This window comes from Phacochoerus africanus, chromosome 9, assembly GCF_016906955.1.
Source record: "Phacochoerus africanus isolate WHEZ1 chromosome 9, ROS_Pafr_v1, whole genome shotgun sequence".
NCBI classification, from domain to species: Eukaryota; Metazoa; Chordata; class Mammalia; order Artiodactyla; family Suidae; genus Phacochoerus; species Phacochoerus africanus.
In genome coordinates, this window is record NC_062552.1 from 21,540,185 (window position 1) to 21,679,769 (window position 139,585).

The following is a 139,585-nucleotide window of genomic DNA, read 5'->3' on the forward strand; positions in this document are numbered from 1 at the left end:
CAGAACACGCCTTGGCTTCGATATCCCTTGTCTTTGATTGGTTCTACCCAGGCATAGGGTCAGAGGCTCTTAAGAAGCCATCCCTTATCTTTCTCTCCCGCCGATCCCGGCCCCTCACTAGGGCGCCACCAAGCGTTCAATGACTAGCTCTGCAGCACCAAGACCGTGACTTTTCCGCATGCCGAGGCTGAGGCCTGGGACGCACAGACTCTGATCCAGGGTTTTGGAGGCAGCAGAACCACCCGAGCCCAGGCGACGTAGGGGTGCAGGTTTCCAGATCTCGAGGCTTTCGAGAGAAGCTGACATGCCTGGAATGGTCTCGAAGATGGGAATCTGGATCCGGAGCGCAGGAGCTGAATCCTTCGAGGCCTGTGGCCGCTCTGTGGTCGGTTCTGTGATCTACCTGTCGAGGTCTCAGGAAATCTTGGTTGGGGACATTGGGCTGAATCTTCTTGAGTCAGAATCGGAGGTTTGAGAAAGATTAAGTTTTTCCGGAAGAAAGATACTTCCTTGAAGCAGAATAAGGAGCTGTTTCCTCTCTCCTACTCCATTTCCCCAGGCTAATGAAGAAGAAAGAGAAAAATGGAAGTAACTCCTTCCCAGCAAAAATTTTAAGGTGATGCTGTTTAATTATTGCCCACAATTTGAAAAAAAGTTTTACAGGTTCTGGCCGGTTAGCTCAGTTGGTTAGAGCGTGGTGCTAATAACGCCAAGGTCGCGGGTTCGATCCCCGTACGGGCCAAGTCCGCTTGACGGTACGTTTTTTGCCTCCGAAATGGAAACCTATTCCTAGCATGTTAGTGTTCTTTCCTCTGGCGTACAAACTATTCAGAGAAAATAATCTGAGATTTGTAGAGCAATCACATTTCCCTCAAACTTCTTTGCAGGTTCTGGAACCTTACTTAGCGGAGTAAACTGATGCCCTAATCCCCTCACGGTAGCATAGCAATTCTGGGATCAACGTTATAAAGCATGCCCATTTTATTCTCACATCACATTCATTCCCAAATTCATTTTGTTCTTTTCAAAGAACCAGCTGGGGTTTTTTTTTTTTTTTCTCCTCAGATCTAGTTCCTCATTTGTTCATGCAGTTTTGTTCATTACTACTCTCTGAGTTCATTTCAGAGCTTTTTCACCTAGAGTTTTATCCTACCTCAGTCTCATTATCAAAGTTATATATATATATATCATATATATATCAAGGTTATATATATATAACTAATATTACATTTCTATTATTTCCTTGTGGAAGGAAGTTTTAATTTTTCTCAGGGATGGACGGATGGAAGGATAGATGGATTTCTTTAAATTAGTTTGTTCTTTAAATATGCTGCTCTTGTTTTTCCAACCACTCATTCTTATCATTCTCAAAGAGTTTTCAGCTTGGGAGACCCTTTCTCCATCTCTTACCCTTTATTATAGTGCCCAAGATGCCAAATATATCAAAGTCCTCACTTACTCTCAAATGTTTCAACTCACCATTTTCGTTACAATTGGTTTTCCTACTTGTTACAAAATAATGTGCGTTATGAGTAGAATTTGCACTGGTTCCAAGAAGGGATGAACAGCTTCTTTACAGATATATTGGAAATATGTATGAAAGTGTTGACTCTCTCTGAATCTCAGTTTCTTCGTTGTTAAAACGGAGATGTTAATTTCTAGTGCATAGCGTAATAATGAGAATTAAAATCATAATGTTTACCAAGTTATCTAGCAAAATGCCTGACAAATAGTAACTTAGTGATCCCCTGTCCATTTAGAAGAAACACTCCTATTTTAAGAGCCATTTTTAAAACCCAGAAATCAGATAGGTAAATTACTTCTGTGGGAGAGGAAAAAGTTTTCCTTGACCCTCCTAAGGCCCCTGGTTGGGTCTTAAACCTGAACTTACAGAGACAGATTAATGAGAGAAAAGCATAGAAATTTTATTGGATTTTTACATGTAGATGGGATTCTTCATCTACAAAGAACAAAGAAAAATGACCAGAGCAGGTAGATTTTTATCTTGTAGACAAGGAAACAATAAATGCATGAAGTGACAGGACAAAAGGGTCTCAGCTATGGGTAGTAAATGGTGAAGAAATGACTAGGAGAAAAGAGTTCGTTTAACAAGTTTTGTTTGTACAGATTTCTCGACCAGTACAGTCACACCCAGTTCCTTGACCTGGTGATAAAAATGTCTTCCTCCTGGTATACAAGAAAGGGCATTTTATTACCGTTTTAATGAAGAATGGTGAGGGTGGGGAAAGTCAGAGTGGCCTTCCAGCTTACATCATTTTCTGAAATTTCTTCCGTTTAAAATATTCAATATGCCAAGGTGTTACACCTTGGGATAGGATGTCCTGAATCCATCACTGCTATGTTTTGAGGGCAAATTCAAGTTTCCACGGTTTAGACTAAAGTCCTTCAAGACCTGTTGGGTGCTCATTGTGTCAGTTTCCCCATCTGTCCTCCTGGATCTCAAGGTCTTCCGGCTTCCTGGGGAGAAAGAAGCCCATTCCTGAACGCGAGTGTCTTTCCGGAAGGAATAGGTGCGTTCAAGAAAACTAAGTTTCTTCTGAAAGGCAAGATTCACTTTTGACAAAGGTGAAGGCTTCTTTTCCCTTTAATGAAAGTAGGCCCCGTGGGAATAAGGATGACAAAATTTCTGTATTTTCAGTAAGGAGAGTCCATGAAGTCAATGCTTTTAAAGATATTAAGGAAGACTAACAGTTTGTGCGCGGGCCGGTTGGCGCAGTTGGTTTAAGCGTGGTGCTAATAACACTAAGGTCTGCGGGTTCGATCGCCATACGGGTCGCTTTTGATTTGCTGTAGTAATAGTACAGGGCATCTTAACACCTTGCTACACTGGGAGAATCACCAACAACGTGAAAGAATAAGACAGAGCTTATAAGTTCTGCCTAGTTCGTTGGCTTTAGCCCGTGCTGTTTTACAGCTACCTGGAAGGTGTTGTGTATTAATATTGCAGCCTGAAGCACCTGAAACAGTACTCTTTGTTCGTGGTTCAAAGGGAAATCATAATCTCTTCTCAATTATGAAAGTTTGATTATGACGTCTTAGGTTCCTTGCCCACCGCTGAACTGATAAGAGCCAGCAGGGGAATACCTTTACTCATTGTTTTAAACTTAAATATGTTAACTTGTCACACATTTACATTTTCATCTTAGACTAATCATGAATTGCCCCCAGAACTTAAAATGGAGGTAGAATCTCCTGAGTTATTTAGTTTCATGCGTGAGTAGTGGATATCTGATCAAAGTTAGAGTTATACTCAGAAGGAAAAAGGATGAAATGGATACCAGATAACAATTGTGACCAGGAGTATATGTAGATTGGCTCAATCTACAACCCCGTTGTAGTGTGCCTCCTGTACACTGGATCCTGCAGCAGTACAGTTAAACTTCTCAGACCTCTTTGTCACTAGGAGTCCCTGTGTCACATAGCTTTTGCTGAGTGGATGTGTGAAACTTGGAGAAGTTAACATTGAGACTTGAAGCCTGGATAGCTCTTCTGGCATTTGTTAGTCTAACTAAAGAGATAAATTGAGGCAAGTTCAAATGACCAGAAATCGAGTTTGGGAATAGCAGAGGAATTGCAATTCAGGAAAGGCATGATGCAGCAAGCCCCATGTGAGTCTGTTGAAGGCTTGGGATGGCTATATTTGTGGGCAAGGAGTGCAAAGAGGAGGAAGTCCAGCCACAGTCCAAGCATTAAGTTCTTTGGCTTGAGGATGGGGAGGGATCTTTAGTAGATATTCGTTGAACAGGAGATAAGTCTCCATCTTCTTTAAATTAGGCACTTAAGGGAAGACATTCTTCTGAGGGTGCATGTATGAGACTTTCCATTTCATATCCACAGTTCTGTTTTAGATTGAAATCCTTTCACACATGTGTGGATGCTTGGTATTTCAGTTTATGTGTATCTAAGGTTTTCTGGAACCTGAAGTGGTAGCAGTAAGATTTCTACTAAGCACTTTCATGAATCCATGCTTTGTTCTGCCCTCCCAGAAACTCTGTGAACTCTTAAGAAATCCCTTTTCATTTAGCTAATTAGTGTAGATTCTGTTTTCTGCCCCTAAGAATGTTGCTTAGTTATCCACATTGTCTGCTGCGGTTGTGATAAAGATAAATCGTGGGAAATAAACGCCAAAAAATTCCAGTTAAATAAGAGTATATCAAAGCTATGATTTGCATCCTTGGGTCTTCATTTCCTTAGGAGGGCTCCCATATCATATAAAATTATATAAAATCATATCAAAATTTTGTATATTTTGTGTATTTTCCTCCTCTTAATTTGCTTTTATTACAGCAGCCCTAGCTGAGAACTTAGAAGGGTAGAGGGAAAGAGAATTTTTCCTCCCCTACACTGGATTGAGCTAGTGAGTCAGTGAGTGGAGTATTCTGATGTGTGCATTCTTAAAAATCTCTGGGAAACAAAATTCAGTCTGTGAAAAATCTCAGATTTCTTCTACAAATACAAGAAAAGGAGAAAGAGAGAAACTGTAGATTAAAAAAATTTTTTGAGACATGTATGTCCAAATAATTGTTTTTTAAAAGTATATATATACATAGCTTATATATATGATTTTTATTATAAATTATAGAATACATTTTAAAAATGTGTAAAACTGGCAAAAGGTGAACAATGACTGGCTACTTGATGATCTTATTTCTGTTATTATTTTTAGATGCGATGATGTTATTGTAATTGTTTTTCAGAAGTGTCCTTATCTTTTAGAGATACTTAAGTTTTAGTCTTCTGTCAGTCATATAGGAGCTAGGCAATGGGAAAAATATCTATTACTGATTCTCTATTTAATTTTTTGATCTTGTACTCATTATGGATTTTTTGCATACGTTTTTATCTTAAAAAATATTGCTTTAAAATTTTATTTGTCTCTACCGCTAATTTTCCCGGCAGCCTCCTACACATGTGCCCGAGGCAAGTGCCTAACTCGTCGCATCTTTGTCTAGGCTGTGTTAAATTTATCAGTGATGTGTGTCTGAGATTTGCTTCAAACAACGCGCTGGCAGGAAGGAGGGTTGGGTTGTGATTAGTAAGATTGCCCTGAGTTGATCATTGCTGAAGCTGTGAGATATGCGCATCATCAAAGGCATTGTACTGTTTTATCTTTGTAGATGTACTTTTGAAATTTCCCCCCAAAATATCGCTGTCAAACCTGAACCCTTCCCAGTTCATTTAGAAAGCAGCACTGAAGGGAAATTAAAGGGATGTAAAGTTGTAACAGCTAGAAATAACCACAGAGACGCAGAAACCTCCCAAGTTCCTAGAGCGGACCTAGAAATAAGGGCAGTGAAGGTAAATCACCGCGTCCTTTTATTCGACCCCAGAGGCCTGAGTGTTCGAGGTCGCGGTTCCTTGGCAGTGCGCCTCCGGGATCGCGGGGATCAATAATACCCCCGGATGCTGTGCCCAAGCAGGGCCGCCTCGTGCTTCCGGGGGGCTCGAGAAGGACCAGGCTTCGGAGTCGCCAAGCTGACAAAGGTGGGACTTGGGCAAATGTCAAGAAACTTAAGTCTGGGACTAGAGTTGGTCCCCTTGGCGCACATTCTTGCTCAGAAGAAGCAGGTTGCAAAAATCAGGAGCGGGGGCGGGCGGGGGATGAAGGCCGATGAGCTCTGGCACTTCGCTTCCGGACCCGAAAGCAACCTGCGCGGCTTTCGGAGCCGAAAGGAGTCCCAGGAGCAGGTGGCACAGGCCTGCACACCCGCCGCTAGATGAGGTCCTCCCGGAAGCAGCCTGGCTGTGTGGACCGCAGTAAGTCGCTGTTTACGGGTGTGGTTGTGAGGGAAGGGGTTCAGGCTCTTGCACTACGGGTTCTGGAGAGCTCTGGGTAATAAAAACTTGTGAAAACCCGTTAACCGGAAGGCAGAAATGTCGTGACTGCTGGGTTGCACAGTTTGATGATTCTGGGCATCCAGTAAATATGTGGTGTGTAATGGTAAGGGGTCAGGGAGGTGTGAGTGGTCAGACAAGAGCAGTGCATCTCCACAGCCTGCCTTCACCTTGGAACCACCCGGAGAGTTTTTAAATGACCCAGATGATGCCGCTATGCTGAGAGTGACAATAACCATTGGGCTACTTGTCAGATCCAAGAGGTACATCTCCCTCTTGATTCTTCTGGGCAAAAGCCATTCTTCTGACATTGCCTAGCTGCCTAGACGCAGCAGTGGGGCCTAACTAGCACTTAAGTTGTATGTGGAGGTTGTGTGTGCGGGTTCTCCGAATGAAATTTACCAGTAGGGTCCTGAGTCCAAAACGTTGGATAATAGAAGGAATGAGGAGAAGAAGAGAGTCTCACTTCATCCTTCTCCAGTCTGAGGAACTCAGCAATAATTTTCTGTTTAAGCAGCTTTTTCTTCAGCAAAACCAAAATCCATGTAAGGATTTTCTGACACTTGCCAGGAGCTCAGAGATAGAATTCTAGGATTTTTTTTTTTCTGTTAGGAAAAAAAAAAGTATTAGTTATTTAATGAAACAAAATTATTCTGCGTCCTGGCTACTGCACTCAACTCCTTCATTCCGACTAGAGACCGTCTAGCGTTCGGCTAGTCACACGCATGCTCCCAGGGACAGCACTGATTCCCTGGGAGATGAATATGTTTCTTGCTCTGCAGATCCCCCTAGGTGGGTTTTCTTAATTATCGGCTGTTTTACCTGTAGAATAACATCTTCCTCGCAGCTCCCTCCAGACTGATTTCTATAAGCAGAAGTATCTTTTTATGTGGATCTTCTCATACATATTTATGTATATGTGGTCTTGTCCATAGAAAAGCAACACCATTGTATATTTTAAGAATTAGGGATGTTTGAAGATATGGTTGAGGATAAATAAACCATCAAGTTTCATCCACTTTGTGGCATGTGCCAGAATTTCTTTACTTTTTAAGGCTGAATATGATTCCATGGTATGTATATACCACATTTTGTGTATCCATTTTTTCATCCGTGGGTACTTAGATTGCTTCCACCTTTTAGCTATTGTGAATAATGCTGCTATTGCACATGGATGTACAAATATTTCTACAAGATCCTGCCTCAATTCTTTGGGGGCGTATACCCAGAAATGGAATTACATAATCTATTTAAAATTTTTTGAGAATACCTCCATACTGTTTTCCTCAGTGGCTGCTCCATTTTGTAATTTTACCAACACTATGCAGGGATTCCAATTTCTCCTCCTCCTTGCCCACACTTGTTACCTTCTGAGCTTTTTGATAGTAGCCATTCTAATGGGACTAAGGTGGGATCACTGAGGGTTTGATTTGCCTGTGCCTAATGATTAGTGATATCAGGCATCTTTTCCTGTGCTTATCAGCCTTTTGTATATCTTCTTTAGAGAAATATTTATTTAAGTTCTTTTTCCATTTTTTAATCGAGTTTTTTGTTAAGTTGTGATTTTAAAAAAATATTAATTGAAGAACCTGCTAGACCAGCTATTCTTTGCAGGGATCGTAGATAAAAGAGAAGGTATGTTCAGAAATAAGTCTTGAATCCCATTTGATTCTTCTGGTTTTTTGAGTATGTATCTGTAGAAGTAGCAATTAAAAAATGGATTCTTGTTTTCCAGATGGACAAGGTGGAGAGAGAATTCCCAGGTAATGGGATTGTAAACAGATGCAGGTCTGAGCAATAGCCTGGTGACCTTTGCTAAAGTGTATAGCAACAGCAGGTAAGTCTGGAGAGAAGGAGCCTTATAGGTCATGTGAGGCACTTGGGCATGCATCCTGCAGCCCCGTCTAAAAGAACTTTGTGTAATGGTAGCAATGTGCTATGTCTGTGTTGTACACCATAGTAGTTACTGGCTACCTGTGGCTATTGAAAACTTGAAATGTGGCTAGTACTGTTGAGTTTATCTCTTTGAACATTTATTAAGATTGTATTATCTTCATACAGCTAGTGGCCACCATATTGGACAGCACAACTCTAGGCAGAGGTTTTAAATGAGAAGGTAGCAAAACCAGATTTATATCTTAGCAAGATTACTTTATAGTCAGACTGTGGAGAATGTGTTGGATAGGGGCAAGACCCAAAGCCATAAAATCAGTTAAGAGACTTTTGAAATAATCTAGATACATGTATATAAACTTTGGCCACCTCCTCGTTTAATAGCACTTTATTCCTTTTTTTTTTAAAGTATATTAGGTTGTTTATATGATTAGAACTCCAAAGAATAAGTAACAGCAAATTAATTGGGGTAGAAACTTTAGTTATCATGTGAATGTCCTGTTGAAAGGCTAGCCAGAAACTTCTGGAAGGTTTTCTCCAAAACATTGTCCAGTGGCCCGTGCTTTTCTTGCTGCTTTGTGATCTCTAGAGCACTGTCCTTATCCACATGGGCAAAACCGAATCACTTCTAGACAGTGCTCTAGAGAGCACATCTGATTTTGCTACCTTCTCTTTTAAAACCTTTCCCTCTCTGTAGGAAAGGGGGAGAAAGTATTTGTGACCAAGCAACTTCCTTTTAAGCAACATGACAGAATGAAAGTTGTACACAACACTTTTGCTCACATTCTGGGTTAAGCTAAAGCTTGAGAGATTCTTTCTGACATCAGAGGGGCCACATATGTAGAAAAGACTTCGTCAATGTGAAAACTTGGGAAATTTTTCAGCCACAGCTCAGCCTTTCCTGCCTAACAGCACTCTTGCATGGAGAAAGAAGGAGGTGGTCTTTGAATGTGAGGAATGAGAGAAAACTTTTGCACAATATCAAAGACTCCTTGCTGTATCACTCTGCTAGGCCTGTTGTAACAAAGTACCAGCACTGGGTGGCTTAAAGAACAGAAATGTGTTTTCACACAATTCCGAAGTCAGAAAGTCCAAAACCAAAGTATCAGCAGGGTTGGTTCCTTCTAAGGGCCATGAGGAAAGATCTGTTTGAGGCCTTTTATTTTATTATTATTTTTGTTTTTTGCCTTTTCTAGGTCTGCTTCTGCAGCATATGGAGGTTCCCAGGCTAGGGGTCTAATCTGAGCTGTAGCCACGGGCCTACACCAGAGCCACAGCAACAGGGGATCCAAGCTGCATCTGCGACCTACACCACAGCTCACGGCAACGCTGGATCCTTAACCCACTGAGTGGGGCCAGGGATCGAACCTGCAACCTCATGATTCCATCCGCTCCCTATGTCTCTTCACATTGTCTTCCCTCTGTGTGTCACTACATTCATCTTTCCTCTTTTTATAAAGACACAGTCATATTGGATTAGGGCCCATCCTAATGACAGCATGTGAACATTTTATCATTTTACTTCTTTAAAGACCCTATCTCCAAATAAGAGTCACATTCTGCCATACTGAGGGATAAGACAAATATTTGAATGTTGGGGGAATACAATTCAACCCATCATACCTAATAAATATACTACCAGAGTTCACATCTCATTTGACGTCAGAAATCTATATTTAAGGAAACCATTCATAATAACACTTAACATGTTTTTATGACAACCCCAAATAAATTTGTCAACTGCTGCTCTGTTTTGATAGTTAAAACAGAGGTGCACAGAGTTCAAACTTCATTGTTTTAAACAGAAAAGAAATAAATCCAGACCTGCCTCTCTTCTTTAAATATTCATCCAGTTTCTTCTGTCAGGGAACCAAAATCTCCAGTTATTAATGCTAGTCTAAAATTCTGGACAGAAGAAGTTAACTCCTAAATTAGTGCTCCTTGTGCCCCAACTTTACATAAATGAAACAAGATGAAAATATATGAATAAGTCTTTTTTAAAGAAGTATGTGATCTCTTTGGGAAGCCACATTAAAAGACATACACACTGCAAGAAACACCTTGTAGGTAAATACTTCTAAACAGGTATTTTAATAATATAAGCAGCATTTACAAATTCAGTAGATTTTCTTTCTTTCTTTTTTCTTTTTTTTAAATGCTGTACCTCCGGCACATGGAAGTTCCCAGGCTCGAGGTCAAATTGGAGCTGCAGCTGCTGGCCTAGCCACAGCCACAGCAATGCCAGGTCTGAGCCTCATCTGCAGCCAACACTGCAGCTCATGGCAAAAATGGATAGTTTAACTTACTGAGAAAGGCCAGGGATTGCACCTGCATCCTCATGGATACTAGTCCAATTCTTGCCCAGTGAGCCACAATGGGAACTCCACAGCTATTATCACAAACTCCTTGCACCTTTGATTTTCTCCACCATCCTAGCTAGAGGGTTAAAATCCTTCCCTTCCCTTCTCCCTTGTAATTGGGTTAGCACGTGACCTGGGTCTAACCACTGAGAGTCAAGTGAAAGTTGTTTGTTGGAGGACTTCTCGAAACATTTTTTTTTTTTAAATCAAGTGACTTCTCTAAAAAAATATATAAGTATAAAAGGAAGGGGCTGTGACTTGGCTGACATGCTCCATCACTCTTTATCCTGTACTTCTTTTCTCTTCTTTCTTCCTTTCTGGAATTTAGACAAGATTCCAGGAAGAACAGCAGCTGTTATGGATCTATGATGATGAAAGCCACACAACAAAGACAACTGAACAAAGAAGACAGCAGGAGCTTGGGAACTTCATGACATTCTTGAACAGTGGTGCCAGCACTGAATGAATGCCCTTAGGACCTCTTATTAAATGACATATACTAACTCCTTTCTGTTTAACCACCTGAAGTAGAGTTTTCTGTTACAGTGAATCCAATCCTAACTGATGATACTGGCTAATATGTATCAGCACCTGTTGTGGGCCAGTGCATTTCTAAGCGCTTTCATATGCGCACTTGTTTAATCCTCACAATGACTTTATGAGATAGGCCAAAGGTTCTCAAAATGTGGTCCCCAAGCCAGCAGCATCAGCATCACCCGGAATGTTCATAACACAGTATCACAGTTTAACAGATTAAAGCAATGCCCATTTACGTAATCAGAGTTCTATAGGTATGAAATCTGGACACAGCATAGCTGGGTTCTCCACTCAGGATCTAACAAGGCTAAAATCATACACAGGGCTATGTTCCAAGCTCTCAAGGTTATGGTGGAATCCTTGTTTTCTTGCTGTCAGCTGGATGCTCTCAGCTCCCACAGGCCGCCAGATTCTGTTGACACCCCCTCTCCATCTTCAAAGCCAGCAACAGATTCTCCTTCACTTCAAATCCCTCAATTCCCCTCATGCTTATAATCTCTGGCTCCAGGAAGAACCTTAAAAGGAAGGGCTCACCTAATTAGATCAGGTTCACTCTTGATAATGTTCCTTTCTTAAAGTCAACTGTGCTATATAGCACACCCTAGTCATATTCACAGTCCAAGGAATTGTGCAGGGTTTGTACCCAGGGGGAGGGCATCTTGGGGGCCATCATAGGATTCTGCCTACCTCAAGAAACGGCCAACAGAGGTTGGAGGTGAGTAGAAATTGTCAGCATCACCCATGATTGGAGGAATTTAATAAACTCAGATAGAATAGGTTCAGATCTTTCCTGTGGCAAAGATGAGGGTGGGACTCTTGCATTTGAGTCTGTCATGAAGAAAAGTGACATAATTTAACTTCTGTAGGGAGGGAACCCAGACATTGGTGTCATCAGCATTACACGCTAGACAACTTTGCTAACAAGCCACTAAGAGACTGCTGTGGTGTCTTTTTAGAAAGTTTTAGTGTAAATAACTCTCTGGAGTCTCATTTAAGAAAGAAAACAAACACTCCACTCATTATCTCTTACCCCTTCCAAGGGAAAGAAACAAGGAAAGGAAAATCCACTTTTGCTAGGGATGAATCTTGCCTCTCCATGGAAACTTAGTCTTTCTCAAACCAGCTTATTCAGATAAATGTTCTCAGTAGGAGCTTCCTTCTTCCCAGGACAGCCAGGAGCAAACACTAAGTTGGTGGCTCAGACTTGAAGCCCAAGGCAGCTCATGAAAATGACCCAACCAGCTGTTAGGATTTGAGAACATCTGAATGTGAAATCTGGATGTTTGACCTCAAAACAAACAATTTAAATATAAGAACAATTTTTATTTGAATTCTAGGTTTATGTTAAAGACTGCTGTTAAGAAAGAGTGAGTTGCTTCTAAGGGGAAAGGGAAATAGCCTGCAGAGTGGCAAAGAAAGCTTCTTAATTTGCCAGGTCTTCTTAGTGTATAATCTTTTCATTCTTACAACTGCCTTCCATGAAGCAGGGATTATTATCCCCATTTAGCAAAGGAAGAAATCAAGGCTCAGAGAGTTGGTGGGAAAGACAGAATTCGAATGTATGATTGTTGAGTTTCAAAGTCCATGCTCTTTCAAATCATCTTCAAGACGCCAGGCCCTCTGAATTATAAAGAGAACAGAATTTAATATGCTGGCATTTCAATCCATGGATAGAGTATGGATATTCAATAATGGTATTGTGATTACTGGTAATCTTCTGGAAATAAAAGTAGAGTTGAATCTATACCTTACATACTAATGTAAGACACAGAAAAAAAATCAAATATATTAACAATCTAAATATTTAAAAAAATGGACACTCCGTAAGAAATCACTGAATTCCTTTGTTACTCTTGTTTCTATTATAGTGGGAAAAGGCATATCCAAGTTAGATGTAAAACCTCAGGAAAAGACTGATAATTTCACCTGCCTAGGTCAAAGTCTGTATATCTGAAATTCTCATGAAGTTCAAAGGCAAATAACAAACTGGACTGCTTGTGACATAGAAAAACAGGAGTTAATTGGCTCATTTAAAGAGATCCTACAAATCATAAGAATAACCTAGCAATTAGGTAAAAAAAAAAAAATGGGTAAAGGATATTAAAAAATGGTTCACACAAAAGGAAATACAGACGTCTCTTAAACATAAAAGATGTTCAATAATACTATTAACTACAAAAATGCAATAAAAAACAAAAGAGCAACCCTCCACTAAGGGACCATTTTTACATTTTAAACTGGAAAAACAGAACAAAACAAAAGACTTGTATTCTGCTGGTGGAAGTTCAATCATGCTTTCCAGAGTGAGTAGGAGGGACACCGGCAGATTTGGAAAAAATGAGAACATCCGCTCTCACTTCATGAGAGCTACAGAGAGCTTTACTGTTACTATTAATGAGGTCGAAGATTCCACTCCTTTTGGAATTCAAAGACCTGGAAAATTAAAATCTCTTAGGCATACTACCGATTGGGGAAATATTTCCTTACGCTGGCAATCTGAAAGGACTGTCAGGGAAAAGAATTCACACTTAAAACTGCCTATAGAAGTAATTTCTTTAGGCTTGAAGACAAAAAACAAGATAGTGTTCACGAAAGAAAAAGACACTCTTCTGAGGAAATTGTGTATGTTCAGGTTTAATGACAGGTGTTCTCCCGAGAGAGATACTGACGGTCAAAACCTCTACCGAGAGTGGGGTTCGAACCCACGCGGGCACTAGCCCATTGGATCTTAAGTCCAACGCCTTAACCACTCGGCCATCCCGGTAACTGAAAACGCTACTTTTGCAATCCTTTTTAAATTAGAACCAATGTATTTGCGCTGCGCATTGAAGACATACTGAATTATTTCTGACTTTGTGGAATTGTATCAAAACATGGGGAGGATTATGACAGAGAAACGCAACCAGGTCTCTGTGTTTTCAGAAGCTGCCCATCCTCCCCCAACCCCTCTTACTAGATTGCCTAATGTTCCGGAGAAATGTTTGTCTTTACCCGATACAAAAAGAAAAACGAGCGAGAGGAGGGGGGCAGAAAGCCATAGAAACCACCTCATTAACTCCACCTACTATTTGTACGTCACCAAAGGCGCTGTCCCAATTTTTCTTTCCTATTTTTCCCCTAGGTATAAACCTTCCCTCACCCTATTCACCTCCTCGAATCTTACATAATTACAGAGAGTACACATAAAAGGAAGTTAATCACCGCGTCGTTGTGACTTTTGAAATTGGAAAAACTTTGGTTTTCATGATTAACCAGTGGATGGGTTCACTGCTGTAAATACATGCTTGCAAATATTAATGTCAGGAGTGGCAGAGTAAATGTACATGCAGCAACATTGGATGGGACTTAAAGTTACAATACTTTTGAAAGAGAACACTGAAGAAAGAGATGTAGAAGCTCTGCTTCTACCTGTAAAAGATTCACTGCTGTGGAAATTGCCCTTCCCCGTAAACAAATAGGATGCTGGAATAAGTACCTGATATAACTATTTTCAGACATTTGTCTGCTGTCCGTGCTGGGCTTTGATTCCTGAGAGAATGAAAAACAAGTGAGTCTTACAAAGGTTTTAGCTTATTGCCTGGAGGTGGTTTCTAGGCCTCAGTGCAGTGAGAAGGAATTCACACAGAACCAGGTTGTGTCACTGAATTGAAAGCACAAAGACAGTAAAGATTACAGGGAAGCCAAAGCAGTTAGAGCACGTGGGCCAGAATACCAGAGAGGATAAAGCTGCTGAAGAAAGTGCTCCAGTCCTCAGGGGGAATTTCTGGTATCTTTGGTGGAATATTGATTTGTGCATCAGTAGGGTTAAAACTCCACGAGGCTGCGGAAAGAACCACTGGAAATCAATCAACTGCTCCTAACTGTCGGGGAATAGTTCTCACCAGCTATAGTGAAGAGACCTCATAATTTATGGGGCATGAGGTAGAGTCCTTACAAAGGAATAACCTTAGTTAGAGCTAAATTTGCCCAACCAGAGTTTAGGCTCACCCTACCAAAATTTGTAGGTAAGCCACCAATGGATTAAATGGACCCCAAGGAAAATGTCATCTGAACCTGGAAGAAAGGGGATGATCCTTAATTTAGCAACAGAAAGGTTAGAAACATTATTGCCTGCAGCATCACTGAATATGGAAAACAAACCCCTGAAGTGGCTTATTTAGCTAAAGAAATCTCCAGACAGACTTACAAAGGTGTTGCCTAGCCTTTTCTTGCTGTTGATAGTAAAATGTGAGAGGAGAGATTCAAGTTAAGGGAAGAATTGTTAAATATAATTAGCTTTTAAGGGCTAGAACTAGATGAACTAGAACTTGCTGGGTTGAAAGGAAAGCTAGTATTTCCAGCTACTCCAGCTGGAAAATGATGGTAAAATTAAGAAATAACTTTCAGAAAAAGATCAAATCCAGACCATTGTCAGAAAATGTGGTCTAAAAGTTAAGCCAAGGGTGTGATTGTAGAATCCTTTGTTAGGACCTCAAAATGAGTTAAGGTGGTATCTAAACAGCAAAACCAATCCCTAAACAACAGTCCTCCTACAAATATTAAGGGTGTGGTCCCACTGCAGTTTTACAGAAGCCAAGGTAGACAAGGACTTATTTTCATGAGGTTTGTGAATGTGGCTTTTGTTTAATACAGAGGCTGGCAAACTTTTTCTTGAATAGTCCAGATGGTAAATATTTTAGGCTTTGTGGGCCATACAGTTTCTGTGGAAATGACTCAAATCTGCTGCTGTAACAGGAAAACTGCTCCGGGGCATTGTTCTCAGTATCACTCACCCACAGAGTGAATAAATGAAATGAGAGCTTAGGAGAGAAGGCAGGCTCACTGGTACGCCTAAGAGATGCAATGGTTCTCAAAATAAGCAGAGTCCCTACCTGACAGAGCTGACATTCAAGTGGCATTCTTGACATTAGAGCAGTTTCCTGAAGGAAGAAGACGGTCTTCACAATTCATCTTACTATTCTCATTCTGCAGCAGGAGAGTTCTTCTTTGGTTCATACTGAGGCCCAAGTATACTTTCTTGTTGAATCCCAAAGAAACTACAAACATTAAAAAACAAAACAAACAAAACAAATTGGAATGTGGCAGTTGGTAAAATAGCAGGACTGTCACTTACGAGGTAGGTGGGCTTCGTGGCTTAGCTGGTTAAAGCGCCTGTTCTAATAAACAGAAGATCCTGGGTACGAATCCTGGCGAGGCCTCACTTTGCTACCTTCTCAAGGTGAAGCTCTTAAAAGCTAATTATGGTCACCGCTCAAAGCCGGTTTAGATTTCCCCTGAACTGAAGCCACTTTGCAGAAGAACAAAAAAAAAAAAAAAAAAAAGGAGTTAGGAAATTAACTCGACATTGATTAGGAAGATTCTATGCTATAAACTAGAGTTCAACTGTAGCTTTCTCTTTTGTAGCTACTTTCCACATTTCCTAAGAAACTTGCCGTCACAATGAACATGTTAGCCTTTAATACAATTCAAAAGAGAAGGCAAGAAAAACGATAAGACTTACATATTATATACCCTGAGTGCTGTCATAACTGTTCCTCCTTGCATGATTCTCATGCTAGGACATCACTGAATGTATTGAAAAGCAAAGTTCTTCACTAACCATTCTTCTTACTCTCTTTCAAGATATCATCGTGTTACTTTGCTTTTCAATATATTCAGTGATGTCCTGTAACACGATGACATCTTGAAAAAGAGTAGGAAGAACGGTTAGTGAAGAAATATGTCAAGACAAAACAAAAAAACTAACAAGAGACTGGAGACAAATGAGACTTGAAGTCCAAATCATTTCTTAGATTAGCAATTTAAGTGTCTTCTCTTTGTTTTTCTGTCAATCTAGCAAAACATTTGTCAATTTTATTGAACTTTTCAAATAGCCAAACTTTGGTTTCATTGATATTTTTGGTGTTGTTTCCAGCTTTCCCTTCCGGATGGCCAGTCTTTTCTGAGTGCCTGCCTTATGGATTTAGAACTTGCTTAGCCAGTCCTCACAACTGACATACTCAAATTCTTCCAATAAATATCTCCCACCAATATAAAAATGTTCCCTATGACTCTACACAAACTGACCACCCCTGGGTAAGCATCACACATATCAAGAACATTCCCAGACCTTTTCCAGTAACTACTCACTTTCTTCAAAGGGATCCATTATTCTGACTCCTAACAGTGGAAAGGAGTCTTGTCTTCTTTGTAGTGCAAACAACTGGAGTCATAGAATACATCCTTTTGTGTGTGTGTGATTTCTTTTGGTCAGCAGACCTTTGAGGTTCATTCACATAGTTTGTGGACTGTTCTCTCCTGTTGTATTTTCTCAAGTGACTGCAGATGAGCACTTGAGATGTTTCCATTCTTTCAACTGTTAAGTGCGGGTTGCTGGATATTCTGGTAAATGTCCCTGATGAAGATATATTCTGATTTTTGCAACATCAATGATCAGGATATGGTGTTGTATATTTTAATGAACAGGAAGTCTGGGATATATAAAAGAACAACGACCAGAAGAACTGAGTCGAAGTTACTTCCAGGTATATATTATAAAAGCGCATCCATGTAGGGTTTACAAAAAGAAAAGATAAATACAGGAACCCTCTCTTTTGTCGAGCAGGTTTCCGTAGTGTAGTGGTTATCACGTTCGCCTAACACGCGAAAGGTCCCCGGTTCGAAACCGGGCGGAAACACATCGTGTTCTGTCTTTTACTTTCACATGAAGGTTCATTCTAATTTGGCTACAAGCAGTCTTTGTTTATCTTTCAACAGAAGAACCTTCAGGTGCCCTGTGTAGCTCTGAGCTCTGAGTTTGCCCAACTCCCGCCAAGCTCTTGGGCCTCTGCAGACCTCTCTCTCCCCTTCAGTTCAGAGCCCAGTCTGCAGGCTGTTAGGGATCCTGGAGGTGTGAATCTGGAGAAGCGCCCTCCGTAAAGGACCCTGCCTGCGACCCAGGGAGGAGACCGGCTTCCCTGGCATCCCAAGAACAGCACACGTAGGTTTTCCGCAGAGTTTTCTCAAGGATTTATAAGAAGGAAGAGAATTCTGCTTTGAGCTTGGCGGGGATTGGAGAGTTTGTCTTCTGCTGAAGCACAGAGAAGGTTTTCTAAACTAGAGGTTAAGTGGTAACATTATTTGGACATGTGGACCCACATTTAACACAGAAACTGCTTGAGGTTTGTGTGTGGGGGGGGTTTATTTTGGGTTTTTTTTTTTTTTTTTGGTTTTAAATTAACTATTGGTCAGCGGTCTGATTGTTATGGATATTCAAACCCCTAATTGGGGCATTATCTCAGCATGCTCTTATCAACTAAAGGAATCAATAACTAACAAAACAATTACGTATACAACTTAAGATGCCAAACCAGCATCGTCACTTAATATTTCACTGTAATAAAGCAGGTAAATTCTCTAACTCTTCCTATTTCCACCCTCCCCCACCAACCACCAGTTGCAACTCACCCATTTCTTCAATAAACTCAATAAGCTATCTAAACGGTTGTAAGTAAACAACAAAGTCAAAAGCAACAACAAACCACCTCCTGCCCACTGAAAGAACTTGAAAAAGAGAATACTTGAGCTCATTCTTGCGTCGCTTTGTGGAAATAGGAAAGATGTCCTTTCTCATCTGTATCTGCACCTAAATAAAAAGAGGCATGCTTCCTCACTGAAAATCAACATTGATCTTTAAAACCGAACTAATAGACTTAAAGGAAGACGTTTGGTTCTTTTACTTCTGTGGGTGCCCTAGAATATCCATGGAGAAGATGATACGGTGAGAGCATTTCCTCCGTGTTTCTTATGACATCCTAGTGCTAATCAAGGTTGCTCCTCCATGGTTAGAATAAGGCCAGTCGATCTCGGTCTGACCTGTTGAGACCTGCTGAGACCTGCTGGATTCACAAGTTCAAGGTCACTCCTAGCAAATCCAATGTCTGTAGAAGGCCATTCCAAACAAATTTGATTTTTATTCGATCTAATGATTCTTCAAGACTTGAAGGTCTCACACCTGTGTCCAGAGCTAATTTTAGATGATGTTAGGGATTCTGAGGTTGCTGGAAATATTTTTAGGTTATTAATAGCAAAATAATCTTCATTAATAGCAGGGAACTCACTAAATTTTAAAGTTCTCTCCACTCAAAATATCTACCCTTCACCTCAAGTTTACTTATTTTACATTCATCTCAAGAATCACCTTATCCTGAAACATCTTCTCTGACAAATGTGAGTTAGATTGTTAGGCCAATATGAGTTAGAGCTGGTTAAACCCTGACCCTTGTCTCTCATCCTGGCTTGGAAGCCAACTGGTCACAGGAAGCCCATGCCCCTTCTGCCCCCACTTCAGGCCATGCACTCCCCGCTCCAAGCATTTCCTGGGCACAAATTGCTGGTTGCTTTCCAACTTTGGAATCCTAATTCTAAAAAGTCATTTTTGTAATCAAGCACTAAATCCTGGGGTGTGTGAGCCAGATGGAGAAAGGAACGTAGGAAAGTACGGATAAACACCAATTAAAATTCATTGGGAGTTCTCGTCGTGGCTCAGCGGTAACGAACCGGACTAGTATCCATCAGGACTTGGGTTCGATCCCTGGGTCTCACTCAGTGGGTTAAGGATCCGGCGGCTCTGTAAGTTGTGATGTAGGTCGCAGACGCGGCTGGGACACCGCCTGGCTGTGGCTGTGGTGCAGGCCGGCAGCTACAGCTCAAACTCGACCCGTAGCCTGGGAACTTCCATATGCTGCGGATGCAGCCCTGAAAAGGGGGAAAAAGATTCCTCTGTCTTCTCCCTGAGGTTTTCTGGTCTGAATTTGTGAAAGATTTGGGTCACTGGGCAAAAACCTTCCTCAGTCTTGATCATGGAGTTTTAATATTGTTCGTTTTGATAAGTAGGAATTATAAGGAAAGGGGGAAAATGCCACCAATGTTCTAAAGAAAGAAAAATTAACAATACCGAACATGTCCATTTTAATTTTCGGAGGTAACTCTTGGGTGTAGAGAAGCTCCGGCGGTAGCTTCAGATCACCTTCCATGGGGAGAGGTCTTTGGTTCCCAAACTGGGTGGAAACCCCTCTTGGCACTATATATATTTTTTCTTTTTCTACTTGAGCTTTGAAAATTTCTAGTTTCACTTAATTCTATTGCAGTTGAGGGCAGGAATGCTTAGGACGGAAAATAGCAGGCCGAGCACAGTATAAAAAGCGCCAGAGGTCTCCATCCAGGCCTTTGGTCTGAAAGAGCCAACATTCTCTGAGGACAAGGGAAAACTGTTCTGACCTCGTCCTCATGACCTCAGATGACCTCAGATGGACAGGAAGCCCCTTTTCACAATTCCAAGGGCAGAGGCCTGGGAGGGTAAACCAGGTACCGGGAAAGCTGAAAGTGGCACTTAGTCAAGTCAGTAGGTGGCAATGCTTTTTCTAATTTCCTCAAATTAGAAATTTTCTTGAGCACAGGAAACGGAGCAGCAGTTAATATCCTTCCTTCTCAAGTCTGGCTTCATGCCTTCCTGGGTTAACCCCGAGACTACCGGAGTCATTTGATTCTTGGGGAAGTTGATCTTAGAGAGACCAAGCCAAAAAAGGAGACCAGAAAAACATTCATTCCGGCAAAGTAGCTGATCTTTCATGTAGTTAAGAGGAGAATTAAATCTCGCACCATCGCAGCAGAGTGGCGCAGCGGAAGCGTGCTGGGCCCATAACCCAGAGGTCGATGGATCGAAACCATCCTCTGCTAAGACAGTTTGTTTTGTCTCCCCCCACCCCTTGGAGTAACTACATTCTAGAGTCTGTAGAAGATGACCTCTGAGAAACTACCGGATTTCACAAAATTCGTCTAGGAATGTGCTTGATATTTTCCTTCTTTCTCCCCCAGATGATTGCACAATTTCCTTCTCACTCATTTTTAGGTAGAGGCAAATCCTATTTCTAGAGCACAGAAACAGGAGGTGACAAATTTCATGTTTACCTCCAATAAATTAACCTTCTATCATCCAGAGAATATACACTGTGGTAGAATATGATTTTATATTTTTTTGCACATTTTCTTACACGCAAAGAAAAAATATTGTTACTTACTTTTGCCTGAGACCATTTGTTTCTGTAAACCTATTGCCTTTTTACTTGAGTGGGAGTTTCCTGCCTCCTTTCACTCTTTCTCCACATAAATTCTTTGATTCGTACATATTATATAAAAGCCTCAGTGTGATTTCAGGATTTAAAATCGCCATTATTTGTAGATCTCTTGCTGCCACAAATTACAAACAAACCTGATGTTATTAAAATGTTTCTAACAGTTTCAAGGCTTAAAAGCAGTTCTTCAATTTATCTCAAAAAGAGTGAGGTGATACTTTGCAAGTAGGCAGGACAGAGAATAAAGAAAAAAGGGAGGGTTACTGGTGGGAGAGATAGAGAAGGAACAGGGAAGATTGGAAGAGAGAAAAATAGGAGTCCACAGACTTCCCTTGCGATATGGTTCATAAAAATCAGAAGAGATTACATTTTTATGCTTAAAGGTGACTATTATACTACTTTGAAACAATAAAATATGTATTTAAAAAATGAGATAAGATTTCTAGTTATTTCTAACTGTGGGGTCTCTGTATTTTGAGGTTTTTTTTTTTCTTAGTTTGAGTTTTCAAGTTTACTAGTAGCATGCAATCAATAAAAAGTTGATATAACTTTTGAGAAATATTTGGTATGTGAAGAATAAAATTGCATTTGACCTTAATGAAAGGGGCAGAATTTTCTTCCCCCACTTTCTTCATATGTCTGCAATTGAAATTTTCTAAGAGTTGAAATGGGGAGGCTCCGGTAGAAATAACATAGTTGATACTTCGCGGAGAGAGGGGCCTTGGATAAGTTGATACTTCGCGAAGAGAGGGGCCTTGGATAAAACAAATCAGCTGTAGGTCCCACCGAGATTTGAACTCGGATCGCTGGATTCAGAGTCCAGAGTGCTAACCATTACACCATGGGGCCCGCTGTGCAGGAAGGTTTTCTAAATTCTTCGATGATATAGTTCTGTCTCCCTAAATTCTCTTAACTGGTTATCTAAAAGGTATAAGCACATTTTGCTTTTCCTACTCTAGGATTAAGTCATTACACTTAACTGTCTCAGCCTCGATTCAACATCTTTTAAGAATCTTAATGGAAAATACTGACTTCCAAATGTTAGGAATTCTCCCCTTGACCCACCCGTTCCCACTGGGGGCAAGTGTTTTGTACAATAGTAATAACCTCACCTAGGGTCCCCCGTGAGATAGGGAGCATTATCACTATTTAACAGGTGAAAAACCTGAGGCAGAAACCTGGTATTCTTCAGGCTGCTTTGTCCGATTCTGCTGCTTTCACAAAAATCATCCTTTACTAGGGGAGTATCTGCTGCTTTTGCAGACGCGTTATGGAATGATATTGATGTAAGGAAAACTGAAATAAACATATTTGGAAGACGAGGTTGGATGTGGGTCCTTGCAGCCCTGGGAGCACCACTCGGAGTTGGGGTCGGTGAAGGGAAGTGGGAAGGAAAGGCTCTGTGGAATTTTCCTAGGACGGAATATAGCCCCATGGTCCCTCTGCTCCCCTTTCACCAACGAGAATTGCGTTCAGAGGAGACGCCCAGTTGAACACAAAGAAGATTCCTCGCCACGCCTGCCACATTCATTTCTCCGCACACACATAGTTTCCACACTTTGTGAAAACCCACAAGACAAATCGGTTTCTGTGACTGGTCTTGGTGAATGTTCGGATTCGCTTCCTAATCCGGTCACTTCGGAAACTCCTGGGACTGGCTTTTTGCTGGTTCAGAGCACGAAGATATTCAGTACAAGTTTAGGAGTGAGTCCCTAGCAATTTCTTTAGTGGTATAGGGCAGTTTAGTTTTGCTCCAAGTAGTTTGATGCCTGTCGGATGAGACTGGCCAATTAAAATTGAGTTTTATGGCTTGCGGATTGCGGTTGCCTTCCAGGATTTCGCGTTATAAGCGAAGAAACGCTGGAGATGGGCTTCGAGGATGGCGCGCCCTCTTGTGGACACAGATGAAAAAACGCAAAACCCCACCAAACCCCACAAAACACCTCCAAGAAACAACGAAAAACTCCACAAACCTGTAACTATCCCTGTAAATGCTGGGCTTCTTGCGGGATTCCCTTGCAGCAGTAATTTTTCAGGGTGGATTTTACTGGACAAGGTCTTCAAATTGTTTCATTTTTGGAAAGCTGGGTTGAGAATTTCTCCAAGCCTAAATCAGGCGGAGGATGGTCAAGGACAGTTCGTAGTTTGCACCAAGTGGGTAGGAAACCCTCAGGAGAGAGGAGAAAAATTCTCTATTGGGGATTCTAAACCGTCGGAACGTAGCAGTGACAAGAGAAAGTCCTTGAAAAGGAGATGTCTTTAAACCTGCGCTGGGAAAGCCCAGTAGATTCCTCATTCCTCGACATAACCGGTTCAATTACATTTTCCAACACCACAGGGAATAGTCCCAACAGCCTTGACCTTGTGCGGTTCCTGATATGTTAACAAAAGTGCACCATGTGCAGGAAGGTGCCTGGGACTTGTGCAGGTGCGCCTCTTCCTCTGGCAGAAAAAAATCAGGGCCATGCCCTACAGCTCTCCCAGATTCCCGTCCTCAGGCAAACTGAGATGAGAGCAGTAAGTGAAACTCTTCTGGGTAGGGGACGAATAGGTACAGTGTTCAGAGGCTAAGGTCTCCTTCATGTACTCTCAGGGAAAAAGAGCAACTTCAGTCTAAATCCTCTCTTTCTGTGCAGTCCTCAGAAATCTTCAAGTGAATCACACTTTTGTGAAAAGTGTGGAAAGCTGCCTCAAGCAAAGTGGAAAGGACTTGTCCTGTACTAAAATTCTGACATGGGACAACAAGGGCTGCTCACTTCTGGATTGCTACCTGCAGGTTGAAGGACAGTAGGACACGGATCAACTTAATTGAAGTGCAGAGGTATTGCTACAATACGTCTAAGGAAGAATCTAAGGGATTTGCAGCTATGATGGGATGAGGCGGCCTGAAAGTGGTTAAGGCTAAGCTTGTGTGGGTTCAAATGCCATCCTCTGGGAGCGCTCAGGGAGTAAAGCTTCGCGGGATGGCAGAACCACTTCACGTTTATTGCCTTCTAATCAGATACTTATCCTTCTCAGTTTAGATTCCCTTTTTCAGTTTTAGAGTAACGTGGCCATTTTTTTAAAAAACAAAAAGTCTTTCTATATGTGTATACAAGTTCCTTCCTAGCCGAAGACAGACAGTGGAAAGACAGCTTCTCCGCACCTGTATCTGAGCACATGTTACAGGATGGGAGGCCTCGAGGGGCTGGTTTCTGCATAGAGCTTCGCTCCAGCAGCAGGTGGGCTCCGACTTCCCAAGACTGATAGTGGTACTATTGCTTACCGTAACTGACGTTGTAGTGGGTTAAATTATAGCGGAAAATGCTGGCTTTTAAGGGAGGAAGAGTGGAAATAAAACAAGCTCAGCTCTAAAGGTCCCACCGAGATTTGAACTCGGATCGCTGGATTCAAAGTCCAGAGTGCTAACCATTACACCATGGGGCCTGCAAAGAACACTTTTGAAAAGGTATCTCTTGTGATAAATATTCGTCTGTGCAGCATTAGATTCCCAACTACATTTTAAACAACGGTTTTTGCTTTGTTTTTGTGACACCCCCGCCCCTCCCGCTCCGTACCACACACTGGAGGGTTTTTGTTTTTGGTTTTTTGTTTTGTTTTGTTTTGTTTTTTAGATGTGTGAATATTTTGGTTGTCTCGGTGGCTTGGGGGCTCAAACTGGCCTTTACAGGTCAGGATCTGAGATACCGGAAGTCCAGAGATGCTCAGGACAGTCCTATACCAAGAATTATCTTTAGGATCGCACAGCTTTTGTAAAACGACACTCAACCGTTTCATCTGTGTTTTCAGGGACCTTTTCTAAGGGTGAAATCCCAGCTTTCACCTTTGTACCCGCCCACTTAGTCATCTCCTCATACTCAACTAGCAATGTTTTGCAGGATCTTCTTAGAATTTTGATTTTTATTCTGAGATAAGAAGTCACAGCTTCTGGTTGACTGTCCTGGGAAACTCACTTTGGAATCCTGAGAAGGATGAGGCCTGAGAAGTCTGACCACTCTGAGGCCACTACACAGTTAGGAAGCCAAACCGCATAAATGTACTCTGGCTGAGGGTCCCAGCCCACAGCCAGTGTCAATTACCAGATACTGTGAGTGAAGATGCTTCCAGATGATTCCAGCCCTCAGCAGCTGACCCAAGAATTACAAGTCAGTGATCTTCCACCTGAGGCCCCAAGCATCTCAGAGCAGACAGCCAGTCCTGCTGTGGTCTGCTCTAATTCCTAACCACAGAATCCATGAACATAAAATGTTTTGTACCACCAAGACTGTGCTGCTTATTGTTCAGTAACAGTAACCTGAACAACTCTAGAAACAGTAGTTTTCCTGACCTACTCGCTTCCTTTTTCCCACTAGGACTGTCCCTAATATTTCGCCACTCTAAGTAACGCTTTAGTGATGTAGATATATAGCTATGCAGTGTGCAGTTCTTATCCATTGGCTGCAAATGTAACAATGTTATATTTGACATTTCTTGTTAACTGGTTACAAAAAAAAAGGACTACTAGGAGTTCCCTGGTGGCCTAGTGGTAAAAGGATCCAGCATTGTCACTGCTGTGGCACAAGTTCAATGCCTGGCCCAGGAAATTCCCCATGCCGGGAGCATAGTTGGGCAGGGGCCACTAGTTACAAAACAGACCAATGGTGCTTTTTCTCCTTCATGCTCAGGGGAACAAAGACAATCCTGTTTGTGAGATTAATTTAGCAAATAATGTGAAAGGCTGCTTAATTTGAATAGCCATAAATTAAACTGGAATCTAGAATTGTGGCTATTTCAGGATCTTATTTGAAAAACTCTTCATCATTTGTACCGAGTTGTTTCATACTGAGGTCTTATCATCATATTGAGAAGCCTGTTGTTCATAGTGCCGAGTGAAGCCCTTGGGGTAACATTCAGACTGCTTGGGCTGCTCCCTTCTGCCCACTCCTGTAGACTTTAGTTCCACCAACCATTCTAATGCCTTGAGTGTGTTACCCACTTTTTTCACTTCATCTGCCCAGAAGGCTGTTCTGTTATTGCCCCCTGCCCACAGCTGCCTTTTTATGTCTTCTTGGCTTCTGTTCACTGGTGGCCAATAGAAACTCAGAGGCAGTTTTGAGTGAAGTATAAAAGAGTAGTTTTATTGCTTTGCTAGGTAAAGGAGGCTCAGCAGACTAATGCCCTAAAGAGATGCCTTCCTTTGGGAGAGTCTAGGAAGGGGTCTTATCATTTAGGAGTGGATAATAGGGCCACAAATAAAGACCAGGGTAGATATGATAGGGATGGAGTAGGATGGTTATGCAGGTAGTTGTGGAAGTCCCAGTAGGGGACCATAGATAGAGAGGGAAGCCTAGGGCACTTTGGGAAACCACTGTAGGTTAATAATCACTCGAAAGCCATCAGAACAAAGCAGGCTTGCTTAACTATAAAACCATAAATAAAAGCATGAGATACTTCAGGTCATTAAGTGAAAGTAAAATGGGGCCTGCAAGATAATGATACTTAGGACAGAAGACAGGAATTAAGAAAGATGACAATCCAAAGTAGGAGACCCTTATTATATGGAAACCTGAGATGATGCAACATATTTTAGCATATGTTACCACCCTTCGGCTGATTTGAATAATCACCAAGACCGTCCTAGGCCCTAGTTTGACCTCATAAAGTCAAATACTCTCTTACTAGATCCGGAAGGGGGGGGGGGCTAATGGTGTAAAACTGATATCCACTCAAGAAAGAGGTGGTCTCTTCCCACTCCCCGCTTTCCTTGGATTATAAAGATGTAGGCCACCTAATCCTTGGGGCAGAGCCTCCTCATCTGCCCGCCTTGCATCCCTTACAAGTGTCCTATCTTAATAAATCTATTTCTTGCCTATCACTTTGTCTTTAGCTGAATTCATAAAGAACCTGAACCTCAGTAAGTCCAGAGTCCAGGTGAGTGATTCTAATTAAAAAACAAACAAACAAACAAACAAATCCATGGGTTCAAGTCCCAATCTGGGTTCTGGTTAGGTTCAAGTCATAAGTGTTAGTTTCAGATGCAAGATTGCATTCTCCTTCAAAGCTGGTGTCAGGCGGTCCTGGGGTGAGTTCTGGTGGTCCTGGAGGTTATCTCACCATGACCCTCTTTCTGGAATGAGGAATGCTTCAACAAGTAAACATCTTCCATTTGTTGGGGGTTTTAGTTCTGCAGAACTCAAAGATACATGTGTATCCCTCGAGGAGGAACCAGGACCCTGCCCCAAGGCTGCACTGTTTCTTGAATGCTCCTCCCTGTTGTCTGCATCTTTTCCCTTTCCTGATTAGCAACTATTTGGGACCCAGGGAAGGTCCTGAAAGAAGCCTATTCCTCCAAACAAGAAATGGGAGACACAGAAAGGCTTTTCTGGCCAGGAGCCCCACAGGGTCCTGCTCAGTTTCATGTGCTCCCAGGACTTGCCATTCACATCTCTACTCTGCTTGTTATCTCACATGTGTTTTACTTATTGACAATGTGAACGTATGATTCCAAATATAAAGTGCATAAAAGGGTTACAATTAGAAAGATCTCTCTCTCCAACCCTCTCCTTGTGTTACCAAGTGCAAGCTTGTTCTGCCTGCTGCAGGACAGGTCAACAAATTGGGAGATGAGGTGTCGGGGCAAGGAATAACTTTATTCGGAAAGTCGGGAGTCTCAGCTATCAGACTAATGTCCTAGAGAACCATCTGACTGGAGTCTGGATGCTAGTTTCTTTTGGGGGGTTTCGGGGAAGGAGGCCAGGCCAAGAATGGAACACCACAGCAGTAATCAGATCCAGAGCAGTGACAATGCTTGATCCTTAGCCAGCTGAGCCACCACGGAATTCTATGTATTTTCAACATAGCAAGGCCGAGGCAAGGCAAGGAAGGACTAGGGTAATGGTGGTTCTAAGCGTCACGGTAAGGTGCTGTGTGACATCCAGAGCATCACCAAGCCCATTAGGTTCCTTGCCCACAGCGATGGAGTCAAGAGCACCTGGTTCCCTCTACAGATATCCACCAGGTGCTGAGTTTTTTTTTTTTTTTTTTTTTGACACCGTGATCCTGACAGCGTTAACCTACTTGAATACGCCAAGCCGAAGACTGCCTGGCTATGGACTTTGTTCCCTGAAGCACCAGGGCCAAACCCTCTATGCCCTTGGTGGCGATTCCCCTGTATCTTATATTTCTGTCAACTTGTAAAGGCTCTTTTCACGAATACTTATTTGTCTCTTAAGGAGTTAGAAAGCTCTTCAGATCACATCTTGTAGCTGGACCACTTGTTTAGTTCCTGCATTTTCACAGGGCATTGTGGCCTGCTGCAAAATGATGAGGGGAAGGACTGCAGTGTACAAGTTTGTAGTACCTGTACACGTAGACAGCAGAAGTCGAAAATTATAGGCTTCCAGGTGCACTTACAGAAGGTACTAAAAATCATTTGAATCTAGGGGAGTCGAGCTCCTTCCCTGAACACCTGTCCGATAAACCGCAAGTTTGGGGCAAGTGTTATTTTCAATTACCACCCAGAGCCCTACGCACTTCACCCCACCCCTCCAAGAGATAGACAAAGCACCACAGCTCTTTTTTAAAAAAGGTTAGGTGGCTCTGAAAAGAGCCTTTGGGTTTGATACTGCCTACAAACACATTTACTTGGAGCTGGTGTACTTGGTGACAGCCTTGGTGCCCTCGGACACGGCGTGCTTGGCCAGCTCCCCGGGCAGCAGCAGCCGCACGGCCGTCTGGATCTCCCGGGACGTGATGGTCGAGCGCTTGTTGTAATGCGCCAGCCGCGAGGCCTCGCCGGCAATGCGCTCAAAGATGTCGTTGACAAACGAGTTCATGATGCCCATGGCTTTGGACGAGATGCCGGTGTCCGGGTGGACCTGCTTCAGCACCTTGTACACGTACACCGAGTAGCTCTCCTTGCGGCTGCGCTTGCGCTTCTTGCCGTCCTTCTTCTGCGCCTTGGTCACGGCTTTCTTGGAGCCCTTCTTCGGGGCCGGAGCGGACTTAGCTGGATCAGGCATGATGAGGTCTGGCGTTCGATGTAAAATGAAGGGCCGAAGGCCAGAGAGGCGCCTCTTTAAGGGCTAGGGTTTATGCAAATGAGGTGGAAACAAACTTTCTGGCGATTGGCTGTTACTCTCCACTGCCCTCACAGATCTGTTTTACCCAATCAAGGAACGCATCCTATCTAGTCGTGTTTCCATTGGTCGAAACGAAAGTGAAACGTTAGCCAATCGTACAGCTTCCTTTTCGCGCCCTGCAGTGGCTATAAACTGTGGTTTCGGGACCTCAGCCTCAGTCATCTTTGACAACTGCTGTTCAGTCTCCCAGTTATGTCTGGGCGAGGAAAGCAAGGGGGTAAAGCTCGCGCCAAGGCCAAAACCCGCTCTTCACGGGCTGGCCTTCAGTTCCCGGTGGGCCGAGTGCACCGCCTGCTTCGTAAAGGCAACTATGCCGAACGGGTCGGCGCAGGTGCTCCGGTGTACCTGGCGGCAGTGCTGGAGTACTTGACCGCAGAAATCCTAGAGCTGGCGGGCAACGCAGCTCGTGACAACAAGAAGACACGCATCATCCCGCGCCACCTACAGCTGGCCATCCGCAACGACGAGGAACTCAACAAGCTGCTGGGCAAAGTTACCATCGCTCAGGGCGGTGTCCTGCCCAACATCCAGGCCGTGCTGTTGCCCAAGAAGACCGAGAGCCACCACAAAGCCAAATAAGTACCCGGCATAAAAACAACAAAACAAAAGGCTCTTTTCAGAGCCACTTATATCATCATAAAAAGGTGACACTTGCATTTCCAATTAGCTTACCTCTTGTATTTAGCAGCCCTTGTCAACAAAATGACATTTGTGTTAGACTAGCTCAAAAGCAAGATACTAGACTGACTCATGATTTAATATTGAGGTGTCAAGAGTATTCTAAACTTGGTTGAAACAACGACGGTACTGCATGCTGTTAAGATCATTCTAAGAATAATGATGACAGTTTTGTTATTTCAAGAAATGCAGGCACAAAGTAGTGCATTTGTTTTCAATAAATTCTTATGACACATGTGTCATTCGTTAAAGATACAATGTTAATAAAATACCACTTATCCCAAAGAAAATCTAATAGGGAGAAACAAACCAAAACAAGGTGCAATGTAGCAAGAGATATAAGCACAGGAATATAAAGGGAGCATAGAGGGGTAAATTCTGAGAGGTAACATCTCGTTTGAGGATTAAAGGAAATAGGGAAGTAGAGGAAAGTGTAGAGACTGCAGCAGAGAATAGGCATCACCAAACTCATGGCTTGTAAGTGCAGGCAAATAACAAAGTTCAATATTGGCAAATAAGGCAGAGAGAGCTGTAGGACACTTCATTGCTAATGCTAGTGTGTGTGTGTGTGTGTGTGTGTGTGTGTGTGTGTATGCTAATGACTTCCAAATCTTGATGTCCCCATCTCAGATTTATCTCAAATTCAGACATGCATATTCATTTACTTTCTAAAATTCTTGTAGTTCTCTGGGAAATTAAAAATATATGTCCCAGAGTTCCCTTTATAGCTCAGAGGATTAAGGACCGAGGTCTCTGAGGATGTGGATTCCATCCCTGGCCTCACTCAGTGGGCTAAGGATCCTGGCAACTTACATTCGCCACAGGTGTGACCATAAAAAGGAAAATAAATAAATAAATAAATAAATAAATAAATAAATAATATTCCAGACTATCATCACCACTGCTTTCCCAGTGATTCTTTTCTTGGCATCACCATCTATCCATGAGCATGAGCCAAAATGGCCTGGTGTCTGAATATTCATTTTTGTGAGCCATTACTATAGCCAAACTCTAAGTTCCTTGTATGAGATAATGGAAGCATGTTGAAATTCCAGAAAAGAGTTTAGGTAGAAGGATAAACATCAAAGTTCAGCACATGCAGGGTTTAGAGACATGAAATTTGTGTCCCCATAATTAGAAATGTCTACATAACTAGGACTATTCATTTCCTCAAATAAATCTTCATATAATGAGAATTAAAAATTACTTCAGACAAGTATTTTGACTCCATACATCCTGGAGAGGGTGCCTTATGCAGCCAGCAGAAAGGGCCATCTCTGTCATGGGTCCTTCCTGACTTTACAGCTCTTAGTTCCCCCAACCCAGAAGGCACTGATTGCACAGTCAAGAATACCAATCTGATTAGAAATTGGCCTTAGATGGGCCTAGAGGGAGAGGGGGTACTGTGTCTGACCTGTGTCTTCCTTTATATAGTAAGGCTGATTTCTGGGAGAAACAGTACTTTATTTTGCTGAACGTGTTGATCCAAATTATTTTAACTAGGCAAAAGTCTTAGCATCACCCTAAATTCCATGTGAAAATCATGTCCTACATTTCATGAGCCCACTCAGAGAAGTAACGAGCATGGTGGTTTAATGGTTACAGTAATCTTAACTAAAAAAGGCGTTAGGAATATTAGGAGCATAAGGAAAGTCTTCCCACTTGTGTCTAATTTGAGATACAGAGAACACAAACATGCCGGTTTGTCATGTAGTGCCATTTTGTTTTCTGTATTAAGGAGTACAGACAATGTACTTAATAAATTGGGGCAATACCCTGTAAAAACAACTCAGTTAAGAAAGGCACTTGTAAGGAATTTACTGCCAGACCCAACCCCTGCTGGATAACTGTAAAGTGATTTGGTATTTAAAACACAAGTCAGCCACAGGTAAAACTTGTAGCAGTAAAAATCATCAGGGAAACAGTCCTTTTCCAGTGTGCATGTGGCCGGCTGTGAAAAGAGTCTTTAGAGGTGGGTGGGAGGCCTTCAGGCTCAGGGCCTCTCCCCGCGGATGCGGAGAGCCAGCTGGATGTCCTTGGGCATGATGGTGACGCGCTTGGCGTGGATGGCGCACAGGTTGGTGTCCTCGAAGAGCCCCACCAGGTAGGCCTCGCACGCCTCCTGCAGCGCCATCACGGCCGAGCTCTGAAAGCGCAGGTCCGTCTTGAAGTCCTGCGCGATCTCGCGCACCAGCCGCTGGAACGGCAGCTTGCGGATCAGCAGCTCCGTGGACTTCTGGTAGCGCCGGATCTCGCGCAGGGCCACCGTGCCGGGCCGGTAGCGGTGCGGCTTCTTCACGCCGCCGGTGGCGGGCGCGCTCTTGCGGGCCGCCTTGGTGGCCAGCTGCTTGCGCGGCGCCTTGCCGCCGGTGGACTTGCGAGCGGTCTGCTTGGTACGAGCCATGCCCGGAAGGTTCAGCAGGCTTAGGAGCGAAAAACCTAGCCATGCATTTATAGTGAGTATCAGAAGGTGATTGGACAAAAGGAGACCAGAAGTACCCAACCGGTAACGGGACTGAATAGCACTCGAAATTTTTATTTGTTGTTTCCCATATCCTCTAATTGTCTCAATCATCTATGACCTCGATAATTTTATTTCATTTTCCTATGAAGCTGTTTGCTCTGTAACGGCGATTTCCAGTAGAAATAAATACAAGCTACACCATAGGAAATATAAATTTTTTTAGCAAAGACATTAGAACAGAATAAAAACGGAATTTACTTTTAACAGTATTTTGTTTAGACAAAGCGGTTCTAATCACCCCTCAACTTCTTTCCTTCCAATACTTCAATTTTAAGAACTTAAAAAAAATTTCATCAAGAACAACCTTATTTGCATGTGAGGATTTCAAGGGCTAATAATTTTATAGGGAAACGCATCTTCACACGAAATTTTTTCATTGTCAGTTAATATACAACTCCATTGCTGCATAATTTAATTTTCTACTTTAGGAATGTAATTCCTTTGTTTTTAAAGAATTTAATTCCCCACCAGTAAGCTATGTTTATGTGTATAAGCTACATCACCCCATGAATTTGCATCTACATCCAATAGTTTCTTAGCAACTGACAATCGTAGGATAGGCTCCTTGACTGTCATCAGATACATCTAACCCTCCCAACTCCCTAGAGGGCCTAGAAGTTACCAAGGCAAGTTTTAATTTAATTTATTATTATTTTTAAGTATGGAAAAGAGATCTAATTCCATCAGTACATCAACAAGATTTTTTCAAATTTTTAAATTTTTTATTTTTTTGCTTTTCAGGGCCGCCCCCGCAGCATATGGAAATTCCCAGGCTAGGGATAGATTCCGAGCTACAGCAGCCGGCCTACACCACAGCCACAGCAATACTGGGATCCGAGCCACGTCTGCGACTTACACCACAGCTCCCGCTGGATACTTAACCCACTGAGCAAGGCCAGGGATAGATCCTGCGTCAGATTCGCTTCGGCTTCGCCACTAGGGCAACTCCAACAAGATCTTTAACACAATAAAAAGACGAAGAAAGTCGCATCTTAAAAGCAGAATTTAGTGTTATCCTGAAACAAATGATCATCGTCTTACATAGACATCGATTTGTGTGGATGGGTGAACGAGAGCTTGGGGAATACTTGATAACACAGTAATATACCAATGAATATAGTTACCAGTCACCTCAGTTAACTTTTCCAATAAAAGGCACAAATATTGAAAATTTCCTTTATCAGCATATAAAACATAATGTACACTGATGTGAAATTAGGTCATCTTTCTCAGACATCTAAAGGTTCCAAAATTGGCTTTTGGCCTAGGATACAGGATTGGTTTCATCCCAGAATACTCAGGAGGTCTCTTAATTACCAGGACCCAGAAAACAGAAATGTTTTATTTATTTAGGGCCACACATTCAGTATATGGAAATTCCCAGGCTAGGGGTTAAATTGGAGCTGCAGCTGCTGGCCTATACCACAGCCAAACAGGATCCAAGCTGCATCTGCAACTTGCACCACAGCTCAGGGCAACACTGGATACTTAACCCACTGATGGAGGCCAAGGATTAAATCCACATCCTCTTGGATACTAGTTGGGTTCACTACTACTGCTGAGCCACAAAGGGAACTCCCCAAAATATTTTAAATCTGCCACAAAGGGCAAATCTGCCACACGAACTTTGTACTTAACAGGGGCTCATGATGATAGGTAAAGTAGGCAAGGGTAGAAATTTTGAAGAGTGATTCAGTTTACATAACCCCTTTAGTGAGCTAATATTTGGTGGAGCAAAATCAGTTCACTTTCACACAATTTAGCACAGCATGGATGCCTTTTCCTAACAATGTTTATGGTTGGTTAATTTTTTTTTTTTTTTTAGCATGAACCAGGGTGTAAGAAACTTTAAAACTTAGTGCTCAGTTCTCAGAAATCTTTACGTGGTTCTGAAAAGATAATTTAGTTTAAACTTATGCAAGTGGCTGTAATCGGCCCCACTACTTGCCCTTGACTATAATATTAGGTATAAAATGGCATGTAAATTATGCACAGAATACTTAGGGATTTTTTTTTTTTTAAGAACCCAGAGACTTTTGTCAAAATTATTCAAGAAATCAATGGGCAGTCACAAACAGAAAATAGACCTCAGAAATGTTGGGGAAATATAATTAAAAGCAAAATCTCCCAATTCTGAAAACCTCTCCACAAAGGGAGTAGAAACATAAGTTTTATCATTGACTAAGCCTAAGTTAGAATGTGATGTGCATCACAGGCAACCTGCTAAAGGGAAATAATATTATTTTCCTAAACTTTTTCAAAGAGATGGGGCCAGGGTCCTCAAAGAACACTCCTGAGTTGGGAGACTGGCTAGATGCATATAAAGCATTTGACCATACAAAGTTTAGCTATTGATGAGGAAAGTGTGTTTTGAAAGTTTTTAACTTCAGCTATAAAATACGTGTGTGTGTGTGTGTGTGTGTGTATCTCCCTTGTTTTCTATTGGTGCATGTGATCAACGGCTCTTTAGTGTTTCTCTGCATCAGCCAGTTTCACCTTTGGATTTTTTTCTATAGCTGAGATCTGAGGGAATACTAAGACTTCCTCTAAGTCTAGACTTTCTAGTTTGTCTAATGACTTTTCAGTCCGGCAAAGATATTTTGAGTTCTCCTTTACCCACTATTTTCTGGTCATAAAAACCTCTTCTGTAATGAGGCCGTTTTCCTTTTAATTGAGTTGAATGTGGGATATTACTACTTAGCCTTTTAAGTTTTTGATCAGGTTTTTAAAAGCCTGTTTCACAGCCATGAGTTTGCTTCTTGAGCAGAGTGAACATGGGGAAGTCAAATGTCCTTAAGTTTAAGATGTAAATTCAGTCTCATGGTTGCCCAATGTTACACTAGAGAGGCTCCAGGTGTACTTCCCTCCTTGCATTTGGGTGACCAGGTCATGTCTGCAAGCCCACGATGTCAACTCACAGGCAAAGAGACAAACTATCTCTCTAACAGGTAATGTTAGACGAGCATAAACCTCAAAGGCAGAGTATCAATAAGTCAAACCAGCATTGCAGCTCCTCAGATGAAAAGGTGGGGGGCCCTGAAAAGGGCCTTTGTGCAGAGAAAGGAGGCCGCGAGCACTCAGCCGCCGAAGCCGTAGAGGGTGCGGCCCTGGCGCTTGAGCGCGTAGACCACGTCCATGGCGGTGACGGTCTTGCGCTTGGCGTGCTCGGTGTAGGTGACGGCGTCCCGGATCACGTTCTCCAGGAACACCTTCAGCACCCCGCGGGTCTCCTCGTAGATGAGGCCGGAGATGCGCTTGACGCCGCCGCGCCGGGCCAGGCGCCGGATGGCCGGCTTGGTGATGCCCTGGATGTTGTCCCGCAGCACTTTGCGGTGGCGCTTGGCGCCCCCTTTGCCCAGGCCTTTCCCGCCTTTGCCGCGACCAGACATGACGACTAAGCCAGAACTCAGCAACGCTCGCTTCTGCCGGGATGCCGGCCTTTATACGGCCGTTGGCGGACCGAACTGAGAACCTGGAGAAAGAAGGCGGGAAGTCCGGCCGTAAGGGGGAGGGGAAATCTGACCAAAAAAAAAAAAGAAAAGCCTACCTGGTTCCTTTGCACTGTTTCACGCAACAGTGAACTATTTTGTTAGCGTGTTTTAAATTTTTAACAACTGTTTTTGAATGCGAAAGCAAAATGTTAACGTGGGAAGTGTAAAAAAGGAGAGCAATAAAATAACGCGTTATCCCACCACAGAGAGAGCTTAGTATTTTGGTGAATAGATAAAAGCACACATCCTTTCAAAGAAAATTTAGACAATGCATTAAGTGGCATTTCGGAATGTCTTTGCAATGATTACATTTTAATTCCCCCCCCCCCCTTTTTTTTTGCTTTTAGGACCACACAAGTCATGTGGTAGGTTCCCAGGCTAGGGACCAGATCAGAGCTGCCGCTGTTGGCCAGAGCCTGAGCCACAGCCACAGCCACAGTAATACCAGATCCGAGCCAGGCCAATGCCAGATCCTTAACCCACTGAGCTATGTCAGGGATTGAACCCGAATCCCCATGGATACTAGTCGGGTTATAACGCGCTGAACGGCAATTGGAACGTCCTCAATTTCCCTTATATAAAGAGAAAAATATTTTTAACGTTTGCTTGTTATTCTTATGAATTCTTGATACAGTTTTAACTAACTCCCTAGCAGCCAGTTTTTTTTGTTTTGTTTTGTTTTTTGTTTTTTTTAATGAACCAACTTTCCATTTAATACAAATTTACTTCTCTATACTTGGGTATACTATACTATACTATACTATACTATACTGACATTTTAAATGAAGGGTAGCGTAATATACCACCCCCAAATATCTCTATTTAGCATAAGAATCATTTTGAGCTGATTATTTTTGAGAAATAGGAGACACAACAGAATCTCTAAAATCATATTATAATTTATTCCTTTTTAATGGAAGTGTACATTCATATGAGAAATCTCCATTTGTAAGAATATTTCCCTCTATGAGCCCAGGAGAGAAAGATAACTCACAAGAAACTTTCCAACGCAGAAGCTGCAGGACTTATTTTGCAGAGGGAAAAATTAACGGGAAGTCAATTAACTCCAGAAATAAAGTTTAAACAATACTTTTGAGTTCCCACAATGGTGCAGTGAAGTAAGAATCTGGGCTTGCCACAGCTGTGGTGTAGGTTGCAACTGTGGCTTGGATTAGATTTCTGCCCTGGAAACTCCATAATGGCCATTAAAAAGAGAAGAAAAAACTTTCATAAATCTTCTGCCACTAAAATTGAACTTTAGTTCTTAGGAAAACAACTTACAGTATAAACTGCGGAGTTCTAGAAAGTTCTTCAGGATTCAATTTAAATTAGAAACATCTAAATTATCTTGGCAAGATTTTTAGGAAGTTTTTAAATCTCAATTTTTATTTTGTTTTAGCTTGGCTTTTTAGGGCCACACCTGCAGCATAAGTAAGTTCTGAGGTTAGAGGTTGAATTTGAGATACAGCTGCCAGCCCTCGCCACTGCCACCACAACGCAAATACGAGCACCTCTAACAGCATAGCTCACAGCAGTGCTGGGTCCTTGACCTTCTGAACCAGGCCAGGGATCAAACCTGCGTCCACATGGATACTATTCACGCTAGCCAGGTTTGTACCGGGTTCTCCATTTTAAAATCCAAGTTTTACTTGGATAGTAAAGAGGAATAGCAAGTGCTTTATCCAATGAAATTGGAATAGTCAATTATTTAAAAAAACTTAGTCAACATGTGGAGTTAGAAACAATGATATAACACATTTGAACATTTTTAGTTAAAAATTTACATTCATTTGTCAACTATTTGATTATAAGCTCTGATTTGATCAACCAAAACCACATCAGGAGGAGTTCCCTGGTGGTGCAGTGGGTCAAAGATCCAACATTGTCAGTGCAGTTTCCATCCAACGCAAAATACAAAAGTAAACAACCCCCTTCCCCGCCCCCCACCATACACACACCAATAATTAAGGCAGGCATGAATTTAACAATATGGTGGTTCTTGTGGGGAATAGAAGTAATGCAACGAAGCAAGTGTTAGTAATTGCATCATGGACATAAGAGTAACTGCATATTTTATTCTTTTTTTTTCGCTCCCACGGCATATGGAGGTTCCCAGGCTAGGGGTCGAATACGGAGCTGTAGCCACCGGCCTACGCCAGAGCCACAGCAACGCGGGATCCGAGCCGCGTCTGCAACCTACACCCCAGCTCACGGCAACGCCGGATCGTTAACCCACTGAGCAAGGGCAGGGACCGAACCCTCAACCTCATGGTTCCTACTTGGATTCGTTAACCACTGCGCCATGAGGGGAACTCCCATATTTTATTCTTATAAATTGAAAGAACTTGGAGTTCCCATCGTGGCATAGAGGAACGAATCCGACCAGGAACCATGAGGTTGCAGGTTCGATCCCTGGCCTCGCTCAGTGGGTTAACGATCCGGCATTGCCATGAGCTCTAAGTCACAGATGTGGCTCAGTTCTGCCATTGCTGTGGCTGTGGCTGTGGCCGGCAGCCATAGCTCCTATTAGACCCCTGGCCTGGGAACCTCCATGTGCCGCGTGTGCGGCCCTAAAAAGACAAAAAAAAAAAAAAAAGAACTTAAAGAACTTGTAGGCCTTTCTTGGGAGCTGTACAATTTACATTACAGCTCTAGTTATGATATAGTTAACATTTGCAAACTCAAAATGCATATGGTTTTTAAAGAGGAAAAATTGAATAATTAGATTTGGACCTTCCCATATAAAATAAACAAGTTAGAAAAGGGAAGAAAGGTAATATCTCCTTCTGTGGTTGCCGTGGTCACTTTTATTCCAAGGAGTATTATTTACATGTGACTGTAGTTGAGTCTTAAATATAGGAAATTTAAATATTTCTGAAAACTCAAAACAGTCCAACAGACTAAGATTGCCGTAAAAGCTTATTTTCATTAAAATTTTTCAGAAGGAAAAGTACGCATTGACTGATGAAAAATGGAAGGCCCTCTCCAGCTAGGATAACTTGGTGATTGGAGAGGAGAGTGATGGAGAAGGGGGTTAAAAAAATAAAACAAAATCAGTGACAGCACTAGGGCTAAGAACTTGATACCATAATTTACAGTATCCACATTTCCTATTTGTTAAGGCGCACCGTCTTTCTAATGTAGTTTCCGTAGTGTCTTTACTTCACCATTCACACAAAAGTTCACTATGAAACATATACTCTTGTTATTTGAAACAAAAAATTTAACCGGTTTGGATTACTACCGCATTCCCATTTAGGAGGGTGAAGGTTAAGATTCAATGGAGTTAGGGGATAAAGGATGGTAGATCAAAGTTACAGGGTGCTGAATTTTTGTCTCAGAACATTTGCCTCTCTGTAGGGGAACCACAGGGATGCAGCAATATTTGCCCTACTCGCAGTTCAAATTAAGAAAGTGCTGTTTTACATTTAGGAAAGCAGGTCATGTACTGGTGAAAAAAAAACCTCGTCTAAGTTTTACTACTAGAGAAAATGCGACTGTAAAAGTACAGCTCTTTTTGTTGATAAGGTAGGTGGCTCTGAAAAGAGCCTTTTGGTTTGGGAAGGTCTGAGTTGCAAAAGACACCAGATCTCTATTTGCCCTTGGGCTTGTGGTGACTCTCAGTCTTCTTTGGCAGCAGCACAGCCTGAATGTTGGGCAGGACGCCGCCCTGAGCGATGGTGACTTTGCCCAGTAGCTTGTTGAGCTCTTCATCATTACGGATGGCAAGCTGCAAGTGGCGCGGAATGATGCGCGTCTTCTTGTTATCGCGGGCCGCGTTCCCAGCCAGCTCCAGGATCTCGGCGGTCAGGTACTCCAGCACCGCCGCCAGGTACACGGGCGCGCCGGCGCCAACCCGCTCAGCATAATTGCCTTTGCGGAGCAGGCGGTGCACTCGGCCCACCGGGAACTGAAGCCCGGCCCGCGAGGAGCGGGTCTTGGCCTTTGCGCGGGCTTTGCCGCCCTGCTTGCCTCGTCCAGACATTGCTTAGAAATGGACCCACCACCAAGGATGACTGAGGGAAACGTACAGAAAGTACCGTTTATAGCCCCTGCTGGGCGCGAAAAGGAAACTGTACGATTGGCTAACGTTTGACTTTCGTTTTGACCAATAGATACACGACTAGGTAGGTTGCGTGTCTTGATTGGGCTAAACCTATCAGTGACGTCACGGTCAAGTAACCACCATTAGACAGAAAGCTGGTTTACACCTCATTTGCATAAACCATAGTATTTAAAGAGGAGCCTCTCTGACCTACTCTTGTTCATTTTCTTTTGAACGTTTATTCTCAGCATGCCTGAACCAGCTAAGTCCGCTCCTGCCCCCAAAAAGGGCTCTAAGAAAGCGGTGACCAAGGCGCAGAAGAAGGACGGCAAGAAGCGCAAGCGCAGCCGCAAGGAGAGCTACTCGGTGTACGTGTACAAGGTGCTGAAGCAGGTCCACCCCGACACCGGCATCTCGTCCAAAGCCATGGGGATTATGAACTCGTTTGTCAACGACATCTTTGAGCGCATTGCCGGCGAGGCCTCGCGGCTGGCGCATTACAACAAGCGTTCGACCATCACGTCCCGGGAGATCCAGACGGCCGTGCGGCTGCTGCTGCCCGGGGAGCTGGCCAAGCACGCCGTGTCCGAGGGCACCAAGGCTGTCACCAAGTACACCAGCTCCAAGTGAGTTCCTGTGTCTGTGGATCAGACTTCTTAACACCCAAAGGCTCTTTTCAGAGCCACCTATACCGTTTCCTGGAAAGAGCTCGTGCGCTGTTAGGTCTATTTATTTACAAATGGCTGTCTTTTTGGTTAAAGTATTATAAATGCTTATATGTTTGCAGTTTTTTTTTCTTTTTTTATTACAGATTTCGTAGTAAGACTATTCACCCAAATAATGCCTCTGGGTTGAAGTGGTATTTGAAAAGGTCTCTGCACTGCCAGCAGGCTGGTGCGCATCACAGTAGTTACTGAGGTGTCTTTCATCTGGTCTCATAAGTCCTATCTAATATTTAGCTACTTACTGCCTAAGATTCTGAAGTCACAGGTCTGAGTTGACGGTGTCGCAGAATTAATAGCCTAGTGTGTATCGATCCCCAAGGACAGGCCCACAACCTCGTGCATCTTTAAAATCTCAAAATGTCATTTTTGGAAGTTGAAGTTATTTTAAGGTCATGTGGAAGCACAGTTTTGATTATTCCTTTTTCTGGTTTCTCACCTATTTCCATCTTGAAATTTGCAACACCCTTGTGCACTAACTCCCATCTGAAATTTTAAAAAGATAAGAATTGTGAAAAAGATTAGACAGCTTTCAGTGGCTTATTAGAAATGTTTCAAAAATAAACTTGTCTTTTCTCTTGCTAGGCTGAGTGAAGTTGGAAAATCTCCACCTCTAGCTCGCTTTGAAATGTATCTACTCTATGTAGGCAGGAAAGCCTGTTGCCTCTGAAAAACCCAGAGGTTTTATTTTTTTCTTGAAAGAAGTGACAATGTTTAAAACATTTTAATGGAAACAGTAAAAAGTGTAATGCTTCTTAGTACACTACAGAAATCAATTGCAATAAAGTGGTCCTTTATCATTAGGAGATAAAGCAACCTTGCTGGGTGACCATTTGATCAACTGAAGACAAAATCATCTACCCCAAAACTGATTCTGAATGTAACAGACTTTAAAAACCACAATGTATAGAGCAGAATAGAATTTTAGTTATAGTTCAAGGATTTAAAAGTGACACCTCATCCTAGAGAAGAGAATTTAAAAAAAAAATTGGCTAAGGAATTGCTGGGCAATTGTTTAAAACTGTCCTGTATAATATTCACCGGAAGGAATAACAAGCAGATGTTAATCACTTTAAATACAAGGGATTTTTTAAAATAAAAACCTTAAGGGAAATCTGTTTAATTATAACTAGTGTAAAGAGGTTTTAAAACGCCATATGCAGTATTGCATACATTTTCTTTGAAAAGAAGTATTTTTATCTGTTCAATAAAGTACAAAGTAGCAGTAGTGATCTCTGTGTAGTGGGATAACAGGTTGTTGCCTTTTTTTTTTTAAAGTCTGAGATGATAAACATTTTTTATTACATTTTTTCCCCCACTGTACAGCATGGGGACCCAGTTATACATACATATATACATAATTTTTTCTCCCACTGTTGTGTTCTCGGTTGTTGCTGTATTGCTTGTTCTATTCTGTATTTCCCACATTAATGTTTGCATTCGCATTCAAAAGCAATTGTTAAAAACTTTTAAAAAGGTAACAAAATAGTTGCTACAGTGAGACACAGTGTAAAGGAACCAAAGACTTTTTTTTTTTTTTTTTTTTCCCCCTTTACCAGCTTCCCCTCCCACTTAGGGAGGTATTTCCCGCCTTCTTTCTCCAGGTTCTCAGTTCGGTCCGCCAACGGCCGTATAAAGGCCGGCATCAGGGCCGACTAGGGACCACTAGCTGCTGTTTTTGTGATATTTTGAAATGTCTGGTCGCGGCAAAGGCGGGAAGGGCCTGGGCAAAGGGGGCGCCAAGCGCCACCGCAAGGTGCTGCGGGACAACATCCAGGGCATCACCAAGCCGGCCATCCGGCGCCTGGCCCGGCGCGGCGGCGTCAAGCGCATCTCCGGCCTCATCTACGAGGAGACCCGCGGGGTGCTGAAGGTGTTCCTGGAGAACGTGATCCGGGACGCCGTCACCTACACCGAGCACGCCAAGCGCAAGACCGTCACCGCCATGGACGTGGTCTACGCGCTCAAGCGCCAAGGGCGCACCCTCTACGGCTTCGGCGGCTGAGTGCTCGCGGCCTCCTTTCTCTGCACAAAGGCCCTTTTCAGGGCCCCCCACCTTTTCATCTGAGGAGCTGCAATGCTGGTTTGTCCTTTTGAGTTTTATTTCTTGCTTAGTATTGTTGATAACTCTCAGCTATGAGTTGTATACTTCTTCAAGTTTAGGTGCCAAAACAACTTATCCCTTACTCTGTGTGAGTTGACGTTTTTCTCATTTTTGCTATTAAGCATATACAGTCATGAAAATTGTTATGTTTGGGGCAATATTTGAAAAAGAACAAAAGGAAACCACATCTTAAGTTAACCAGGCAAAATATTACTGATGTGTTAAACTTTTTGTTGGGTAAACTATAATATATTGCCCAGACATCTTGTCATCAGCAGATGGTTACTAGTTTTCTACACATTAATTCTAAAGGCCCTCGCCACAAACAACAGATCTAAAATTGAGTTTTCCAGAAGAAGCATCTAAATACCTGATACTGTAACACTCTACCACAGGACTGATTGATTTAAGATTTATTTATTTAGCTTTTTAGGGCCACACCTGTGCATATGGAAGTTCCCAGGCTAGGGGGTTGAATCGGAGATGCAGCTGCGACCTCACACCACAGCTCATGGCAATGCGGGATACTCAACCCACTGAGCAAGTCCAGGGATCTGGCCTGCATTCTGAATCCTCATGAATACTAGTCTGGTTCCTAACCTGCTGAGCCACAACTCGAACTGATAAGATTTTCCAAGCCATGCTAGAAGCAGGCTGCTTAACCCAAGATCAATAAAGCAAGAATAACGACTTGGGACTGAATGAATTCATTTGATAGGAGCTAAAAGTCCTTTACTAAATCATTCTTAGACTTTCAGTTACTCTGTTTCAAACTGATTCCTCAAAAGTTAGGAAAATATTCAATTAAAAGAACTTTAGGCCTTCCCGTTGTGGCACAGCAGAAACGAATCCGACTAGGAACAATGAGGTTGAGGGTTGGATCCCTGACCTCGCTCAGTGGGTTAAGGATCCGACATTGCCGTCAGCTGTGGTGTAGGTCGCAGAAATGGCTTGGATCCCACGTTGTGGCTGGCGGCTACAGCTCTGATTAGACCCCCATAGCCTGGTGAACCTCCATGTGCCGAGGCCCTTTAAAGACAAAAGACAAAACAAAACCGAAAAAACCACTTTAGGTAAATTGTCAGGAATACTTAATGACTATAGAAAATACATAGATTTGAGTTCCCAGTTGTGGCACAGTAGAAACGAACCCGACTTGCAGATGCGGCTGGGATTCCCCATTTCTGTTGTTGTGTTGGAGGCCGGCAGCTATATCTCCCACTCAACCCCTAGCCTGGGAACTCTCATATGCCACAGAGTGCAGCCCTAAAAAGCAAAATTTTTAAAAAGAAAATATATAGATTTGCCCTGTCTACAAAACAATACAGAAGAGTGATTGGATTTGGATTTTATTTTAAAACTGCTTTATGAAATTTCATAAGAACGTAAGAATGTGGAGTTCCCAGCATGGCTCAGTAGTTAAAGAACCTGACTGGTATCCATGAGGATGCAGGTTCTATCCCTGGCCTTGCTCAGAGGGTTAAGGATTCGGCATTGCTGTGAGCTGTGGCGTAGGTCGCAGACAGGGCTCGAATCCTGCTTGCTGTGGCCCTGGCATAGGCCGGCAGCTACAGCTCTGATTGGACCCCTAGCCTGGGAACCTCCATATGCTGCGAGTGTGGCCCTAAAAAGAGAGAACGACAACAAAAAAAAATGTAGTTATTGACATAGGCTTAGGGCTAATCACTCCTCAAAACAAGTAGGACTTTCTGCATTTTCACAAGTATGTCATTAAAATAGATCAAGTTGAACAAAAGATAAAATTTTAAATACTCTCATAAAATTCCTAAGGGTCTGATCATAGTTGATTAAGTTCTTGATTTTAGCTTCTTAAACATTTTGAAATTTATATTTCTTATACTATTTGCAGAGATTTAAATGTACTGCGGAGAAACAAATGTGATAGATTTAACTCATAAGATGCATTAAGTACTATATAGCTAGTGAGAAAGTTAAAAAAAAACAAAAAAACAAAAAAACCCCAGGAGTTTCCGTCATGGCACAAATCCAACTAGGAACCATGAGGTTGCAGGTTTGAGTCCCTGACCTCGCTCAGTGGGTTAAGGAGCCAGCCATTGCCCTGAGGTGTAGGCCGGCAGCTGTAGCTCTGATTAGACCCCCTAGCCTGGGAACCTCCATATGCTGCAGGTGTGGCCCTAAAAAGCAAAAATAAAAAAAAGGTAACATCCGGTCCAGCGTTGCCGTGAGCTGTGGTGTAGGTCGCAGACGCGGCTCGGATCCCGCGTTGCTGTGGCTCTGGCGTAGGCCGGTGGCTACAGCTCCGATTAGACCCCTAGCCTGGGAACCTCCATATGCCACGGGAGTGGCCCAAGAAATGGCAAAAAGACAAAAAATAAGTAAATAAAAAATAAAAAAAATTAAAATTAAAAAAATGGAACACTTGGAGCCCTTTCTTGTCCTTTCTTGTTTGATTGCACCCTAAACACAATCACCTTTAAGGTAAAGATTAGGCATCCTGAGCACAATTGCCTGTGGGCTAAAGATGAGCACATTACATATTTCAGGAACTTTCCTAGTTTGTTCTAAACTCTGATCAATATGCCCTTTTTCACAAGTACTGTTATTCTAGGCAATAACCCAGATCACCACCAGGATCATAGCAAGATCTCCTGGAGGCCAGCTTCGGTTATAAAGCTTCCCCCAAAGAAAGAAGAATGCATGTTTATCCCAATCCTGATTCTTTTCTGAAACCCTTTTTTTCTCCCTTTAGAATATAAAACTCCCTTCAATTTTTCCCCAAAGGGGGGCACAGTTTTTAAGGCATTAGCCCGCCATGGCCTCATTTCCTGGCAAAACCATGAAAGCTATTTTTTCTCCTTCACTCAAAACTCTGTCTCCGGTGCTGTTTCTATTCAGCACCCATGGAAAGAGATCGAGTTTTAGCAAAACTAATTACATAAATAAAAGACCAAGAAATATGTGCTATTCTTGAGGCACTAGTTATACTTGATACACCTGGACATTAATTATGCCTGAGATACATGAGGCACTGAATAGTTTTGATACACTAGATATATCTGGGATATGGGTACCTCAATTCAGTCACCCACTGGTGATATCCATTCTGACCCCGTGTGTCCTTTGTCCAAGATATACCAAGTCCATGGCTACTCGGCAGGCAAATTGGTGAGCAACAACCATGGCTAGAGATGTTAGTTTCTCTTTGACAGATTAGGCACCTGTTATTGGCACAGGATAACTTCCATTTGTGGACATTCTTACCCAAACCTGGACTTGGCTTCATAACCAAACCAAAAACAGGGAAGGCTAATGGAGCAGAAATAGATCTGAACATTGCCTAATTCATGATTCATCTACTGTGGCCCATATATATCCTCGAACCCTTACATCTTGACCTACATCATTCCCCAACCTCAGGCTATGTGTTTAAATTGATTTAAGGAGTTCACCTGTGGTGCAGCAGCTTAGGGATCCAGCCTTACCACTGCAGTGGCTTGGGTAGCTGCTGTGAAGTGGGTTTGATCTCTGGTCTGGCAAGGTGGGTTAAAGAATCCACCGTTGGTGCAGTTGTGGGTCAGATTCAATCATCGCCCCCTGGGATCATCCATATGCAAAGGTGTGGATATTTTAAAAAATAAATAAATGAAAAAATAAAAAGGTCTGTACTCCCTATGGGGACCAGAAACTTTGTACTTTTGCTTTATCTGAATGCATATTATTGTCCCTCCACAGTTATCACCAATGACATTCATCATTTCACCAAATACAGAAGCACTCGAGTGCTAATTATGACACACCATTAAAGCAAAAAAACAAAAAACGTTTACTCACTTGATTCGACTAATATTCTAATTTAAAATTTTAAAGTTCTCCCTATCTTTAATGGTGAAAGAGATCCAGACCAGCAATAGGTTGTTTTCTGACTTTTCTCCAAGCACATAGAACATGCCAACAAGCTTCTGATTTGACTAGAGCTCTTACATTCAGAGGAGCAGATGTCACTAATGAACAGCCCTGGACAAAAACTTTTCTACAACTTTCCTCCCAGTTTTGGACCTGAAGACATGTCATCCAAGTTAGCACGGCCATACTCTAAATTTTATTTGACAGTAAAACAGTGGGTGTGGGTTATCTGAGATAGGAATGTTACTCCAGTTTGAGAGTGGTTAGGTTGTAAAAGTTGCATTGTACTGAACATAGCATCCAGAAGTGTTTTCTCCCACTTTACTCAATTAAAAAAACCACGCAAACTTTGAGCAAATATATTCAAAAATAAGGGACTGGTGGAGCAGCGGCCCCTACTGTACAAATGGTGGCACTGGAATGCAGGAAGCCCAGACCAACAAAACGCTACATGGTTTATAGTCTGAGCACCCCTGAGTGCAAAAAAAAGAAAACAAAACTAGCATCACAGCTCCTCAGATGAAAAAGTGGGGGGCCCTGAAAAGGGCCTTTTGTTAGGAAAAATATGGCGATACCAAATACTTAGCCGCCGAAGCCGTAGAGGGTGCGCCCTTGGCGCTTGAGCGCGTAGACCACGTCCATGGCGGTGACGGTCTTGCGCTTGGCGTGCTCGGTGTAGGTGACGGCGTCCCGGATCACGTTCTCCAGGAACACCTTCAGCACCCCGCGGGTCTCCTCGTAGATGAGGCCGGAGATGCGCTTGACGCCGCCGCGCCGGGCCAGGCGCCGGATGGCCGGCTTGGTGATGCCCTGGATGTTGTCCCGCAGCACCTTGCGGTGGCGCTTGGCGCCCCCTTTGCCCAGGCCCTTCCCGCCTTTACCGCGACCAGACATTTCAAAATATCACAAAAACAGCAGCTAGTGGTCCCTAGTCGGCCCTGATGCCGGCCTTTATACGGCCGTTGGCGGACCGAACTGAGAACCTGGAGAAAGAAGGCGGGAAGTCCGGCCGTAAGGGGGAGGGGAATCTGACCAAAAAAAAAAAGAAAGAAAAGCCTACCTGGTTCCTTTGCACTGTTTCACGCAACAGTGAACTATTTTGTTAGCGTGTTTTAAATTTTTAACAACTGTTTTTGAATGCGAAAGCAAAATGTTAATAACGTGGGAAGTGTAAAAAAGGAGAGCAATAAAATAACGCGTTATCCCACCACAGAGAGAGCACTACTGGTAGCTAGCTTAGTATTTTGGTGAATAGATAAAAGCACACATCCTTTCAAAGAAAATTTAGACAATGCAGTAAGTGGCATTTTAGAACGGTTTGCACTGATTGCATTTTAATAAATTTCCTTTATTTAAAGAGAAAATATTTTAATGTCTGTTTCTTATTCTTATGAATTCACTTTAATAGTTTTAGCCAATTCCCTGGTAGCCACTTTTTAAAAATCATTTTTCCTTTCAACACAAATTTACTTCCTCACTATGCTTGGGTATACTATACTATACTGACTTTTTTTTTGTCTTTTTGTCTTTTTAAGGCCGCGCGCGAGGCATATATGGGGGTTCCCAGAGTAGGGGCTGAATTGGAACTACAGCTGCTCGGCCTATGCCACAGCCACAGCAACTCGGGATCCCAGCCGCATCTGCGACCTACACCACAGCTCAAGACAACTCAGGATCCTTAACCCACTGAGTGAGGCCAGGGATCTAACCTTCGATCTCATGGATGCGTGTCAGATTCATTTATGCTGAACCACGGTGGGAACTCCATACTGACATTTTTAATGAAGAGTAGCATAATATGTGGCCCCAAATATCCCTCTTTAGCATAGTAATTATTGTGAGCTGATTATTTTTGAGAAAAAGCAGACACAACAGAAACTCTAAAATCATTAGAATCTATCCCTTTTTAAAGGAAGTTTACATTCTTATGGAAATCTTCATTTGTAAGAGTCTCTTCCTCTAATAGCCCAGAAAAGAAAGATAACTCATCATAAGAAATTTACCAATGCAGAAGGTGCAGGACTTATATTTGCTTTACCTTGTTTACTGTGCTTTTCAGGATTAATTGCTACAACAGTTCCTCTCCACCTCTTCAAAAAACATCTTTTGTCTTTATCTGAAGACTGTATGTAGAGTGGCAGTTCCTGCCACTTCTGGGAGTTTTACTCAGTTCCCCTCTTGGTGTATCCCATGTGTACGGGAGATGTACATGATACTAAACTTCTGTTTGTTTTTCTCTTGTTAATTGGATTTTTATTATAGGGGGCTTGCAGCCACAGAACATGTGAAACTAATATTGTCATATAAACAATTGAAATAATAAGCATAGATAAAAGTCTCGAAGAGGAGAAATTTATAAAAACCATACACACACAAGCTTAAGGGAAAGGCATTGTCTGTGGGCCTGAGAAATTTGCTTTGTTGGGAACTCCTTAATTCTCTGTCCTTACTGTTTGCCCCTTGTCCAGATTCCCTGATATCTTCCAAATTACTGGTCCCCAAAATCACTCAATCTATTTTATTAGTCTACCAGGTAATTAATATTCATTAACATCAGTAGCATTTATTTAAATGTGAGACTGTTGATAGATCAAAGTAGTAGGAGGCACACCAATTTAATAAGGTCATCCAGATCAACTTTTTCCCACATAAATTATTATAAAGTGAAAAGGCAGTGTTAACCTTTCCAACTGGTCTTTGCTCCTTGGACCCCTTTGATCTTTTTTTTTTTTTTGTCTTTTTGCCATTTCTAGGGCTGCTCGGGTGGCATATGGAGGCTCCCAGGATAGGGGTCATATCGGAGCTGTAGCTGCTGGCCTACACCAGAGCCACAGCAACAGGGGATCCAAGCTGTGTCTGCAACCCACACCACAGCTCAAGGCAACACGGGATCCTTAACCCACTGAGCAAGGCCAGGTATCGAACCCACAATCTCATGGTTCCTAGTCGGATTTGTTAACCACTGAGCCACAATGGGAACACCATGGATCCCTTTGATCTTTTAGGCTTCCTCCTCCAGTTTAGCTACTTTGTAGTTATTAATTCAACAATTTCTGCATTTTTCTCCATGTGATTTCAACCTCATTTAACTTTCAGTTTCTTTTTTGCTCTTATTTATATCACTTACTTTATAAGGATTTTTATTGTTATAAAATTACCACAATTTATTGACTATATTTTATGTACTTGTCATCAAACGAGCGTCTGGGGAGATGCAAATATGAGCAAAACCCAGTCTTCACTCTAAGGGACTTTGTAAACTAGTGGATAAGATACTGAAGGGGTTCAGGATGAGCTCCCCAAAACACGTCACTTTCACATGTGGCTTATTTGAAGGTAAAGGCAATTGTGACCCTGCTATTTCATGAGGAACTCCTGCTCCTCCCTTAACTATCTAGAATTTAAATTGGGGGTCTTTCCTAGACTGAGAATTATTACCAGAGAAAAATACTATCTGACTGACCCATGTGCATGACAGGCCAAAACAATTACCCAACACCTGCTTTTCTTCTTATTGTCCTGTGAATCATCCTCTTGTTCTTGGAAGCCCCAGGTCCCTATCCTATTTCTTAGCTCAGGATGGCCTATAGGCCTCATCTTACCTTTCTGTCTTTGAACTTTTCATTTATGTGTGGTTCCTGTATGTATGAAATAAATTCTATTTTTCTCCTGTTAATCCATCTCTTGTCAATTTGATTATTAGACTAGCCAGAAGAACCTTAGTAGAGGAAACTCTCTCTCCCAACAGTAAACAAAAAAATCTAACATGGGAATGTATTGTTTTGTGCTTTCATAGCAGTCTAGAGTCTGCGGAGGTGGAAATCAATGGGAAGGGCAACTTCAGAAATAACGTTTGAATAATACCTTTGAATTTCAACTATTGTGCCCTGCGTGAACAATCTGGTGTTGCCACAGCTGTGGCATAGGTTGCAATTGTGGCTTGGATTGGATTTCTGGCCCAGGAACTTTCACATGCTGTGAGTCAAGCCATTAGAGAGAGAGAGAAATTTTTCTTAAATCTTCTAAAATTGAACTTATTATAAAAACAACTTAAAATATAAACTATGGAATTATAGAAAGTTCTTCAGGATCTAGTTTAAATTAGAGGGAGTTCCTGTTGTGGCTCAGTGGAAATGAATGCAGCTAGGATCCGTGAGGACGGGGGTTTAATTTCTGGCCTTGCTCAGTGGGTATGAGATCTGGTATTGCCTTGAGCTGCGGTGTATGTAGGTCACAGAGGTGGCTTGGATCCTGCATTGCTGTGGCTGTGGTGTAGTAGGCTGACAGCTGTAGCTCTGATTGATGCCTCACTTGGGAACTTCCATAGGCCCCAAGTGTGGCCCTAAAAAGCAAAAAAATAAAAATTCAAAAAAATTAGATTAAATTAAATTAGCAATGATCTAAATTATCTTGGCAAGATTTTTGGGAAGGTTTTAAATCTCCGTTTTTTAAATCCAAGTTTTACCTTTTTTCTAATTATGTATAAAGAAGAACAGCAAGTGCTTTATCCAATGAAATTGGAATAGTCAATTTTTAAGAATTCAGTTATGGTGGAATTATAAACAATGATATATCATATTTGACCATTTTATGTTAAACAAAAAATTTATATTCATTTGTCAACTATTTGGTTATAAGGTCTGATTTGATCTATCAAAACCACATCAGTCAGAGTTCCCTTGTGGTGCAATGGGTTAAGGATCAGGGTTGCCACTGCCGGTTCCATCCCTGCCCAGGAATTTCTGCATGCCAGGACTGTGGTCGAAAGTAAAAAACAAAACAAAACTCAAAATAACCTCCCCAACCAGTAATTATTAAGGCAGGCATGAGTTTAACAATGTGGTGGTTCTTGTGGGGAATAGAAATAATGCAATAAAGAAAGTGTTAGTAATTGCATCGTCAACATCAATACGAGTAACTACATATTTTATTATAAATTGAAAGAACTTATAGGCCTCCCTTGGAGCTGTACCATTTACTTTACAGTTCTTGATATGAAATATGGTTGTTTAAAATTTAAAAACTCAAAATGCAGCTGGCTTTTAAAGAGGGAAAAAATTGAATAATTAGATTTGGATCTTCCCATATCAAATAATCACAAGTTAGAAAAGGGAAGAAAGGTAATACCTCCTTTTGTGATTGCTGTGGTCACTTTTATTCCAAGCAGTATTATTTACATGTGATTGCAGTTGAGACATATATAGGAAATTCAAGTATTTCAGAAAACTCAAAACTTATTCCAGTGGACTAGGAATGCTATAGAAACTCGTTCTCATTAAAATTTTTCATAAGGAAAAGTACACATTGACTGATGTGGAGAATTGAAGGCCCTCTCTAGCTAGGGTGACTTGGTGATTGGAGGGAAGGGTGAGAGTGATGATGGGAGAAGGAAGTAAAAAAATTGACATCATTAGGACTAAGAACCTGATATGGCAATTTACAATACCCACTTTTCATACTTGTTAAGGCACCCACTCCCAAATGTAGTTTCCGTAGTGTCTTTACTTCATTATTTACGTTAAGTTCACTATGAAATGTATTCTCTACCTGAAGCTATTTAAACAAAGAATTTACCTGCCTGGATTACTACTGTATTCCCGTTTAGCAAAGTGGTGCAAAGATTCTACCGATTTAGGACAATGAGGCTAAGATCACAGGGTGCTAGTTTTTGTCTCAGGACTTTTACTCTGTAGGGGAACTACAGGGATGCGTGAATCTTGCTCTCCTCTAAATTTAATTGAAATTACTGAGGAAAACACACTTTCATGTTTAGAAAAGCAACTAACGTACTAGGGAAAGTCCCTGGCCAAACCTTGCCACCTGAAAAACAGTGCGACTTCAAAAGCACAGCTCCTTCTGTTGCTAAAGTAGGTGGCTCTGAAAAGAGCCTTTGGTTTGGGAAGGTCTGAGTTACAAAGGACACCAAACCTCTACTTGCCCTTAGGCTTGTGGTGGCTCTCAGTCTTCTTGGGCAGCAGCACCGCCTGGATGTTGGGCAGGACGCCGCCCTGAGCGATGGTGACTTTGCCCAGCAGCTTGTTGAGCTCCTCGTCGTTGCGGATGGCCAGCTGTAGGTGGCGCGGGATGATGCGTGTCTTCTTGTTGTCGCGGGCCGCGTTGCCCGCCAGCTCCAGGATCTCAGCTGTCAAGTACTCCAGCACTGCAGCCAAATACACTGGCGCGCCGGCGCCAACCCGCTCGGAATAATTCCCTTTGCGGAGCAGACGGTGAACTCTTCCTACTGGGAACTGAAGTCCGGCTCGGGAAGAGCGCGTTTTAGCCTTGGCGCGAGTTTTACCACCTTGCTTGCCCCGTCCAGACATGATCAACAGAATAAACACAACCGGTACAGTAAATTGTGGAGCTATACAGTAAGTGCTACCATTTATAGTCTTTACAGGGCGCGAAAATGAAAGTGTACCATTGGCCAAAGCCGCAGTTTTTCTTAACCCAATGAAATCCTAGCCTTGAAATACACTTATTTTGATTGGCCAAAACTATCAAGTGACGTGTCCACGATTCCCCACCAATCATGACTTTGCTCGCTGCCTCCTTTGTATAAGAAGCTGAGAACGGAGCAGACGGTCTCATTCTCCTTCCTTTTACCTTTGGGTAGTTCGCAGATTGATTCCTGACTATGCCTGAGCCCTCCAAGTCCGCTCCGGCCCCGAAGAAGGGCTCCAAGAAGGCGGTGACTAAGGCGCAGAAGAAGGACGGCAAGAAGCGCAAGCGCAGCCGCAAGGAGAGCTACTCGGTGTACGTGTACAAGGTGCTGAAGCAGGTCCACCCGGACACCGGCATCTCGTCCAAGGCCATGGGCATCATGAACTCGTTTGTCAACGACATCTTTGAGCGCATTGCCGGCGAGGCCTCGCGGCTGGCGCATTACAACAAGCGCTCGACCATCACGTCCCGGGAGATCCAGACGGCCGTGCGGCTGCTGCTGCCCGGGGAGCTGGCCAAGCACGCCGTGTCCGAGGGCACCAAGGCTGTCACCAAGTACACCAGCTCCAAGTGAGCCAGCCTGCAGCGGAGCGATTGGTAAGGCTCATCCCACATCACAAAGGCTCTTTTCAGAGCCACTCAATCTTCTAAAGAGACCTGGCACTCACTTTATACAGAGGTTTTTTCTTATTTGCTGCAAAGAAGCAATTTCCGCTTTTCTTTTGATCTTGTTAGAAATTACTTCCACTAAGATGTAGGTGGCGCTGCAGCAACGCTCAATATTGTATTAAATGTTTATGTCGAGAAGGATCAGGTTCGTGATAGCCAAGTGTAGTAAAGGAAACAATAGTTTTTCGTTTGCTTTTTAGGGCCACATCCTCGTGGTATGTGGAGCTTCCCAGACTAGGGTTGAATCAGTTGTAGCCGCTCGCCTACGCCGCAGCAACGCAGGATCCTTAACCCACTGAGCGATGCCAGGGATCGAGCCGTAACGTCATGGTTCCTAGTCGAATTCGTTTTAGCTGTGCCGCGATGGGAATTTCCAAAATACCATTTCCTAAAACAAAAGCCCCTCGCACTTTAAATTACCACCCTGGCAAACGCTTTCGTGAACAACCCCTTGAGAGCTCCATCTTTAATTTGAACTTAAAGATACCTGACTAAAGCGCTTGGCACACAGCAGAAAGGTACAAATCGTTTTTGTTTTTGTTTTTCCCCACGTTTTTCTTTGGCGAGAGGTGCCGGCTCTTTTCCATGAGTTTGGATTTGCCGAATAGCAAGTTGGAAAGGTAGAAAAGAAAGAAATGGAAGTGAGAACCCAGTTCAGATCTTCGCACGCATCTGTCAAGTGCCACCTTGGATTGGTAGCCAATCCAGATGCTGCGCTCGCAATTTGAAGTTTACTAACGGTTTCCCTTTGTGAATTAAGCCTAAGTGGGAGAATTCAGGGCCCTCCCTGCGGCTTTGTGGGAAGAACTCTTATCATTTTCTCCACACCCTAATTTCTCTGAGTGAAATTTCTCTGTAAGGGAGGGATTAGGTCCTACTCCCTACTCTGTGTTTTTTTTCTCTGCATGTCACTTAGATTTACTGTTCCTCTACTGATTGTAATAAAAATTTTAAAATAGTACAGAAGAAGAAGAGCTGTTCCCCTATCTTCAAATCAAGAAGTCAGGGTCCCATCTCTTCATTTTAGGCCCTTAAGAATGGCATATTTAAAACTAGTTTGTCTCTCCCGGGAAAAAGCCTGGAAGTCCAGCCAAAAGAAGTGTTATTTTACCAACTGACCACTTGATTCAAAATTTACCATTTGTTCAAATTGCATAAGAAAGTATATGTGACCTAATATTTTTATTTTGCAATGTGCCAAGATAAGTGTCTAGCCATGAAAAAATCTCTCCAAGCTAAAGTCTGGCTTTGAGAAAGGGGAAAATTATTTTGAATCTTTGCTTAAGGTCTCAGGTTCAAAGTTGAATAGATCTGACTATATCTTTTTAGAAATTGGAGGATGTAATTTTTAGGTGATTTATAATTTCATATTTTTGAACTTTTATAATACCCATATTAAAAGAGTAATTATAATGTATAAGAAAACAGGGACTGCAGTTCCCATTGTGGCTCAGTGGTTAACGAACCCAATAGCATCCATGAGGACTCGGGTTTGATCCCCAGCCTCACTCAGTGGGTTAAGGATCCAGCATTGCTGTGAGCTGTGGTATAGGTTGCAAACTTGACTTGGATCCTGTATGGCTGTGGTGTAGGCCAAGGGCTACATCTCCATTTAGACCCTTAGCCTAGGAACTTCCATATGCAGGTGGGTGCAACCCTAAAAAGAAAAAAAAAGAAAACATGTTTTGGAGTTCCTATTGTGTCTCAGCATTTTAAGAACCCGACTAGTACCCACAAGGATGTGGATTTGATCCATGGCCTTGCTCAGTGTATTAGGGATCTGGCGTTGCCATGAGTGTAGGTTGGAGATTGTGCTCAGATCTGGTTTGGCTGTGGTTGTGATGTAGGTTGGCAGCTGCAGCTCCAATTCACCCCGAGCCTGGAAACTTCCATGTGCCACAGATGCACCCTTCCCCCCCAAGAAAAACCATGAAACCATGTTTATAAATTTAAAGAAATCAATAACTTACATAGTTAATGTGTCTGTGAATCCCCAAATTTAAACACACAAGAGATTAGTTGCACTACTTTATCAGTAAGGGAAATAAGATATGCCTTGAAAAAGTATATGTTGTATTTGAGTAAAATATCTGAAGTTCAGGTATTTCATTCTGGCTTTGTATTTTTGGAGTGTCCATACCAAAGAGCTTAACATTCAACCATTCAAACACCTTCACTTTATGGTCTAGGACATTTTTATCAAGGCTATCTTCTCTTCAATCACTTTTTTTCTTCTTAACCTTTCACATATCCTTTGTTTCCCAGAACTGTGTCCATCACTTCTTGCATGAGAAGGGATCCTTCTGAAGCCACCAGAATGATTAACCTCATCAGAGCCCTTTCAGTGACATCTACAGTGGACTCTCCACTTCCGCCATCTCGACCGTCCTCTGATATGTTTTTGTTGGATCTAAAATCTTGGCGGAGGCAAATCCCTGAACACCATCCTGACTTCTTAGGATGGGATCCTTATCCCCTTCACCTACATCAGTCTGTAGTTATTGCTTCCTTCAAGCCTAGTGTTTTGGCAGTGGCCACACCAGGGACCACAGATTTCTACAAGCCACAACCATGACTTTAAATAATGTGGCAGTTGTAATTTGATGGAGTTAAAAAGTATAGAAGAATATGTACCGTACACTTACTACTCCAGTGTTCCTCACCGCAGTCCATTCCATGTGGGGAAAATGATGGCCTGCAATAGTCCTTTAAGGCCATTATCATTCCATACCTATTTCATAGATGAACAAACTGATGCACAGAGAAGGGGAGTAGTTTGTCTAAGTAGCTAGAAGATCAACGACACAGTCAGTTTATTAACTTCATGGTAGTGGCCTTCACTGTAAAAATGATAGATTTTGTGGGGTTTTATTATCATCATACTAAATTCTTTGAAAACGAATGGAGATGAGCCATCTGTATTCGTTTTAGCAATGGGTTTCTCTCTTTTATTCCCGAGGACAGGAGAAAAAGTAGAAAAAAGTAAAATGGCAATTTTTTTCTTGGAGAATACTGGTCAAATTCTCTTTGGAGGATCATGTAGCTCTACCCTATACCCATAACACAATCAGTAACTTTTGCCTTTCCTATTAGAAAAAAACATGTATAGCAAAGTGCCTGTTGATTATAGCACTGAAATTGAGACAAACTAAAATCTAACTTTTCCAAAAGACAATGCTCAAAAAATGCAAATTTAGGAGTTCCCTGGTGGTTTAGTAGTTAAGATTTGGCTCTTTCACCCTTGCAGCCTGGGTTTAACCTCTGGCCTGGGAACTGAAATCCCACATCAAGCCCCTGCATGTTGCAGCTAAAAAAAAAAAAAATTAAAATTAAAAAAAGAAAGATATATCACATAATGCTTGCAGACACCCTGTATTTCATTTGTTAGAAATGTGTGCCAATTTACATCTAAATCATGCTACCAAGGAGCAGAGAGAAACTTGCCCACTGAAACTCTCCATGCAAGACATGGAGTTACTGTTATATCTCACATCTGACCATGATTTCTCCCTTGAAAGCAGTAATGAAATAGACAAGAAGAGGTCCCTCTCTGAAGCAGCAGCCCCACTGGGAAGACCGTTTATGCTCACTCTCCCAAAGAGTCAGCAATCCAGGTTTGCCCAAGTAAAAGGCTAAAAAATTATCACTGTGGATGCGATATGAATGCTGTTTAGTTATTTGCAACACAGATACTATGCAATTATTTTTAAAGTAGTAGTCTAAGCATTAACCTATCCTTATTCTTAGTTTCTTTGGGGGTAGGGTGTGGGGCACACCCACAGCACATGGAAGTTCCCCTGCCAGGGATGGAACCACACCACAGCAGTGACAATGGGGATCTTTAACCGCTAGGTTGTCAGGGAACTCCCAATTTTAGTTTCTTTTGTCCTCCTTGTTCCTTATCAAAGAACCAAAACTGCCTAGTCCAGGGAAGGAAGTCCTCCACTCCTGATTTCTATAAGCTGTTCTACTTAAAGGAAGGCAGCTATAATGGGGAGAATAATCCACCCTGCCAACCCTCAGAATGTAACCATATTTAGGGATAGACCTGCTTCAGTATGGGCCCCACTCCAATATGACTAGTGTCCTTTTTTAAAAGGCGAAATTTGGGGAGTTCCCTCTGTGGCCACAGTGGGTTAGGATCTGACCATAGCAGCTCTAGTCATTGCAGAGGCTCAGGTTCAATCTTGGATAGGAACCTCCATGGGTTGTAGAGTGAATTTGGACACAGACAAGTACAGAAGGAAGATGTGTGAAGACAGAGGGAGGAAGATGGCCATTTATAAGCTAAGGAGAGAGGCGTAGAACCCACCCTCCCCTCATAGCACTCAGAAGGAACTAACCCTGCTGGCCCCTTGATCTCAGACTTGTAGCTTCACAGCCGTGAGAAAACAAATTTCTGCTTTTTAAGCCACCCAGACTGAGGCACCTTGTTATGACTGCCGTAGAAAACTACTAAAGCAGCCAATGAATTAATATAATGCTACAATCCCAATCCTCTGTCTCTTTAGCTGTAGATCACTAGCACTTACCTAATTAGATTAGAAAAATAGATAATGCACAGTAACTAAAGACAGTACACACTCAGTAAATGACAGCCAGTAACTAATGTGATTTTTCCCCATATGCCAAAAGCAAGATGTAAGTGCCATAGAGTTTATTGCTTGAGGGTAGATTTTTAAGTGCAAAGCCATGATGTACACACTGACATTCAATAATCCCCCAAATGACAAACTACTAGAGCAATTGAAATCAAGCACATCCAGGGAGTTCCCATTGTGGTGCACTGGAAATGAATCTGACTAGTATCCATGAGGATGCAGGTTTGATCCCTGGCCTTGCTCAGTGGGTTAGGGATCCAGTGTTGCCATGAGCTGCAGTGTAGGTCACAGACAAAGCTCAGACCCACGTTGCGTAGGCCAGCAGCTGTAGGTCCAATTCCACCCCTAACCTGGGAACTTCCATATGCTGCGGCCCCCAAAAAACAAAAACAAACAACAACAAACATCCAGATGTACAAGGAGATAAGCAACAGAAATACGTGAATGAGAATAAAATGCTGAAAATAGAAAAACAGAATGGAGCACCCAAAGAGGTCATTCTGATATTCAGAATTAAGAAGCTACTCTAAAGAAGCCTGACCAGGTGGAAGGAGCACAGGCCCTGGAAAACATTTGAAGACTGAAGTTCTGCCCATTCTTGTTAGCTGGGTATCTTGGATACTACCTCAAGGAGTCAGTATGATCAGGCCATGCAAAATGACTCTTCTTCTCTCTGTACATCCCCTGCTCCAACAGCCCCTGCTTCCCCTCACTCTGCTCACAGGACTGACCCTTCTGCTTAATCATAGAGCTTATCAGGAGTTCCCTCTGTGGCTCGGGGTAACTAACAGTTCCGCTGTGGTTCAGTGGCAATGAACCCTACTAGTATCCATGAGGATGTGGGTTCAATCCTTGGCCTCGCTCAGTGGGTTAAGGATCTGGTGTTGCTCGCCCCCCTCCTTCAACCAGTAATTGTCCTGATTTTTAGAACAAAATAGTGTCACCATGCTGGGTTTTTAAAGGGAAATATCTGCCCCTTATTAACCAAAGATACTTTGAAGGATGTCCTCTGCTGGTTTCCCTGGTAACAGATGAGCCCACCTGACAACAATTGCACCTTAATTGATCCCCACGACACCCCTTGAAGACCATGGCCCTGTCCTGCCCGCTGTTGGTACATAGTGGAGTGCCAGTCTAGGACATTGCTTCAGGCTTGTAAGATCCCCTATCAAATAAACCATTGATGTCCCTGTCGCTGTCTCGAGACATTTTTCTTCAGTCCTGAGGCTGGGCAATAACAGGACTTGCAAGCCTACCTTGTGCAGCCTAACCTCTGATTCTCCTGATTATCAGTAAAAGGAGATAATAATAAGGTCCCAGTTTTCTTAGGACTTTATGAGATGATGTGCACTGTTTCCAGGTGTGTTCCTGGGACCTGGATAAGGTGCACAAATGAAAGCTCTATGAAAAAGGCATGACACAGATTTTCTTCTTTAAATGAAATAATAAATCATTTGATAAATAAAAATAAATATAACTTAATAAATGTTCCACCACAAAGCGAGCTCTTGGTCATATAGTTTTATATTTCCTGAGTGAGACATATAATCGTGGTTCAATTAAACAGCACATTCATTCAACCAGTATTTTCCCTGATCTGTACTAAGTACCAGTGGGGGCACAGAAAATTATTATAATTTGTATGTTTGGGACTTTGGTGTTTAAAAGGTTGAAAGAGAGAGTGAAAATATCATTCTCTTTTCTACGCTCTTTAAATCTTTCTGATTAAGTAACAGGGAAAGCATTAATTTGGTCCTGGCAGGTCTTTAAGTCCTCTCTAACACTTGGTAATCCTTGCCTCCCTCTCTGACTGTTCATAACAAAGAACTGGTCTCAGGCGCAAAGCAGTAGGCAGTAAACAACGTATAATTGGAACTGAATTGTATATGTATGTATCTCCACACCTGTGGCATATGGAAGTTCCCCGGCCAGGACTGAATCTGAGCCACAGCTGCACCTTACACAGCAGCTGCTGCAATCCTGCGGTCCTTTAACCCACTGCTCTGGGCTGGGGATTGAATCTGCACCTCCACAGTGGCCTGCTGCAGTCTGATTCTTTTTTTTTTTTTTTTGTCTTTTTAGGGCCGCACCCACGGCATATGGACGTTCCCAGGCTAGGGGTCGAATCAGAGCTGTAGCCACGAGCCTACACCACAGCCACAGCAACGCAGGATCCAGGCTGCATCTGCTACCTATACCACAGCTCATGGCAACATCAGATCCTTAACCCACTGAAGAAGGCCAGGGATCAAACCTGAAACCTCATGGTTCATAGTCAGATTCGTTAACCACTGAGCCACAACGGGAACTCCCTGCAGTCTGATTCTTAACCCACTGTGCCATAGCAGAAACTCCTATATGTATATTTAAAATATTGTTTTATAGTTATGTTCTGTTTATGTTCAGGGGTACAAATTTTCCACCAAGGTAGTTACGTAAAGTTGGCTTTTCTTTTCTTTTTACAGCTGCACCTTCAGCATATAGAAGTTCCCAGGCCAGGGGTCAAATTGTTGCCAGGCTGTGGCCTAGACAACACTGGATCTGAGCCATATCTGAGACTTAAGCCGCAGGTTTTGGCGACACTGGATCCTGAACCCACTGAGTGAGGCCAGGGATTGAACCCACATCCTCACAGAGACAACATCAGGTCCTTAACCCACTGAGCCACAATGAGAACTCCAAGGTGTCTTTTAAAATACATTGATTTCATGTTCTAAAATATATTTTTTTTAAAAAGTGAAGTAAATAATTGTATAGACTGCCCCCAATACAGAAAAAAGAAAAAACAATCAAAGTGGAACTCAAACAACTGGTTTGAACAATACAAAATAAAATAATATGAACAATGTCATAAAGCAGCAAAAGGCTAAATGGCACTATTGCTCTATTTTCTACTCATACTATATTTAATATTAATTGCTGTAGAAATTTGGAGGGGATAAATGATCTGGAATGTGGCCATCTGGGAAGGTTTCTTAGAAGAAGTATAATAAGGTTCAACCTTGAAAGAAGGGATTACTAGGGTTTTAGTTGGAATATTATCAACTAAGTATATTGTGTAGAACATGATTCCAAAATTGATCAGCTTAAGACATTGACCATTTATTATCTCATAGAGTTTCTTAGGGTCAGGGATCTGGGCGCAGCCAAGCTGGGTGGCCTGGCTTAAGATTTCTCATGAGGCTACAGTCCGGGACTTAGGTCATCTAAAGGCTTGACTGGAACCGGAGTTTCTAATGTCCAAGAAAAGCCTCATTTATAATGCTGTTTGTTGGAGGCCTCAGTACTTCACCATGTGGGCATCTCTTTAAGGTTACTCATGACAAGGGCGGGCTTCCTTTCTCTGGAAAAAGTGATCCAAGAGAGAGTGGGATGATCAAAATGGAAGCTTCCTCGAGTTCCCCTTGTGGCTCAGCAGTAACAAATCTGACTTGTATCCATGAGGTTTCAGGTTTGATCCCTGACCTTCTTCAGTGGGTTAAGGATCTGATGTTGCCATGAGCTGTGGTATAGGTCACAGATGAGGCTTGGATCTGGTGTTGCTGTGGCTGTGGTGTAGTCCAGTAGCTGCAGCTTTGATTTGACCCCTAGCCTGGGAACTTCCATATCCTGTGGGTGTGGTCCTAAAAAGATGAAAAAAAAAAAGATGGAAATTTCCTATCTAATCCTGAGAGTGATATACCATCACTTCTGTCATATCTGGTTGACTATAACCCTGGAGCAATGTGGGAAGGGCACAAATATTAAAAGGTAAGTGTTACTGGGTGACACCTTAGAGGCTTTGTCCCACAGTTGGCACAGAATAATGTGCCTCTCAATCCTCATAGCCATTAGTATTAGCTGGAGAATTTTAAACTCTAGATGCCCAGGCCCCTCCTCTGATAAATTAAATCAGAATTTACTGCAAAGTTTAGCAGTAATATATGTATTTTCAAAGTTCTACCTGCAAGTTTTCCTTTCTTTTTTTTCCCAGGGCCACACCTGAGGTGTATGGATGTTCTCAGGCTAAGGTTGAATTGGAGCTGCAAGCTGCCAGCCTATGCTACAGCCACAGCAATGCCTGATCCTTAACCCACAGAGCAAAGCCAGGGATTTAACCCTCATCCTCATGGATACTAGTCTGGCTCGTTACCAATGAGGATAGTAGATTTAACCCTCCTTCGCAAGGATACTAGTCAGGTTCGTTACCACAACAGGAACTCCCAAAGTTCCACCAGCAAGTTTAAGGCATGATTAAAGTTGAGAACCACTGGATGCAAGAGAAATTAGAAACTAGGACTGTAAAACTGATCAAGTGAAACTGGGCATTCAATTATTATTGGATAATGTACCATGAGAAGAAATATGAGAGATTTTGCTTTCTAGGCTTGAGACAAGGGTGGAAGTAAGGCCAGAAAAAGTTCAAGAAGTGACAGAAAGGTTAAGATTCAGGAGTGGACACAAGTGTGAAGTGGTGGGTATGGCTTTCACGTGTGACAGACACCTTATTTGACAATGGCCCTTGTTCACATCATCCCTGGTGACCCCCATCTGGAAGCCCATTCAAAATTGGTGATCCTTCCACAGAGATCTGCTTGGATCAGAAGATTGTGGAGAGGAGGACTGTTCTGGAACAAAATTAACTCTTGGGAGTATAAGGCCTGGAGTTCCTATATCTGCAGGGAAAGGTCTGGTACTTCTGGGGTCCCTGATGCCCTGACTTGGCCTGGGAGTCCTCCTTTCCTCTAACCTCTCTGAGAGGTTTCAGCAAAGATGGAAAATGACACCTCCACACAGAGCACCTTTTGTGGTGCGTTTGTTTTGTTTGGTTTGGTTTGGTTTGGTTTGGTGCTCCAGGTGAGGATCAAGAGATTTCCTTTTGAAGTGCAGAATCTGGAGTAGAGACGTGTCACAGTTGATCATCCAAAACCCACAGCTTTGCAGCTCCTAAGAATTTAAAATATATAACAATGAAGTCCACTATACTGTCCTATAAAGTCCTATGCATTCTGGAAAGCCCCTCCCCCACTGCTGTTTCCCACCTCCAGCTATTTTGCCATCTCAGTTTCAGCCACATAGGCCAGCTGCTGCTGTCCCTTGACTAATACCAGGTATTTCCCCCTGACCCCATATATATCTCTTGTTTCTGCTTCCTTTTGCCTAGTAGAGTCTGCCAGATGGCCTACTCCCTCATTTCCTCACCATCTCCTCATCTTTGTTAAAATTTCACCTTTTTCTTTTCTTTCCTTTTTTGCCGACCCCGAGGCATATACAGTTCCCAAGCCAGGGATCAGATCTGAGCTGCAGTTATGACCTGTGCTGCAGCTGTGGCAATGCTGGATCCTTTGACACACTATACAGGGATCGAACCTGTGCCTGGTGCTGCAGAGACACCGGAGTTCCCGTTGTGCCAAGGCGGAACTCCAAAATTTCACCTTCTTGGTGAACATTCTATAATTGTTATTTAAAATAGAAGACACAAAACCATTCCCTATCTTACTTTTCTGCTTTGTTTCCCTCCCAAACGTTTAATATATTTTGACAGTTCGTTGTCTTTTGTTTCTTTGTTTTTTGTCTTTTTGCCTTTTCTAGGGCCGCTCCCGCGGCATATGGAGTTTTCCAGGATAGGGGTCTAATTGGAGCTGTAGGGGCCAGCCTACACCAGAGCCACAGCAACACGGGATCTGAGCCGAGTCTGCAACCTACACCACAGCTCACGGCAATGCCGGATCCTTACCCACTGATCGAGGCCAGGGATCAAACCCACAACCTCATGGTTTCTAGTCAGATTCGTTAACCACTGAGCCACGATGGGAACTCCCAACACTTTGTTTTTATGTGCATGTCTTGTTCTCATGTTAGAAAATAAACTCTGTGAGTGCATAACTTTCTTGTTTAGTTCACTGCTATATTCTGGCACCTAGAAGAGTTTATGAAACATTCTATATGCTTAACAAATATTGAAGGAAAAAAACACTGTAAGGCCTGAACTCTGAGGTTCAGTTTGATAAATAAAGATATCCTAAGCCTTTCAAATGCCAAATAGATGTACAAGATTCCTTTTTAATATATACAGATATATGTGCATAATAATTTTTAAACAGTCACAAAGCAGTCTCAGTGATCCTCACAATAATCTTGTGACTCTGCATTGCTCTTATCCCCAGTTTGCTGATGGGGAGACTGAGGATTTCAGAGGAGCCACAGTCTTGGACTCTTAAAGTAAGTGGCAAGTGTTTTAGGAATTGGTCTTCTAATTTAAAGTATAGGTCCCACAGGTCAACCATAACAGTAGTACTAAGTAATGTTTGTTTAACATAAATTATAAAACAAAATGCTTAATATTAAAAGAAGACTCTAGAAATAAATCACACTTCTTAGGTCTCCTAGAGATAAAGGCATAAAGACACAAGAAAGACAAGGGTTCCCAGCTTGTATATGGGCAGGGTGTTTGTGTGTGGGAGAGACTGCAACAAACAGGAAAAAACTCTGGAGATACCTCAAGAAGGGAAAAAATGCAAGCTGGAATAATCATAGAAGGTTTACAGAGATCAGATTTGGGATTGGCTTTATAGAACAGATGGGATTTATATGGTATAGAAATGGGGACTTTATAGGATGGAGAACAGCTATGTGGGACATTTCAAGAAATAACTACCTTTCTAAGCCTAATATTAGTCATGTCCTCACTGCATCAATACCAATACTAATTTCATACTCAGTGGCCATTGATGTAAAGAAATGAATGAATATTAAACCCCATAAACATTCTGCAAGTGTTTCTAGTCATCTTCTTGAGGCTACGGGGAAGACAATTGCTGGTTTTGTCTTAACTCTCCTTTGCTCCTGGGCTCATAAATTCAGTCCCATTTTTGTACTTTCCATTCCCAGAAGTCTAAGGCCTCCTGTCCTTTAATGGGAAATATTTTCTTTCTTTCTTTCTTTTTTTGTCTTTTTGCCATTTCTTGGGCCGCTCCTGTGGCAGATGGAGGTTCCCAGGCCAGGGGTCCAATCGGAGCTGTAGCCGCCAGCCTACGCCAGAGCCACAGCAACAGGGGATCCGAGCCGTGTCTGCGACCTACACCACAGCTCATGGCAACACCGGATCCTTAATCCACTGAGCAAGGAAGGGACTGAACCCACAACCTCCTGGTTCCTAGTGGGATTCGTTAACCACTGAGCCAGGATGGGAACTTCCTAATAGGAAATATTGAATAATGTCTAGAAAAACAGTAATGGTGTTGGATTTTAAGATCTTAATGTCTGATAATAGTCTGTAGAAGGCTTGGAACTAGTATTTCCACACTGATTCCTGACAATTACCCCTAAAATACTGGCCTAAACACCAGGAGACTGAACTTCTCCCATGGGAAAAAAATGCCATCCCCTTTTTCTTTTTGTCTCGAAGATCGCCTTTCCATTTAGAATTTCTCCCTATTTCAAGGAAAAATTAAAAGGTGAAGAGGAAATAGAGTGAGACGAAATGTGGAGCTGACACAAAAAGAAACTGATGAACATTCTAAATTCTTTCTCCCAGTTAAAAAATTTGATCATGTAAAGATAATAGTGAACAGAAATGCCATTGCCAAAGGGGATGAAACATTAAAACTTAAGAATATGCAAGATCAAATTACATGAAAAAATCTAAAGGTAACACAACCTGGTTCTTTTCTCTGAATTCATTCTTTGGTGATATTTATAGAGCATGATAAGGGGAAGGCATAAACAGTGGATTTGCGGCTGCTCAAAATGATAACTTGTAAGTAAACATTCAGTTAAAGAGAACAGATAATTTTCTAGCCCATAACTTACGCAATAGGTGACTCAAATTGAGTCTGGTTGGTAAGTGAAATAAGCACGATAAAACATCTGAAATACCACAAATCAAAAATCTACTGCGTTGAATAAATTAAGCAGCATTCAACTAAAGGCTTGAGATTATTACTGCTTTTGCAGGGATAAACTAAGTGCCAGCTCTCTTTGGAAAGCGTGGATGGCTCTGAAAAGAGCCTTTGGGTCGGTCATAGGTGGCTGTGGGCCAGCTCACTTGGCGCTGGTGTACTTGGTGACAGCCTTGGTGCCCTCGGACACGGCGTGCTTGGCCAGCTCCCCGGGCAGCAGCAGCCGCACGGCCGTCTGGATCTCCCGGGACGTGATGGTCGAACGCTTGTTGTAATGCGCCAGCCGCGAGGCCTCGCCCGCGATGCGCTCAAAGATGTCGTTGACAAACGAGTTCATGATGCCCATGGCCTTGGACGAGATGCCGGTGTCCGGGTGGACCTGCTTCAGCACCTTGTACACGTACACCGAGTAGCTCTCCTTGCGGCTGCGCTTGCGCTTCTTGCCGTCCTTCTTCTGCGCCTTAGTCACGGCCTTCTTGGAGCCCTTCTTTGGGGCTGGGGCAGATTTAGCTGGCTCAGGCATGGTGAAAGGTTGCCAAATCCTCCAGAAACGAAGAACAACGGGAGCAGCGGGTTCTTTTTATTTACAACTCCTTATGCAAATGATATCTAGTGAATGCCTAGGTCTGATTGGGAAATACTAGTAAGATGTCATTTTCAATGATATCCAATCAGAACGCGCATTTACAGGAACTGTTATTAGTCTTCTAAAAAGTAGAACCGCTGTTTTGGCCAATGGAAGAGCTTCTTTTTCGCGCCCAGCTGTAGTTATAAATTGTGAGTTTTTCTCTTTTCTCTTCAGTCTCTTCTGTGCCAGTTTCCTATTGCGGAATCATGTCTGGACGTGGGAAGCAGGGAGGTAAAGCTCGCGCCAAGGCTAAGACCCGCTCCTCGCGAGCCGGGCTCCAGTTCCCGGTGGGCCGAGTGCACCGCCTGCTCCGCAAGGGCAACTATGCCGAGCGGGTTGGAGCTGGGGCGCCGGTGTACTTGGCGGCGGTGCTGGAGTACCTGACGGCCGAGATCCTGGAGCTGGCTGGCAACGCGGCCCGCGATAACAAGAAGACGCGCATCATTCCGCGGCACTTGCAGCTGGCCATCCGCAACGACGAGGAGCTCAACAAGCTGCTGGGCAAAGTCACCATCGCTCAGGGCGGCGTCCTGCCCAACATCCAGGCGGTGCTGCTGCCCAAGAAGACCGAGAGCCACCACAAAGCCAAGGGCAAGTAAGGTTTCCGTAGCAAAGCCTTCTAAACCAAAGGCTCTTTTCAGAGCCACCTACTTTTTCTGTGGAAGAGCTGGCTCAAGTGTCAATCCCATTGTCACTGTTACTGGTGGTTTGCGGAAGTTGAGCCAAGAGCCATCGTAAAAAAAAAAATCGGTAACTTCTCCCTCCCCCTTGTGGCTCAGCGAACCCAAAAATAAATTAACACGAGAGATGCGGGTTGGGTTGGATGCTTGGGGCTAAGGGATCCCGCGTTCCTATCTTATTACCTTTGGTTTTTAGGACACTCATACGGATCAGATCTCGCGCGGCGGCGCCCACGGATCAGATCTTGCGCGGCGGCGCCCGAAGTGGCGGGTGTGGGCGTAGTTACTGTTTTTTGAATCAGGGACCTATCAGAACACGGCGCGGGCTTTTTAAAGTTTCAGCCATGTTACATCCTTGTAAACTTTGTCGGAGGAAGAAAGTTGAATGCCTGAGCCAAAGTAAGAATACCAGAGGACAGTTGATTATTTAGTGCACAGCTGTTTTCAGAGGTCTCTGGGTGGCTCTGAAAAGAGCCTTTGGGGGTTTGCTACCTCGAGCGCCAACTTCCTACTTCTTCTTGGGAGCCGCCTTCTTGGCCTTTGCAGCTTTGGGTTTTGCTGCCTTAGGCTTTGCGGCTTTGGGCTTGGCGGCCTTAGGCTTCACAGCCTTGGGCTTAGCGGGGCTCTTGGCAGCCTTTTTCGGCTTGGCGGCGGCCTTCGCCTTCTTAGGGCTCTTGGCCACCTTTTTGACGCCAGCAGCCGCGGGTTTCTTGGCCTTCTTGGGCGTCTTCTTCACAGCTTTCTTAGCCCCCGCAGCCTTCTTGGGCTTCTTCGGGGTGGACCCGGCAGGCTTCTTTGCCTTAGTGGCCCCAGCCTTCTTCGCTTTGGGCTTAGTTTCCCCGGTGGCTGCCTTCTTATTGAGCTTAAAGGAGCCAGAAGCACCGGTGCCCTTGGTCTGCACCAGGGTGCCCTTGCTCACCAGGCTCTTGAGACCCAGCTTGATGCGGCTGTTGTTCTTCTCCACATCGTAGCCTCCCGCTGCCAGCGCCTTCTTGAGTGCAGCCAAAGAGAGGCCATTGCGCTCTTTGGAGGCGGCCACGGCCTTCGTGATCAGCTCAGAAACTGGGGGGCCAGTTGCCTTCCGCTTGGCCGCCCCTCCGCTCGCAGGCTTCTTTGTTGCCTTCTTCTTAGCAGGGGATTTCTCCACCGGCGCCGGGGCAGCCGTCTCAGCAGGAGCGGTTTCCGACATGGCGATGGGAGAAACTGCCAGAGGAAATAGGATTCAAGATCCGAAGAGCAAGTTTTGCAATGCTGCCTTGCTCGGGCCTGGGGCTTATATAAGCCGGTGCTGCCCTGTGATTGGTGGAGCGTCCAATCCACCGCCCTAGGGCAGCCGCCTCTCGTGGTTGGACTTCCAAACTGTGTTTGTTAGTCCCCCAAATTTGATTAAATGCTAAAAAAAATCGTACAGAATTTTATCCTTTGAAACTCCAAAGGAGGAAAATAGCCTCCAGGTTCACATACTTGTTTGTGTTTTAATGAATTACGCGCAACTGATGAAAGATATTTAAAAAAATCCCTTCAGCTTTTCATAGGTACCCACCGGGCTCAAGGCATCGAGCTAGTTAGTTGGATGTTACAGTAAATTCCTAATAAGTATCAAGCGAATGTTTTTAAAAAGGATTTGTCCCTAAATTCGGCCTTTGATTCTTGCAGTAGGAAAGACACTAGGTTCCTTGGTTTTGCCATAAACTTGGTTTCGAACTGCAGGAAGTAACACAGGCGCAGGGTGGCTGGTTACATACAGCCCCAAATTAACCATATAGATCTTTCTTTAAAAACCGGTTTTGCCTCTCAAGGAGTTTCCACATGCCCATGTCTTTAGAGACGTAATAGTTCTGTTGCCAGAGTGACTTCGTCCAGGAGGAATAGAATTTGCTTTGGCATCAGGTTGGAATGAACTGCATTCAAATTCAAACAAATTTGGTATGTTTTTGACTGAGATGCCTTTTCTCCTTGGCAAATCCATTAAAGTATGAACAAAAATTGCTTAGCCTAGATAATGTATTTTTGAAAAAAACTCTGATACCTGATAAAAATTATTCAAGGGTTTCCAGGAGCCCTCAAAACCTCAAACTGTTTTAGATGGCATGGGATTTTGTCTATCTTTTAAGGCGCTTTTCCCAGTGCTCTCACTCAAACTCCTTACCTCCATCTACATTTAACAAATTTCCATGGTCAGGAACATTCTCTTTTGTAGGACATCAGTGTGGGAATTTTTATGTATTTAAGATAGACCTATATGCTTCAGTGAAATAATTGCCTACTCACTATGAGAAGTATGGGTTGAGCATTAAGGGACTGGAGGTTATAGAAGTTTAGAAGAAATTAGGAAAACATTAACATTCAAGGGAACTGAGGCAATGACCAAAAGTTTGAAGGGACAGTGAATTTTTCTATTTACTGAGGAGAGGTGCGAGACATGGACAGGATTTTGAGCTTGGTTATGATGTTTAGGATACCTAATGCAACCAGCAGTCGGTTCTTCCCTTTGAAAAACGTAGAACCAACACACTTCAACCCCAGGAGCTCCTGGAATTGAAATTACAGCCTACTCTAGTAAAATCTGGACAGTCATCTGTTTTTGTATGGCCCTCCAATTTTTTCCATTTTTAAACTTTTTTTTTAATGTGACACACTATATTTTGCCCCCTAAACCTAAAGTATTTACTATTGTTGTGTTTTGTAACTCCTCACAGACACGTTATGCTGCTTCAGGCTATGCTGCTTCAGGCTTGCATCGTTCAGAATTATGCAAATCAATAACTAAAGAAAGGGAGATTTTAACAAGAAAATGTTCCAACTAAGCATTTCCCACTGTTTTAATCCCCAAACCTTCAGAAGATTTTGTAAGGGGGTTTGAGGGGTGGCGAGGTCCATGCTTTAGTGGTAGGAGAGGCCAATATTTGTTGAGTATTTAACTAAAGTGCCAGGAACTAACCTTAGCACTCTCTACAAACTTTAATCCGTTTGCCACATTTTACAGCTGTACAAGAGTTCCAGAAGGAGGCTGTGTAAGCTGGTAAAGGTTGTACAGGTAAAAGCAACTGGCAGCTGTAAGGCTTGAACCTCAACCTTATTTCTTTCTACAACAGGAAGACATGGAGCACTACCTGTAGTCACAGCACAGTACTTGGCGGGCGAGGGGAAGCTGCACTTGTTTCCAAAGTTATTCACGTTAGGCAGTACTAACAAAGAATGGGCCAACAGTTCCTTCCATAACTTCCATAACTGTTTAGTTTCTAAAAAGGGTTTCTCCGCCTTCCCATTAACAGCAATAGGCTAACGTAAGAACACAGTGCCAGCCACTTGCAGTCTGCAACATAACCTCCGAACAAGTAGTAATAGCATGGCACAGTACAAGTTGGAGCCCACAATAGCTGTCTTCCAAGAACCTTGATATTTTTGGCACGACACATATCATCTAGAACCCACAGCTCCTTTTTGGTGAGAATTGAGGGGCTCTGAAAAGAGCCTTTGGGGTAGGGTATTAGATGAAGGAAGATGCCAGGAGATTTAAGCTCTTTCCCCGCGGATGCGGCGAGCCAGCTGGATGTCCTTGGGCATGATGGTGACGCGCTTGGCGTGGATGGCGCACAGGTTGGTGTCCTCGAAGAGCCCCACCAGGTAGGCCTCGCACGCCTCCTGCAGCGCCATCACGGCCGAGCTCTGGAAGCGCAGGTCCGTCTTGAAGTCCTGCGCGATCTCGCGCACCAGCCGCTGGAACGGCAGCTTGCGGATCAGCAGCTCCGTGGACTTCTGGTAGCGCCGGATCTCGCGCAGGGCCACCGTGCCGGGCCGGTAGCGGTGCGGCTTCTTCACGCCGCCGGTGGCGGGCGCGCTCTTGCGGGCCGCCTTGGTGGCCAGCTGCTTGCGCGGCGCCTTGCCGCCGGTGGACTTGCGAGCGGTCTGCTTCGTACGAGCCATGGCTGAGTCGCGCCACTTGCTTAATCGCAGAGGAGGCTGGCTTCCCAATATATATAGTGGCCGCGAGTCTTGATTGGATAATAGGGCGCAGCCTCCCTCCCCTGCCCCGCCCTTTCCACTTGCCCCACCCTTTCCACCATTTCCCGCCCACAGATTTGGATCTGGGCTTATTCTTTAAGGAAGCATTTTCGCGCCTCTGATTTGGCCATTGGGCTTATTGTACAGAATAAAATTTTATTGGCTTTAAAAAAAGCCTGCAGGATGCATCAACATTCTTAAAGTGCTTTCTGCTACTTTAAATACGGCGTCATAATTGGATCCTTGACAAAAAGTTTACTAAAAAACATGAAAGGGAACTGGTGTATGAAAAAAGGCATTGAAGTTGAAATCTAGCCAAGTCCCATGCCAGGGTTATCAAGCTTCAGCGTGCTTAAACACTTTATTAAAACGAGAGCTGGCCAAATAATTCTGTAAAAGGGTTTGATTGTACTACCCACTGCCAGCCCTAACGTAGTGAACTACTTTGCCCTAGATGTTGCTGTGCGGGCACAGTTGAAATGGCCAATAAGCCCAGGTTACACTTAATGTCTGTGCAGTTAATGTACGGATTACGATCAAACTGAGTACGGTAGGCGTGGATGCTGACGGGATATGGATTAAGTGACAAAGCTCGGTTTAAATACCCCAATTTTCGATGCTATAGTTGCCGGAAACCAAACTCCAGGTAAGGGGTCCAAAAGAAAAAAAACAAGTGCATGTTGTGTACGGCTCTTAAATAGATTTGGTGGGTGGCCCTAAGAAGGGCCTTTTGAATTAAGAGTACTGGCCTGAGGTACCTCTAGCCGCCGAAGCCGTAGAGGGTGCGGCCCTGGCGCTTGAGCGCGTAGACCACGTCCATGGCGGTGACGGTCTTGCGCTTGGCGTGCTCGGTGTAGGTGACGGCGTCCCGGATCACGTTCTCCAGGAACACCTTCAGCACCCCGCGGGTCTCCTCGTAGATAAGGCCGGAGATGCGCTTGACGCCGCCGCGCCGGGCTAGGCGCCGGATGGCCGGCTTGGTGATGCCCTGGATGTTGTCCCGCAGCACCTTGCGGTGGCGCTTGGCGCCCCCTTTGCCCAGGCCTTTACCGCCCTTACCACGGCCAGACATGTCTACAGCCTTAACAAGAATGCTGTAGCGCTAGCAGTGTCGCGTTTATATAGTGGTGGTTCGGACCTGTTTGGGAACCGCTCAGGCCAGCTCTACCGCCTCAGGGAGTTTCCAGACCCGAAGCCCCGCCCATATTTTTAAGCAGAAAGGAAGGGTGGTGCTTAGACTCCTGCATCAAATAGGCGCCAAATAAAAATCTCCTAGTTCAGCTTCTAAATTTTTTTTCCTCTGTTGTACTGTTGTTTGCTCATGACTTGAAACCTGATTTGCAGAACTCTTTATCAGAGAAACCCCGTATTTTCTCCCCAAACGCTCTCGAGATCTAAATATATTCTAATACACAGTTTTTCATGCCTAACACCCCATCCTTGTTTTACCTACTGTCCTACGTTGTTTCCCAAATTTCATAATACCATGTAACCAGTAATGTCTTTATTGTCCCTTCTAAGTGTCTCCTAATTTAGCTAGTTTTCATGCCTGAAATACATCCAACAATAGTTACCAGGAACTATTGTTCTTTCATTTCTTCATCTTACTGGCGTTTCCAGGGTTGGAGATTGAGAGGAAAAACAAGCAAGATGAAGGCGAGTGTCCCTAGGGTAGGGACACCCTGCTGCCTTGTCCTCCTGGGTTTACCAACATGGGCAGAGACTATGAATCTTCAAAACAGGCTGGTTACTATAGGCTGAATGTTTCTGTTCTCCCCAAATTCATATGTTGAAATTTAATCTCCAGTGTAAGGGTGTTTGGAGGTAGGGTCATTGGGAAGTGGTTTGGTCCTAAGTGTGGAGCCCTCATGAATGGGGTTAGTGCCTCTATAAAAGAGACCCCATTGTCTCTTCCACAAGGTGAGAAAATAGCCATCAATGAATTAGGAAGTGGGCTCTTACCAGACACTGACTCTGACAGCACCTTGATCTACGACTTCCAGTTTCCAGAATGTCAAGAAATACATTTCTATTATTTATAAGTGACCTAGTCCATGGTATTGTTACAGCAGCTCCAGCAGATTAAGACACTGGTGTTCTGCAAGTCTCGTTTTTTTAAAAGTACTCAGATTTGGTGTCTTTGGTTTTGGTGGTATTCCAGTTTGGTTGGTTGGTTGGTTGTTGCTCTTTTGGAATTACAGCTAGAGGATGTTCTTGGAAATCCTGGCATAAGTGTGAGCATGTATGAACTGAGTAATAGCCTCAAGATTGACTGAGCCTTGGGTTAACGAACCCAACTAAGATCCATGAGGATTCGGATTTGATCCCTGACCTCGCTCAGTGGGTTAAGGATCTGGTGTTGCTGTGAGCTGTGGTGTAGGTCTCAGAGGAGGCTAGGATCCCGTGTTGCTGGGGCTCTAGGGATAGGCCAGCAGCTACAGCTCCGATTGGACCCCTAGCCTGGGAACCTCCATTTGCCACAAGGGCAGCCTTAAAAAGACAAAAAGACAGAAAAAAAAAAGACAAAAAAAAAGATTGACTGAGCCTTGTATTCAGCTCTTATTTTTGCCATTTACTGGTTTCTTGCCCTCAGAAGAAAGAGGGAATTTCTTGTTATGCGCCTACTGTATTTTATTCTTTTCCTTAAATTAGATCGGTGGAATCTATCAGATAACTCCTAACTGTTCTTGTTTTTCCTATTGCATCTGTTATTTATTTTCGTGGCATGAATTACCAGAAAAGCTGGTGGCTTAAAACAACAAGTTTATTATTTCACACGGTTTCTGATGGTCAGGAATCAGAGTGGCTTAACGGGGTGGTTCTGGTTCAGGGTCTTCCGAGAAGTGAAGAATGAAGCTGCCAGTAGGCACCGTAGTCAGATGAGGTTTGACTGGGGCTGCAAATTCTCATTCACATGACTCTTGGTAGTTGCTCTCAGTGGGTTGGAGAAGACATCAGCTTCTTATGGTACAGGTATCTCCACAGGGTTGTCTGAATATTTTCCCAACATGAGGGCTGGGGTTCCCCCAGCCCATCCCCAGCACGTGACCCGAGAGAGAGCAAGCAGGAAGCACAGCACCTTTTACCTAGTACCCCAAAGTAGCTTGCTGTCACTTTGACTTTATTCCATTTGCCTTATTCTGTTCACTATACACCAGTCTCTAAATCCAGCGTACACTCAAGGTAAGAGGAATTAGGTTCCATTTTTTGAAGGGAAGATTATCAAATAACTTTTGGACAATTCCTACAACTACTTTTCCTGTGATCAAACTTAGGCTTCAAATAGAACATGTCATCACTGATCCATAGCACACTTCTGGGATCTGAAGTTCAGGTCTCAGAAAAAACTCTCAAATCCCAGCAGATGTCCTTACTGAGGAGTTGGAAAACATTAGAAGAATCTAACTTCTGCCTTTCCACTTAAAGGAAAACAGGCCTTTCTGCCCAGCTCTTTATTATTATTTTTAAATCACTCCTCCTTCTTTATTTTTCTGCAGCCATTGGAAGCTTATCCAGATCTCCTCTTTCCCTTTGAGGGTTTTTTGAAAGAATTCCAAGCTGAGATCCACAGTCTTTGTCTCCCCAGTACTTGGCGATCTTTGGAAAATACAGACCTCTAGAGCTAGTTAGGTATTAATATATGCCTTGTCTAAATCCAGGGAGCCATTATCAACTTCACATATGAAAAGATATGTGACAATACTTTGGTAAATGTAGAGCTTTATATAATTGTTGTCATCAGTATTGTATTCATAGAATTCAAAAAGAGGAGTTCTTGTTGTGGCACAGTGGGTTAAGAATCTGACTAGTATCCATGAGGATTTGGATCGATCTCTGCCTCGCTCACTGGGCTAAGGATCCAGCGTTGCAGCAAGCTGTGGTATAGGCCGCAGATGTGGCTCAGATCCTTGCTGTGATGTAGGCTTAGGTGGGCAGCTGCAGCTCTAATTCGACCCCTAGCCCAGGACTTCCATGTGCTGCAGCTGAGGCTGTAAAAAGACTAAATAAATAAATAAATTCAAAAAGAATCTGGGATGAAATGTTTAATGCAGGAGGTGGGAAGCACTCTGTGACTACCACTACCTGAGGCTATCTTGTGTTTAAAAGACAGCAAATTTAATAATAGCTAAATAAAAGATAGCAAATTAACAATACATTTATTCAACTAGAATTTAGTAAGTGCCTGAGTCGGGCTTTTTTTTGTATTCTAGAGATGCAACAGTGAACAGAACAAAAATCTTTGGCCTTATATATATATGGTGAGAGAAAGGGGGCAAAATTTAACTTTTAAAACAGGTTCACACAAGGAGTTCCCTGGTGGCTCAGAGGATTAAGGAGCCAGCCTTGCCATTGCGGTGGCTCTGGTTAGCTGTGGCATAGGTATGATCCCTGGCCTGGGAATTCCACATGTTGGGGGTATGGCTAAATAAATAAATAACTAAAGCCAGTTTATGCAGAGTTGGAAGAATACTCTCCTGGAGCTAGGATTTCATAATTGGGAGTGTGTTGTCATGTAAGTGACAATAAGACAGGGAAGTCCACCAGTGGGGTGTGTGTGGAGGGTATTACTGCCCCAAGTGGGCTCACTGTGGCTTCTACCTCTGCATGGTGCCTGTGGATTGCTTCTTGTGCATGTCTGCATCACCAGGCTCCTGAAAGCTGACAAGTTAAAACCAGAGGTGTAATTTTTAAATTTTGTAGTATCAAATCATGGAACGGGTGTGAAGGAGATTAAATAGTTCAAAGAGCTTTATCTTGTAAGGTTACCAGGTACTGCTGCTAAACAGTGAGAAATGCAATTCTCATGAGAACAAAAATGTTGTCTGAACACCCTGTTTTCTTGGTAAACAGTTACACCTTCAGCCAGATCTGGCATTGATTTTTGGAGTTGTATAAAAGAAAACGAGTGTCAGTACATTTGAGGTCTTCCCAGTATCTTAGGATTCTAGGCAAAACATCATTGCCTTAATTAACCTAGATGTGCTCTGTCCCTCCTGGGATAATAGTTCAAATTAATAACTGATTAAAACATGAATGGTGCCTATTTTTCCATGTGCTGGAAGATACATTGGAGAACAAAAGTGAACAAGAACTCAGCTCCCTGACTTTCTACATCCTAAATAGGGGAGAGACTTAATAATCTATGCTCTGAATCCCAGTTTACTTAGTTGGCCTAGTTCCTTTTCTGTTGACTGATTCCTTTTGTAATGGAGCGCTTTGGGGCTCCTGGGCACAAAAGCTTTTCCACGTCCCCCTTTTCTTGTTTTTAGGAAATGGGCCTCATTCAGGCTCCCTGGCCTTTCTTTAATTCCAACGGGGCAGGTTCAGACCATTGCTGATCAGGGAAGAAAGGGGATGCAAAGACAAGGGAGCCAGTCAAGCAACAACAGCACAGCCTTGGTGGAGTCCTGGTTCCCTCTCAAGGGATCCACATAACGCTGGAGGCATCTTATACACCTAAGGGAAAGTTATATTCTTTATACTTCTTTTAAAAATGAAGACTTTAAAACTGAACACCTTGGAGCCCTTCCTTGTGCTTCTCCCTCATTGTATTGCACCCTAAATACAATCACCTGTAAGCAAAGATTAGGTACCCTGAGCACAATTGCCTGTGGCTGAAGATTATTAGCACATGATGTATCTCAGGAACTTTCCTAGTTTGCTCTAATCCCTGATTAATATATGCCCTTTTTGCAAGTATTGCACCAGGATCTTGTCAAGGTCTGATGCCAGTTTCTGTTATGGTCACAAAGAGTCCCCCAAAGAAAAACACCTGTTTGCCCCAATCCTGATTCCTTTCTGAAACCCTGTTTTTCTCCTCTTAGAGACTATAAAACCCTCAGCAATTCTTCCCCAAGGGAGGGCAGTCTTTAGGGCACTAGCTTGCTGTGGCCTTCTTTGCCTGGCAAAATCTTAAAAGCTATTTCTTCTTCACCCAAAACTTCCTCCGCCTTTCTACTTGGCAAAGGTGAAGAGAGACCAAATTTAGCAACACTGTGAAATCCTTAGCTCGATTTTTCAGGGTGCAAGCAAACACTGTTGCCTTTAAATTTTCAACTTTTATCTTTGAATAGCAAAGAAACCATGGTATTATATTGCCTTGGCAAATACTTAGCCTAATTTGAGTGACAAAAAGCGGCGAATCTCGCGTTAGAAACCTTTCCTCACCCCACCTCCCATTTACTAAAGACCGAAGCAAGCGTAACAGCCACTCTCAGTGAGAACAGAAAGTGGCTCTTAAAAGAGCCTTTTGGGAGGGAGAAAGCGAATACGTCCAAGGCAAACTAGGAAGGACAATTTTACGCTCTCTCCCCGCGGATGCGGCGAGCCAGCTGGATGTCCTTGGGCATGATGGTGACGCGCTTGGCGTGGATGGCGCACAGGTTGGTGTCCTCGAAGAGCCCCACCAGGTAGGCCTCGCACGCCTCCTGCAGCGCCATCACGGCCGAGCTCTGGAAGCGCAGGTCCGTCTTGAAGTCCTGCGCGATCTCGCGCACCAGCCGCTGGAACGGCAGCTTGCGGATCAGCAGCTCCGTGGACTTCTGGTAGCGCCGGATCTCGCGCAGGGCCACCGTGCCGGGCCGGTAGCGGTGCGGCTTCTTCACGCCGCCGGTGGCGGGCGCGCTCTTGCGGGCCGCCTTGGTGGCCAGCTGCTTGCGCGGCGCCTTGCCGCCGGTGGACTTGCGAGCGGTCTGCTTCGTACGAGCCATAGAGAAAGATCTGACGCCGCGAAAGAAGCAATGGAGATCTGATGCCAGGACCAGACTTTATAGTCATGATCCAATCCTGATTGGTCAGAGCTGTTGCAGGAGTAACCTGATTGGTTTTTGGTCCAATCTTCGTTTGGTTCTTACTGCCTCTAAAAAGGTTTTATTTTCCGTAATGTTTTTAACTATTTTTACAGTAAGGAATTATAGCTGTACTCTCCTGTCTGAGTTTACGGTTTTCGACCCAAACGTTAAGATTTCACCAGAGGAGAAAGGGAATTTGATCCAAAATTTGTGGCGGTCAGCGCTTAAATTTTTATAAAAGAAATGCATTTTCAGTGGAGACTCCCCCCCCCCTTTCAGATTGATGTGGGAGAAAATTAGAGCAGAATAATGTATTCATCATTTTCTCTAAAAAGTAGTTCCATTTCACTACATCAAAATCTGTTTTTAATGAATCATTCAAAGTCAATATACACTCTCGCACCCTGAACATAGAACTGGGCTGCAGCGTTGTGTAGGGAAGGGAGGAGACTTGATGTGTGCTTGACTAAATACTAGTGATTATCTGAACTCATTAATGGGTTGTGATGCAATTAAACGGCTGATTGGACTTTAACATGTAAATTGTGTACTTATCAGCAGGCCTGAGGGAAGAGGTTTACACTGACTAGTGATTAGGTGTTTTCCTATAAATGCTATTTCGAAAAGAGCTTTTGAGTGGGGAGTTTTAGTTGGCCAATGGACCACAGGGTTCCAGTGAGACAAATTTTAAAAATGGTTTAGTACATTTGCTGGAGCAAGTAATCACCCTAAATGCGTCCCGGGGAGACAATAAAGGCGGGTGAGTTCATGGGTTTGCAATTGAGTAAACTTCAAACAGGGCTCTACCTTAAAGTCAACACGTGCCTGGTCAATTCTGAAGGAAAACTACGTTTTTTACATACTGTAAACTTAACCAGGTATTCGTGGTAGGTTTTACAAAAGTGCTCAGTTCTTCCACAGAAATGGTGGGCGGCTCTGAAAAGAGCCTTTGTTCTTTGAGGTTGAAGTATGAATTAAGGCCTTATTTGCCCTTGGCTTTGTGGTGGCTCTCGGTCTTCTTGGGCAGCAGCACCGCCTGGATATTGGGCAGGACGCCGCCCTGAGCGATTGTGACCTTGCCCAGCAGCTTGTTGAGCTCCTCGTCGTTGCGGATGGCCAGCTGCAAGTGGCGCGGGATGATGCGCGTCTTCTTGTTATCGCGAGCCGCGTTGCCCGCCAGCTCCAGGATCTCGGCCGTCAGGTACTCCAGCACCGCCGCCAAGTACACCGGCGCCCCAGCTCCAACCCGCTCGGCATAGTTGCCCTTGCGGAGCAGGCGGTGCACTCGGCCCACCGGGAACTGGAGCCCGGCTCGCGAGGAGCGGGTCTTGGCCTTGGCGCGAGCTTTACCTCCTTGTTTCCCACGTCCGGACATGATGCAGCAACCAGAACCTACACCAGTACTAACTAAGGAGCAAGAAGAGAAACTCACAATTTATAGCTACAACTGGGAGCGAAAAATCCGCATTTCCATTGGCTAAGATTGCAATCCCATTTTTAAACAAGAAAAAAAAAAAAGCGCTTCCTAATAATGAGTGTTCTTATTGGACAATATTCACATAACGTCATCACTAGCTTTGGCCAATCAGACCTAGAACTTTACTGTATCACGTTTGCCTGCGGATTTGTAGGTAAAAAGGATTCGACCGTCCTTGTCCTCATTTATTGTTTTTCAAGGGTTTTTTCTTCACCATGCCTGAGCCAGCTAAATCTGCCCCAGCTCCAAAGAAGGGCTCCAAGAAGGCGGCGACCAAGGCGCAGAAGAAGGACGGCAAGAAGCGCAAGCGCAGCCGCAAGGAGAGCTACTCGGTGTACGTGTACAAGGTGCTGAAGCAGGTCCACCCGGACACAGGCATCCCATCCAAGGCCGTGGGCATCATGAACTCTTTCGTTAACGACATCGTCGAGCGCATCACAGGCGAGGCATCGCGCCTGGCGCATTACAAAAATCGCTCGACCATTATGTTCTCGGGCATCCAGATGGACGTGCGCCAGCTGCTTCCCGGGGAGATGGCCAAACACGCTGTGTCTGAGGGCGCCAAGCCTGTCAGCAAGTACACCAGTGCCAAGTGAGCCACCCATGGCCGACCCAAAGGCTCTTTTCAGAGCCACCTACCCTTTCAGAGAAACAGGTGGTGCTGGTGCATTTGCCTATAGTTTCTCTTGCAAGAGTAAGGGGCCGGTTTGGGAGCGGAAAACTGGGTAAAAATTTAAAGGGCCCTCCTCTGAAGCTGTCTTGGCTAAACATTTGGGCTCAGTGTCATGCAAATTTGGAATGGGTTCTTCGACGCCCTTTGAAAAAGATATTCAAAAGCCAAAATTTCGCGTTTGTTTACACTTTTCAAGGAAAGTAACGTCCCCCCGTCTCTGATTGGGCAGCAGCACTGTTTGAAAAGCCCGCCATGGGCTGCGATTGGCTAGGTTGTCTACCATCGGGGTTGTGAGTTTTGAAGAGATTCTTTAGAAAGTAAAATCTTGACTTGCTTCTTCTGAGGGAATGGAATGCACCAGGCTCTGGAGCCAAGAGTCATAAGGGTGAAAATGAACGGTTCCGTCTTCTGCAATCGGATCACGGCGAAGTTAATCCCTCGGTGTCTGGTTCCCATCCACTACCGAATTGGTACTGTGACATTAGCCCTGTCTATGGAGATTCTAGGTGAATTGAAACGATATAATGCAAAGTGCAACGGGAACAAAGATCAGGGAAGTAAGTTCCTTAAGGCTAAAATGTTGAACAAGGAACTCGGCAACTTGGGAAAGCCGCGTTCTTCCAGTGTTTCATCAGGAGACGCGGGAAGGGAGGTAGGCCAGGACTCGCTAGGCTGGGAGAACAATTTTCTAACAGTGCTTTGAGTCAAGGATTAAAAATCCTGCCATAGAAGTCGGAGAACTCAGTATTTAAGAGAAGAGTGTATACTAGCATGGGCTAGCTAGGAATATTAGGAAATGGAATCTTTCAAGGCATGATCAAAAGTCCTTCACTTCCCCACTTCCCTGAATCTTTCAATAGTGCCTAAATTCTTTTTTGCAGTTCAAAGCATTAACATTCTCTGCTGCCCTGTCATCCCCTCTCACCAGAAAATGATTGCTATTGTAAATATATATATATTTTTTCCCCACTAACAGCAAGTAACAAGCTCCTACATTCACACCCTACTCCAGGCTGCAACATTTCCTGTCTTTCCCTATTGTTACTTCCCTTAAAGTTGTGGGTTTAGACTCTATCTCAGAGGAACAGTCTTATCCCTGTCCCAGGTAACAAGCCTCCCGGAAGTCATGCCAACAGGTTAATGGATTGTGAAAAATATATGGGTTTGTTACTCACCCCGCTAAAATGAGCCTCTGTTCCCAGTTTCTGTACCTCTGACATTAGGCCTTGGGAGCCGGCAACAGAACCCACTGACAAGATACCCTACTTGGTGGAGAGCAATCCCCTAATTTCATGCTGAACTCATTGGCATCATATTCATCCCCTCTTTTTATTATTTAATCTCTTTCCGAGATAGGTGTTTTGTTTTGTTTTTTGTTTGTTTGTTTTTTTGTTGTTTTTTAACTGTTAAGAGATCTGAGGAAGAATTAACTTGGGTGGGTGAAATAAGAAGCATTGCCCTCTTCTGCCATCTTGTGGCAAGAATACAGAAGGACCGCACTAAGGCGTTATGTTCTCCAGATCCAACTGAAATGCATTCTAACTTCAAGTTTTTAGTGACCCTGAGTTGGGATAAGTAGAGTGATCATTTCTGTCTCCCTTTAACCACTGGATTTAAGTTAGTTTCTTCAAGAGTTACTTGTGTGTATGTGAGAGATGGAGAGAGGTATTGTTTTGTGGTCTGGTCAGAGCTGTCCAAATAAAAAGGAGTCAAAAATCAAAATGCTATATACCTTAAAATAAATAAAAAACAATAGGGTTATTCTCACACTAGTTCTGGTCCTCGAAGTAATAAAAAATTGAATGTTTTATGTAAACCGAAATGCCTAATGAAAAAATGACTTTTGCTAGACCATTCTTTGAAGCTGCGTCAGGACTTGAAATTATGATTATCATGTGATTAAAGTTACAGTTTTTCCACCATGAACAGGTCAATGTACACCTGCTAACCTCAGCCATTTTGTAGCTGCCCCCCGCAACACACACAAACACAACTGCTCTTCACCATTTCAAATATTTGTGTGTATGTGTGTGTGTTTTCCCCAAAGTCTGACTTTTTAAAAATTTTTTTTATTACTCAAATGAATTTATCACATCTGTAGTTGTATAATGATCATAACAATCTGATTTCCAAAGTCTGACTCTTGACCTCTTTGCAGGTGGACTTTTTCTTTCCTTTCCAAATGTTTTTGTCTCCTAGTCCTGCCCTGATAGTTTCTATTGCCTAAATCCAAAGAATAAATCTTATTAAAATGCTTGGGAGTTTCCTAGTGGCTCAGTGGCTAAGGATCTGGCATTGTCACTGCTGTGGCTCTGGTTACTGCTGTGGCTTGGGGGTCCATCCCTAGCCCGGGAACCTCTGCATGCGAAAGGTGTGGCCACACAAACAAAAAATGCTTGTGTTAGTTTTCTAGGATGGCCACAACAAAATACCACACGCTGGGTATCTTAACAAAAGTTTATTTTCTCACACTTCTGGAGGCCAGAAGTCCAAGGTGTTGGCAGGATTGGTTTCCCTCCTTGGCTTGCAGATGGCTCTCTTGCTGTGTCCTCACATTGTCTTTTTTCTGTGCATCTGTTCCCCTGGAGTCTTTTCCTCTTACAGATACCAGTGTTATTGGATTAGGACCCTACCCTTATGATCTCACTTAACCTTAATTACTTTTTTAAAGGCCCTATCTCCAAACAGAGTTACACTGGGTTTAGGGCTGAAACAAACGAATTTTGAGGGAATGCAATTCAGTCCACAACATCATTTAAGGTCTTTTTTTTTTTTTTTCCCATAATTTGACTGATCCTTCTATTCAAATTGTCTTTCATAAAATGTCTACATTCAGCTTTAGCAGCAGCTAAAGAGATGGTTGTGATGTTCCCTAAACTAGAGGTTAGGGGTCCAATGCTCATGAGGACAGAGCAGGTAAAAACAGAACTGGCTGCAGTGTGCTCTTTGCTATTTTTCTTGAAGCACAAAGAGTTCTGATGCTGTATTTCATCTTCCCAGTTTTAATAGCATGTTTCATGTTCTCTTAATATGCTCTACAAACAACCACAGCACAAGGTTGTTGATAAGTGCCAGCTAACGTGTGCAAATTAAGAGGACCAGTGGGAATGGCAGAAAATGGAAGGCTACAAAGCCTACACAATAAGATTTCGCTTTGTTGCCAGCTGGGGCTGCAGGCCCAGGGTCAGCAAGTCTTTCAAATTTTCAAGAGGATTTGCATTTTAATAAGGAATACTCTAAATTGGCAACTGTCAACATAAAAATTAATCAGTCAATCTAAGAAAGAAATAGAAAATGGTATTCAAACCAAACTGAGGCTTGTAACCCGAGAATAGCATCTCAGAATGTGCCAAGAACTGTTCTGCCTTTTAAAAGACAAAACACAGTTACATAAGTTTGTTGAGATGGAAGACTGTACATTAAATGACTTATTATTGACAGTTTACACAATCCAGATCTACACATACAAACTGTAGTGAGTGAGGAATCATGGTTCATCACGGCCCCTTTACAAGATCAAGAAGGAATGTAATCTTTTAAGATTACATTTTTTGTCGACACTCTTGTAACATGGCTGTCCTCTTTTCATGTTTATGCATGGCAATAAGAAATTCTTCATGTAGAGAGCAGAATTAGTGCCTTGTAGAAGATTAGGAGGTAGCATGAATTTACCACTTTGAGAAGATGTTTAATCTATGCTTACAATACCCAAGAACAAACTGAAAGTGTATTTCTTAAATAGAATCCAGGAGAAAATGGTGAATAATGTTTCATTTTTCTTGGTAAAATTTCCCCTTCAGATTAATCGCATGTGCCTCTGGTGATCTATGAGATTAGAAAGCTTGTTATGGAGAACAGTGTTTTAGAAATCATCTCCAGATGAAAATCATATTTGCCATGGACATATATGTAAGCAAGATTGAAAATGAAATGAGCTCTCACCTGGCACCTAAACTGAATCTTGTCATTCTTTACTGTGATGGGACTTTGATGTGGAAAAAATAAATAAATACAGTTGCTGAAATAACTTTGATGACAGAATTTCTAAAACCTATATTTCCAGGTTGATAAAAAAACTAAGTTGCCTTCATTTAAAACCGACTGAAAGTCAAATATGGCCATTTGGCCTCCCATTGCAGATGTTTGTGTAAACATTAAGTATGCTCATATGTTTGATTACGGAATAATACATAGAAATGGACTCAAAATCAACAGTATTGTAAAGGAAATCCATTCGTGTGGATAACTGTAAGTCAATGCTTTTAAAAATAAGCATTGTGTCATTTAAAGGAAAACTTTAAAAGCAATTGTTCCCAGACTCTGTGCAAATAAAAAGTATCAATAAAAAAAAAGAGAGATACACATTAAAATCATGATAGAACTGCCCTGAGAAAGGAGGTATTAGGATTGGGATGCAGTTGAAGAATACTTCAATTTTATGTGCTGTTGTTTGTTTGTTTTCCTTAATTATGAAAAAGTTTGTAGTGAATATATCATAACGTTAAATAGTAGATGGATTCTTTGTGGTCATTTTTGTACTCTTCTGTAATTTCTTAAAAGGCGAATCGATAAGCAAAGAATAACATCGAAGACTGGTGTTTGGTGTATTAGAAATTGTAGTTTTTGGGAGTTCTGTGGCACACTGGGTTAAGGATCTGGTGTTGTCACTACAGAGGCTTGGGTTGTTGCTGTGGCATAGATTCGATTCCTATCGAACTCCACGCCTGGGAACTGCTACATGCCACAGGCAGGGCCAAAAAAAAAAAAAAAAAGGAAAAAAGAAAGACAGAAAGAAAATAGAAATTGTTGCTTTTAATGTATTTAACAAAAGACCAATGCTAAGATGTGGCAGGCCGTGTTGTAGACACTATAAAAACCACAATGGCAAAACAAACAAAACTCTGTTCTTTTGAATTTACATGCCAATGGAGGAGAAAATACTAAATGGATAAATAAAATACACTATATACTACATAGTGATACGTGCTAAGGAGGAAAACAGAATAGGGGGAGAGATTGTTGAGAACTGTTATGCTAAGCACCAACTTCATTTATCTCTGAAACTGAAATTAACTGTATATAGTCCTTTTTAACTCAATACAAATTCTTGTTTACTATATGATAGGTAAAGATGGAGATCTTTCAGTCGATGGGTTAATATTACTTCTTTGCTGGGACAGCGCATCTGATAGTCTTTCTGATATGTGAATTATTTTCGTCTCAAATTTTTTCTTGGGAGGAAAATATACCGATGAGCTGCCCACGTTTTTCCTGCTTTCAAGGAGAAAAAGACTTAGCAGAGGATGGTTTCGATCCATCGACCTCTGGGTTATGGGCCCAGCACGCTTCCGCTGCGCCACTCTGCTAGACACACGCTTAGCAGTCAGAAATAATCCTTTTATTATATGTTTACTTAAGGGCTACTGTTTTTATCAGCTGAAAATACGGGTTTTTTTTTCCTGCTGTTGTTGTTTCTCTCAAAGGCCATTCGTCAGCTTTACTCATGCTTCAAACAGAGGAATGAATCCAGAGCAGAATGGCCATATTTTCTGAACGTAGAAAATTCGGTGTTCCCATTAGGGAAACAGCTCGTAGCCAGCCCGTCCCTTTCACCTAGCAGAAGTGACTCTAGGTCTTAAGGTCACAAAATATACAACTAGGTCAAAATTCAAAAAGGTAAGTATCCGACTTTAATATCAGAATTTTCAAAATTGGAGGGAGGAATCAAAAAACACACTCCTGCATTGGCCGGGAATCGAACCCGGGCCTCCCGCGTGGCAGGCGAGAATTCTACCACTGAACCACCAATGCATACATTTCAAACTCCTGCTCAGTTTGCAAATAGCTTTTACCTGTTATCTATGTCACTCTATTGAAACAATCCATGTTTCCTTTCCAAAATAATTAGTTTTTCGCTCTTAAGGAGTAGACCTTGGCGATATTCCTTCTTACTTTTTTTTCAGGAAACCCTCCCTTCCTCCGCAAGTTCAGAGCGTCCCCCTGCGATTCCGGAGGCTGGCCAGGACATGGGCCGCTCTTCCCAGGCGCGTCTCAGCACTCCCGCGATGCTAGCCCCTCGGCCCCTGGGTCGCGGGCGCCCTTGCCCTTCCAGTCTCCGGATGTTTTCTGCAGCTGCCACGCGGCCCTGGGTAACTACCTGCGGAGTGCTCCAGGGCTCTGAACTTTCTAGAGTCCCTGCAAGCCTTGGATGCTTAATCCCTCAATTTGCTTCCGAGGCGGGGGATAGATTGTGTATGCGGAGGGCCTCCATGTCTGGGCGGGTTCTGGAAGGTAGGGGAGGTGGAAAAAGGGGTTGGGGCTGGAAGGAAGAAGAAAAGGGAAAGGGGTGGGGGTAAGGGAGCAAAAGGAAGAAGGGGAGGAACAAGAGGGAAGTGGAAGGGAAAGGAGCCTAGTTATGTTCCCCTCTAGGCATGCAGTGGGGCTTTAAGAATTCCATGGCCTTGCCTACGCCAGACCACCCTGATCGCACTGGATATGGTGCGACCTTGGAAGCTAAGCAGGGTTGGGGCTAGGAATTCTGCTGGGGCTGGTTAGGAGGGGAGGAATTCTGTGGGTTTGCCTTATGCTTCAGTTGCCATGGTTATGGAGGTGGCACTAGATATTCCATCCAGTCAAATGGAGAACAAAGGTCAAATTAAGGGGTAATTTCCCCCCAAAATATACAATCATGACTTTCGTAGTAATATAAAAATGAACCCCTTTAAAAAAGATATTATGTAATTCATTAGTGAGATAACTGATGAAGTGTTACTTCAAGTTCAAAGGCGAATTCAAAGAATGGACGCCAATTATTGATCAGGAATATTGAAATCAAAGTGTAAATAAGGCCCAAATGGGCTTTTACACAGTTGGAGGTTAGTAGCGGGACTGGACTGGGGAAGAACAAAGTGTTCCACCAAGAAACAGAATTAATTTGAATGTCTATAGACAGAAATTATTTTCTACTGCTATCAGTTATCTACAATTTACAGAGTTATAAAATAGCTCTCAGAGAATCAGAATGGAACACCTCGAAAAGAGTGCGCTATAAATCTCCTTTGAAGCACAAATTTTCCTGACGGCCCCTTTCTTTTTCTGTGAAATTCTGCTGACTCAACACAGTCATAAGGGCTAAACTCACAAGTTAAACACATCTTTAAAAGCTCACCATTGCTCAAAGCCAAAGGCGCTTGTCTTCTGTTTCTAACCATCTCCCCTAAAAGTCTAGGGTGGGGGATTCTTAACATGTGGGTTCACAGATCCCTGCAAGAAATGATGAATGATCTGGACAAACTCCTTAAGCCTGTACACACGCATGTTTGCATTTGATTTCACGTTTGGAGTCTAGGATAAGAGCCCCTGATCCAGCAGTTCTAGGGTCTCTGCTTTCCATCTTTTAACTTAAAAGGTGGTTTTCATTAAGCACCATCCTCTCTGTGCTACTCATTCATTCATTACGGCCATAGCCTCTTCAGGAACTGCAGTGCCTCCTTTAAGAAAGCCCTACTTGCAGCTCAGCTTAGGTTAGGTATGGGTGGATGGGAGCTAATGTGTAACTAGGAATAGATGAAACTGCACTCCTTAAAACCATGCCCAAAGCTCTATATGCCTGCCTTGCCCCCCACCCCACACACCTTTTATGGTTAGGCCACCCAAGATGGCTGTTCTCTTGTTCATCCCCTCCTCAACCAGAGCCTGCTTCACTATACCTTACTTACCTGACTGAACTTCCCTCTTAATTTTAGAGCCTAATCAGTAAATGCCTATGTACTTGCCCTGGCCCCAGCTAGTGATTATTCTTAAGTTTAGATCAGAACATCTCCAGCTTGGTAGTTTATCAAAGGGGCAGTGAGGGTATCGCCCTTCTGCTGCTTTCCTGGGCAACCGATGAGCCAATCTGCTGGTTGGTTGTCTCCCTCTTCCCTGGGAGTGAAGGCCATTGCTATGTCCTGCCCGCTGTCTGCTGCCCATCGCTCTAGGACTTTGCTTCAGACATGTAAGACTCCCCCCTACCCTAACTGTTCCTTAATTACCTTTAATTCAATATAATCAATATGCCAAAGTGGCATATTCTGGAGTTGTATATTCTGCTCCCCTTCGCAGTCTTCCTTGCAGACTTGAGAAGATGATAGTGTAGGATAGTTACACAGGTAGTTGTAGAAGTCCAAGTAGAGGACCGGAGATAGAGAGGGAAACTTGGAAATTTTGGGAGACCACTGTTAAGTTAATAATTGCTCAAGAAAGACATCAGAACATAGTGGAATGAAGCAGCCTATAAAACCATAAATAAAAGCATGAAATGCCTCAGGTCATTAAGTGAAAGATTATATGAGGCCTGCATTCAAGTTTAGCAAGATAATGATTCATGGGACCAAGGACAGGAATTCAAGGGAAAGACCACATTCCAAAGTAGGAGACCCTCGTTATATGGAAACCTGAGATGATTTAACACACTTTAGCATATGTTAACCACCCTTCTGTTGATTTGAATAAATGCCGTGACAGTCCTAGTTTGACGTCATAGGGTCAAATACTCTCTGACCCAATATGAAGGAGGAGCTAGGGATGTAAGCCTGAGGCCTACTCTTCTTTCTACTCAAAGAGTGAGGAAGAAGGCAGTCTTTTTCCACTCCTCACTTTCCTTGAATTATAAAAATGTTGACCACCTAATTCTCAGGGTAGATCCTCCTCCGCCTGCCCACTTGGATCCCTCACAAGTGTCCTATCTTATTAAATCTATTTCTTGCCTATCATTTTGTCTCTGACTGAATTCCTTCTGTGCTGAGACAAAAGAAATTGAGCCTCAGCAAATCCAGATACCAGATGGCTGATTCTAAAAAAAACTGTGGTTTCAAGTACCAATCTGGGTTTAGGCTAGGTTCGAGTCAGAGATGTTTCAGTTTCCAAGAGGATGTCCTGAAACTGGACTTAATCCTTGACTCCTCTCTGTCTCTCACAGGCCATGTCCAATTTATCAGCAAACGGTGTCAGCTGTCTTTTTAAAATATACTCCCAATCTCCCCACTTCTCATCATCACTCTGTCATTACCATCCTGGTCCAAGCCACCAGCATTTCTTACCTAAATTATTATAACACCTCCTAACTGCTCTCCCTGCTTCTGCCTTGCTTGTATCATAGTCTCTGATGTTCTTCCTCTACTCAAACCTCCTAGTGGCACCCTCTTACCCACTGTAAAGGATAAACCCTACAGTGCCCCAACCTACCTATAAACGAAGAAAAATTTTCCTCTACCCTCTTAGGTTCAGTAACTGGGATGTCTAAATTAAACTGAAAACAGACATTAACAGATAAAAAGGCATAACATTTTATTTTTAATTTTATGTGCATGGGGAGAGCTATAGAAAAATGAAAAAGTCAAGGAAATTGTTAGATTCAGAACCTGATATGCCATTTTCACAAAGAGTAAAGTTGTGGAGAAATGGCTTGATAAAGAAAAGAGGGGCTTCAGACTCTAGTAAATTATGGGAAGAAAATATATGGGAAAATTAATAAAACAGAACAGCAATTTTAGTAAAGTATCTTTGTGCAGGCTCATCTTGGTGCTGAATTTCCATCTTCGTGGCCCTAAAGTTCTCCCTGAGAAGGGATTTAGGGTAGTAGAGTAGTCATATCTTAGGAGTTCTGCTTTTAGCCAGAAAAGGGAAGTTCCAAGGTTTCTTTCTATGCCTGTGGATACCTGAAAACTGGATTCACCTCTTGGTAGGTGTCAAGCCAAAAGTCACAACCATGCCAAAGACTGGGAGAAAGAAGGATGTATTGATTGCAACAACTAAGGAGAACATTGGGGATATTTTCCCAAACCAGTGTCTCCCTGAAAGCAAAACTGGCTAAATTTTAAGCTAAGGATATATGCATATTCATGAAGGGACTTGAGCAGAGAATTCAGCATAGAATTGGGGCAAAGTTCAGAAGAATCCAAGCTTTAGTGTATTGGAGTCACAAGGGTCAGAAAAAGTCAAAATCATCTCCCTTAGGCGCCAGTTGATCTGGCGGTTGTGCACTCAAGAATGAGAGGTGTTTAAATTCTTCAAGACAGCTCAAGAAAATGCTTTGTGCTAATATTTATCATGAAACAGTACCAGAAGTCCCTATAACTGATTTACTATCATTGCTATTGTTACTTTTCTTGCTTGATAACATTCCTCGGTTTCTGCCTTCTTTTGTTCCATTTAAGTCACTGATTACTGAGACCTGTTCAAGGGCAAGCAGGCTTGGATCACAAAACTGTTGTCTGGTTGGTTGCCTGGAATAGCACTGGGGTCCTAGCCCAGCCGGAGATCCCTTATTTCAGCCAGGGAGTTTGTTTTTCCCATTGGATTTGTGAGACTGGAACAGCACAAGTTTTATTCAATTGCCAAAGAATGGAGAAATGGGAACTTAGCAAAAGGAGGGAACTGGAAAGGGTGGGAGGAATATTTGTGACTTAGCAGGGAACAGAGGTGTGGTCTGGGACTGTGGTTACTTTCTTTTTCAATCCTTGTATAGGCTTTTCCAGTTGTCAGGCAAACATCAACTGGCATGGCCTTGGCAGGTGTGTCATTTGGCATGCTAATGTAGTCTAATGAGCATATAATAAGCCTCAAGGTCCACTGAAAGTCAGATCTTCCACCATCTTGGGCTTAGTTGGTTCTAACTAGTTCTTGCATTTTTTTTTTTGTCTTTTTGTCTTTTTTGTTGTTGTTGTTGCTGTTTCTTGGGCCACTCCCGCGGCATATGGAGGTTCCCAGGCTAGGGGTTGAATCGGAGCTGTAGCCGCCGGCCTATGGCAGAGCCACAGCAACGCGGGATCCGAGCCGCATCTGCAACCTACACCCCAGCTCATGGCAACGCCGGATCGTTAACCCGCTGACCAAGGGCAGGGAGCGAACTCGCAACCTCATGGTTCCTAGTCGGATTCGTTAACCACTGCGCCACAACGGGAACTCCCTGCATTTTTTTTTTTTTTTTTTTTTTTCCTCTTTGCAGCTTTCTGCTGAAACTTAAATAAGAGTAATTGGTTTCTATTTGAGCAAGTGAGGCAAGGGTATGATTCTGAGGCAACAGCTTATAACAAAAATGGCTTATCTTATGTCAAGAAAGCTATGTCTAGTTCTTTTTCTCCAGGGACCTCCTACCCTATCTAGTTATATTGTTGATTCTCAATTGCCGTCATCTCAAAATAATATATATGTTTAAATGGCATCTTTGGGGGTGGCGTATTCTGATCCCTCTTTATACTGAAACAGGAAGGAAATGGGCAGGTCACAGGCCTTAAAGAATGACATAGCCCTTAAGGACACCACAATAACAGGTTAGAACCAACTAGGTCCAAGATGGGTGGATTATTTGATTTCCAGTAGACTTTGAGCCCCATTATACATTCATCGTACTACATCAGCATGCTAAGTGACGTGACCATAGGTACGATGACAGTTCCAAGGCCAACCATAAGAGGCCGAAAAGTGGGTGGTGGCCCAATTCCTGGAAATCTCTGCCCCTTCTCCAAAATAGTTGGAATAATCCTCATACTCCTTAGCCTATGAAATTACCCAGCCCATGAAAACTAACCACTCCGTATTTCAGGGCTTCTTGTCTTCTGAGGTAGCCTACTCTCCATCTGTGAAGTGTGTTTCTCTCAGGGTCACTTTCATCTTTTGAGACAGATCACACTCTGTCTTTGGAATGTGTATCTCCCAGGGTGTTCTCGCCTTCCAAGATGGCCTGTCTATCTCTTTCAATAAATCTGCTTCTTGCTTATCATTTTGCCTCTTGCTGAATTCCTTCTGTGCTGAGACATAAAGAACCTGAACTTCAGTAAGTCCTAAGACCAGGTATGTGATTTTAATTAAAAAACAGTGGGGAGTTCCCATTGTGTTGCAGGGGAAATGAACCTGACTGGTATCCATGAGGATTCTCGTTCATTCCATCCCTGGCCTCGCTCAGTGGGTCAGGGATCTGGCACAGTGAGTTGTGGTGTAGGTTGCAGATGTGGCTCGGATCCTGAGTTGCTATGGCTGTGGCCAGCAGCTGTATCTCTGATTCAACCCCTAGCCTGGGAACTTCCATATGCTGATGTGCAGCCCTAAAAAGTGGGAAAACAAACAAACAAACAACAACAAAAAACAGTGGGTTTGAGTCCCAACCTGAGTTGTGTGGTTTCAATACCTCTACCTATAATCTGTCTCCCACTTTCTTACTCACTCCATGAAGGCACACCAACTGTCACGCCAGTGGGGGAGGAAAAATATTCTCTCTCCCCTTCTAGGTTCTTGGCTTAGACACCTCTGTAATAAAAGGGACAGATTAACAGGAGAAAAACAAAGAGACATTTAATAACATGTATGCCACCTGTGTAATGGGAAATGAGTAACTCTCCAAAATGGGTCAAGCCTCCACCTCAAATACCTTTTCCATATGGGGGGGGCGGGTTGAGGAGGGGAGCCAATTATGGGAGGGCTTCTCGGCAAAGCATGGTAAGCCAGGGGGTATGACTGCTATGCCTTTAGGTCAGTTCTTTCGCCAGTGATAAAAATACCTAGAGCTTTGGCTATCTTGCTATTCCTGATACAGAGAGGGAGACATGCTTCCAAGTGGAGATTTCCCTTATTAACGTAAATGTCTCTTTCAGAAGGGTAACTTTTACTCAGTTTTCAGAGCTTCTCCTGGTCTGCAGTTTGGTAAGGTTTGGTAAACAAACATTTGCTGGGTCATGCAGAAACAATGGGCTCTGATCTCAGGCCCTGCACCACACCTAGCCCACATTTGTTGCAATGTAGGGGAACAGAATTTGCCACCCTAAAATATGGCTCTTTGGCATATTACTTGTTATAAGCTGGTTATTTTCTGGGAAACAGCAGATATGGAAAGGGCTCTGAAAAATCAAGTAGGAGTTGCCCTTCTATAAGGAACATTTACATATTTAAGGAAAATATTTATTCATAAGGGTGTCTCCCTCTCTGCCTCTGAGGTGGGTGACCATATCCCTAGAAATTGTTATCAATGGAAAAGACAATGACTTAAATCTCTATCATAATCACCTTTGTTTCCTGTGCCTTTCCCAGCAATCTCCCATAATAGACTTGCCCCACCCTCAACATCCTTTTTATCTTTAGCTAAGGTATTTGAGAAGAAGGCTTTGGCCATTTTGGCAAGTTAGTTTTCCTGGGCCTCTCCTCTGTATACATGTTATTAAATTTGATTTTCCCCTGTTAATTTGTCTCATGTCGGTTTAATTCTTAGACCAGCCACAAGAACCTAGGAGGGCAGAGGAAAATTTCTTCCTGACAGTTACATGCTTTAAGTCCCCTTTTCCCTCCAAACATCTCTCATGGTGTTGCAGGAAGGGGGGACCCCTTCCAGAGTCTGAGAATGGGCTCTTGTCCAACTCTTGGAAATGAATTGTCTGAGGAAACACATGTACTGACAAAGCAAAAGACTTTATTGGGAAGTGGTGCCTGAGCAGAGAGCAGTGGGGAATGGGCACCCAAGAGAACTACTCTGCCACATGGCTCCCACTCTCAGGTTTTATGGAGGTGGGGTTGGATTCTGGCTGGCAGTTGCAGCTCTGATTCAAACCCTAGCCTGGGAACTTCCATATGCAGTGAGTATGGCCACTCAACACAGTTTTCAGGTCCTAGAAGGAAGATAATCTTCCAAAGCTTCTTTTTTCAGGGGATGATGGGCTGTATCACCCTCAACATTACAGATGATGTAGTAGCTTGAATAATGACCCCCCCCCCAAAAAAGATATATCTACCTCATAATCTCCAGAACTTCTGAATGTTACCTTATATGGCAAAAGATGTGATTAGTCACCAACTTTGAGATGAGAAATTTATCTTAGATAATCTGGGTGGGCTCTAAAAGCCATCATATAAGATGAGCCATCCTATAAGCCTTATAAGAGAGAGGCATAGGGAGATTAGACTGAGGCACACACAGAGGAGGAGATATGAAAACAGAGGCAGAGATGAATGAGAGTAATGCAACCACAAGTCAAGGACGCCTAGGCACGCCAGCAGCCACCAGAAACCAAAGAAGGCGAGGACGCCATCCCAACACCCCACCCCCACCCCCAAAGTCTCCACAGCTTCCAGAGGAAGTATGACCTTACCTAATTTCAGAACTCTGACCTCCAGAACTGTGAGAGAATAAATTTCACTGTATTCTTTATTTAAATATTCCATTATATCACAAATTTTGTCTTCAGGAAGGTTTTTTTAAATACATATTTAACAAGATTCCCCCTATATTGGAATTGACACAGCCACAGACTTTCTAGGTTAGAAATGATCTTACAAACCAGGTAGTCCAATTTCACTTCAGGATTGAAAATCCTATCTCCCTAGAGGTATTTATTCATTCAAGCTTTTCCATTTTTTCCAGTGTTAACTCCCAGATGTTGAGTCAGAGTGAAACTGGACACGGCCGTGTGGGGCTCTTGGGTGCAAGAGCCTTTCCATGTCCCCCATTTCTTGTTATTAGGAAATGGGCCTTGTTCAGCTTTAGCCATCATGACCTTCCCTGAGTTGCTAGGGACAGGTTCAGACAGTCGATGATCAGGGAAGGGAGGGGATGAGAAGACAAGGGAGGAACAGTCAAGGACAGCTTAGTCCTTCCTTGTCCTTCTCCTTGGCTTAATTGAACCCTAAACACAATCACCTGAAAGCTAAAGATTAGGCACCCTGAGCACAATTGCCTATAGGTTAAAGATTATTAGCACATGATGTTTTTCAGGAACTTTCCTGGTTTGTTCTAATCTCTGATCAATACACCCTTTTTACAAGTACTGTTATTCTAGGCAATAACCCAGAAGCCCACCATCATGATCATACCTGGATCTCCTGACTCCAGCTTTGATGACTAAGATTCCCCCAAAGAAAGAAGAATACATGTTTGTTCCAATCCTGATTCCTATCTGAAAGCCTGTTTTTCTCCTTTTTACTATAAAACTCCTCCCAATTCTTTCTAATGGGGGGCCCAGTCTTTAGGGCAGTAGCCTGCTGTGACCCTCCTTTGCCTGGCAAAGCTATAAAGCTATTTTTTTCTCTCTTACCCAAAACTCTGTCTCTGCATTTCAATTCGGCACTGGCAGACAGAGGCCAAATTCCAGCAACAAGAGTAGCTTCCAACTAGCTCTTTCCTTAGAAGCCACAAGAATCAATGGGACATTTTCCCAAAGGCTTGATTATATCTATTATTTAATCTGTGTCTACTTGTGTTCTTTTGGTCATTAACAGAAATGGTTACAGCAAATATGATTTAGCTACAGAAAATTTCCAAAACAGAATTTAAAGTGGAAAAGCATTATGTAGACTATTTCAATCTCTGTTTTATAGAGGTTTCTGTTTTCCCACATTGCCAGAAATGTTTAACTATTTCATCATGGCATAATATAAATTTTAATTGTGAATCCTTTCCTTATATTAAAACTGGTTTTATTTTTACCCATTAATATGAATTCTATTCTTTATGGAACAAACAATACTCTGCATGACTGCCCTTCAAATATGTGAAGAGAACTATTGCATCATAATTTGACAAAACATTTTCTAATTCATGTTAAACAAATCTATGACTTCAGTAACTTTTCAAGAGGCATGGTGTTCTGATTCCTCCATTCTCTCTCTAGTCATTATTCTGCAGAAGCGTTTTTGTTTTACAGTGTACCTCTAAATAGATGAATCCTAGAACTGAGGCCAATAACTTGTATGTTTCATTTTCAGTTTGTTTATACAGACTTCTCAGCCCTGAATTCCCTATCTCTGGTGATCAAGGTGTCCTTCTAGCTCCAGATGTAGGGCGTGCACCTTTTATGGGAGAGATTTACTCTGTTTTCGAGGGGACAGAGGAGTGTCAGATTCCTTTTTGCATCTGCTGCTTCTCAAGCAACTTCAACTCAAAATAATCACTACACCTTTGCGGCATTTCTGGGGAGGACCCACCCTGACCCCCAACATCAGCAAAACATCTTTGTTCATTTTAATCTTAGGGTAGCAGTCCTTAAAGTTGTCCCTGATCAGTATTATCTGGGAACTCATTAGCGATGCAATTCCCCTCCCCCCAGACCCACTGACCTAGAAACTCTGGGAATGTAGGTGGGGTGACACCCAGTGATCTTGAATTTTAAGAGTCTTCCAGGTAGTTTTGATGCATGTTAAAGTTTTAAGATCCGCTTTTTTATATTTATCATATTTTTGACTTTATAGTATATTTTGTAGAAGAAATAATTAGATAAAAAAGGATAGCGAAGCAGTATATATATATATATATATATTTTTTTTTTTTCCCCCCTTTTCTACGCTGCTCCCATGGCATATGGAGGTTCCCAGGCTAGAGGTCTAATCCGGAGATGTAGCCTCTGGCCAGAGCCACAGCAATGCTAGATCTTCTCTGAATCTGAGCTACACCACAGCTCAGGGCAACGCGGATCCTTAACCCACTGAGCAAGGCCAGGGATGGAACCTGCAACCTCATGGTTCCGAAGTCGGATTCGTTAACCACTGAGCCAAGATGGGAACTCAGAGAAGCAGTATTGATTCAGAAGCAAAACCATTACAGTGCAACTATTCATCAAATCTGCCAAATAACCAATTCATTGCATGCAAGTATTTTCCTCAGCACTTTGATGAGCTCTTCACCAAGTCCACAAACCAGTGCTATAAAGCTTGAGACTTTAAATATTTCAAGGTTACACTGTATTAGGGGATCATAATGGACCAGTGCTTAGGACTTGGGCAATGACTATATTTAAGCAGTAGGAAATAAGTGTAGTTTTCTGTCAATAACATTTTATTTGAGAAAGTCATCATAAGAGTTCTTCCTAAGAGCAGTCAGAATAAAGCAATTTAGAATTAAATTATTAAAATATGTAAACTCAAGTCCTTAACAAGGCCTATCCCTTGGGTATTCCTATTTCTTGATTAAGACAATTCTTGTGATCAACCTCCTAAATGCTCCCTTTACATCTTTGTTTCTAAGTGTGTATATAAGGGGGTTCAACATGGGTGTGATGATTCCATAGAAAAGGGACACCATCTTTCCCCGGTCCTTGGAGGCAGGTGATGGTGGTTGCAGATACATATAAATAGCAGTACCATAAAAAAGTGATACCACGATTAGATGGGAGCCACATGTTCCAAATGCCTTTTGCCGACCTTCAGCTGATTGTATTCTCAACACTGCTTGGACAATAAAAGCATATGATATAAGAATGAGTGTCACAGGTATTAGAAGGAATAGTACACTGATAAAAAATAGTTCAGCTTCATTTGCTGTTGTGTCTACACACGACAACTTGAGCAGAGCAGGGACTTCACAGAAGAAGTGATCCACTTCTTTGTGGCCACAGAGTGGCATCTGAAGGGTCAAGGAGGATTGTAATACTGAGTTGCTGAAGCCACTAATCCAGGATGCAGCTGCCAGCTGGAGGCAGAGCCTTTGGTGCATGATAACTGAGTAATGGAGAGGCCGACAAATGGCTACAAACCTATCAAAGGACATGACAGCCAGGAGGAGACATTCAGTAGAACCCAAGGCCAGGAAAATGAAAAGCTGGGCCACACAGCCGCCATAACTAATTACCTTTCTAATGCTGCGTATGTTCACCAGCATTTGTGGAACTGTACTTGTGGTATAGCAAAGGTCCAAGAGTGAGAGATTGGTAAGAAAAAAATACATGGGGGTGTGGAGTTTGGAATCCAGATGTGACACGAGAATTATTGCCAGGTTGCCTAAGATAGTCAAGATATAAGAAATCAGGAACACCACAAAGAGTGGAAGCTCTAGCCATGGTCGATCCGAGAAACCTAACAGGATGAACTCCTGGGGGACACTCTCATTTATTCTATTCATATTAAGTGGTTCAACTCCTGGTTCTCTGGAATATAAAACATCAGTAAGTTTACAAACACATTTATTTGCTGTCAATTAGTTATAATCATTTTGCTAAAAATTTGCATAAATTTATAGGCTGATGCTATTAATAATGGGAAAATATGTTGACGAAAATAAAATAGTTATCTTTCCAAGTATTTCAATTGTTTCTATTTTTGTAACAGTGTATTAGAAAAATAAATTTCAAAAATTTTAAAGCATATCATTGGTTTCCAGACTTTACAGAACTTATTTTTGATAAAACAGTATTTTTTTTTTTTTTTAATGGCTGTACCTGAGGCATATGGAAGTTCCTGGGGCCAGGGACTAACTCTAAGCCTCAGCTTGATCCTTTAACACACTGTGCTGGGCCAGGGCTGGAACCCAGGCCTCTACAGTGATCAAAGCCACTGCAGTCAGATCCTTAACTCACTATGCTACAGTGGTTATTCCCTAAAACATCAAATTTTGATATTTTGTTATTTTTGTAAATTCATTGCTCTCACTTCTTTTTACCTCAGTACCTACTATTAGGTAGTTGTAGACATAGTTCCTGCCATTTGAATTCATTCTAATTTCTCTTTAATGCCAATGAGATCCTGTTTTTGTGAATCAACTAAAATTCTGTAAATCTCACAGCAACCCCCCAAAAAAACCCCAAAAACTATCTAGCAAGTTATCAGACATAATTTAAGGATATATATATATATTTCTTGTTTGTTTTAGGAGCTCAGAATTCACATACGATTATTTAATAACATGGAAAGTAAGTTAGACACAATTTAAGAAGATATATATATATATATATATATATTTCTTGTTTGTTTTAGAAGCTCAGAATTCACATGGGATTATTTAATAACATGGATTGGTAAGTCTGTCAGGCTTGGGCTCATATGCTGCCTTGTCTAATAAGTCACATCACCCTGGGAATGTTTCTTATCTTCTGATCTTTAGGCCCTTCACTTGTAAAATGAAGACAATCTCCTTTTCTAAGTTGTGTTGATATGAAGCATATATGCACATTGCTTAGCCTGGACCCTGGCCATTAGAAACAAAGCAGTGTGAATGAAAGGACCTATAGTTGCCAGAGAGGAATTGCATATGGTTTCTAAAACTCTCAACTTCCTAAGGTTACCAATGAAAAATGGCCCTGCCAGTTGAAAACTCTCTTTCCCTTTTTCTCTTTAACCCCAAACCATCAGCCCCCAGATAAGGATCATATTAACTTCCTGCAGTGACGTATAAATGTAATTTTCAGTGTAAATTACCTGGCATTGTACTTGGCACATAGAAATGCAGCTGTTAGTGAAAGTAATGATAGTGATGTGGGAATTTTGAGATGCTTTAGGCAAAAGCTGTTCAGAGGCCTGTCCTTCCCAGTACTAATATGTCAGCTCCACCTGCTAAACACGTATTCATCCCAAAGAAATCTTAACAGGACACTCTAAATGGTTTTATCATTTTATCAATACCTGAATATAAGTTTTTCATTATCATTCATATCCATTAGAATGTTAGCAATGTGTATTTTAATTTTGTTCTACTTATTCTAGGACTGTTAGTCCCCTAAATACTGTTCCCTTGCTCTCATTTGACAAAACTTTGAGATACATAGTCATAGATATAGATTTAAAATGTTCAAATGGGAGTTTCCGTCGTGGCGCAGTGGTTAACGAATCCGACTAGGAACCATGAGGTTGCGGGTTCGCTCCCTGCCCTTGCTCACTTGAGCAAGTGGTGTAGGTTGCAGACGCGGCTCGGATCCCACATTGCTGTGGCTCTGGCGTAGGCCGGTGGCTACAGCTCCGATTCAACCCCTAGCCTGGGAACCTCCATATGCCGCGGGAGCGGCCCAAGAAATAGCAAAAAGACAAAAATAAATAAATAAATAAATAAATAAATAAAATGTTCAAATGTATCTTTAAATGAAAAAAAGGTATTTACTGAACATTTGAATAGCATGATTCTATCAATTAAAAAAGAATATTATATATACATATACAAAAGTACTAATATATAAATTAATATTTAGATTAAACGTTACCTTGAAGAATACAGAAGAAAGTGTTACTCCTGGGTAATGGGTATGGGGGAGAGTAAAGATTTATAAATGTACCTATACCTGTTTTTTGTTTAATTTTTAATAAGCAGACATTACTCTTTTAGCATTTTAAAAAATATATCCTCACTCACCAGTTTGCTCTCAGACTAACATTACCTTAGTTTAAAACTTTGATACCCATTAGGGTGCAAATCTTTATAAGAAATTTAATTTTTTAAAAATGCTTCACATTTTCTTAAAAGTAAGTCTAAATCTGCAAGGAGATTTTCTAAGGGATGGATTGTGGAGGCTTTCTTGGTTCTTACTTGCCAAAAAAAAAAAAATGTTGCAAAGAAATGGCAGAATCAGGCAAACAGGATAAATGGCATCAGTAAAGAGAGATTTCCCATCCACAATTTCCTTGAGTAGCACAAGTGCTGGACAGGTCCCCTCAAGTCCATGTAATTGGGATAAATGAAACTCTCTGGTTTACCTAGGACTGCTGAGTTTATTCCTGCTGTGCTTATATAGTTATTAACAGAGCTGCTTCTGTTCTCAGTATTCCCCTTTGGATAAGGTATAAGATCTCTCTAACTGTAATAATCCTCTTTTTTTTTTTTTTTTTTTTTAGGTCATGTCTTTTTAGGGCCACTCTTGTTGCACATGGAGGCTCCCAGGCTAGGGGTCAAGTCGGGTCAGAGCTACAGCTGCTGGCCTACACCAGAGCCATGGCAGCACTGGATCCTTAACCCACTGAGAAAGGCCAGTGATCAAACCCGCATCCTCATGGACACTAGTCAGGTTCATTAACTGCTGAGCCACAATGGGAACTCCTCTAATTATAATATTGAACAGTGAAACAATCCTTACATTATTGTGCATGAGGTATCTCATCATTTAGGACATTTTTCCTCTCACATGGGCCAGTGGCTTTCCTGATCAGCCCTAGATCTAGGGTTACTTTCTCGAACTTAGCCAAAGGAACCCTCTCTGGAAGATTACAAAAGGAAGGAATTGATTAATTATTTTTTAATCAGCTGAACACCTCACTCTGAGACTTTCTACTTACAAAAGTAATAAATTGCTTTTGCCATATTATATTGGTTCATGTATCTTGTCATGTGTAATATCCTCTCATGTGCTGTAATCAGTGAGGGCACAGAAAGGGGAAAATTATTTATCACTCTCGCAGTTAGCACTGGAGCACAATAAGAAATAAAAATAATGGAGCAAGATAGCAATGAGGAAAGGAAACTTGGGAGAATGGGAGATTTCAGAGGATTGAATTCTTATATTCTGCTTTACTTTTATTATTATTATTATTATTTTTGGACATTCACCCATTTTCCAAACACACAGCAACCTCAAATATTTATCCACTCTTAAAAGCGTATCTTTAAGTTGTGGTGTCATTTTGCATTTTTTTCTTTTTGTCTTTTTAGGGCCACCACCCGAGGAATATGGAAGTTCCCAGACTATGGGTCAAATCGGACCTATAGCAACTGGCCTACGCCACAGCCACAGCAATGCAGGATCTGGGCCGGGTCTGCGACCTACACCATAGCTCATGGCAATGCCAGATCCTTAACCCACTGAGCAAGGCCAGGGATTGAACCCGTGTCCTCATACTACTTGGGTTTGTTAACCACTGAACCAGGACAGGAACTCCCCACTTTGCATTTTTAAGTTTTAAGTAATTTGAATTCTGATTCATATCCCCAATGATAGGATTGAAGTGTTTATTAAAACAAAAGAACAAAAATCTAAGAACGTCTTTATCTGTATCTCTGAAATTATATCAAATAGGCTCCTGGGTATTACCTGCAATTGTGGCTAATTCCTTAAAGGCCACTGAGTAGATTCTTCAGCTTTTGAGTAAAAGTACATTGCCAGAGTCTCAAGATAATGTTTATATCATTTTGAGTAGCATTCAATAGGGCAGCAGAAGAAAACATTTGAATTATGGAGGATCAAGGGCATCAGAAAGGGAGCATTAATCCAGAAGTTAATGGAAGTTGATAAAAGAGAATTTTATTTTATTTTATTTTATTTTAATCTTTTGGGGCCACACCTATGGCATATGGAGTTTCCCAGGCTAGGGGTCAAATTGGAGCTGTAGCTTCCAGCCTATACCAAGCCACAGCAATGCCAGATCCAAGCCTTGTCTTCGACCTACACCACACCTCACAGCAAGGACAGATCCTTAACCCACTGAGTGAGGCCAGGGATCAAACCTGTGTCTTCATGGATACTAGTCAGATTCGTTTCCACTGAGCCACAATGGGAACTGGGATAAAAGAGAATTTTAGAAAGCCGCTGATGAGGTATTAACAAATTTTATCTTGTGATTGGTTGGTCTGATATCTATCATCTCTCTACTCAATTCTCTTACCCCATACCTGACCTTTAACTTTCAAAAAGATTAAGTTAATCAGAGTCTGGGAAGTTTCTTTTTAAGCTGCACTATGAAAAAAGCATTGAGACAAGAGAGGCAGCAAGAGTTTTAGTCCCAAATCAGCCATTAAATCATTGTATAATTGGGCAAGTTAATTAATAGCTTTGGATGTCAGTTTTATCTTCAGTAACCCTATAGGGTTGATATTTTCTGTATAGCATAAAAACTTTTTACTATTACATTTTCTCAAATTATCTCATGGCCCTATAAGATTGGCTTCCAAATACCACATAGATACATATTCTTGCTGGAGAATACAATGAATATCAGTAGTAATTTTTCACACAGCTAATACACTGCAGTTTGACATATCAGGATAAGAAAGTTTGTCAAAAAAGATTAATTTTGAAGGCAGAAACAATTTATATGCTCAGAGAAATTACTTTCCCCAGGTCCTGGAGCTAGTAAGTAACATACTAAAGATTAGAACCTAAAACTGATCTGCTCAAAAGTTCTTTTTTTCCATAGATTTTACAAATATATTCAAAATATATTTGAACATATTTGCTTATAATATAATTTATATAAGATATATTATAAATTATATTATACATTATATTATATAATTTATATGATATAAATATTATATATAAAATATATAATTATAATATATAATATATAAAGATTTTTTAGAACTAAAGCTAAATAAATCAGATTTTTTCTGACAAAGAAGTTAGTCTTTGCTGAGATCTGAAATATCAATAGTCCATGAAATGCATGCTTAGAATACTCAAATTTTAGTGTCATTTTATTTAGTAATTTAAAAAAATGTATTCTACTTACCTCCATCTTAAGTACTGGCAAAATTAGATCAATTTTATGTCTAAAACTTGAATTCAAATAGGACTTATTTAAAATGCACAGATACAATGATATCTTTGTTATTTAGCTGTATAACTGATTTGATGAAATTCATTCGACTTCTTTTAGCTATACTCAAAATGCAGCAAGTCATAGTATCCCCACTCAGAATTAAATGGCAGATAAGAATGAACTATTACAGATGATCAGTATGGTGTTCTGGAATCACATGACTTGGAATTAAGGTATCATCTGCTTTCTTTAGAGACCTTTTTTTCCAACCAGCTTTGCAAAATGGATGTACTTTTTCTGTTGATATAGGTATTTGCTTTGGTCTCTGGCAGAAATCTCAAACACTGAATTGAAAAAGCCTTCTCCCATAGTTTATAGTAATTAACCACATACCCAAATGGGAAGAGAGAGGGAGGAGAGCTTTTCAAAGTAATATTCCTATTTCATCATTCATTTGCTCAGCCACCTGTTCTCTAGGGACTGAATTCTCAACTTTCTCTAAGACAAAAGGAGAGATGGTGGGGACTAAAATCCTTATCAAAGACTCTTTGGATTTTGTGCTAGGGAATTGAAATTAGGTTTCTTTTCTAAAGTACTCATTGAATTCTCTAAAGTTACTTAATTACTTCTTTCAGAAAGGAATTTTTATTCCACATGTAAATTCTCTGAGGTTCCATCTGAGGTCATGCTACCAAGTCCTTAATTTGTATATCAGAAAATAGACCTCTATTTAAATTATCTTAAGAAAATTGCTTAACTTGGTTTATGATACTTTTTACATAAAGCAGTTTTTAAAAATTAGCATAGAACCAACATATTTTTCCTTTCATGGATTTTTTAAATTTCTGGGCTTAGTGACTAAGTTCTTTTTCAACTCAAGATTATATACTTTGTCTTGTTAAGATTTAAGTTTTTTTATATTAGAGAACTTAATCCAGCCAAAATATATATAGTTTTGTGTGCTATCTTATGCAGGTTCATTTCAATTTCTTTTCCAGATGAGTAGATTTGGAAGACATACATTTACAATTCTGAAAAAAGATTACAATTTTAACAAACTTGGGAGAAAAAACACAAATAGCCCAATAGGAAAATAGTTATAGGAATAGAGAATAGTAAATCCAAATGACCAACAGATATAAGAATATATGGCCAAATTCTCAAATAGAGAAAGATATATTAAAGTAATCATGACAAAGCTCTTTATACTCGCAAGATTGGAAACAAAAGGAGAATTACATTTTGCTAATGAGAAAGAAGGAAAGAGGCTACTGGTGGAAATCCAAAATGCTACAAGTTTTCTTGGGAAAAATATGGCAATGGCTTCTAAAAACTATATGTATTCTCAATCTGGTTCCATTATTCCTAGGAATCATTCCCATAGAAAGCACTCTAACAGCATATAAAGACAAATGGACAATAATGTTTGATGTAGAAGTGTTTTAATGACCAAAGATGAAGAAAAACATAAGGTCTTTTGATAGGAAATTTACTAAATAATTAACATATTCACAGAATGAAAAATATTTATTCATCTAAAACAAGGGATTGTCGCACTAACACATGCCTTGGAGATTCTTCCTGAGGTTTTGCTGAATGAACAAACAAAAATGGAGAAATACATATATACTATGGTCCTGTTTTTATAAAACAATAGTTTAAGACACCTAAATATGATTTTGTTCTGTATCATTTGTCTGGAAGAGATTACATGAGAAAATATATTTGTGGGATTTTTTAAAGAATAATTAGAAAGACCAGTTCTTGGATAAGTGATTGAACAATCTGGAAAGGAGCAGAGAGCAATATCTAGAGGAGGAAGAGTCATGAACAAAACTAGAAAAGAAAACAAACTGAGACTTTGTGTATATTCAAAAATTTTAAAAAATTAATAGCAGTGGTTGCTTCTGGATATGAGACTAGGAATAAAGTTGGGAATGGTCAGGGTAAAAATTGAACTAGGGTATGAGGTTTTTTTACAGTATTTTTTTTAACAGTAATTTAAATCACAGTTTAAAAAGAAGGTAAACAAAGGACTAAAGAAAAGATGAATAGGAGTTCCAATTGTGGCTCAGTGGGTTAAGGACCTGACATTGTCTCCATGAGGATGTGGACTGGATCCCTGGCCTCACGCATTGGGTTAAGGATGCTGCATTGCCACAAGGTTGTGGATGTGGCTGGGATCCAGTGCTGCTGCTCCAATTTGACCTCTAGCTTGGGAACTTCCATATGTCATGTCTGTAAGAAGAAAAAAAAAAAAGAAAAAGAAATATGAGGAGTTCCCATCGTGGCTCAGTGGAAATGAATCTGACTAGCATCCATGAGGACCCAGGTTTGATCCCTGGCCCCACTCAGTGGGTTAAGGATCTGGCATTGTTGTGATCTGCAGTATAGGTCACAGATGCAGCTCAGATCTGGCATTGCTGTGACTGTGGTGTAGTCCAGTGGCTACAGCTCTGATTTGACCCCTAGCCTGGGAACCTCCATGTCAAGGGTGTGGTGCTAAAAGAAAAAGACCAAAAAAAAGAGAAAGAAAGAAATATGAATAAAGGTAATATTTATTCTGCAGGATGGACCAAATATATATGTCAAAATTGTTTCAGAAGTACTTAAAATTGGACATTATGAAGCAATGCACACTTATCCAGGTCCTGGAAATAGGGGAGGCTCTATTAAGTATTATTATCCAGACACCAGTGCTGAGTCCTTTGAAATAATTATTTCACTCAGTCCTCATAAGTGCCCTGTGAGACAGCCATTCATTATCTTCAAAGATACATAGATCTAGAAACAGAGGTTTAAATAGAATGTTTTGGGAAACTGGTTATATAATACGGAAGTCTTACTTTTGTTCCTTTTTTTTTTCTTTCTGGCACTGTTACCAAAGGATCATATGCCTCCTTTCTTACCACTAAGACTATTTTGGCTGCACCCATAGCATATGGTAGTTCCCTGGCCAGGAATCCAATCCAAGCTGAAGCTGCAACCTACACCACAGCTGCAGCAACATGGGATCCTTAACCCACTGTGTCAGTCACAGCAGGAACTCCTAAGACTCATTTTTCTGAAATCTATTTAATTAGTGTAGTTTTCTTCTTTTGCTTGGAAAGAACTTCTAGAACAAGCTTATTTGGTATGTTATTCTCTGACTCCCTGGACTTTTCTTTTTTAAAGGAAGATGTATTGAATATTGTAATAAAAGTCTGCAGTAGTAAGGTAGGCGACGAACCAAAGCCTGCAGTAGCAAGATAAATCAGCTGTGTTTCTGTAAGAGAAGTGTTATAATAGAACAAAAGGCTGGAGACAACAGCTTATGTGAGAGGAAATGCGGGTAGGTATCTATTTAAATTCTGCGAAAGTTTAAAATTAACTTTTAGGTATTAGAATCCTAAGAGAGTGGTAGTATTCTAAGAAATTCTAAGAAATTTAAATATAAATTACATTCAGCAAATAAAAATATAATGCTGAAGCTTGCTCCAAATAAAAACAGTCACCACAGTGATTTCCTCACCTAACTGCATACTGCCAAAAGAAACATATTTAGTATACACCTTTATCCTGTCATCTGTTGAGGACACTTAGGTTGCTTCTTGGCAAGAAATATAAAAAAAATGCTGCTATGAACATTGGTGTCCATGTATCTTTTCAAATTAGTGTTTTCATTTTCTTTGGGTATATATATATATATATATCTCACCAGTAATATATGTATATGTGTGTATATACATACATATATACACACACACATATATTACTCAGCATAAAAAAGAATGAAATTCTACTATTAACAATAATGTCAATCAACCTAGAGGGTATTATGCTTACTGAAATAAGTCAGACAGATAAAGACAAATACTCTGTATTACCCTTATATGTGGAATCTAAAAAATAAAATGAATGTATACAATAAAATAGAAACAGACTCAGATATAGAGAACAAACTAGTGGTTACCAGTGGGGAGAGGAAATCTAAAAAGTAAAACAAATGTATATAACAAAACAGAAATAGATTCACAGATATAGAGATCAAATTAGTGGTTACCAGAGAAAGAAGCAGGGAGGAGCAAGATAGGAGTGTGGGATTAAAAGACATAAACTAGGGAGTTCCCTTATGGCTCAGGGATTAATGAACCCCAGTAGGATCCATGGGGATGCGGGTTCAATCCCTGGCCTCACTCAGTGAGTTAAGCATCTGGCATTGCAGTGAGCTGTGGTATAGGTCGCAGATGCAGCCTGGATCCTGCATTGCTGTGACTGGGGTGTAGGCCCACAGCTATATCTCTGATTTGACCCCTAGCCTGGGAACTTCCATATGCCATGGCTATGGCCCTAAAAAGCAAACAAACAAACAAAAAACAATAAATTACTATGTATAAAATAAATAAGCAACAAGGATATATTGTATAGTGCAGGGAAATATAGTTACTATTTTGTAATAATTTTAAATGGAGTATAATCTATATCAAATCACTGTACTCATGAAACTAATAATTTATTGCAAATCAGCTATACTTTAAAAAAAAGCCTTTAGTACAATCAACTCCTATTTTATGATTTTCTCTTTTTCATCTAGCTGTGTATGTGTATATATATATGTACATTTTATATGTAAATTTTTGAACCATTGCAATAAGTTGTGGACATTATGCCCCAATGCCCCTGAATTCATCAGAGTGTATGTCCTAAAAACAAGGACATTCCCCTAGCACTTTTTGCAGTATAATCATCACAATAAGGAAAATGACATTGAAATAATACTACCATCCAACTATAGACCCATATTTAAATCCTGTCAATTTCCTTAAAAGTGTCTTTATCATCATCCCTTTCTTTTCTTTTCTTTTTTTAATTTTTATTTTATTTTAATTTGTTTTTTTCTTTTTTTAATCATCATCCTTTTCTTTCTGGGCCAGAATTCAACCCAGAATTATGTGTTGCATCTAGTTGTCATGCATTTTTAGTCTCCCCATATTAAGAGGAAGTTTTCCCTTGTCTTTTATGACATTGACATTTTTCAAGAATATAGGTATGTCATTTTATATAATGTCTCTTAATTTGGGGCATTTGAGTTTTCTTCATTATTCATTTTTGGCAGGAATACCATAGAAATGATATCTTCTCAGTCATCATATAGAAGGCACCTGATGTCCATTTGTCCTGTTATTGAAGATTTTGAATTTTATTACCTTGTTAAGGAAATATCTGCTATGTTTGTCCACTGTAAAACTAATTAAGTATTTTGCATTTATTAACCAGAAAATATCCTGTAGAGAATTTGAAACTACATAGATACCTTCTTTCTTTCCTTCCTTCCTTCTTTTTCTTTCTTTCCAAAATTTTATTGAAGTTGACTTACAATGTGAACTCACTCCCTGGTTTTAGTATTCATTGATTCTTGTCTGAATCAGTTATTATAATGTGAAATGACTTTCCAATCTTACCTTTCCTTCTATATTTATTAGTTGGCATTCTGCAGAAAGGAAGAGATTTCCTTTCTATTTAATTGCTTACTTATTCATAAGTTTAAAGCAGTGTGGACTCATGAGTTCCTATTTCATCCAACTGGCTGTGATCTAGACAGCCTTGTTCTTTTTTTCAGTGGAAAATGGTAACAGAAACAATGAATAATAACGTGAGATAATGGGTATGTTGGCTAATTTTAAATTTCCCTCTCTGCTTTAGTGTTTGTCAAATACCTTTAGGGGAAAATTGCCCTGTATTTCTGGCCCTGAATTCACTTTTCTCATTTAGCTGTATAGGAATGACAGGTTTACGTTTTTTCCCCCCTATATTCTCTTCTAATGGTCCTTTTACCAGCTAAAGATGAGTTATCAGCTTCTTGCTTGCATACAGAATCAGCAACTTCAGGGGAAGAAAAAGCAACTTCAGCTCACTTTTTCACAGCTCTTCCCTGTGTGGCATATTAACTGAATATTAACATTTTTGTCTTTGTTGTTCCAGTTGCTCTCTGATATTTAACACAAATGATCTTTTTTTTTGGATTTATTATGGCTTTTCTAGTTTTTGAAAACTTTTGAAAGCTATTTTATTCTGCCTGGATGCAGAATCTTGATGCAAATTTGAACTAAGTTGTAATTAACAGCATAGATTTTGCTGGTATGGGAAGCTTCAAGGGCAATGTCAGAGTTAGATTTACCATGAAACTGATCCAGCTTAATCTTCATAGACTATCAGTTGTGTGGGTCCCTTCCAAGATTCTTGGAAGGAAGCATTCTAACAATGTGTTCATATAAACACATGTTTTTGTAAAATTTGTTTAAAAAAAAGAGAGAGAGAGAGAGAAACTTCACAATTCCACCATAACTTCCCTCTGCCATAATTCTCATGTCAACTGATCATGAAGTAGCTATGAAAAATTTTGTCATCTAAGAAAAAGTTGTTTTAGGGATACAGTTATGAAGTTCACAGTCATTTATATATATAGGTTAGTTGCTGTTAGCCCTCCTGGTGTAGGAATGGCTTCTAAGAATGGTCTAATTTCTGGCTCTGCTCACCTACTAGCATCATGACATGAGGTACAGAGTCAAAATGTGCAGATGTTTGATGATGCCAATCACCTGATAGTAGATAATTTTCTACAGCTGCTCAAGCCTTAAAATGGATACATAATCATTGTAAGGACTTCAGTTAACGAAGGAGTATATATTCAGAGGCTTAAAAGAGAATCCATAACACAAATGAATACAAATAATTTTTTCAAAAGTTGGTAAAGCTCATATGAAATTTGAAAGAGGTTTTGCAATGTTCAAATAAAACTAGTGAGAAATTATAGGCCCCTGATTTGTACAAACAAAATATCTTTTAGTGCCATTTTTGAATTTGTTTATTAAAAACAACTCAGGAAAAACTTTAAGGCAAATTAATAACATATTAAAAAAGAAAAATAAAAATGAGTATATTAATTATTCAAATTATATTTTCTTCCTTATAAGACACAGTAACTCATTAAGTGGAATAGATAAAATCTGAATAGTGTCAAGGAGGAAGAAATATTCCTCTACCTCCTAGGATTTTCAGACTAGTCTAAGAATTAAATTGACAGGAGACAGAATAATAGGAGAAAATTAAACAAAAGTTTAATAACACATATACATGGGAGAGATTGAAGAAAACCAAGTAAGTCTCCAAAACGGCCGAAACACTTAAATACCATCTTCAGCTAAAGATAAAAAAGAATGTTGGAGGTCGTGGTTTGAGTCTTCAAAGGGGAGGAGGACAATTCACTTAGAGATGGAAAAGCAGGTCATGGCGCAGTGGTTAACGAATCCGACTAGGAACCATGAGGTTGCGGGTTCGGTCCCTGCCCTTGCTCAGGGGGTTAACGATCCGGCGTTGCCGTGAGCTGGGGTGTAGGTTGCAGACACAGCTCGGATCCCGCGTTGCTGTGGCTCTGGCGTTAGGCCGGTGGCTACAGCTCCGATTCAACCCCTAGCCTGGGAACCTCCATATGCCTCGGGAGCGGCCCAAGAAATAGCAGCAACAACAACAACAACAAAAAAGACAAAAGAGATGGAAAAGCAAATGGCTACACCTTATGTTCTACATCCCCAATAGTAAGTGTGGTGGTCAGAATAATGGTCCCCAAAGGTGTCCACACCCTAATCCTCATAATATATTACCTTACATGGTAAAAGGGACTCCAGATGTGATTAAGTAAGTATTTTGAGATGGGGAGATCATCCTGGATTACCTGGGGGTGGGGTGGGGCTCAATGCAATCACCAGGATCCTTATAAGAGGGAGGCAGAAGGGTCAGAGTAGAAAAAGAGATTGGAACATGTTATGCCACCAGCTTTGCAGATGGAAGATAAGACCATGAGTCAAGGAATACAATAGCTTCTAGAAGCTAGAAAAGGCAAAGAAACAGATTCTATCCTGGAGAAGGAATGCAGCTCTAAAGATTGAGGAATCAGGCTCCAGGCCAAAACCCTATGCGTGATTTTTCAGACCTGACCAAAGGCAGTCACAAATGCTTTACCTGACAGGCCTCGTGGCATATAGCTACCCTCCCAACAGACTTGGTGTGTTGCCAGTACATTCAGTCTCTGGAGGGGGCTGAAGCCTAGGATTCAGCCCTCCATCATCCCTACCTAATCCCCTACCCTCACCCTAAAATCGTACTCCTTATACCATCTTTGGGAAAGAATGACCAGTGGAGGAAAATGGGAAGGTAGAGTACCTTAACTCATTGCTTTAAAAGAGTACCTAGTATAAAAACCTTACGTTTTTAATTTTCTTAAGAAATATGAATTACAGATATGTGTATATAGACACACACATGTATTTTCTTTGCATAAAATACCCAGTAATGTATTTTCTTGATTTTTTTTAGCTTTTTATTTTGAAATAATCTTAGAAAGTTGCAAAAATAGTTGAGTTCCCACACACCCTTCAACTACCTTCTAATGTTGAATTTTATATAATCATGGTGGAATTATCAAAAGCACAGGAAATTCATGTTGATAAGCACTATCAGAATTTTGCAAAATTGTCCTATTAATGTCATTTTATTGCTCTAGGATCCCACATTGCTTTAGTTGCCACATATCCTTATCTCCTATAACTTGGGGCAGTCGTTTACTCTGTCTTTGTCTTTCATGACCTGGATACTTATGAAGAGGAATAAAATGACCATGATGTTAACTTTGATCATTTGGTTAAAGTAATTTCTACCAAGTTTCTCCACTGTAAAGTTACCATTTTTCCTTTTGTAATTAATGATTATTCTGTGGGGGAATATGTTGTGATTACACAAATATTCTTTTCCTGATCAAAATAAGTGTTTTTGCCACTTATCTTGGCATTTATCAATGATTCTTGCCTGCAAGAATTTCTGTAGCATCTATTTCGTATTTCCATCACTCTCTACTTAGCAGTTGGAATTCTGTTGTAAAGAAGAGCTGTTACTTCTTTCTCTATTTATTTATTCAGTCATTTATTCAATTAGTATAGGATCATGAATATTTATTCTATTGATTATATATTCTATCTCATTTATTTTTCTGCTGAAGTTGTCTGATATTTGTTCTTTGAGAGCTCCTTCAAGTTGATTCCTGTGTTCTTTTAACTACCCCTGGATTCCTGGCAACTACTAATCTCATTCACTATCTCTATAATCTTGTCATTTTGAGTATATGTATGGAATCATAGGTATGCAACCTTTTGAGATTTTTTTTTCACTGAGTTTAATTCCCTTATACATCCAAGCCAATGTTGCATGTATCAATAGTTCATTCCTTCTTATTGTTAAACAGTATTCATGTAAACATGCAGCACAGTTTGCTTAACCATTCACTCACCAAAGAACATTGAGGTTATTTCTCCATTTTGACTATTGCAATTAGAATTGTTATAAACCATAATGTCTAATGTTTTGTGTGAACATAAGTTTCATTTTTCTGGGATAAAATATCCAGAGGTGTGAGAGCTGGGTCATAGGGTAGATGTATGTTAAATTTCTGAAAAATCTATTTTCCAAAGTGGCTGTACTATTTACATTACTACCAACAATATATGCAATATCTACTTTGCTGCGCTTTTTTTTTTGTCTTTTTTTGCCATTTCTAGGGCCGCTCCTGCGGCATATGGAGGTTCCCAGGCTAGTGGTCTAATCGGAGCTGTAGCCACTGGCCTACGGCAGAGCCACAGCAACGCAGGATCTGAGCTGCATCTGTGACCTACACCACAGCTCACCGGCTGGATCCTTAACCCACTGAGCAAGGCCAGGAATCTAACTGAAACCTCGTGGTTTCTAGTCAGATTCGTTAGCCACTGAGCCAGGACAGGAACTCCATGTATGCGTTTTTGTCAGCATTTGATATTATCACTATTTTTAATTTTAATTTTTTAATTTTAGCTCTTTTATTTAAATGTGTGGTGATACCTCTTTGTAATTTAGTTTGCATTTCCTTAATGGCTAAGAATGTTCAACACATTTTTGTGTGCTTTTTTTTTTTTTCTTTTTACTGCCCCCACCTGCGGTATATGGAAGCTCCCAGGCTGGGAGACCAATCAGAGCTGCAGCTGCCTGCCAGCCTGTGCCACAGCCACAGCAAAGCTAGATCTGAGCTCCATCTGAAGCCGCATCTGGGACCTATGTCACAGCAACACTGGATCCTTAACCCACTGAGGGCAGGCAGGCCAGGAATCGAACCTGCATCCTCATGGATGCTGCTTGGGTTCATAACTTGCTGAGCCACAAGAGGAACTCCAAGTTTTGGAAAATTCTTAGCCACTATCTTCCTTCCTTTCTTTCTTTTTAAGTAGAGTTGATTTACAAGTTTGTGTCCATCACCTTTCATATTTTGCTTCTGCCTCATTCTTTCTCACTTCTCCTGATAACCCTAATTATTTATATCTTAAACCATTTGTGTACAACCTATATGTCATTGTGTTCATTTGTTTCCATTCTTTTTTCTTTCTTGGTGTTACTTTCTTTTTCTTCTACTTCCAGTCACTATTTCTGTGTTATGTAGCTAAACTTAGACTGAGTTTTTAATTTGTTATTTTACTTTTCATTTCTAGAATGTATATTCTTTCTTTTTTATGCTTCGAGTCTCTGGTGAAACTCTCAAGTTTATCATTTTTGTCCCTATTTTCCATGTTCAAATATTTGTCTACTAGCTACAAATCTGGTTGTCTAAGAATCTCTTTCTTTGTTTGGCCTTTTAAAAAAAATTCCTGATTGACGGTTGCATTGTCTTGCCCTTTTTCACGTGTAGTAGTTTCTTATTGTAACTTGTTTTGCGAATGGGCAATAGCAGCACAAGATGATGTTATTTTCCACCAAGGTACTTCTTCATGATATCCTTTAAGTACATCACATAAGGGCTTCTTTTTCTTCCATCTTACTATCCTCTGCTCCTACCACCATATCCCCTCACATACCAACCACAGTAAGCATTTCAATTCTTTGATTTTGCTAAACTTCTCTATATTTTTCCATCACCTCTCTTTTATTCTCTCAATAAAGACTTCCCTCCCTAATAGTCCATCTTTTAATTTTTTTCTTTAAAATAAACCAAAATCCAATACAGAGTATTTTAGGTGCAATAAGTGTGACAGAACTACAGATAATGACCCTCAGGAACCTGGATGGAAGAATAGCCAAATGTAATAAAGAGGAATAAGGAAATTTTCCAAGAAGAATACTTTAACTGAGCATAGTATTATTTTTAATAGGACAAATACTTCAATCTGAGAGAATGTGATAAGCAAGAATACATATAGTTAGGGAAAATCACAATTGCTAAAAATCTATGGTGTATCAGGGACCACACTCAATATTTAATATTTCTTATCTTATTTAACGTTCACAGAAACTCTTCAAAGTAATTTTTCTCCCCAGTGATGGTAAATGAGGCTTTCTAGTTTTTAAGCCTGCACTGATTGTTTCTGAGCTGGAGTTTGAGCCATTCTACCTCCAAAGGCTATTCTCCTTCCCCTTATTCCAAATTATTATCCTGAGCTAATTCAATTTTTCATTGTTTAGGGAAAATGGTGAGTGGTTTAATGTATTTGGAGTACAAAATAAACAGAAGTTCTTTTAGATAGAATTGAAAATGTAAATTTGTCCAGAATTAGCATCAATATTAAGAAATAAATGTATATTTCTCTAGGCAATGAGTCACTTCAGGACTTGAAATACTGGCCATATAACACCTATATTTTAGAAAGTCTCCTTTTGGAGCAAAGTGAAAAATGACCTTAAGACTCTAGAGATTAGCTAATGAGCAGGTTGTTGTAACAAATCAGGCAAGAGCTAATGATGTTTGGGGATAGAGCAAGAGAAATGGAGATAAAAAAGAATGAGGTATGAAAGACAGATGTTATGGGTAGGCTTAGAAATTAACTGAATATGAGCATTCAGAGAAAGAGATGGCTCAGGAAAACTATGATGTTTTAGGACTTAGTGATTGGAAAAATCACTAAGAGGTCAAAATCAAGAAAAGAAGGTTTGGGAAATAAAGTTCAAAGCAATGATGCACATTTGACATCAAATTTTATGAATACAAGCAATAAAACTTTCACAAATAATCTGTCGCTCACTTCCACAAAAGCTACAGTGATAATAGTTTAAGTAAGAGTAAAAGAGAATTTGTTTAAAGGTAATTGCATTTGATGGAAAAGATGACTGACATAGACTTATAAACGTCTTTTCTTTCTCTAACATTCTATGATGTCATATCACAACTGGGAAGCATCTCTTGTAATCACTTGTGATTCTTGCATTCTGTTATTTTATTTCACAGAAAATAGCTTTCCATAACTATAATATTTCCATCAGTTACAAGTTGAAATGTATTTGTAATGGATTAAGGTTGGTGGTGGGCCAGGTGTGAGTAAAATGGAAAGAGGTCAGGTGACAAAAGAAGCTTAAAGATTGCTTCTAAAATTTCCTCTTTGGCTGACAATTTTACATCAGTTAAAATTGAGTTAAGTACCCCATGAGGACCTCATCTCCTTCATTTCTCAGAGGAACTTGTTATCTCAGATAGGAAATTTTTGAGAGCATCAAATTCTCTAGCTATTTCTCCCTAGTTTACATGAGAAAATATTAGGTTGAGATGGTACTACAAGCTAATAACTTTAAGTATAACAATCAACTCTCAGGGGAATGGCTCATCCTACGTGCCAAGAAGTTTGCTGGAATACAGAATTAATATTGATTAGTTTTGATTGCTCATCTATGTATTTCAATAGTTGCTGACAGAAAAAAAAATCATTGTACATGACTTGTTTATGACTTAATGGAGATGTTAATATTATCATTGTTGCTAGCTATTATATTTCATCCCTACCAATATAACTATTAATGTTAAGATTATACTATTTGGGGGTTCTCTTGTGGCTCAGTGAGTTAAGGATCTGGCAGCTGTCACAGCTGTGCTCCAGTCAGTGCTGTGGTGTGGGTTCAATCCCTGGCCCAGGAAATTCTTTTTTTATGGCTGAGTAGTATTCCATTGTGTATATATACCACATCTTCCTAATCCAACCATCTGTTGATGGACATTTGGGTTGTTTCCATGTTTTGGCAAATGTGAATAGCGCTGCAATGAACATGCGGGTGCATGTGTCTTTTTCAAGGAAAGTTTTGTCCAGATATATGCCCAAGAGTGGCATTGCTGGGTCATATGGTAGTTCTATGTATAGTTTTCTAAGGTACCTCCATACTGTTCTCCATAAAATGTAAAAGCACAATTATGTGTAGTATCTTATGTGTATCAGTTGAAATCTGTGGTTGTAGAGGTGAAATGTGAGAGTCATCTCCCTTAGAAGTCTTTAACAGCTAAATATAGAAAACATGATTTTGAGGGGTTCCCGTCTTGGCTCAGTGGTTAACAAATCTGACTAGGAACGATGAGGTTGCGGGTTCAATCCCTGGCCTTGCTCAGTGGGTTAAGGATCTGGCGTTGCCACGAGCTGTGGTGTTGGTTGCAGTCGAGGCTTGGATCCCAAGTTGCTGTGGCCCTGGGGTAGGCCAGCGGCTACAGCTCCAATTAGACACCTAGCCTGGGAACCTCCATATGCCTCAGGTATGGCCCTAGAAAAGACAAAAAAAAAAAAAAAAAAAAAGGAAAACATGATTTTGAGATGCGTGTTTCTATATTGTTTATCTTATGATAGTAACAGATAGTAAAGTGATCTGAAATAGCACATGCATACTATTATTTTTGTCTTTTTAAAAAAACAAAACCTGTTAATTTATTCTAATGACTTAGCTGAAGTCATACGTCAATCATATAGATATTAACTTTCTTGAGAAAATGTTAATAATTTTACACCAAACCAGGCAAGTTGAAATGAAATTATTTTAAATTTTTGGACTTTTTTTTTAACTAATTTTAAATGTCAAATGTCAAAATTAATCTATTTTTTTCAAGTTAAATTTTACTATTATGGACCTTAAAATTGCACAGAAAATTAATCTTAAATAAAAAGTCATAAAGGACTATGAATAGAAGTACTTCTCTGCACTGCATGCTGTAAACAAGTGGTGGATCTCTGTGCATTTTTTCATTGGTTCTACGTTCTATTTTGAATTGAGTATGAGATGGCCATGTTCCCTGCTTTAATGCTTATCATAACTACTGGTCTTGATGAGACCCGGTAAGGAAGATTTAGTGCTCTCTCGCGTGCTCGCGCTCTCTCTCTCTCTCTCTCTCTCTCTCTCTCTCTCTCTCTCTCTCTCTCTCTCTCTCTCTCTCGGATGAATCCGTAACGTGTGTGTGTGTGTGTGTGTGTGTGTGTGTGTGTGTGTGTGTGTGTTGGTAAGAGTGATATTTCCTCTGAGACCCAAATCCTTGTTAGAGATAATTAGTTCAGGGAATTTTTGAAAGGAAGGTTTTACTCCATAGGGTGAGGCAGAAAAGGAAGTATCTAATCCCACATCAACTCTGAAACCCATATAAAGTTCTTCCTTTTCAAATGTGAAAGCTTTGATCTTTAAGTGTTCCTTGTACTTTATGTACATCAGAGATACGCTCAGCTTCCTTCAGCCTGCTCCTTATCTGGGGTGGGAGGGGGTATGTAGATGTTTGGGGTCCTCAGGTTGTATAACTATTGTGTGCTCAACATTCTCTCTTCATTCAGCCTCAACTGTGCTGGTAACTGTTGCCTCTCTTCTTCCCTTCTCATAGATTTCCTAAAAGTCATCTTTCTCTTCCTATTTTCACTCTGGTCATCCCACTTGGACTTCCAAGTGAAGTCCCAAGAAAGAGAAGGAATTGTGGACATGGTATTTCTGAGGTCAAATTTGGTAAGTTAGTGATTCTGTTTAAGAAGAAACATGACCTGGGCTTCTTTCCAATCACCTGAGGCTAGGGTGGCGGTGGGGGTTGGTTGCTTGGTTTTCTGGGTTTTTGTTTGTTTTGGAGTTTTTTTGTTTGTTTGTTTGTTTTTTTAACTTTAGACTACAACTGTATCAAGGGCAATTAGATTTATTATGTCAATACTTCCACAGCCTAAATGTCTATGCACTTTATTTACATAGGCTTGATCAAATTTTAAAGATTGTGGTTTAACATCACTCATTCTTTGAGGAAGCTGATGAGAGATTTTGAACTTATTAATGGAGTTCTACCAAAAAAAAAAGAATTTATAAAGTAGTAGAATCTACTGAATTAGAAAGTCTTAAAAAAACACACACACACACACACACACACACAGAGCAGTTCCTGCTGCAGCACAATAGGATTGGCAGCCTCTTGGGAGTGCTGGGATGCAGGTTCAATCCCTGGCCCAGCCCAGTGGGTTAAGGATCCTGCATTGCCATTGTTTTGGCTTAGGTCTGCTGTTCAGATCTGATCCCTGGGCTGGAATTCCATATGCCACAGGGTGGCCAAAAAAGAAAACAAACGAACACACAAATTATGGTTCTACATCACATAATACTATATTGAATATATATATATATATTATATATACACTATGTTGAATGTATATACTATATTGAATATATTGAATGAGCTCTCAGTTGAGTATTAACACTGGGACTTCAAACTCCAGCATGAATGAAAGAAACTTATAAAATATTCTTCTGGGTTTACTATGGCTTAACATTTACCTCACGTTCTATTCAGCACAGAACAAGTGGTTTGTCTAACTATGAAGTGTTCATACTTTTCTTAACTTTGGTACTTGATAATTCATTTCCTTAAACAGACTAAGCAGTAATTCCCTGTCCTGGTTCTTTGGAAACAAAGTAGATAATAGCTGGTATTTGGAAATTATTTGGTTCAATTTTTAAAATTTTGGCGAAATGGAAATTACATGTTCAAGGGTCCAGAAGTCACAAAGGATTTACAAATGTGTCTTGTTTTCCATAACAATAAAAACTTATTTAAATGCAGTAAGTGATAAATTGCATCATGCAATTAAGTCATTAACATGTACGGATCTTGTGGGAAAACTATGTGTCACTGTGTTTTGAAGCTATTCTATTAGGTTTGAATAAGGATAGGTATACTCACATTTAAAAGAATATTCTTGGAAAACAGGAATTAGCCATTAATCAAAGTTCAGAAATGCAAGAATTCAGCCCTCACAAAGGGAAGGTTTGGAAAAGGAGAGCAGCAATTAAATACTGATGTGAAAATATGAGGAGAAAGGCAGACAGTGAACAGATGGTTTAACCACCAGAAAAATTTTGAATCAGAATAAAAAAATTCATGGGAATAATTCTGGTTGAATAATCTCATGCTTTGAGGGTCCTTTGATCTGAGGAACAAGAAAAATAAAGTAACTTGGGTTTGTACTCTATAGTTGATAAACGTTGACATACATACATATAAATATATAGTTACACAGACATAGGGAAAATTCCAAGTATGTTAACTTTGGAATGAGACGGTCACTGTCAATCACAGTTGCCCTGCACTTCTTTCCAGTAGGGCCAGACCTTAAGCTCATTCTAATAGACTTTCTGTGCCCAGTGTAGCCGGTATTAACACACACTGGCGGCAAATTTTAACTGTATTTCTTATTTTCTGAATAAAAATATGACTTGCTTATTTATATTGCCTGTTAATACCATGGAAGCCACCTGCTTTATTAATTTATATGTTAAAAAAAAACTCTTTGCACTAAACTTTGGGCAACAAATCAAAAGAAATGAACTGCAATCTCAACCACAACTCATTTAGCTTCTTCCTATGCAGATCTGTGTAATTGTTGTTCTGCCTGCCTCTATAGCTAGAGTCAAGATTAGTGGTGTCACCTCTGGAGTGAAATTGCCGGAGTTCCGGTCAGTTCAATGTACCAGCTGTGTGATCTGGGGTGGCTTTTTTTGTCATTCTCTTGGCCTCAGTGGCTTAATTTGCAATGTCGAATAATTAAACTGCTGACCTTCTGGGGCTACTTTGAAAATAAAATGAGGCAAATTATGTCAACATGTTAACATTAGTGCCTAGCTCATGAGGTTCATAAATACTATTTACACTAACATTTAAATGACTCTAATATATATCGTTATTTTATTTTTTCTTTTATATTTTGAGATATTTTAGTTATACAGAAATTTACAGACTAGGAGAAAAAATAGACATACTCCACCATTCAGAATTAATAGCCATTCCTATGGTCATACTTCCTTCTAGCTATTTTTAAAGAAATACATTATAAATATAGACAAAATTACAAGTTTTGATCCAATTTCCTCTCCAGAGATATCCTCTATTATACTCCAAGTTCATTTGTATAGACATATATATTCTTTCTTAACCATTATGAAATATATATATTTTTAAATTTCCATTATATAAGTGGTAGAGGGAAAGCCCTTAATGTTGGCTTGATTATAAGTGTTGATCCTCAGTTATTCAATCAGTGGATTGTCTATCCACCTAAATAGCATCATATTCTTTTATCACCACGGTAATTTTTTTTTTTTTTTCATTTTAGGGCCACACCCAGGTGGCATATGGAGGTTCCTAGGCTACGGGTCTGATCGGAGCTACAGCTGCTGGCCTACACCACAGCCACAGCAACATCAGATCCGAGCTGCATCTGTGACCTACACCACAACTCACGGCAATGCCGGATCCTTAACCTACTGAGCAAGGCCAGGGATCAAACCCGAAACCTCATGGTTCCTAGTCAGATTCCTTTCCACTGCGCCACAATGGGAAATCCACCACTGTAAAATCTTGTTCCAGTTTCTGGAGTAATGACTTTGACAATCTTATAATTTCCAATAAGTGTCAAAGGTTTTTTTTTTGTTGTTGTTGTTTGGTTGGTTTTTGGCCATGCTCATGGTATGTAGAAGTTCCCAGGCCACAGACTGAACTTGATTTCCGAGCAGGGACCCAAGATACTACAGTGACAATACTGGATCCTTAACCCACTGTGCCACAAGGGAACTCCAAATGTCAAAGTTTTAATGTACAAAATCTTAAAGGGGGTGTTGGAAACACATGCCATGGTATTATTTAATTATGGCAAAGTATTCTTAGACCAGTAACTTTGAACTTTATTTTGTGCCCCAATGTACCTGAGAGATATAATGCATTCCCTTTCAGTAAAAATCACACAACTCTAGGAATTCCCTTGGGGAGAAGTGGGTTAAGGATCCAGCACTGTCACTGCAGTGGCCTGGGTTGCTGCTATGGCTCAGGTTGCATCTCTGACCTGGGAACTTGCACATGCCTCAGGGGGAAAAAAAATCACTATTCTATTAATTCTTACTAACTGCAGAATTACTAGAATGAAACTTTTGCCTCAGTTAACTTACATTATGTAGTATACTGACACTAAGACATAAAACCACTGCCAAATAATTGAAAGTATAAAGTATCATAGAAGATACAAAATCTTTCAGTTCTATGGGATCATGAGGCAGATAAATAAAATAATCATCTAGGCTTCCTGGAAATAAAGTTCTTTTTGAGAATAAAATACGACTAAGTGGAGAGGCAGGGCTATTGACAGAGCATTGAATTCAATTCCACTGGGATTGAGTTATGAGAAATGCTTTTTTTTTTTTCTTTTTAATTTTTAAAGGAAAGCATTCCCAACTTCAGAAAAGTCACCCAATCCCTGGGTTATAATACACCCTGGTAATGTAAAACACAATTTTATCATAGCGGTTTAGGATAAGGCTAGGTAGAGGGGCAGGGGGTACATTAGGTTCATGCTCCAATAAATGGAAAGAATAGAATCAAAGGTATAGCTATAAATGATAAGGAAGTCATCTTCTTCCTAATTTTATCAATCACTTGAACCCTGTTGAGTTTGGATATGACTCTAGGTTTCCCAGTATTGAGAAAATGTTTAGAATGAGATTTCACCTAAAAGCAAGCCTGGTTCTCTGCTCTTTAGACCCAAGCATGACTTAACTAACACCTACTGAAATTCTGAGTCAAGCATCCAGCATTTCCAAAGAAGTTTCCATTCTACCATTTTACCAGTCATTCCATTTTGAGGGAATATATCTATGCTCTTCACACATACTAATCTTTTTCCTAACAGGTAATATATGGTCACAGGTGATGGAAAAGGACAATACAAGTTCTTTTGAAGGCTTCATCTTGGTGGGCTTCTCTGATCATCCCCACCTAGAACTGATCCTCTTTGTGGTTGTCCTCACTTTTTATCTGCTAACTCTTCTTGGCAACATGACCATTATCTTGCTTTCAGTTCTGGATTCCCGGCTGCACACACCAATGTATTTCTTTTTATCCAACCTCTCATTTCTAGACATGTGTTTCACCACAGGTTCCATCCCTCAGATGCTCTACAACCTTTGGGGTCCAGAATAAGACCATCACCTATCTGGGATGTGCCATCCAGCTCTACTTCGTCCTGGCTCTGGGGGGGGTAGAGTGTGTCCTACTGGCCTGTCATGGCATATGACCGCTATGTTGCAGTCTGTAAACCTCTGCACTACACCGTCATCATGCACCCACGTCTCTGTGGGAAGCTGGCTTCAGTGGCATGGTTGAGTGGCTTTGGCAATTCTCTCATAATGGCACCTCAGACATTGATGCTACCCCGCTGTGGGCACAGGCGAGTGGACCACTTTCTCTGTGAGATGCCAGCACTAATTGGCATGGCCTGTGTAGATACCATGACCCTTGAGGCACTGGAATTTGCCTTGTCAATCTTTATCATCTTGGTGCCACTTATTCTCATCCTCATCTCGTATGGTTACATAGCACAAGCAGTGCTTAGGATCAAGTCAGCTGCTGGGCGGAAGAAAGCCTTCAACACCTGCAGCTCCCACCTCATTGTTGTCTCTCTCTTCTATGGTACGATCATATACATGTACCTCCAGCCAGCAAACACTTATTCCCAGGACCAGGGCAAGTTCCTTACTCTTTTCTACACAATTGTCACTCCTAGTGTTAACCCCCTGGTCTACACACTGAGAAATAAAGATGTTAAAGAGGCCATGAAGAAGGTTCTAGGGAAGGGAGGTGCAAAAGCACAGTAAAAAGTCATCAAATTTGAGATTGTCTTTTGACCAATCTTCTATATATATTGTTAGACCCAGGATTTAAAGGAGAGTTCTAACATTACAGAGTGAAGAGACACTTAATGAGATGGGGGCAATTCAGTGGTTTAGCTAGGATGAGAAAATGCAAATTCTTGAGTTAACAATCACTTGTACTTCTCTCAAGTCCTTCTAAGTCAAGCATTCATCTCTAGGAGGGTTCCAATCTAGGATCAAACAGTGGTCTACGCTTGCAAAAACCAACCATGAATGTGGATCCCAGGCATTTTTATGCCTAGTCTAGCTTCCATCACAATGATTATACTTAGTAAGTCCTCAACATATTTGAAAAGACTGAACTTAGAAGTGAAGAAAAATACTTATTTTTTCTAGAATATTCAAATGTGCTTTTATAGTGCCAAATGCCTGGACAAGAGGCAATATAAATTGTTCAGTTATCTAGCGCTTTAGTGCCTCCAATACCTAACTTACATGTGGATCCTATGTATTTTGTATCATTTATATAATTGAGTTTAATGATATTTATGTTTTGACTTTCTGAAGCAATAGAGAATAAAGAATATATAAAGCAAGACCATGAGGTATTTGCTTTGTAAAGAAGGAATAATTTTTTGCTCATATTCAGTACTTTTTTTTTTCCCACTGTACAGCAAGGGGATCAAGTTATCCTTACATGTATACATTACAATTACATTTTTCCCCCACCCTTTCTTCTGTTGCAATATGAGTATCTAGACAAAGTTCTCAATGCTAATCAGCAGGATCTCCTTGTAAATCTATTCTAAGTTGTGTCTGATAAGCCCAAGCTCCCGATCCCTCCCACTCCCTCCCCCTCCCATCAGGCAGCCACAAGTCTCTTCTCCAAGTCCATGATTTTCTTTTCTGAGATGTTCATTTGTGCTGGAATATTAGATTCCAGTTATAAGTGATATCATATGGTATTTGTCTTTGTCTTTCTGGCTCATTTCACTCAGTATGAGATTCTCTAGTTCCATCTATGTTGCTGCAAATGGCATTATGCCATTTTTTATGGCTGAGTAGTACTCCATTGTGTATATATACATCTTCCGATATTCAGTACTTGTTAAAACTTTATTAGTGACAAAAAAAGTTTGTGTCTTCTTGCTTAAAATGTTTGACAACTACTAATCGCCACTTTTTTTCCATATGTTGTCAGGATAAACTGGGATAAAAGTAGAGAGGAATGAGATCAACCCTGGGGAACTGTTGGACTCTTTGTGATTGGGTACTGATTGTCTGGATGTTGAACTTTTCGCATTTACATTAATGATTGCAGTACCTCACCAGTTATAAGGAAAATATATTTGAATGGTTTGTATCAAATGAATGACTCTTGAAGGAAGGCATGTTTCTTCAGACCTGAAATATTATAAATTGGATGAATCCCATCTCATGATCTGGGAAAACATGTATTATTTTAGAATCTCTACAAGTGAATAAGGATTCCAAAATTTGGAAGTATTGCAAGTGTTATCATTTGGCACTGGATAAAGGATGGGTTTAGCAAGTTTCCATTTAAACCCTCTCAAAATATTTAAGAAAGTTTAGATTAATTTAGAGGCCCCAGAAAAAAAATACCAAATATCTAATAATTTTTCTCAAAATACATTCAGACATAATGTACATATTTTCCTATTTTTGAGCACTAACTCTTGTACTTTGTCCAGATAGATTAGATTTTATTTTAGATTAGTTTGGGCTTATGAGAATGGATTTTAGGTTTAGTTTTGATTAGTCCAATAAGAAATTAGGAAAATTAGAATTTAGTTGATTCATGGGTTTCCCACTGTGGCACAGTGGGTTAGGGATCAGGCATTGCCACAACTGTGGCATAGGTGACACCTGCAGCTCTGATTCCATCCCTTGCCTGGGAATTTTCACATGCTATCAGTGAGGCCAAAAAAAAAATATATATACACACACACACACACACACACACACACACATATACACACACACACATACATATACATATTTGTGTATGTGTATATATATAGTTGATTCTTCCTAATTTAGAAACTAAATAAAAGATGATCCTTAGCAGTGATAATGCTTACTAACGACGTTATTAATGCAGCCCATGTACAGAATATGGATATTCCTGCCTTAGCATTTCTCATCTCTTCCACTAAAAACAACCTATAGTATGGGTCATACTGGCATATATTTCTACATAAGTGAAAAATCCTTTTAGAATCAATATCTATTGAACAATGATTAAAATAATTTTTATCTCATCTCTATACTGTTTAAATATGTGTTACTCTAGAATCAATAATATCTTGGAGTAGGGGCAAGAGATCAAAACACAGAATATAGATCTCTACAGATATATCAATACTGAAAGCTCCCTATGGAATTCCCATTTAATTCTTTTCAAAAATTCTCTTTCTCCCTACAGGCGATAAGTTCCACAGCACTCTTGTCTAGAAAATTTAGAACCACTATTATAGGTTACAGGGTTTCAAGAGAGAAAAAATTACTATATCTTTAATCACATTACAATGGCCCAGCATCACCTTTTACTTAATTTATAATTTAATTTAAAAGTTTACATAGGCTACTTACTTATGTGTAAAGTAGAAATAACCAAATATAATCTAAATATTCTGCCATCTCCTGGGAATAACAAAATATTCTCCATAATAAAACTAGCAGAAAAATTTTATTTTCATTCTCTGTAGATTCCTTTCACTAATCTGAGCTTTCTCCTTACAGACTGATCTTTTACATAGAGCAGGGGGAGGTTTAAGCAGAAAGGAGCATGAGGATTCAACCCACTGTGCACAGTTGTATATCTTTTAGTTATGGTGCTTAAACTTCTTCCAAGAGAAATAAATATTATGCATATATTTGTGTATGTATGTATGTGTGTGTGTTTATACTCACTGAGATTTTAAATTAGAAGCCATGAGAAGATAGCTCAATAAATGCTTTTTTTTTCTTCTTCTTCTTACAGCTGCACCTGCAGCATATGGAAATTCAGGCTAGGGGTTGAATCAGAGCTGCAGCTACAGGCCTACGCCATAGGCTCAGCAATGCTGGATCCAAGCTGCATCTGTGACCTATGCTGCAGCTTGCGGCAATGCCAGATCCTTAGCCCACTGAGTGAGGCCAGGGATTGAACCTGCATCCTCACGGAGAGTATTTTAGGTTCTTAACCTGCTGAGCTACAATGGGAACTCCTCAATAAATGCTGACTAATCAGATCATCATATCATTTTTCATCTTGTTATTTTTGTATGTCCCAGGGGTTTTGTGATTATTTCTTACATAGTTATTCTGAAAATAGATAACCGATATGATTTTATGACCCATTTTATAAGGTCACTATAATTTGAACACCAAATCTGACAAAGACATTACAAAGAAGGAAAATAAGAGAGAGATAGTTCATGAAAATACATATAAAATTCCTAAACAGGGAGTTTCCTGGTGGCTCAGCAGGCTAAGGATCTGGTGCTACTGCTGTGGCTTAGGTCACTACTGTGGCACAGGTTCAATTCCTGGCCTGGACACTTCGATATGCTGTGGATGTGGCAAAAAAAAAAAAAATCCAAAACAGTTATCAGCAAATTTAATTTAGTGTTACATAGAAAACATAGTAACCATGTGGGGTTTATTCCTGAATAGAGTGGTATAATATTAGAAAATCAATTGGTGCTATTTATTAATTTTTTTAAATTGGAAAGGAAACCTACAGATTCAGTCAAAGCACTTGATAAAATTCAATCCCCATTCATATTTTAAATCTCAGCAAACCAAGAGTAGAATGGAACTTCCTTAAGCTGATAAAGTACACCTACAAGGAACCTTCAGTAAACATTTAACACAATGGTAAAATACTAGATGAAACAAGAATGCTCACTATTCTTTTCAGCATTACACTGACGATTTTAGCTGTAATAAACAAGAAAAATAAATAAAATTCATAGAGAATGAAAAGAAGGAAATGTATTTTTCTTTATTGGGGAATGACAGGATTATATATGTTGAAAATGTAATAGTCTACATAGAAACTATGAGAATAGTTAAGTGAGTTTACTAAGGTCCCTGGAATAAGGATAATAAACAAAAATCAATTACATTTATACCAGGAACAAACAAATAGAAAATGAAATGTGAAGAACTGAATGAGTCTGAATGTGAGTTCAGAGGAACCCATCTAATCCAAGGACACTACAAGTTTAATTGAGCCTTTACGTGCTGAACCTAATGATTTCCTAGATCTATCCATCTTAAATAAGGGAAATACAAATAAGAACGAGGTTTAGATATTCACTTTCATTTACACTTTAAACTGGTCTTTGCCATCCACATATCATCTTCTTGGCCACCACTAATTCAGACACAAATACCCACACACATTTGTAGCTGTGGCTCAAGACCTTTCCTTGTTTTCTCTAATACATTGTTCTTCAGATTCCATATCCACTGGGCAATGAGTTTTGACTTTATTATCTCTAAGCTTAAAATTGGCTTTAGTACTTCAGAGTTTTACTTAGTCTCCTAGGTATTGAATACTTGGGGCTCCCTAATGTACTATTACAGGTTTGTCCCTCTCATTGCTTAGTTCCTCCTTATACAGAAAGTTCTTCCTGAGACTCAGCCCTGAGGGATCCAACCCATAAGGCTTGTCACTAAAATATCACTGGCCCAGTTCATTCCATTCACACATAAAGTAATTGATTAGATAGTTAGAAATCACTACTCTAAATTATGTTTTGGAAGAACTTTCCTTACAAAACAAGGTAGAGCAATACACAGCCTTCTGGGGAATGAGGGTAAGAAGGGGTAGGTGGGGGGGTTGGCACTAGCCAAGCATGAGAAATTAAACTGATATGAACCAGAGTCTGTATTTCTAGTTTCCTAAAATATTACATAAATTTAGGAAAGTTTGTTTAACTTCTCTATATGTTACTTTCCACATTAACTAAATGACGATAAAGGAATAGCTATTTTATAGGGCATTGATGAGGACAGTGAGCAACAATGAACTATTACTACTATTATTAATTTCTGCAGATTTTTTTTTCTATTTCCAGGCCCCTCTTAATTGGGTATTATTTCTTAATTTTTCACTTTAAGGACTACCAAAATTTTGAGTTTACTTATTTTGGTCCATTCAGCAAACTAAAGACTTGTCTTGGAGTTCCCGCTGTGGCACAATGGAATTGGCAGCGTCTTGGGAGCACTGGAACACAGGTTCGATCTCCATCTGGCGCAGTGGGTTACAGATCCGATGTTGCTGCAGCTGTGGCATAGGTCAGCTTGCAGCTATGGCTTGAATCTGATCCCTGGTCTGAGAATTCCATATGCCTCGGGGCAGCCAGAAAAAAAAGACTTGTCTTTATTCATATTTTCTTATTTGTTTGGTCTTCTATTTTCTTTTTAAACTACTATTTTCTTTAATTTAATTACCTATATAAAAACTTGTGGGGGAAAAAAGAAATTCCTACCTTACAACATAATTTTCCCCCGTAAACTCCCACCTTCATGCCCACTCAGAGGTAAGCACTATTATAAGGATTTTTAAATATTATACATTATTTTTGGTGGATTAAATCTTAATTTTTTCTTGTCCTGTTTTACTGGGTGCCCTTCTTCCACAGATATCAGCCTCTATTTCCTTTGGATTGTCCATGTTAAGCATCTAATAAGTGTCCTTCCTTATTTTTCTCTATTCTCATATAATCCTACATAGGCATACAATACATAAAATTATATTTAGAACATTTAAGTCATTATTTTATATACTTAAGCTTATGTGATTTAATCTTTTTTGTATCTTCATTTTCTCACTTAGGAATATCGTAGGCAAATCATTGGTGCAGATTATTATTCAGTCACTGCCCCTTTGAGGAAATAATTTTTGTCTCCATCTTTGGCCACTATAAACTACACTAAAAATTACACTAAAAATTCTTGTTCCTATGTCCTCATATATTGAAGAGTTTATTCCATAGTATAGATTTTTCCATGAATGATATATTTTGTCTACTCATCTGAAAAATTGTTATGGAACTACCTAATAGAACATATAAAAATAGAAGAGACTGGAGTTCCCGTCGTGGCTCAGTGGTTAACGAATCCGACTAGGGACCATGAGGTTGCAGGTTCAATCCCTGGCCTTGCTCAGTGGGTTAAGGATCTGGCGTTGCTGTGAGCTGTGGTGTAGGTCGCAGACACCACTTAGATCCTGCATTGCTGTGGCTTTGGTGTAGGCCGGTGGCTACAGCTTCGATTCCACCCTAGCCTGGGAACCTCCATATGCCGCAGGAGCACCCCAAGAAATGGCAAAAAGACAAAAAAAAAAAAAAATAGAACAGACTAAGTTCCCATCGTGGCTCAGTGGTTAACGAACCCAATTAGGATCCATAAGGATGTAGGTTCGATCCCTGGCCTCACTTAGTGGGTTAAGGATCTGTCATTGCCATGAGCTTGTGGTGTATTGTGGTGTAGGTCACAGAGGCAGTTCAGGTCTGGTGTTGCTGGGCTGTAGGAGTAGGCCTACAGCTCCAATTGGACCCCTAGCCTGGGGACCTTCATATGCCAAAAGTGTGGCCCTAAAAAGAAAAAAAAAAAAAAAAGAGAGACTACAGAAAAAAAAAGAAAAATATGAATAATACTTAAAAATGTGTCCCCCCCCAAAATCTGGGAAACCAAGTTAAACTGAGGGATAGCTTCTTAACTAAGCCAAAAAAAAAAAAAAAATCTATGAAAAAAAGATAGAAATATTTATATATAGATATAATAAATAAAACTGCTTTATGTAAATCAAGGTAATAAAAATGTCTACAGTAAATTAAATGAAAGCCTATTTTACTGACTAGAAATTGACCTCATATACAATTTTAGAGCAAATGCAGTTTTCTTTTCTATGTGGTCTCACAGAACTTACTTAGTAGCTTACAAAAGGAAACTCTCAGTTCGATAGCATAAAGCTCAAACTTTATTTGATAAAGTATTGAAGTCCCTATCATCATTCCTTTTTGTCTTGGAAAAAGTGGAAACAATCTCCAGAGAAAGGGTATTGTGGAGTAAATTTAAGCTAAAAATGAAACATCGCTTCACAGAAAGCTCCTCTCTCTCTCTTCCCACTGGAAATCATGGTCAGTTACATGAATCGCATGAGAATCAGAGTCTACACCAACTTAATAGTTTCCTATCCCCATTTATTTTGCAAATCTGGTGAGGAGAACTCTGAAAATAGCAGTTAATACCTTAATATTCTGCAATGTAATGCTAGAAAAGTATGTTCTTTTGCCTGCAATGTTTTTTTCCTATTCTTATATTTTCTGGGTTAATCCAGAATGGAGATCTCATAATTTGCTATTTAAAGACTGGAATAAAAGATTGAACAAACTTCATCATATCCATTTTATCAATGAATAGCCATTGAAGAGATTGTTGAATCTGCATGTCTCTAATTAGACCTAATTAGAATCCAAAGGTTCTTGGACATACAGACACACAAATCATCTTATTTTTAATGCTTAAAATGAAGGTATGTAGAATGCTTTTCTGAAAATTATTCTTAAAACATATTGAAGTTTGGGTGTTCTGAGCACTCATCTTATGGACGGTTTATCATTATGTCACTTAGAACATTTTGACTCAGTCTCAGTTTCTTAATTCCATTTATTTGTTTATAATGCTACTTTGCATATATTTGTTATCTCTACTGAAAATTAAAATTTTAGAGTACAGCAGTGTTACATTCTAACCTTCAGTTTGCTATTAACAGCTTGAGAAAATAACCTCTCCAAACTAATTCAAATTTCTGCCTAAATTAACCTCTTATGAAATGCAAACAGAGAAAACTTCCCTTTCTGTTCTAAGCCAAATTACAATGTTATGTGAAAAAGTTTACTATCATTTATTCTTATTCTCCAGCAGGAATGTGGGAATTTAGTGTAGTATTTAAAACTTTCTATACATTCACAGAGGCATGGTAATTTCCTGAGAAAACAGAAGTAGATAATTTTATGTCGACTGAAAACCCAGTGTTACGAAGATTGTTTTCCAAAGCTATTGAGTAACCTGCTCAGTTGTGCAGTGACTTAGTGGCAAAATAGGAGCTATAGCTTTTTTTTTTTTTTTTTAGGGCTGCACCCACAGCATGTGGAAGTGCCCTGGCTAGGGGTCAAATCAGAGCTGTAGCTGCTGGCCTACGCCACGGCCACAGCAATGCCTGATCTGAGCCGTTGTCTGCAACCTACACCACAGCTCATGGCAATGCCGGTTCCTTAACCCACTAAATGAGGCCAGGGATGAAACCCACATCCTCATGGATCCTAATCGGGTTCGTTAACTGAGCCACAAAGGGGGCTCAGGAGCTATGACTTTTGTCATTATTTCTTATCTCAAATGCTTTTTCCATAGTAAAATATTTAAAAAGTTTCCAAGACTTTGTTGAATCTTCTAATTAGGAATCCTTGAATCCCACTCATGTGAGAAAATCCAGTAGGTAGCAGGGGGATATAATGTCAACAGATATGTAGGCAATCAGGTGGTCATAGTTTAAATTTATCTAGGCAACATAAATTGAAATATTTGTCTTGCTTTTCAAAATTCTACTATTCAGTGGCAATTTTTTTCCACTAATAATGGACCCAATGCTCCCATACCCTGGCCTTTAGAAAATCTGTATGCAGAGCCTTAATTCATAGTTAATTTTAAGGATCTATTAGGTAAAGACTATTTATATAAGATTTGTTTTCTTATGGTATTAAAGTCTAAGGCAATGCTGATTCTTACAGTAAAATGCAGAGTATTAGTAAGACATTTAAAGTTTTTATATAACACATAATAATTTTCATTAAGAAAAAGTATTAAAATACTTGTTTACTAAAAATTAGATATGAGCAGGAGTAAAGTTAAATATTAACGCCTGAATCATCCTCTCTGCATTCCTACTCCCCAGAGGCAACAACTTTTAACACTTCTGCGTACTTCCACATAATGTTTATACATATGTGAATACTGGCACAGATAATATTATGTTCCCTTATGTAAACACATAAAAGCATACTAAATACGTCTTCACAAACTTGTTTTTCCCCTTGAAGATTGGAGCATTTTTTGCACATTCATATCTATGTGTGTATTTCATACCTCATTTTATTTACAACTGCATAACAAATAGGAACAGCAAAAGCCTTTCTTCACTACTCTGTACTGAGAGCTGTAGAATTAAACTACACATTGAATAATAATTCCAAAATTAACTTCCTATCATTAAATTCACACTTCTATGACAGCAAAATAATAATGAAATAATACAGGATAGTGTTAATAAGGTAGAGAGTTTTGGGATGATAAACTTTCTGCTAGTGGCTTAGGTTTAATACAGTTGGCCCTTCCTATCTGTGGGTTCTGCATCTGTGGATGGAAAATATTTGAAAAAAAATTCCAGAAAATTCCAAAAAGCAAAATTTAAATTCACCCTGCAACTATTTACAAGGCATTTGCATTGTATTTACTACTACTTACATAGAATTTACATTGTATTAGGGCTTATAAGAAATCTAGAGATGATTTACAGTATATAAAAGGATGTGTGTAGGTTACATGAAAATCTTATGCCATTTTGTACAAAAGACTTGAGCATCCTCAGAATTTGGCATCCAAAGGGGTCTTGGAACAATTTCTTATAGATACAACTGTAAGTACCTCCAGCAAACTGAGGACTCTGAACAGTCTCTACTCTAAACATCTGAGTTCTTGCATCACTATGACTTTAATCCACAGTGCTGTGTGACACTATGCCAGACAAGTTACATTAAAGATTACATTTATAATTTATATCAGGTAGTCACTATCATCTCTATTGTTGAAGTTGATAATTTTGGAGTTTAGAGGAAATGGGAAGGTAAGTTTTCAACTCAAAGAGTCATTTTCCATTGGTAACCCTGGGACACTTAGTTCTAAAACTTATAAGCAGTTTTCTTCTCTGAACATCTCAGAGGCTTTGTATCACTACAGTTCCTTTCTTCACCACCATACCAGAAAGGCATTATTATATTCACTTTATAGTTGGGGAACCTGAAGTTTATAAAATATAAGAAACATTGCCAGGATGATATAACTCATGACTTACATAGGAGAGACTTGAACCCAGATTTTTCTGGCTCCAAATTCCATGTTACTAATATCTTTTAATTTTGATTCTATGAAGTCCTAAAATGCAAAAGACATGTTTCTTTGAAATGTCTATAGCTTGCTACAGCCTATCTACAAACATAGTTTGGGAAGTGGTCTAAATGATTTTAATTGTTTTAGATGATAGAATAATTTCCTTGTCATTGAGAAGAATTTAGAATGAAAAAGTAATGTAGCAGAGATTGTAACCAAAATTTCTTAATAGCTATCAAGGTGGAAAGTAGTACAAAGAGTAACCAAATGACAAAAAAAAAAAAAAGAACAAATTTTATTAAAGGTGTTTACATCAGGTATTTACTTTAAAATTGTTGGCTTTCATTTTTGAAGTGCTGATACAGATACAGAAAGAAATCTTAGTAAATTTCTAAACTTCAGAAATACTTAATTATGTATTTCTCATGTTATAAGCAATATCAGTTCTGTAAATGTTTTCAAACAGGTAGGTAAGTGACTATAAACAATTGAAATAGTCAATAAATATTGTCCATTGACATCCTGAATTTTTATGTTTCAGGAAACTAAGAGTTGAAACAACGATCATGAATAGAATAAATGAGAGCATCCCACTGGAGTTCATCCTCTTAGGCTTCTCAGAGCGACCATGGCTGGAGTTTCCACTCTTTGTTGTCTTCTTCATTTCTTACATTGTGACTATCTTTGGGAATCTGACCATTATTCTAGTGTCACGCCTGGACTCCAGACTCCATACTCCCATGTATTTCTTTCTTACCAATCTGTCACTCCTAGATCTTTGCTACACCACAAGTACAGTTCCACAAATGCTGGTAAATTTATACAGCGCTAGGAAGGTAATTAGTTACAGTGGCTGTGTGGCCCAGCTGTTCATGTTTCTGGCCTTGGGGGCCACTGAATGTGTTCTGCTGGCCATAATGTCCTTTGATAGGTTTGTAGCTATTTGTCGGCCTCTCCATTACTCCGTTATCATGCACCAAAGGTCCTGCCTCCAGTTGGCAGCTGCATCTTGGATTACTGGTTTCAGCAACTCAGTGTGGTTGTCTACCCTGACTCTCCAACTGCCACTCTGTGGCCCATATATACTAGATCACTTTCTCTGTGAAGTCCCTGCTCTGCTCAAATTGTCCTGTGTTGACACAAGAGCAAATGAAGCTGAACTATTCTTTGTAAGTGTGCTATTCCATCTGGTACCCTTGACACTTATTTTTATATCATACGCTTTTATTGCCCAATCAGTGTTGAGAATCCAATCTGCTGAAGGTAGACAAAAAGCATTTGGAACATGTGGCTCTCATCTAATTGTGGTGTCACTTTTCTATGGTACAGCTATCTCCATGTACCTGCAAGCACCTTCACACAACTCCAAGGACCGAGGAAAGATGGTTTCCCTCTTTTATGGCATCATTGCACCCATGCTGAACCCCTTGATATATACACTTAGGAACAAAGAGGTAAAGGAAGCCTTTAAAAGGTTAGTTGCAAGGGTCTTCTCAATCAAGAAATAAGTGTTAAAAAAAAAAGTGCCCAAAATACAGTCAGTTGTACTAAGCCAATATAGTCAAAACAAGACATAAATACCTAACATAATTGCCATCTTAGTCCCCCAGGAATGTAACTTTTACTCAGACAACCTGGAATCAACTGGTCAGCACAAAGTGAGGTAACCTCCCCACTAGGCCCCTCCATTCCCCTTAGGAAGGCAACCTTGTCTGAAGCAATGCATTCTTTGCTAATAATTTCCTTTTTATTTTTAGGCCCCTTTTCTGCTTTTAAAAACCATCCCTTTCTACAGCTAGGCAGAGCTCTTTTCAATTTGCTAATGGAATTCTGCCTATTCCTAAATCATTCAGTAAAGTCAACTAGATTTTCAAAATTTTATGATTGAATTTTTGTTATTTATCTAAGAAATAAATGATAAGCTTTGTAAATGCTTCTTTTCAAGTTGCCCTATTCTCATTATTCCTATAGACAACTACTGTGATCATATCCCTCAAATAAAATTTCATTGACAGGAAGCTACACTAGTCTTTTGTTACCTAAACATATTTATTGAATAAGTAACCAGAATTAGTCTTTCAGTTCCCCAAAAATTGTGTAACCTCAACATATTCAGACTTTATAGCAATGTTTGTATAATTTGCCTTAACTTAGACCTTTCTGAGAATATGATAAAAGCCAGAAATCGCTTCTCTGGTAATATCATATGTACACACATGCACACATGCACATACACCCACACACACCGCACAAACTTTTTTTGACACCGCTAAAGGAGGTTGATCAAAACCATGAAAAATAACAATTTTAAATTTGGATATGAGATTAACAAGCTTAGTTTCAATTTTTCAGTGCCATACCTATGTAAGCATAATAATAAAAAACACAGCGATTTTTCTTCTAGAATTGTACCCAGATTTGCCATTCTCTATACTCAGGTTTTCCTCTTCATTGGAATTCTTTTCTGTTTCCTTTATAGATCAAATCCTAGGCATTTATTATGCCTAACTTATTTTCACTTCCTTGATTTTTTAAATAATTCTCTCAATTATCAATATTTTCACTATTCTCTTAAACTGTAAAACACAGCTTTGATTTTAAAATAGTGCATCTTTCATGATTTCCAATGATTTATTGTTTCATACATGTTTCTTGCACAGTAGTTTCATTGCATTTTAGTCTCCTTAAGAGAACATAAACTATTCCATAAGTACTGGATTACTACACCCTACATCTTACCATATTACCTTTAGGAGCCACTAAAGTGCTGAGGAAGTACTTACATATTAGTTGGGTCTTTAGACTGTCGAGTGATTCATCACATTACAGATACTTAATTGTGCTTCTTTATCTTTTTCTCCTTTGTTTTCTTTTACCAATATGTTATATATCTAGAAAGTACAATAATTGAAAAATACGTTTATCATGTTTCTCCTTAAAATGCTACAATAAAACCATGTGTTTTTGCCATAATGCAATGCTGATAAAAAAATAAATATGATTTTCAAGTTCTGATTTCCATTCTCTTTCCTGTTAGAAATGAGTATCATTAAAAGAGTACATGGAAGCTAAATACTAATAGTGTATATTGAAAACATAATACTTTCCTCACTGAACATTAACTCATTGCTAAAGGACCAAATAAATAATATATCAGATATCTAGAAGCAAATGTGCATTTCAAGGCCAATATCAGTGAAATTTGGTGAATTATGAGACCATAGATGAGAAATCAAAATAGAAATAACTTCTGATTTTTCTTAATGCAGGATTAATTGATTCAATTAATTTTACACAGTTACTTTGATTTTATAGTGATATACTGGTATATAGTTTTATACTGGTAGAAAATGATTTACAGGGATATTCGATAACTAAGCTATTATTAGTTTGTGATTATTAAAATATGCAAATCACTCATTTATGACACAATTTTACTAACTTTAAATATAAACATTTTAAAATTAATTAGCAACTCTTAGAACGTTATTTTTCTTTCTTTTTTTTTTGTCTTTTTGCCATTTCTTGGGCCACTCCCGCGGCATATGGGAGGTTCCCAGGCTAGGGGTCAAATTGGAGCTGCAGCTGCTGGCCTACGCCATAGCCACAGCCACGCAGGATCTGAGCAATGCCTGCAACCTACACCACAGCTCACAGGAATGCTGGATCCTTAACCCACTGAGTAAGGCCAGGGATCAAACCCATGTCCTCATGGATACTATAGCTGAGCCACAATGGGAACTCCCTCATGATATATTTTTATGATGTAAAGAAAAGAGGAAAATAGTAGACCTCTGTTCACATTTAGTTTAAGTTGGTTAATGGACCATTATGCAAGAAGACAAGCTTATTGTAATAGAATATAAATATTAATACTTTTATTTTTTATTTTTTTTTGTCTTTTTGCTATTTCTTGGGCCGCTCCTGCGGCATATGGAGGTTCCCAGGCTAGGGGTCCAATCGGAGCTGTAGCCACCGGCCTACCTCAGAGCCATAGCAACGGAGGATCCGAGCTGTGTCTGCAACCTACACCCCAGCTCAAGGCAACGCTGGATCGTTAACCCACTGAGCAAGGGCAGGGACCGAAGCCGCAACCTCATGGTTCCTAGTCGGATTCGTTAACCACTGCGCCACGACGGGAACTCCAATATTAATACTTTTAATCTACAGTTATCGATAACTGAGGTTAAGGCAAAGACGGCAGCCCTTATTAGATTCATAGATGACATAATGGAAAAGAAATTTCAATTAATATAGGAGATAAAAACAAATTCAAACAGTCTTTTCCAAGTCCTCTATTGAATTACCATGACATCCTTGTCAATAATCAACTGATCATGATTGTGAAAGTTTACTTCTGGACTCTTAATTCTACTTCATTGATCTAAACATGTAGCTTTATGCCTGTACCACACTGTCTTCATTCCTATAACTCTGTAGAAAGTTTCGAAATTGGGATATTTGAGTCCTTCAACTTTGTCCTTCTTTATTAAAATTGTTTTGATTATTCTATGTCCCTTGTATTTTCATATAAATTTTAGGATCAGCAAAAAAGCCAACTGAGATTTTGTTAGAGATTGCTTTGGATTTGTAGATCAATTTGAGGAGTATTATCATCTTAATAATATTAAGTCTTCCGATCCATGGACATGGACTATCTTTTCATTTATTTAAAAATTTTGTTTCTTTCAACAACATGATTTAAAATTCATTTAACGGAGTTCTAAAAGAGGCCAAACTTCTTTGCTTGCAAGGTTATTAAATCTTGGCTATGATACCATTGAGCTGGGGAAGAAAGGGAGATGGGAATAACTTAAGTGTTAATACTCCTTTGTCTTACCAAATAAGTTTAGTACGTTATCTTGGATAGACGATTTTAGTTTGTTTTGTGACTTTGTTATTTCCAGAGTTCTGGGGTTGATTTGATTTTACTTGCTTTTTTCTGTCCTATATTTGCATTATTTTAGTGGGAGAGCTACTTAACAGAGTTCCTTGCTTTTCCATTCCAGAAGTCAATATTTCATTTTCTTAATGGTGTCTTTTGAAGAGTAAACATTTGCCAATTTCTGTTGATTGGTGTGTTAAATAATTTACATACACTGTAATTATAATGAAATAACATTGACATCTGCCAGTTTACAATGTGTTTAAACAAACAAACAAGGAAAACCAAGGAAATCCTGCTCTCTCTGGCCAAAGGACCATGAAGAGGAAGACCTAGCTGGGAGATCCAATTTCTGCTCCACAACTAGGTCTCCAGAGGTGAGCTGTTTCAGTGACAGCAGAAACAGGCTATCCTGGGCTCTGCTCTACAACCAGGGGCCCTGAAGACTACCTGATCCACCAGCAACAATGGACACATTCGTATTCTGGGGCATCCTGACCCCTACCCTGTTCCATAATTAGATTTTGGTGAGCTATTTGATCTACTGCTACAGCAGCAGCAGCCCAGGGTATCCCAGCCAGTGATCCACAACAGGGCTATTGGCAGGTAGCTTGATTTTCCTACAGGGGTGGCAGTAGCAAAAACCTCTATCTTCCCAGACACTTCGAAACCCCAATCTCAAACTATTTCAATACCTATAATTCTTTCCAGTTTACCTGATAACATTCCAGTGATGTATCTGAGCTTATGTTCTGATTTTTGAAAGGGAATGTTATTTGAGGTTTGAATCAAATAAAAGTTTGTCTTATCTCACCCTTTTCTTACCTCATTTTTCTCAGTTTGCTGGCAGATACCCAAGGTTTGCATTCTGCCCAGTAAGAGTTGTTACTTTTTTACTGTTCTGTGGTGCTGACCAAAACATGTGGTCTGTCCTTCATAGTTATCCTGAACTTCTTCAAAATACTTATTTTACAATTCACATACTTAGAGTTGTGCTCTAATTATTTGACCCAGAGAGATCATATTATTTTATTTGGTAAAATTATTATGTACCAAATAACACTGTCTTGTAAGTAACATTAGAATGCCTCAGGTGTTTGTCTTTTAACGACTGTATCTACTTGTCATGACAACACATAAGTATTTTATTTCAATTTTTTTTAACTGAAAGACATCCCCCCCATGGCATACACATTATTTATTGATGGA

General features: G+C 40.9%; 19 protein-coding genes, 1 long non-coding RNA gene and 8 other non-coding genes across 28 annotated transcripts; 12 read left to right on the forward strand and 16 right to left on the reverse strand.

Moving 5' to 3' along the window:
- Window positions 1-668: 668 nt before the first annotated feature.
- Window positions 669-742, forward strand: TRNAI-AAU (transfer RNA isoleucine (anticodon AAU)). The gene has a single exon. It is a non-coding gene; the product is annotated as a tRNA-Ile (tRNA).
- Window positions 743-5,313: 4,571 nt separating this feature from the next.
- LOC125136230 (uncharacterized) lies at window positions 5,314-10,627 on the forward strand. Its single transcript, XR_007137126.1, has 3 exons — window positions 5,314-5,505; window positions 7,592-7,693; window positions 10,438-10,627. It is a non-coding gene; the product is annotated as an uncharacterized LOC125136230 (long non-coding RNA).
- Window positions 10,628-13,327: 2,700 nt separating this feature from the next.
- TRNAL-UAA (transfer RNA leucine (anticodon UAA)) lies at window positions 13,328-13,410 on the reverse strand. The gene has a single exon. It is a non-coding gene; the product is annotated as a tRNA-Leu (tRNA).
- Window positions 13,411-17,250: 3,840 nt separating this feature from the next.
- Window positions 17,251-17,323, forward strand: TRNAV-AAC (transfer RNA valine (anticodon AAC)). Its single transcript has one exon. It is a non-coding gene; the product is annotated as a tRNA-Val (tRNA).
- Window positions 17,324-20,291: 2,968 nt separating this feature from the next.
- On the forward strand, window positions 20,292-20,363 carry TRNAM-CAU (transfer RNA methionine (anticodon CAU)). Its single transcript has one exon. It is a non-coding gene; the product is annotated as a tRNA-Met (tRNA).
- Window positions 20,364-21,535: 1,172 nt separating this feature from the next.
- TRNAQ-CUG (transfer RNA glutamine (anticodon CUG)) lies at window positions 21,536-21,607 on the reverse strand. Its single transcript has one exon. It is a non-coding gene; the product is annotated as a tRNA-Gln (tRNA).
- A 2,505-nt stretch (window positions 21,608-24,112) lies between these two features.
- TRNAQ-UUG (transfer RNA glutamine (anticodon UUG)) lies at window positions 24,113-24,184 on the reverse strand. Its single transcript has one exon. It is a non-coding gene; the product is annotated as a tRNA-Gln (tRNA).
- A 4,142-nt stretch (window positions 24,185-28,326) lies between these two features.
- Window positions 28,327-28,777, reverse strand: LOC125136216 (histone H2B type 1-H). The gene has a single exon (XM_047796913.1). It carries the CDS (start codon window positions 28,756-28,758, stop codon window positions 28,378-28,380), a length of 381 nt encoding a protein of 126 aa, XP_047652869.1. The 5' UTR covers window positions 28,759-28,777; the 3' UTR covers window positions 28,327-28,377.
- A 275-nt stretch (window positions 28,778-29,052) lies between these two features.
- Window positions 29,053-29,830, forward strand: LOC125136211 (histone H2A type 1-H). Its single transcript, XM_047796908.1, has one exon. It carries the CDS (start codon window positions 29,071-29,073, stop codon window positions 29,455-29,457), a length of 387 nt encoding a protein of 128 aa, XP_047652864.1. The 5' UTR covers window positions 29,053-29,070; the 3' UTR covers window positions 29,458-29,830.
- Window positions 29,831-31,493: 1,663 nt separating this feature from the next.
- LOC125136202 (histone H3.1-like) lies at window positions 31,494-31,963 on the reverse strand. Its single transcript, XM_047796899.1, has one exon. It carries the CDS (start codon window positions 31,958-31,960, stop codon window positions 31,550-31,552), a length of 411 nt encoding a protein of 136 aa, XP_047652855.1. The 5' UTR covers window positions 31,961-31,963; the 3' UTR covers window positions 31,494-31,549.
- Window positions 31,964-35,108: 3,145 nt separating this feature from the next.
- On the reverse strand, window positions 35,109-35,483 carry LOC125136224 (histone H4). Its single transcript, XM_047796921.1, has one exon. The coding sequence runs from the start codon at window positions 35,467-35,469 to the stop codon at window positions 35,158-35,160; it is 312 nt and encodes a 103-aa protein (XP_047652877.1). The 5' UTR covers window positions 35,470-35,483; the 3' UTR covers window positions 35,109-35,157.
- A 3,617-nt stretch (window positions 35,484-39,100) lies between these two features.
- On the reverse strand, window positions 39,101-39,586 carry LOC125136207 (histone H2A type 1-like). The gene has a single exon (XM_047796905.1). It carries the CDS (start codon window positions 39,554-39,556, stop codon window positions 39,164-39,166), a length of 393 nt encoding a protein of 130 aa, XP_047652861.1. The 5' UTR covers window positions 39,557-39,586; the 3' UTR covers window positions 39,101-39,163.
- A 267-nt stretch (window positions 39,587-39,853) lies between these two features.
- Window positions 39,854-40,307, forward strand: LOC125136219 (histone H2B type 1-C/E/F/G/I). Its single transcript, XM_047796915.1, has one exon. The coding sequence runs from the start codon at window positions 39,866-39,868 to the stop codon at window positions 40,244-40,246; it is 381 nt and encodes a 126-aa protein (XP_047652871.1). The 5' UTR covers window positions 39,854-39,865; the 3' UTR covers window positions 40,247-40,307.
- Window positions 40,308-42,015: 1,708 nt separating this feature from the next.
- Window positions 42,016-42,393, forward strand: LOC125136225 (histone H4). Its single transcript, XM_047796922.1, has one exon. The coding sequence runs from the start codon at window positions 42,032-42,034 to the stop codon at window positions 42,341-42,343; it is 312 nt and encodes a 103-aa protein (XP_047652878.1). The 5' UTR covers window positions 42,016-42,031; the 3' UTR covers window positions 42,344-42,393.
- Window positions 42,394-46,858: 4,465 nt separating this feature from the next.
- LOC125136229 (uncharacterized) lies at window positions 46,859-72,309 on the reverse strand. The gene is made up of 3 exons (XM_047796926.1): window positions 72,018-72,309; window positions 70,813-71,200; window positions 46,859-47,222 (listed from the first exon to the last, which is right to left on the reverse strand). Exons 1-3 carry the CDS (start codon window positions 72,304-72,306, stop codon window positions 46,910-46,912), a joined length of 990 nt encoding a protein of 329 aa, XP_047652882.1. The 5' UTR covers window positions 72,307-72,309; the 3' UTR covers window positions 46,859-46,909.
- LOC125136208 (histone H2A type 1-F-like) lies at window positions 52,222-52,668 on the reverse strand. The gene has a single exon (XM_047796906.1). The coding sequence runs from the start codon at window positions 52,648-52,650 to the stop codon at window positions 52,258-52,260; it is 393 nt and encodes a 130-aa protein (XP_047652862.1). The 5' UTR covers window positions 52,651-52,668; the 3' UTR covers window positions 52,222-52,257.
- Window positions 52,882-57,083, forward strand: LOC125136212 (histone H2B type 1-N). The gene is made up of 2 exons (XM_047796909.1): window positions 52,882-53,368; window positions 55,706-57,083. Exon 1 carries the CDS (start codon window positions 52,965-52,967, stop codon window positions 53,343-53,345), a length of 381 nt encoding a protein of 126 aa, XP_047652865.1. The 5' UTR covers window positions 52,882-52,964; the 3' UTR covers window positions 53,346-53,368; window positions 55,706-57,083.
- On the reverse strand, window positions 66,013-66,485 carry LOC125136218 (histone H2B type 1-K). The gene has a single exon (XM_047796914.1). The coding sequence runs from the start codon at window positions 66,442-66,444 to the stop codon at window positions 66,064-66,066; it is 381 nt and encodes a 126-aa protein (XP_047652870.1). The 5' UTR covers window positions 66,445-66,485; the 3' UTR covers window positions 66,013-66,063.
- On the forward strand, window positions 66,719-67,200 carry LOC125136206 (histone H2A type 1). The gene has a single exon (XM_047796904.1). It carries the CDS (start codon window positions 66,756-66,758, stop codon window positions 67,146-67,148), a length of 393 nt encoding a protein of 130 aa, XP_047652860.1. The 5' UTR covers window positions 66,719-66,755; the 3' UTR covers window positions 67,149-67,200.
- H1-5 (H1.5 linker histone, cluster member) lies at window positions 67,673-68,482 on the reverse strand. Its single transcript, XM_047796895.1, has one exon. The coding sequence runs from the start codon at window positions 68,416-68,418 to the stop codon at window positions 67,738-67,740; it is 681 nt and encodes a 226-aa protein (XP_047652851.1). The 5' UTR covers window positions 68,419-68,482; the 3' UTR covers window positions 67,673-67,737.
- A 5,165-nt stretch (window positions 72,310-77,474) lies between the features above and the next one.
- On the reverse strand, window positions 77,475-77,957 carry LOC125136201 (histone H3.1). The gene has a single exon (XM_047796898.1). It carries the CDS (start codon window positions 77,942-77,944, stop codon window positions 77,534-77,536), a length of 411 nt encoding a protein of 136 aa, XP_047652854.1. The 5' UTR covers window positions 77,945-77,957; the 3' UTR covers window positions 77,475-77,533.
- Window positions 77,958-78,954: 997 nt separating this feature from the next.
- LOC125136205 (histone H2A type 1) lies at window positions 78,955-79,415 on the reverse strand. The gene has a single exon (XM_047796903.1). It carries the CDS (start codon window positions 79,398-79,400, stop codon window positions 79,008-79,010), a length of 393 nt encoding a protein of 130 aa, XP_047652859.1. The 5' UTR covers window positions 79,401-79,415; the 3' UTR covers window positions 78,955-79,007.
- A 196-nt stretch (window positions 79,416-79,611) lies between these two features.
- On the forward strand, window positions 79,612-80,142 carry LOC125136221 (histone H2B type 1-K-like). Its single transcript, XM_047796918.1, has one exon. It carries the CDS (start codon window positions 79,718-79,720, stop codon window positions 80,096-80,098), a length of 381 nt encoding a protein of 126 aa, XP_047652874.1. The 5' UTR covers window positions 79,612-79,717; the 3' UTR covers window positions 80,099-80,142.
- Window positions 80,143-85,469: 5,327 nt separating this feature from the next.
- TRNAM-CAU (transfer RNA methionine (anticodon CAU)) lies at window positions 85,470-85,541 on the reverse strand. Its single transcript has one exon. It is a non-coding gene; the product is annotated as a tRNA-Met (tRNA).
- Window positions 85,542-85,915: 374 nt separating this feature from the next.
- On the reverse strand, window positions 85,916-85,986 carry TRNAG-GCC (transfer RNA glycine (anticodon GCC)). Its single transcript has one exon. It is a non-coding gene; the product is annotated as a tRNA-Gly (tRNA).
- An 11,101-nt stretch (window positions 85,987-97,087) lies between these two features.
- LOC125136174 (olfactory receptor 2B2) lies at window positions 97,088-98,029 on the reverse strand. The gene has a single exon (XM_047796878.1). The coding sequence runs from the start codon at window positions 98,027-98,029 to the stop codon at window positions 97,088-97,090; it is 942 nt and encodes a 313-aa protein (XP_047652834.1).
- Window positions 98,030-122,359: 24,330 nt separating this feature from the next.
- Window positions 122,360-123,312, forward strand: LOC125136222 (putative olfactory receptor 2W6). Its single transcript, XM_047796919.1, is given in 3 exon segments — window positions 122,360-122,635; window positions 122,637-122,717; window positions 122,719-123,312. Coding segments are annotated over 3 exon segments (942 nt in total). The 5' UTR covers window positions 122,360-122,368.
- A 10,745-nt stretch (window positions 123,313-134,057) lies between these two features.
- Window positions 134,058-135,228, forward strand: LOC125136173 (olfactory receptor 2B6). Its single transcript, XM_047796877.1, has one exon. It carries the CDS (start codon window positions 134,058-134,060, stop codon window positions 134,997-134,999), a length of 942 nt encoding a protein of 313 aa, XP_047652833.1. The 3' UTR covers window positions 135,000-135,228.
- The last annotated feature ends 4,357 nt before the right edge of the window (window positions 135,229-139,585 follow it).

Excerpts from the sequence above, each read along its gene's own strand:
- LOC125136216 (XM_047796913.1), bottom strand. The coding sequence starts at position 28,758 with ATGCCTGATCCAGCTAAGTCCGCTCCGGCCCCGAAGAAGGGCTCCAAG.
- LOC125136211 (XM_047796908.1), top strand. The coding sequence starts at position 29,071 with ATGTCTGGGCGAGGAAAGCAAGGGGGTAAAGCTCGCGCCAAGGCCAAA.
- LOC125136202 (XM_047796899.1), bottom strand. The coding sequence starts at position 31,960 with ATGGCTCGTACCAAGCAGACCGCTCGCAAGTCCACCGGCGGCAAGGCG.
- LOC125136224 (XM_047796921.1), bottom strand. The coding sequence starts at position 35,469 with ATGTCTGGTCGCGGCAAAGGCGGGAAAGGCCTGGGCAAAGGGGGCGCC.
- LOC125136207 (XM_047796905.1), bottom strand. The coding sequence starts at position 39,556 with ATGTCTGGACGAGGCAAGCAGGGCGGCAAAGCCCGCGCAAAGGCCAAG.
- LOC125136219 (XM_047796915.1), top strand. The coding sequence starts at position 39,866 with ATGCCTGAACCAGCTAAGTCCGCTCCTGCCCCCAAAAAGGGCTCTAAG.
- LOC125136225 (XM_047796922.1), top strand. The coding sequence starts at position 42,032 with ATGTCTGGTCGCGGCAAAGGCGGGAAGGGCCTGGGCAAAGGGGGCGCC.
- LOC125136208 (XM_047796906.1), bottom strand. The coding sequence starts at position 52,650 with ATGTCTGGACGGGGCAAGCAAGGTGGTAAAACTCGCGCCAAGGCTAAA.
- LOC125136212 (XM_047796909.1), top strand. The coding sequence starts at position 52,965 with ATGCCTGAGCCCTCCAAGTCCGCTCCGGCCCCGAAGAAGGGCTCCAAG.
- LOC125136218 (XM_047796914.1), bottom strand. The coding sequence starts at position 66,444 with ATGCCTGAGCCAGCTAAATCTGCCCCAGCCCCAAAGAAGGGCTCCAAG.
- LOC125136206 (XM_047796904.1), top strand. The coding sequence starts at position 66,756 with ATGTCTGGACGTGGGAAGCAGGGAGGTAAAGCTCGCGCCAAGGCTAAG.
- H1-5 (XM_047796895.1), bottom strand. The coding sequence starts at position 68,418 with ATGTCGGAAACCGCTCCTGCTGAGACGGCTGCCCCGGCGCCGGTGGAG.
- LOC125136229 (XM_047796926.1), bottom strand. The coding sequence starts at position 72,306 with ATGTCTGGCCGTGGTAAGGGCGGTAAAGGCCTGGGCAAAGGGGGCGCC. Across the intron at positions 71,201-72,017 it reads GCTCAAGCGCCAGGGCCGCA|GAAGCCAGCCTCCTCTGCGA; the intron begins CCCTCTACGGCT and ends TATATATATTGG. Across the intron at positions 47,223-70,812 it reads AACCTGTGCGCCATCCACGC|AATGTCTGGTCGCGGTAAAG; the intron begins CAAGCGCGTCAC and ends GTGATATTTTGA.
- LOC125136201 (XM_047796898.1), bottom strand. The coding sequence starts at position 77,944 with ATGGCTCGTACGAAGCAGACCGCTCGCAAGTCCACCGGCGGCAAGGCG.
- LOC125136205 (XM_047796903.1), bottom strand. The coding sequence starts at position 79,400 with ATGTCCGGACGTGGGAAACAAGGAGGTAAAGCTCGCGCCAAGGCCAAG.
- LOC125136221 (XM_047796918.1), top strand. The coding sequence starts at position 79,718 with ATGCCTGAGCCAGCTAAATCTGCCCCAGCTCCAAAGAAGGGCTCCAAG.
- LOC125136174 (XM_047796878.1), bottom strand. The coding sequence starts at position 98,029 with ATGAATAGAATAAATGAGAGTGTCCCCCAGGAGTTCATCCTGTTAGGT.
- LOC125136173 (XM_047796877.1), top strand. The coding sequence starts at position 134,058 with ATGAATAGAATAAATGAGAGCATCCCACTGGAGTTCATCCTCTTAGGC.